Below are 122,151 nucleotides of genomic sequence, written 5' to 3' on the forward strand. Positions count from 1 at the left end.
AAGTCTGATAGTTAACTTCTGAAATAGTAAGTGAGAATCCTATTTCTTTTTCTTTATACAGTGCATTAAGTGCAATCATTAAAGTGGTATGCAAGAACTGCCAGGCCATTGCAAGAGAAAAGAATAATAGGAACACTGTTACATTCATTTGAATAATTATTGCATTCTATAAATGCACTGCCTAACCATTATTTATCAAACTAATTAATTTAGCAAATGTCCACCAAGTGCTGGAAACCCAGAAATGTATAGCAGTGATATTTTACTGTAACAGAGCTAGAGATCACAGGATATTCTGCAGACATCCTACTGAAATACATTTTGGTGAGCCATGTTACCATTACACTAAAAGGAGGAGAAGGAGGGGGAGCTTTTTTCTGTAACATTTGCAAGAAGAACTTGGGAATAAAATTATAAGGACTATGCCCAAAATTCAGCCAAATGAAATTGGGCCAATTCGGATAGATCCAGGTTTGGCTGAATTGGCTTGAGATACCCCTAGATCACCTGAGGTCTGATCAGCCCACCTGAAGCTAACCGGGGCTGTCAAAAGTTGAGGTGGTTAGGCAACAGGGTGATGAGTAGCAGGAGCTGCTGCGATGCAATCAGTAATTGCCAGCTCATGATATCAAAACACACCTCCATCTGGCACCATTTTCTGGCTGGCTTCTGCCTTGCACTGCCATTTTGTGTCTGGTGGACCTCTGGCATGTTTAGCCCTCTCAAGTGGAATTTGGGAGTAGAAAGTTTGATCTGATCTTCACCAGAACCTGTGGGGAACCGGTGGCCCTCTGAACGTTATAGCTGCTGTCATCCCTCATCATTGGCCATGTTAGCTGGGGGCTGGTGGTGTTGCAATCCAACAACATTTGGAGGGCTCCAGTTTCCCCACTCCCAGTTTTATGTGAAGCTCTGAGTCCTCCATGCATCTTAAAAGTTCATTGTAAGGAGGAAGAACAAAAGCTGGAGAATTTTGTTTCTGTGAAATTGTGTTACTGTATGTGTGAGAAGGGCTGTCACTTTGTCTTGTTTACAACATGATCAAGGAAGCTGTGGTTCTGTAATGAAGTTGTTCATGTCATCCCTCAACTGGTGATAAGCCCCACTAACACATTTGGAAAGGTTTGGACTCCTGTCGCTTTGCTTCATTAAATGACAAAAGAACTGAGTGGTGTCACATCGTGGCAAAACAATCCAAAACGCAGATGGAACTCGAAGGAGCAATAAATCGAGGGGCTGAAACAGGAGACTGATAACATTACACATTATCATAGTGTAAATCAAATCTGCAGCATAAAAAAAAAATGTGTCTGAGACCCAGTTCTCCCCCCCCCCCATGTTATTGATTCCAGCTTGATAATAAAAGAAATGCAATCTGTAAAAACACACAAACATAACAACTATGCTAATAAAATAAATTAGATCTGACAGTGGATTGAAATGGAGGGATGCGGGTGGTGCTGTGTTCTATACCACTGAACCTCTTGGGCTTGCCGATCAGAAGGTTGGCAGTTTGAATCCCCAAGACGGAGTGAGCTCCCATTGCTCTGTCCCAGCTCCTGCCAACCAAGCAGTTTGAAAGCGCGCCAGTGCAAGTAGATAAATAGGTACTGCTGCAGCGGGAAGGTAAACGGCGTTTCCATGCACTCTGGTTTCTGTCATGGTGTTCTATTGTCCCAGAAGTGGTTTAGTCATGCTGCCCACATGACCCGGAAAACTGTCTGTGGACAAACACAGGCTCCCTCAGCCTGAAAGCCACACCCCATAGTCACCTTTGACTGGACTTAACCATCCAAGGGTCCTTTACCTTTTACCTTTAGCTATGAAATGGGGATTAAGAGCCCATCCTTTCCAACATGTCACAAATGAAAATAGGTACATGCTTGTATCTCCTTTCTTTCCATGCTGAGAATCACCTTGTGAGCCCCATGTTCTCCACTCTCACATCTCATCTTTCCTGCCTCTACATGATATTTTCAGGAGGATCTGATCCTGCATGGTATTGATGCACTCCATCCCTAACCTTTTAAGCCCTATTTTAACTGCAAGTTTGGAAAGGGTTGAAAAACCTTTAGCCCAACCCTGTGAATTATTTCAGGGACTGATCCAGGGGTGGCCCTGGGCAACACTGGCTAAATTAACCTGATCCTGGGACCATATATCAGGGCCATAGGGGTGGATCATGGGGGTCCATGCATAACCCTAATACAGTGGTACCTCAGGTTAAGTACTTAATTCATTCCGGAGGTCCCTACTTAACCTGAAACTGTTCTTAACCCGAAGCACCACTTTAGCTAATGGGGCCTCCTGCTGCTGCCGCGCTGCCGGAGCCCGATTTCTGTTCTTATCCTGAAGCAAAGTTCTTAACCTGAAGCACTATTTCTGGGTTAGCAGAGTCTATAACCTGAAGCGTATGTAACCCAAAGTACCACTGTAGTTTTGACTTCACCACGTAGAACTGAACAGACCTTTCTCCCAAATACCTTGAAAATCCTCATTAAAATTAGCTTTGTAGGCTGGCTGCAATCAAACAGACTTGCTAAAATCTGAAGTGTGTAGTAGTGTTTTTGTTTTGCTGGCTTTTTCGTATCTCATCTAGTCACAGCACACAAGTGTCAAGCAGTGCCAAAACAGGAAGGGCTCAAAGACTCATCATTTCCTCCGTCCTTCCCTGCAGGCAAAATAGATACAAGACGGTTGGTCTTTTCTGATAACTTCAGTGCCTGTTGCTCCCCTCTCCCATCAAATACTGCAAGCCACACAGGGTCTCCTTTCTCTGTCTCCAGACTTGCTATAATAGAGATAGCAAAGATGCCTGAGGGAGGGGACACATATATATCTCCCCAACATTGAGAAAGGGTCAGGCATTCTGAACATTCTGAATAAGGGGGCCAGGAGAATGCCTGCAGCATCCTCACTGTAGCAGGGGAAAAGATTTTTTTTCTTTCTTTTTAAGGGTGCTTCTTGTCTGTCACTATTTCAAAATGAGATTCAATCATAGACGGCGAAATTCAGGTTGTGCAATTATAGCTTATTTGGGAGGGTCTGGTGCAACAAACCCGTTTCTCTGGAAGATCAGACTTTCTCCTACAAGAAAAGTGATGGGGAAATGTACTGGGAGGTGTGGGATAACACTTGCTTTGACACAGCATCATCTAACCTCCCTGCAGAAAAATCAGAAGAATGCTTGTTAAAATATCCAGAAGCTAAAAACGCCCTTTCTAGCATTGGGACCAACTACAGATGTTTTCCAGGACTCCTTGCCCAGAATGCCTGAGAAGACCTTGACCCTTTCTCAGAGCCCAGAGAAGGCAGCAAGAAAAGAGGTGGCAAGGTGGCCACCGCAGATGGACCACTCCCAAGCTGAGTCTGCATCCAGCCAGGCCCAATGATAAGTAAGTGGGCCAGTGAGGGGCCCTTCTCAACCCTGGAGCAGTGCCTCACCTAGCCAACCACTGGCACCCGTCCTGTTTCTCCAGGATGTTACAAATGGGACGAGAGATGCACATTACTGTCCGTTACAGTTGGCAGGTACCATGAATCCTCTGCATTGGCCTGTAGTTTTGAAGATAACTGCCCGAAGCTCTTTCACATCTCTCCTCTTGAATGCTTGTTGAAATTCCCTTTCTTTCAAAAGCACACTTGTGTGTTTGGTTGTGTGTGCGCGCGCATGTGCCCATGTGCATGCGTGCCCACGTGCATGCATATGCATGCTCACAAGTGCATATGCATTCATACAGATGTGCCCTTTGAAATGCTGTGAAGAACTACAACCCATTCTCAGCGGAACTGTACATTTCCCTGCTTTCGAATTGGAAAGATCTGAGGGGCGTGCTCATGCAATATGCTTTCAGCAGACCTTTTCCTCTCAATGCTAGAGTCAGGAGCTGCTAGATCTGTGTGTAGCTCCCCTGCATGGTAAGTTGCTGAACTGTGGGAGGCACCTTCACAAAACACCTTCTGAGCCAATACTGACTCCACCCACCTAGCCTGACCATTGGAGCCTTCTGGCTGAGAAAGGAGTAGAAGAAGACTTCCTGGTCTAGATGCACTTTGCTCAAGCAACAATGTCTTTCTGAGCTATGGTGTGATTCTTGGTCTGAATTCTCTGCTCTTTGGTTCCAACTCCTGGATTTCTCCTTAAACGTGCAGCCTGCTATGCAGTCCTGTCTCCTAGCTTGCATCTTGGCCCTGACTCCTGGACCTAAAGCTTATTATTCCTGGCTCACACTACACAACTGCCTGTGGTCCAGCCTGGGCAGTAAGTGAGCAGAAAGGGCAGCTGCAGCTCCGCTTGCTTGCTTGCTTGCTTGCTCTGGACCATATAGATTGAGTGGGTGAGCTGGTTGCAAGTGGAAGAGGTAGCAGAAGCAGGACTCAAGAATCAGCAGAGGGCTTCTTGCTGAGGAACATGCATTGGCAGATGCCTGATTATTGTGACCTCTTGATCCCACGCGACATGGTGACTTTGAGATACATGTTCACATTACAACAATTCTCCAGTTTGTTGCGTGTTGAGTCCCACAGTTGCCACCCCCCAATAATTCACACTTCACACATCAATTTTTGTTTGGGTTTTTGGCATAATTTTGGCCACAACTTTATTTAAATACAAAATATGTGAGTGGTTGCTTAGGCACTGGTTATGACTATCTGTCCATGCCCTCAGGGACAGAGCTGGCATTCCGGACACCAGCGGAAGCCAGAGGAATTCCGGACACCAGCGGAAGCCTTAGTGGGAAACAAGTATTGGGTGAGCAAATGAAGCTGGGCATCAGTCCCTCACTACTCACCCTCATGTTCCTTTGGGGCTTGCACGGCCCAAGTCCGATGCCAGGGACAAGGACGAAAAGAATGGCAAGCCCCTGGATTCCTTTAACGGAATTCCCTTCGCATCATTTGGAGGGGTAGGCACTTACCCCTCCAAGAACCACCTTAACCAATGCCTAACCGCCATGGAGCCTCAAGCTCACCGCCAAACCACTCACAGCCCCAGCCAAGCCCTTAGCTTAGCCACCACTGCACCTAGCCAAGCCTCGTTCCCAGAGGCAGAAAGATGCACCCCATCAGCCCTAAAAAGGGGCGTAGCTTGAAACAGTATCGCCGGATGGGAAATCACATCACCATCCAACTCAAAAATCTTCTTAGCCACCGCAGAATTGATGCGTTTCCTGGCCCTTTCTGTGGCTGCCGGGCAACGACTGCCCAACCAAATGCGGCGTTGCAATAGCTTAGACCAAAATATCTTAGCTGACGGCACCAATGTTCGCAGCATCTCCAAGTCACTCAAAATTGCAGCACGAAGTGAAAGACAGTCCACGGATACCAGGTCGTTCTCACCCAGCTGCACCACGATAGCCGTGGGCGGCCCTTCCAAGAGCAACTGCCTCCGAATCCTTGGCAGGAACTCAGACCAGCGCATTCCCCGCCTGGACAGCCACGACAGCTGCACATGTGGAGGGAAGCCGAGACCTGGACCCAGCCTGGACTGCCGTGCTGCGACACCAGCCCAATGGATGATGCTGTGCCCCACCAACCAGATGCGAACAGCCGCCAGACCTGAGATAAACAAAAACAAACAGTATAAGAGTCCGAGAGTACTAACGAACATAGCCCCGAAAGGCATTCGACTTCCAGCGCCCCAAATCCTTTATCCTGGCGGCCGACAAACCCCAATGAGCAGCCGTTGTTGCAGCCCCAATCCTAAAGGAGTGAGGGGCGAAACCATCCGACGTGCCGTCACAAGCGAGAATCGCTTTACGCATCACCTGTGCAAACTGGCGTCTCGTTAGGGGCGACCCATTTTCATGTCTAAGCAGAGGCCCATCACCCGTGACGCGTACTGCTAAGTACTTACTGACATCCTTCACAGGGCAAGGGCCTGCCTCTCCCGTAGCAGGGAGACGAATGACGGCACCCCTACCCTTCTGATCAGTCTTAGAATTTCTGACTGTGACTCTCAATTCTGCGGGGGTTAGCTGCACATCCCTGAGCAAAAGGCCCCTGGAACGACCATCTCTGTTGTCTTCAAATACCAGTTCACCCACTCTCATAGCTCCAAAAAAGGCAATAGAAAAGGCAGCCGAGAAAAGGCGAGCCTCGTACCCCGACCAGCACACCACCCTCAGCCTCTTGCACATCCTGCTCAACAAATCAAAGGAAATGGGGCACCGAGAGGCTGGCTGGGATGGACGAAGTCTGCCCCAGCCTTCGAGGGCCCTGCGCACAATAAACCTCGCACATGGGTCCTTATCATAAAATGTCTTACAGAAAAAGGCAATGGCAGCCGCCTGTATCTTAATAGTTCTTGCTGCCCACCCCAATTGAAATAATGTGCTAAATAACACAACACCTGCGAGGAGGTGGGGGGAACACCTTCTAAATTAGAGGTTGTCTGGCGCGAAAATGTCAAAAAATCGGTCCAAGCCTTTTTGTAAGATCTAAGGGTAGAAGGGGAAACCGAAGCCGCTACTCCCTGCAAAACTAATTGCTGCCAAGGTTCCAGAGATGATCCGGGAAATATTCCGGACGTATCCGTGCCTCTGGAACCAGAAGTCTGAACCGCTCCATCTGAAAACGGGACAGAGCATCAGCAATTTCGTTAGACACCCCAGGAATAAAACGTACAATGCTGTGGCCCAAATGTGCACAGCTGCTCCTATGAGAAAAGGAAACAACAGACAAGCATCAGCACAGACATCATTGTGACACTTCCTGATATAACCCTTGTCAGCGTCAGACTTCCAATGGATTCCAGGATTTGTATTCACAATCCTGTCTACTGACAGGCACCCAGTGTGCAGCCTTTGCAGCAGCACCCAATCGTAAGGAATGAGGAGTGTTCAGCGGTAAGCAAGCCGCAGGCTGTAATAACTGGTGCACGACGTAAGCACATTGATGCCAGGCTAACGGGAACCCATTTTCATGCACTAGGAGTGGGCCAGCCCCCAGGGAATAAAAAGCCAAATATTCTGTTATACATAACGGGGCAAGGGCCCTCCTCACCTGTGGCGGGAAGCCTGATTATGGCACTCCTGCCCACTAAGTCTGTTTTAGAGTTACCAACTCTAATGACAAGCTCCAAAGGATAAGGAAAAGTCCTGAAGCAATAAGCCTCCAGACTCTCAGCCCCGTGCTGGCTCCAACAACCATTTTCCCAACCCTCAGTGCGAAAATGCAGTGGACTACTGAAAGGAGTCTCACCTTGATCTTTAACCCGCAGACAAGTTTTAACTTGTTGCAGATACTGCATAGGTAAAAATTGACCCACTGCCCACTGTCCTATGAGGTTGGAGCCTATTCCAACCTTCCAAGGCCCTGCGCACTGCAAACTTTATACAAGGGTCTCTGAAAAATAAAGCTTCAATGTAACAGACATTGCAGCGGACTAAATTCAGATAGTTATAACCGCATGCCCAATCTGCAGCAGGTGGACCAAATACTGCAGGATCTGCTCAGAGGATGGGGGCCAATTTTCCTGAATGGCCGAGAACTGCCAGCTTAAGGCTAAGAAATCCATCCAGGCCTTCCCATAAGAGGTAAAAGCAGAAGGGGAAATGGAAGCTGCCGCTCTCTGAAATTACTAATTGTTGTCAAAATGCCACAGGTCTGGAAAAGTCTGGCAATAGCTGAGTCTGGAGCCCAAGATCTGAAGCGCTTCATCTGAAAATCGGATAGTGTCAGCGTAATTTGGAGAGTAGAAAGCACAATATTAAACCTTAAGGGGTGCAGCTCGAAAGCATGAGCGGAGGGGCAGAGACTGTGCTACAGCATGAGGACTGTTTTGCCAAGACGCTCACCACTACCTGGTTATCAGACCAAAAGCAGATCCGATGGTCACTGAACTCCTCGGGCCACGTGAACTGCTACTACAATGGGGAAAACTCAAGAAAAGTTATGTCACATGATTGCCTCACCACACCAGGCTTGAGACCATAGCTTTGCACACCAGCAGCCCTTGAAATAAAAACCAAAGGGCAAAGATCCAGCAGCACCACCATGAACCTGAAAATCCCTGAGCGGGTTCAAGGTATCCTGCCATGGCGAACTACTATTGCATACATTCAGGAATTGCCACCATCGCCTGATATCTGCCCTCACCACACTTGGTAGGCATACACAAAGGTAAGGGGACCTCTGTCAGCATCGCCCTTGAGCCAGTGCCACCAACTGGACTCATCCACTTCAGCCCCAACTGGGCTAGGCGAGCTGGGTAGCACTTCCAGAGACCACCTTCTGCACAGGGACAGGTCAAAGTGCTGTGGACTCACAGCTTAGAGTTGTGAGCACCGGATTCACTCCAACAAATAGACAGTCGTCGCACAGCAGAACATATAAACAACTCGGAGAGCAGCTCTGTAGAATATCTTCTTCATTCTATCTGCAACTATACAAACTATATACAGAGCTTAATAGGTCTAAGTATAAATAAATGCTGCACTGCACTGAGTGTCTGCAGCTGCCCTTAGCAGCAACCTTATCTCTACACATGATCTCTAACACTCAGTCTCTCTCCCTCTCCGACACTGACTGACTGACTGACTTGGTGCTGGAGCAGAAAAAGTAGAGACCAGAACACGCCTCCTCCTCTCTGGAGAATCAGCAGACTCCTCAGGAGATTCTTGGATATGGGAGGGGTGAAATCTGGGCAGCCTGGCCTAGTGGGAAGATTAGTTAAGTGACCCAGCAAGATCGGATCTGGTGAAGCATCACTTGCTACAGAGGAAGTATTACAAATTAACTTCCTTCAAGGCAGACAGCTTCTCCATAGGCAAGTGGTATGTTTTAGCAACGATATCCAACTGGATCCCTAAATAAAATGGGAATAAGGGCAAAAGGTATTGAGCTATTGCTTGCCAGCTTCCAGCCCCCGCTTAGGCAGGGGGCATCTTGTGCTGCCATCATGATATGTAAATTTACAGGGCCGACGCTGGCCAGAACCCCTAAAGAAGTCCCAACCAAGCTGCCGCCAAGCCAGCTTCCTTTTCAGACACACACTCTGTGCAATGCAAAAAACACACTCCGTGCAGTGCACACACTCTCCATGCAATGCAACTACACACTCCGTGCAATGCAAAAGCACGCTCTGTGCAATGCAACTACACACTCCGTGCAACGCACACACAAACCCTCCGTGCAATGCAACTACACACTCCGTGCAATGCAAAAGCACGCTCTGTGCAATGCAACTACACACTCCGTGCAACGCACACACAAACCCTCCGTGCAATGCAAAACACACTCCCTGCAATGCACACACCCTTCATGCAATGCAACTACACACTCCGTGCACTGCACACCCTCTGTTCAATGCAACTACATACTCTGTGCAATGCACACACACTCCGTGCAATGCAAAAAAAAAAAACCAACAACACACTCTGTGCAATACAACTACACCCTCCATGCAATGCACACGCACTCCATGCAATGCAGCTACACACTCCCTGCAATGCACACACCCTTCATGCAATGCAACTACACTCCATGCAATGCAACTACACACTCCGTGCACTGCACACCCTCTGTTCAATGCAACAACAAACTCCGTGCAATGCAACTACACCCTCCGTGCAATGCACACACCCTCCGTGCAATGCAACTGCAAATCTCCTAGCAATGCAATGCAATTGCAGCCCGTGCAGCGCCGTGCTCTGCAACGCACAGAGCAAACTGCAATGCGGGCACGCAAGGGTGCTTTCTCCCAGTTGTATATTGCAAACATGGCGCCCGTTACATCCCTCACAGTGAGGTAACCACCAAAAGGACTTAAGTGTTCAGGTAGAGCAATGGGGGAGCATGCAGCTGTCCCATACAGGGACCAATCCTGCAACCTAGGCATTACCGGCACTATCCGCTGACCCAGTGAAACCAATGCTTCATGGACCACATGAGGACACTATTGAGGCCGGAAACGCTTCCAGGCCATCCAATTCTAGGGCAAGGCCCTAGGATCACCTGCTAGGCCAGGCATAAATGTTTCCAGTGAAATAGCAGAGTTGAGGTAGCTCACAGCTTGTCCAGGTACCCCTGCTTGCCCTTTTAGAGGGAAGCACCCCTTCAAGAATCCCAAAGTTCTTTTTTCACAAATGGGCCGAACTACCCAGCAACAGAATAGCTCAAAAGGAGCAGTTTGTTTTGTTTTGTTATAACAATGGCTAAGAGGGGTATATGAACCCTGTCTCCCAGGTCCTAGTCCTGCACTTTAGCCACTAAGCCACAATGGCTCATCTCTAAAATGGCAGTCGCCACTATCAGGGCAAAACAAACTTAAAGAAAATAAACTTGTTCAGAAACAGCATAGTTCAAGAGCATATACAGAGTGCTCATAGTCCTTGGAGGCACAGGGAGCCATAAAGCCAACCTTTGGAGATACTATAAACGAAAGTGATACCAGCTAAGCTGGGAACAGCCCTGACTAGCCCCACAATTTCAACAAGAGAAATGGGGGAAACCTTTTTGCGAAAGAAAGCCCCTAACGGGGGCTCTCTCCCTATTGGGAAAGGCAAGCCACAGATACAGGGAGAATCTTCCCACAGGGCAGGGTAAGGGGTGGGGTGGGAAATCGAACAGGAAAAGGGGGGAATTAAATTATTTAAGGGACTAGAGAGGATTAAAGGAAAGGGGAAATAAAGAAATAAAGAAATGTAACCAGACAATGAGAAGATTGTCCAAGTGCTCCATGTGATCCGAAAGCAAAACGGCCAAGAGGAAGTCCAACCCCTGGCTCCCTATATTTATAGACTCTACCCCTCCTCTGAATTTAGCAACATACAGAACTCCCCAGCAACCCAATATTAACCCTTTAACAGGCTTGGATTTTCTCAAATCTGCCTAGTCATGGCAAGGTGGCATGTTTCCCCAACCGCAACCCGTGCTCTCTGGTTATGGAGAACACGCTTTATCGTGTGTGCAACAAGCCCTTCAATGCCTTCACAATGGCAAACTAACTGGCATGCACATATCGGAGTAGCAGATTTGGACCTATAAAAGCAGGAGAGAAAATGGTTTCTGATTTTGCACTGGATGACCTCAGACTGGCTTTATCTAGGAGGATTCAAAGCAGCACGATTTGCTGGTTTTTACTTTGCTTGCTTTCCTCTCCTCTCCCTGCCTCATGGTCTCCATGGTTTCTGTACATGCATATTGTCATACAAATGAACAGAACTGGGTCCGTGCACGTAAGCTCAACATACCCCCTGCTTCCAACGACACACAGAGAGGGGGGGGAATATTTATGCTGCAATCAACTGTAAGGTTCTGAATATGGCCAGTTCCCCACCAGCTATTCTGATCTCTAAAACCTTGCAATTAGAGATCAACAACTCCACCCCCCGCCGCACACATTCCTCGCCAAATGGATCGGTTGGCATTGCAGGGAGATGTTTCCTCTGAAAACAACTCGCAAGAAGTTGCAGCCATGGTAACCTGAGCTAACCTCCCATTATGTCTATCTCAACTAAGCTGCCTATTACTGAGCAACTGAAAAATGGGGGAAGTGGAGGAATCAAAGTTGTTCAGCGCAAAAGACTTCTTTCCTTTTCAAGTGCAAGACTGGAAGGCAGTTTTCCTTCCTAATCTCCTCTATGTCGTCTACCCCGGGGTCTCCTTTCAAACTCTTGAAAGTGGAGTGAGGTTTTTTTAAATGATTATTTCTTTGTATGCTTTTCATGCTGTGAAATAAAACGGGAGCTTAGAGAAACACACCTCCTCAATATATTTGGCTTTCTAGCTTCCTGCCTTCAAGGGGACTTGATCTAACAAAATAAATGAGGAGACCTCAACCTTGCTGTGCATTAAGTAGGGATTGGCCAGTCTGCCACTTTAGGTTTCTCTCTATTTCTTGTTTGTCCAGTCTTCCAGTTCTCCATATTTCTGCATAATTTTGCAATACTATATTATAAGTTCTCATGAAAATTCATCAGCATCATTACTTAAAGTACACATTTTTGCAATGCAATTTTCCCTAATGCAATGCATTTCTGTATGTTAATTTTTATGACTATATGCATTTTTGTGTGCACAATTTACCTAAGCATATTCATTTTTGTGCACAAGACTTGCCTGGAAAACTGCATTGCAAAACTGGGAGAAGTGTAAATTCTGAAGGAAGTCCATAGTTCAGTTTGAATATTGTATTGGAAAGTGCCCATTCATTTCACAGAAGTCTGTTTTGTTATGTTTTTCATAAATGTTTCCTCAAGACTTAACACCTCTCCTCTCTGCAGCTCTCAAACTCCTCTCCTGTTTTACTTCGCAGCTTGTAAGCAATATCTACAGAACAAAGGTCTCAAAACAGAAGAAAGCACTGACCTTAGTGAAATGGAGGGAATTTCCTCACGATATATATTTTTATTTTGATACAGCTATGTCACTACTAGGATTGGGTGGATTTGTCCATTTTGGTTTCTCTCCGTTTTCCAATCTCCAATTTGGTTTGCCAAATTTTCACATCAGTTGCAATTTTTAATTTTATTTTTTTAAAAGAAGTCTTCCCTCACTGCTTTCCTCTGGAAAACTTGCTCTTTGGTGAGAAATCAGAGCAAGCGTCAATCCAGAGAAAACCCGAGTGACGTTTGCTCTGATTCAGCAGTAAAGATTGGGTTTCCTCAGGGGGGAGGACAAGCAGAACTCTGAGTGACCCCTCAGTTGCACCAATCAGCAGGGCTAATGGGAGTTGTTATCCAATGCCATCTGCAGCAAACAAATATTTGGGTGCCCAGTCTCAGACCCCTCATCCCCGGAAGTCAGGCCCAATAATTTAGACACAACACTGCGTAGTTATGGGATTAAAATTAGACCACAACTTTATTAAATTTCAGATGTAGGAAAACCTTGGCTTAGGCATTGGCCGTATATCCCTCTCAACCCCCGATTGGGGACTGAAGCTGAGCAGGGGCAAACAGGAATTATGGGGGGCAAGGCAGAATGTACGTTTACGCAGCTGGCCCCCCACTCCTCCAGTTCTGGGAATCTGACCATACACCAAGCACTCATGGTTGGTGACACCAAGCATAAGACCCCTCTAACAGGGTCGTGTTAACACCGTGTGAGGTGTGTGCTACCACACTACCCCTCCATTCAATTGATTGACTAAAGCAGGGCTGTCGGTCTATCACGTAATCTCCAGAGGTCAACCAAAAGGGGGGAAAAGCTCAACAACTCTGGTCAATCCAATGGGTAGATCACTGCCAGTTTATTTATAGTGGGAGTAGATCGCAGTCTCTTGGAAGTTGGACACCCCTGGACTAAAGGACTCCTCCCAAGGCCTAAAACCGCCAAAGTTGTGACAATTGCTACGGGGAAATCCTCTGGGAAACAGCAAGCATCGTGAGACCGTAGCAACGCTTGTGAACGTAAAAAGGAAAAGGTTAGCCTGCAAGCAACAATAAAAAGAGGGAGGGTTGGGTGGGTGACGTTCCGAACCAAGTGGCTGACCTGCGTCATTGGGAGCCTCCTATTCTGGCTCCACCCCCCCCCCAAAGGCTGCAGCCGATTGGCTGATTCAAACCAGGGCCAGGCAGGACACTGCAGCCTCGGCAGCTGGCTCAGGGAACGGAGCAATGGGCAGCCAGCGATGGGGTGACCCTGGGAGCCAGGGGAGGTCTCAAATGCCGCACATGTCAAGATTGGTGAGCGGTCAGTTTCTTCTTTGGTCTGCTGTGGTGTAGTGGTTAAGAGCAGTAGTCTCGTAATCTGGGAAACCGGGTTCGTGTCTCCACTCCTCCACATGCAGCTGCTGGGTGACTTTGGGCCAGTCACACTTCTCTGAAGTCTCTCAGCCCCACTCACCTCACAGAGTGTTTGTTGTGGGGGAGGAAGGGAAAGGAGAATGTTGGCCGCTTTGAGACTCCTGAAGGGGAGTGAAAGGCGGGGTATCAAATCCAAACTCTTCTTCTGCTGCTGCTGGACAAAATCCAAGTATGAACACTTTTACAGCTTCCTTAATGGCTACTAGCCTCAATGGCTATTTTCTACCTCCACTGTTGGAGGCAATATGGCTGAAAATCACAGGTGGCGGGAGTGCTGTTGTGCTTAGGTTCTGCTTGAAGATTTCCCATAGGCATCTGGTTGGCTACTGTGAGAACAAGCTTTATGGACTAGACCAGCGGTAGGCAACCTAAAGCCCGGGGGCCATATGCGGCCTAATCGCCTTCTCATTCCAACCCACAGACGGTCCTGGAATCAGCCTGTTTTTACATGAGTTGAATGTGTCCTTTTATTTAAAATGCATCTCTGGGTTATTTGTGAGGCATAGGAATTTGTTCATTTCCCCCCCCCCAAAAAAAAAAAAAAAGTTCGGCCCACCACAAGATCTGACAGTGGACTGGCCCACGGCTGACAAAGGTTGCTGACCCCTGGACTTGACTGACCTTTGGCCTGATCCAGCAGGGCTTTTCTTGCATCCTTACGTTGCTGTGCTTCTCTTCTCTCTCTCCCTCCACCCCCCATTTTGCCTCTAATGGCTCTGCCATATTTTGTCAAGCTGAAATACAATGCACAGCAAGCCGTGTTGATAAGAGAGACATCATATTTCACGGGCTAGCAAAAACACAGCTGACATTTGAACGCTCACCAGATCAAAACAACAACAGCAAAAAAGTTGTTTCGCGGCAGCCTGCGTTCTCTCATCCCCTTGTCAGTCTCAGCAAAGCTGATATTAAGGAACCAGGGTTAACCACATTAGAGAATGGATATTCTGTTGCAGAAAGCTTTATGAAAAAGCTAATAAAAGGCAATTACAGCCCCACTTTGATTCGGGACCTTTGTACGCCTTCATATATTTTTTGAAAAATTATATATATATATATTTTCCTGCTATATTTTCAGAACAAGGGTTAACCAAGCAGGGTTAACCACATTAGAGAATGGATATTCTGATGCAAAAATCTTTTTGGAAAAGCTAATAAAAGGTAATTACAGTTCCAGTTTGATTCAGGACCTTTGTGAGCATTCATATATATATATATATTTAATTCTATATATTTTTTCCAGCTACAATGCTGTCTTTCCAGACCAAGGGAATTTGGTTTACTGCTTTAATTCTCTAAAAGCAAATTCCACAGCCCCTTAGGTATGTTTGCCAGAACATTTCTTAGCACTTCCCATGAAAGAATCAACTATCAGTTGCTTTCTATTTTTTTCTTGATCATTTATGTTTTGGTGCAGAGCCAGTAATGTAACTCTGTACTATTATTCTGTGATGGGAGGATGACAACTCATTTGTTCATGCTAATTTGTATCTCATCCACACTTTGAAAGAAAATGGGTCATTTGTGCATGCTGTAATTTGTTCACATTTAAATTGATGTAAACAGCACATTGTCTAGAATTAGGAGGCTAGTGATACATTTCTGTTTTCCATTTACTCACTTATAGTGCAATCCTATACAGTGGTATGGGACGCAGGTGGCGCTGTGGGTTAAATCACAGAGCCTAGGACTTGCCGATCAGAAGGTTGGCGGTTCGAATCCCTGCGACGGGGTGAGCTCCTGTTGCTCAGTCCCAGCTCCTGCCAACCTAGCAATTCAAAAGCCCGTCAAAGTGCAAGTAGATAAATAGGTACCGCTCCGGCGGGAAGGTTAATGGCATTTTTGTGCGCTGCTCTGGTTCACCAGAAGTGGCTTAGTCATGCTGGCCACATGACCCGGAAGCTGTATACCAGCTCCCTCGGCCAGTAAAGCGAGAGGAGCGACGCAACCCCAGAGTCGGTCACGACTGGACCTAATGGTCAGGGGTCCCTTTACCTTTATACAGTGGTACCCGGGTTACATACGCTTCAGGTTACAGACTCCCTAACCCAGAAATAGTGCTTCTTCAGGATGAGAACAGAAATGGTGCTCCGGCGGTGTGGCGGCAGTGGGAGGCCCCATTGGCTAAAGTGCTGCTTCAGGTTAAGAACAGTTTCAGGTTAAGAACAGACCTCCGGAACGAATTAAGTACTTAACCTGGGGTACCAGGTTAACCTGAGGTACCAGGTACCATCCAGCCTTCAACACAGTTCTCCCTATTTCTGCATCAGTTTGCAGATTTTATGTAGGAAAATGTACTGGGGAGGTACATCTAGGGGTGGGGGAACTCAACCTATGAGCCAAATGTGGCCCTCCAGATCACTCTGTCTGGCCCCAGACTCCACCCCTAAGTGGCTCTGCTTTGCATCCTGAATATTTTTGCCCAGCTGGAATGTTGTCCTTGAATCCTAAAAATGTCTTCTGTTTGTTTGGATGGATGAGAAGAGTGTGAAGAATGTGTGCAGAGCTTGTGCAGAATCCAAACGACTATCCAGAGGACTATCCACTAATTGCCCCACTCACTTTTGTCTCTGACCTTGTCACCACTGACAAATACCTCGAGAAGGCTACTCAGAAAGGAATTTGGCCCTCAGGCTGATAAAGGTCCCATCCCTTGCTTATTTGGTACCAAATCTGGCACCGTACAAATTTGCCCCAGCTCTCCTGCAAGTCATCTAGCTGGTGTTATTAGTTTGTATTGCATTTATGTTGTTTTTGCTTTTCCTGTGTCATCTGTTATTGCTTTATTTGTACTTGATATTGGATGGTGTATGGGGGGTTGTTTTTAAGTTTTAATCTTGGTTGCCCTGGAAGGTTTCCTAAACTGAAGAGTGACATAAATATTTGGGTTGTATTCAATACTAGTCCATCTTAGAACAGACCCATTGAAATGAATGGACATGGCTCAGGCCTCTTCTGCAGTATACATTTAAAAGACCATTATAACGCTTCAACCCATCATGGCTTCCCCCAAAGACTCCCGTAGTTTCTTAAAGGTACTGAGAATTGGACACACCTCATGCCACTGGTCCCACCGCCACTGCCTCCCACCTGCCCTCACCCTCCTTACCTGCCCGTACTGTTTTCCCACCCACCCCGTGAAATTGGGGTGCCCCGAGATGAAGGCAGATCCCAGGGCACCTTCAATGCAGTGGGGCTAGCCTACTTAAAACAGGGCACTTGGCAAGTATGGTATAGTGAAATTAGATCACTGCAGTTTGCAGGAAGTTTGTCGTCCTGTTCACCAGTTAAGCTTGTTGAAATGTCAAAATGAGGGCTATTATTGCCTTGGACATCGTTCTGGAGATGGGAAGGGGGCAAACGTTTAGCTTTGCTGCTTGCAAAGGAGGCAGATGAAATAGCACAGAGTGGCAGCAGTCAAAGGCAGAGTCTGTGACATTGCACTGTTCAGATGATTCAAGGGCTGAGATCCATGCATGTCAACATTGACAGGAATCTGCAGTGGAGCCAAATTCAGCCCAACGAAAAGTCATAGCACCGTGCTCTGTGCAACTGTTTTGGGGTGGAAAGGAAGGGAACAGACAACAACCATCTTCATTGGCTCCCAGTACGTTTCTGAGCACAATTCAAAGTGTTGGTGCTGACCTTTAAAGCCCTAAACGGCCTCGGTCCAGTATACCTGAAGGAGCGTCTCCACCCCCATCATTCTGCCTGGACACTGATGTCCAGTGCCAAGGACCTTCTGGCAGTTCCCTCACTGCGAGAAGCGAAGTTACAGTGAACCAGGCAGAGGGCCTTCTCGGTAGTGGCACCCACCCTGTGGAAAACCCTCCCACCAGATGTCAAAGAGAAGAACAACTACAGACATTTAGAAGACATCTGAAGACAGCCCTGTTTAGGGAAGCTTTTAATGTTACTATTGTATTTTAATATTTTGTTGGAAGCCGCCCAGAGTGGCTGGGGAAACCCAGCCAGATGGACGGGGTATAAATAAATTATTATTATTATTATTATTATTATTATTATTATTATTATTATTATTCTCATGCACTGAGATTAAGCTGGCACAGGGACAGGGACATTTTCTTACCTCCAGTCTCCATCAGCTCAGCCCATGTAAGTTATGCTGTGTGGGGCTGATGGAAGTTGTAGTCCAACAACATATAGAAGGCACCACATTGGTTATGCCTTGTGATGACAATATGTGGCTGGATGGAACAGCCTGACATGGTAAAAAGGAACTTTCCCCCTTCCTAAAACTTGAGATATTCAAGCCCAGCTCTGATTAGCTTTAAATAAGTTTCCCAGAGCAATAACCTGCCAGTTTCTCCTTTAGCCTTCACGCAGGGGGAGACACCTGGCTTTGAGCTAAACTGAACAGAAAACGCATTCAGACCCCCAATGGGAAGCAGCTCCTGAGTGTTGATTAAGACAGCAGCTTCTAATTAGTGTCGTTTTTAATTTTCCAACATTACAGGTAATTACACTTATTAAGCGAGTAAAATAAAAATTAAAATGCATGAATTTGTACTCTGCTCCTAGCTATGAAGGGATTAAAAAGGGAAAAGAACACCACCATCAGTGCCAAATTCACTTTGACATGAATAGCAATCCTGTATTCCCATCAGGGTGAGTCCTAAAATATGCAGAAGGTTGTCAGCATTTTGCAGTATGGGTTAGGCTGTTACGAAACCAAGGCACAGCTCTCAAGAAATATCTTCTTCATATAGTATTTCAGTGCCAAATCTTTAAACAAAACAAGGGAGGGGGGCTGTGTGACCTGCTGAGATCCTATGATGAGAATTGGAGGGCGGGTGGAGAGAGAAAGGTCCATTCCTAAAAACTGAGCGATGGGTTGCAACGCAGGAATAACCATCCACTATTACATTTCTGGTAGTCACTAAATACATTGTTGGATGTAATCCATTGGAGCAGTCAAATGCAACATTCCTTCTTTCCCTAGAGTGGACACAGGCGGGGGACATCCAGTCAGTGTAACTTCTTGTTCCACTGGCCTGGAACATCCTCCCCCTGCATGTGACCTGGGAGATGGGCGTGGCTCTGGCTGACTCCATAAAAGAGCCAAGTCATGCAGCCATTTTCTCAGTCTTGCTTGCTTGCTTGCTTGCTTCGTCTTGCTCTCTTGCTAGCTGTTCTTTTGCTGCCATGCTGCTCTCCTGCAGCCATTTTGTATTCTTAATGTAATTTTGCTGTCTGCTGGCTCTCAGCCAGCAGCACACGAGTTTAGTCTCCATATGAGATGAACTCACACTGTTTGTTATGTAACTACAGTGGTAGTTCCGGAGATCCGTTCTTAACCTGAAACTGTTCTTAACCTGAAGCACCACTTTAGCTAATGGGACCTCCTGCTGCTGCTGTGCCGCCAGAGCACAATTTCTGTTCTCATCCTGAAGCAAAGTTCTTAACCCGAGGTACTATTTCTGCGTTAGCGGAGTCTGTAACCTGAAGCGTCTGTAACCTGAAGCGTATGTAACCTGAGGTACCACTGTACTAAGAAAAGCCTGCCTTTCAGGGATCAAATTGTGAACTGAAATGTGAGTAAACTTTTTGTTACTTTACTCAGAAAGACTCTTGTGTCTTTATTCTTTTAAGAGGCATTAAAGCGGGCACCAGGAAATAATCTTAACTAAGAGATTCAAACGAATCTGCAAACTAGCTTCCAGCTATATTGAGGGGAATCTGCTCTGCTACATCACTTACTAGTGTAAATGAAAGAAGGATAATATTTATCAAATATATCCTTTCCTAGTATCCTTAACATTCCCACATACATTACATTCTGCACCCCCAAACTCAGCCCTCCAGATGTTTTGGGACTACAACTCCCATCATCCCTAGCTAACAGGACCAGTGGTCAGAGATGATGGGAATTGTAGTCCCAAAACATCTGGAGGGCCAAGTTTGGGGATGCCTGAAAGAAGGCACATTCCTCATGACTTGTCCAAGGCAGCAATGCCAAATCTCTGAACCATTACAATACAGGCTCGCTTTTAGAAATGAAAGATGGAAATCCAAGAGGGTGTGTGTAATATTCCTTGCATCTTAGGTCACAGACAGGGAACCTGCAGCCCTCTAGATATTCTTCGACTCCAACTCCCATAATCCCGGGACTTTGGTCATGCTGGCTGGGAACATCTGATGGGAGGTGGAGTCTATCTGGAGAACCACAAATTCCCCATTTCTTGCTCTTCACAGTTGCTGATGGTTAACTCAGCCCCACACACCCGCCACACATGATTCCTTCGTGAGTGCTCCAAAATTGATCCACTTTATCAGCATTTAAAGGGATATATATATATATATATATATATATATATATATATATATATATATATATATTTCTTGCCTGGGAGAGAGAAACATAAGCCAAAAGAGAAAAGAGAAGAAAGGGCAGGATAAATATTTATCCGCCTCTAAGAAGTGCCATGGGGTGTGTTTAATTAATATTTGTTCAGCCATTCTTTCTGTTGAACTGTGCTACATAATTTCAAACTAATGTATTAAATGTGCAGACTTTCCCCTCTAGGTTTGATCTGTCTTCAAAAGAAAATCTGCTGCATTGTTTGCCTAATTTCTTCCTGCATGCCAGATGACAGTGTGCAGTTTAACTACATTGAAAATGCTGATCCAGAAGATATAGATCACATGTGGCTTTTTTTTAAAAAAAAAAAAAAGGAGGGGGAAACCTGCTCAGCCGATACTGGAATGATAAAATAGCAGATGATGTGATTCCTTATAATTTAGTTGGCATCCATCTGTCTCGGGAGACAATGGAAGTGTGCGCCTTTGGGGATGAAGTCAAACCGTTGGAAGGTTGCAGCGCCTGCTGTGGCTGTAGAGACCGATATGGGAGAGACATGTTTTGTTGCAGCTGCGGCAGAGGAAGGCATCCGGTTGTGCTGCTGCAGATGCACCATGGCGTTTCTTCTCTCTGCTCTCCTCCCAGTGGTCATTCCTCCTCTGGTCTCTGCTATGGCTGCATGACTTGACTGTCTGTCTCCAGGCACTGCGATTGTCTGCAAGGTATTCCCATATGGTGGGGTTAATGTTGCCAGCCTTCATGTCAGGTTTGCAGACATCTTTGTAATGCAGAGTTGGTCTGCCAACAGGCCTATTATTCACTCCAAGTTAATTTTCTACCGAAATGTATTTTCTATCCCCTTTCTACCTACAATTTCCTTTTGTATCCAGTAGTCACCCTGCCTTCTACAGTGGTACCTCAGGTTACAGATGCTTCAGGTTACAGACGCTTCAGGTTACAGACTCCACTAAACCAGAAATAATACCTCAGGTTAAGAACTTTGCTTCAGGATGAGAACAGAAATTGTGCAGCGGCAGCAGGAGGTCCCATTAGCTAAAGTGCTACCTCAGGTTAAGAACAGTTTCAGGTTAAGAAAGAACAGACCTCCAGAACGAATACAGGTACCACTGTATTGCATAATCATATAATATTAAAAATCTATCTATCTAACTACAGTAGTACCTCAGTTCTCAAACGCCTCCATAGTCGAATGTTTCAGAACTCTAATGCTGAAAACCCGGAAGTAAATTCCTTGGTTTTCAAACCAAGTCAAACAGGAAATGTGGCTTCCATTTTGAGTTTTCCGTATTGAGGCTTCCGCTTTCAGTTTTCAAATGTTTCAGAACTCAAACGGACTTCCGGAATGGATTATGTTCAAGAACTGAGGACCCACTGTATCTGTCTATGTATATAATATGTACAAAACAAATGGAACAAATCGTAGTAACACTGTTACTATGCAAACCTAACCAATGGCTACTGAGAAATAAATTCTACTGAATTCAGGATCATAAGAGGTTTTCTTCCACCGAGTCAGATGATTGGTCTATCCGGCTCATTATCATGTACAATGAGTGTCTCTCCAGGGTTACAGACTGGGAACATTCCCAGCCTTACATGGAGATGTTGGGTGTCAGGAGTGTGTGCAGGAGCCAGGCCCTGTGACTGGTAGGGCTTTGCAGGACTGGGGCTTTCCTAAATTTGTTCTGAAGAGGCAAGGTGCGGCAGCACAGGTGAGGCCAACTGGTAACTCACAGCACCTGGTTGCAAGAGCCAGGAGGGAAGGGATATAAGGTCAGCATTTCCCTTTGGCTCTTTGCCACAGCAACACGTTTCTTTCCTTGCTGCAGTTGGCTCCTTGGACCCTTGACTTTGTGACTCCTCAGTTCTTGATCTTCGGACCCTTGACTTTGTGACTCCTTGCTTCCTGACCCTTGGACCCTTGGTTTCTTGACTCCTGGCTCTCTGACCCTCGGACTCTTGGCTTCCTGACTCCTGGCTTCTGGACTCCCGTTCCTGCTCCCACCCCACCATCTTGCCCCTGGTCCCAACGTCCTCCGCCAGGACTTCGACCGCCCGTAAACCGGACGGTGACACTGGGCATTGAACCTGGGAACCTCTGCATGCAAAGCAGATGCTTTGCCACATGGCTGCAGCCCTTCCCCAAATGTGCAATATAGTGTTCAAGGGCACTTCCTTAATGTCAACAGGCAAAGACTTCCAAAGTGAAGGTGCAAAGTGAAGGTGCTGTCACTCCAAGAACCAACTCCTTGCAAATGTGATATGAGCATTATGTGGCACTTGTAAAAGGTCTGAGAGGTCAGATCAACACATATGGGGCAAGGCTTGGGCGGAGGGAGAATTTCAGTTCAGTGCGCATTTAAAAGCGAACCTATACAGTGCCGGATTTACGTATAAGCTAATCAAGCTATAGCTTACGGCCCCACTTCCTTGAGGGCCCCCAAAATAATTAAAGGGAAAAAACCTGGATGTACATTTCCAAAATGTAAGAAAAAACAAATAAAACAAAACCTATATACAGCAACAGTGTTTTGTGTTGTGTAGACTCCTATGATGTAAGTAATGGGCCCTGCCTGCTAGCCTGCTCCCTAAAATATCACTGGTTTGCTCATTTCTATATATAGGGTGTCTACATTCAACATGTGCAAATAGCTTTCGATACCTATTAGGTCCATAAATTACCATATAGCATATATTCAACACAAAGAAACAATGACAATTTGTTGTTGACAAAGGACAGCTGGACATATAAAGGGCCCCATTACCTTCAGTAGCTTAGGGCTGCATCAAACCTAAATTTGGCCCTGAACCTATGTAATCTATAATCCACACTTTTCAAAACTATATGCAACCCAGAACACAACCATTCTTTGGAATTTGCCCTGTTCTGAATTTAGCAATGCAGTTCTCAAGCCAAGTAATGTGTACAAAAGATGCATAAATAAGGGAAATGTGTGGCTAAAAATACATACATTTCTGAAGACACAAATGCATTATATTAGGGAAAATTGCTTTGTTAATATTGTATATTATGAGACATTCACACTAAAATGCTGATGAACTTAAAACATATATAATAAACACAAAGTGCTGTTGAAATGTGGAGAACTGAATTTAAATCTGGAAAAAATGCACAACTCAGAAACCTAAACTTAGCTTACCCCTAAGCAAGGCGATCCCTTAATGTGGCAAACTGAAACCTGGGGGGGGGGATGGAAAACTCAGAGAAACTTGAATCCTAATAATTCAGCTTTTGCTAGCAGGAAGGCAGGTGGAGTGAAATGCAGGGCCATCCAAACCCATGAAATAGTAATGAAGTGGAACAGAGGGTCTCCTCTCATCCCTAATCCTGTACCTGTCTCTGAGATTGACAGAGATTGCCTTCTTGATTATTCCACTGATAAGCCAAGCACCTATGACAGGAGCGCAGAGAAAGCTACTCACTCATAATGGCTGCTCCAGAGTTATGGAAATCTATTCCTCTGAAGGCTCTGAAGTATGAATACTGAAGTGTGTGAGAGAAGGAGGACACTTGGAGAAATTGGGAATGGCATACATCAAGACGGAAAGAGGCAGAAAATGAATGTGCAGACAACTGAGCTGCAACGGGTCTGCTCCTCACCCCCCCCCCAGTCCCTGTTGAGTTGTTTTCAGAATTTTTCAGGCCTAGACTCCCAAGCAAATTCAATAAACATATATATTTCCTGTGCAGGAAAAACAAAACAACACATTAAGCATGGACACTTGGAAGAATTTATACTTCCAGTCTGACACTCCCTGTATTTGGGCTCAGCTCCTATTAGCTTCCAGTAACTTTTCCAAAGTAATAACTTGACATTAGCCAGTTGCAAGACAGAAATAGGCCGAGAAGAAGCTTATATAGCAGTCATTTCAGCTGCTTTGGGGGGTGGGCGGTGGGTGGAATATAGAGCCAATTTTCTATTTTTAAAGAAAGGTCTTTTGAAAAAGAGATGACTATGAAAATTTTTGTAGCAGCGGACGTAGAGCTTCCTTGCTCCTCAAGCTATTCTGGACTCGCCGGTCCTTTATCAGCAGCTTAAGCTACTTTTGTACTTAACCATTTAAATCAATAAACCTAAATATAGCCATCAATATGGGACACAGCTTCTTCCCCTTGAAGAGAGCCATTTTAGTAGGAGGTGATGCCTAGAGTGCCCTCATTTTCACATTTGCCTCTGTTTAGGCAACATCCACCCCAAGGAAACATCATTTCCCATCATTTCTATAAGTGTTATGGACTTTGCAAATGAATGAAAAGAGAGTGGGTCTTTACTGGGTATCTACTAAAGATGATCTCACTGACTGAGCCGGGATATAAGGTTTCAGGTGGTCCTTGAGGTACCCTGGACCTAAGTTGTCCAGGGCTCTGCAAATTCGTAGTACAGTAGCAGTGTGACCCAACGAATTCTGTTGCTTCAATCACTGGACCTGACAGCCTTTCAGGAACCACCCAGCTGTGATGCTTTGAATTCCGACACCAACATTTAATTCTTAGAAGGATGTAGGCAGCAAAATCTCTTCCATAGCAGGATGCTATATTTAGGCTGCTGACATCTTAATCATAACTTTCCTGTTGACACTGAGTCTGACGAAGAGTGGAAATTTAAATCACATGCATGAGAAAAGCTTTTAATATGTGGAGAAAGAATGAACAGCAACCCTTCGATGTAAATGGCTGAACTGCTTTGCTCCTAATACGTTATAATTTGTGGTTCTGACCAAGCAGTGCCTTTTGCTCAGTAGACTGAGAATGGCTCGGTTATATTCTGAGCCTGTGTTCATTGTGAGGCCTCATTCTTCTCGCAAACAAGAAATGAGGACATGGTTGACTTCCGGGGTTGACGCGATCTGGGAATGGCGGATTCCCTCCGAGCTCCGGAGGGAATCGGCTCAGCAGGGGACGGGTCTTTGCCGTGCCGGCGACACGGGGACCCTTAAAACCGCAGGCGCGGAATGCCTGCGGACTGAAGACTCGGCGGGTGCCTTAAGTGCCCCCCCTGATTCGCGAAGAGCCTTTTTAAAGGCTGCGGAGGGGATACGGGGGTGGCGCGGCACTGAGAGTCCATCGCTACCTCTGCTGAGCGAAGCCGCGAGCCATGACCGGAGAGCGCTGACTTCCTTCCTTGAAATTCGGCTGAAAAAACAACCCGTGAGTAATTTGGACTTGGCTTTTAAGAAATTTATCCACTGAATTTGAGACGATCGGGGGATGTGCTAAAAGGAAGTCCGCACCCCCTACCTTGCAGACGATCTAGAGCAACGAAAAAAGAACTAAGCTGGAGTGCCTACCCTGTAAAGGGTGAGTTCTAAAAAAGACAGTAACTTCCAAGATTTGGAAATTTTGAGCAGGAGAGAGGAGTGTTGGATGTTTTATGTTCTGCTGTAAACAACCCCCCTCCCGGGCCCGGGAGCGTCCTGCTTTGGAGCTGGTTTAAGAAGCGCAGAGTTTGACAGCTGTCAAAGCTGTCAAACGGACTGTTAATAGTGGAAAATTGCTACCTAAGTTACCTCTGGATTAAAAAGAGTTACAATTGATCTAAAATTGTTGGAAATAAAGAAACAATAACAAGACAGAGGACTGTTGGGGAAAAGAATACTAAGTAACCAGATTCCCTCTAGAGGGAATTCTGTGGAATTACAATGGCTGTGGATGGAAAGATACTGGGAGAAATCGAAAGGATGTTTTATTTGGTTGGAATCTTACAAGAGCAGACTACGGCTATGAGTGAACAATTGATGACCTTGACTTCTGAAACAAGTAGTCCTGCTGAATTTAAAGAGGACCTCAATGAGAAAGAATCCACAGCTGAACCAGAAATGATAATAAAAGCAGAGGAGAAGACAAAACAAGAAAGAGAAGAAGTGATGTGGGAAAATACTGAGCAGAAGCTGACGCCTGTGGAATACAAACAAGGAGACTATTGGAGTAAATCTACTATAAATCCACGAAAGATGCAGAAGACGAAAGTGGAGGCCCTGGGAGTTTATGAAATTAAGGAACTTAAAATAAAGAAATATAATTGGGGCCTCCACATAGACTCTGACTTTGATTACCTTCAAGATTCATGCCTTGTGGAAACTCTTCAGCAGCTGTTTGCAAATATGGGAAGAGACTTTGGACTGATGGTGAAAGAACTCTTTCGAGATGTGACGACTGGCATAAAGGGTTACCAACAAGACCGGCGGAGAGGGACTGAAAGAGACTGGAGGGCCTCGGACGTGAGGAACCCGGGCTAAGAACTGTTATTTTGGACATGCTTTGGGAAGGGACGCAAACCGGGGATGGGAGGGAGGGAAAAATTAAGTTCTAACAACACTCATGATTATGGGATTTGGTTAAAAAGATCATTATTCAAGACAAAATGGGAAATCGTTGGAAGGGAATTGAGGTCCAACTTAGAAAAAATTAATTTTGTTTGTTTTTATAAAAGGACTAATATTAGGACAGGGAAATGCCAATTTGCTGACATAAATTTGGAAATGGGGATGCAAGGGAGGGGGTAGGGGGAAGTCAATGACCAGGGTTAGGAAATAATATTTTCGGGAAAGTATATATGTTTGTTGTTGTTTTCTTTTTTTTTCTCTTTCTTTGTTTATGTGTTTATTTGTTTCTTGTGTTTTTGTTTTTGTCTATATAAAATGTGAAAACCCAATAAAAATTTTATAAAAAAAAAAAGAAATGAGGACATGGTTGACCTTATTAGTCTGTGGCTGCAGATGATGCAGAACTCCAGCTCCCATCAGCCCCAGCCAGAATGGCCAATGGTCAGGAATGATGGAAGTTATAGTCCAACAACATATGGAGGGCCACAGGTTTCCCATTCCTGCCTCGAAGAGAATGAGGCACCCATTTCAAGATGCTGTGAGTGGGAAGCAGTGGGAAGATGCTGGCAGATGCAACCTGCCTCATGCCATGCCCAAGCTAGCCTGAAAAACGCCATTCCAGATGTGGAGAACCTGTGGTTCTCCAGGTGTTCCTGAACTACAACTCCTATTAGCCTCAGCAAGCATGGCCAATGATCAGGGGTGATGGGAACTGTCATTCCACAAGACAAAGAGGGTCAAAGATTCTCCACACCTGCACCACCCCATTGCCAGTGCTGAAATATTATCCCACTGCAAGTCTGGCCAGTTTCTGCACATGGAGCAGGGGGTCAGGTCACCATTTTTCCATTTCAGGCAGCAAAATGCATTGGGTTTACCCTGGATGAGGAAGTTAGCATCTCTCTCTCCATTGTTCACTAAAGACTACAGGAAAAGGTTCATATGAGATAATTCACCAATTTACCAATTGATTTTTTTAATTTAAAAAAATCCATGCACTTTTTTTTAAGCTAGTGTGTCAGGGTGAAGGGTAAGCTAGGAAAGCGTCATAACTCCATACTCTCCAACATTTCTCATATGAAAATAGGGACGTCCTGAGGAAAAAGTGGGGCATTCTGGGATCAAATCTGAAACCAGTATGGCTTCTGTAAATCCAGGGCTCTCCCTGGAAAGTAAGGACACTTGGAGGGTCTGTATTACCTTTTCAGCTTCTGACACCTTCTCTTCCCAGTCTTCTCCCTTTTCTCCCTCTGACCACTCATCAGTGTCCCACCACCACCATCTGGGCTCTGAGATTTCTTCCCTTGGTGGTTCCCCAGCTGGTTCCTTCCACCATTTCTCTGCATCCAACCAATAATGGCATCCCCTCTTCCTGCTCCTCGTCTGGGAGTTATGACGCAGTGTGGAAAGGAAACTGAAGTTTTGGCTCACTATGCAAGTATGTGAGGGCCCTAGCCACGGTTTTGGAGCTTCCTAAAATGGAGACCGTTTGTTTTACAATCACCCGCATGACGCATTTGGGACTCAGGCAGCGGGAATGTATGGATGGCAACTTAAGTTTTTATAAAGCAAGGGGGAATGGGGTTTGGGAATACTGCAACATGCTTTATTCATCCAACCAGGCTTCCAACTGGAGTGGTTGCAAACAGGTTTGATGCTCAGCATTCCTGACACGTCGTCCCTCAGAGGACAACTTGCACATGTCGCAACTGCTTATTGCAATCATGAGCTATCATTGTGAACACCACACTGGGATAATATAGAAAGCAACCTTGAGAGTAGATTCTTCTCTTACATATTAATGAAAAGTATTGAGAAAAGCCCCCACCACAGTGTAGCCTGATTTGTGAGGGGTGGAGGTGGAGGTATTATCACTATGTGAGGCTTAAGGCCTTGATTTATTCTGGATTCTCACCCCCAGTCTTAGATTAAAGCCATTTTGGGTGTTTGGAGCTTTTTAAGATTCTAACCCTGGTTTCAATCTCTTCATTTTCCTCCCTATCCACAGCTGATATTTTTGAACGTGGTCTGAAATATTTCCCTCCTCCTTTTGGCTCAGTGACTGTGTGGACGTATGAGACAGAAAGGCTGCTACACCTTGTAGAGATTTTCCTGAATATAAAAGAGATCCTCGCATGAATATATATAGGTCTTTATGCTCAGCCACCTGCATATGAAGCATAACTCCACAAGTAAGAATGATTCAAAATGAGGAGTCAGTGGACCAGCCTCCCACTGGTGTTGAGAAGCATTTGAGTACTAGAAGACCAGATATATTATTACTGCAGCATCAGAGCTGGAAAAGGTTCAGGGAAAAGACAACCAAAATGATCAAGGAGCTGCAGATACTCTCCCGTTAACGTAAGGTTGCAAAGCTTTTGGGGCCTCTTCGTTTGGAACAAGGATGAGGAAGGTGGGTAGAAAAGTTTGTCCAGGCAGACACATTATGAGAGCAGCAAAATAACAAGACTGGTGGGTTAAAATCAGGCCAAATCTTCATGGACATCAGCAGGCAGGGTGAGGATTGTGTAGGCTTGGAGCCTAGGATCAATTCACCATTCCACAAGCTACATGTTGATGGAATGGACCAGCCGGGTTTGGACCGCTCCATGGGAGTCGGCCAGTGTTGAACCTTGCCATGGTAGAAGTCAAGCAAGCAAGGTCTCACTGGGCGACCTGGGTGCAGATTCCTACCACGCAGGTACCCCAAGCTTAGGGGTGCTGTAGTCAATCCTCTCCTCAGGTCCTTTATGACACACACACCCCCTTATACTATGTGGATCCTGCCCAATGCCATTTTCGCCACAAGGAGTGGAGTAAGTATATCTAGAGCAGTGTTCCTCTGTCTCTCATAGCAATTGAACCCAAAGCCATCCAGTTAAAACTGAATGTTGGGAGATTCGGAACAGAAGAAATGAAGCACTTCTTTATCCAGCACGTAATTAAACTAAGAAATTTGCTCCCAAAAGATGTAGTGATTGGCCACCAACCTGGACAGCTTTAAAAGAGGATTCACAGAGGATCAGACTTATCAATGGCTTGCTTTCATGATGGTTAGATATACTGTCTGCAATACCAGAGACATTATGCCTTCAGATACCAGTTGCTGGAAATTGTAAGTGATGGGAAAAATGCAAATGCGCTCAAGTCATTCTTTGGGGCATCCCATAGACATCTGGTTGGCCACTTGGCCTGTTCTAGCAAGGTCCTTCTTATGTTCTCATGACCATTTTCTTTTTATGAGGTTTCAAAGCCTGGAATAGCATTGCTGCATTTGAAATTCTCACTGTGACGCTTGCATGATCCTGTAAGTCTCCTTAGAAACAAACAATCAACTTCATCACACATGGTGTTTCTATAGCAGCTTTTAAAGAATATAAAATATATTTTGATTGTCTGTTTCTTAGACCCTCCCTTTTGGGTGCTTTCTATTAGTGAATGTCCTCAATATCTATGAGTGTACCTCTGTTGAGTACAGCAAAAGTCTGGTTATATATATATCCCACAGGTTTGATTCTCAGCATTTCCGACATGTCCTCTCTCAGAGGACAAGTAACACAAATCGCTACAGCTTACTGCAGTCATTGGCTATCATTCTGAGCATCAAGCTGGGGTGTGATCCGTATTAGGCAGACCAAGCAGTAGTACGAGCTCACATAGAGAAAGGGTTGGAACAAAGCAGAGAGGTGGCTTTGTCTGAGGTGCCAGCAGCTGCCATATTCCCTGTGCTCCATAGAGTCTCAAAGTGATCCTGGTTTGCAATTTAATGCATGTACTTTGATATATGATGCTGGACAATATGATTAGACTTCCTTTCCTGATGTGCCATGGTGACAACTGAACTCATTTGCCGTGTTAAAAAATGGTTTACTTACCAAATGTGCAGTCTCTTTCTGTGCCAATGGAAGAGGGGAACTTTGGAAGCAACTGAGAGGGTGATATTTAGGGGTCTTACAGGCTTTACTTGGCTACATATACTATATTTACTATATTTCCTGGGTTTACTTTGCTGCATATTTTGTGATCTCTGAGGGGCGGTGCTATCTTTCTAGAAAAAGAGGTACCGGAACTCACCATGAATGCCTCCCTTGTTCTCTTAAAATGGTAATGGCACCCACCTGAGAGGTGCCAGAACTGAGTTCCAGCGAGTTGCTGAAGGTAATGGGGCCCTTTATATGTCCAGCTGTCCTTTGTCAACAACAAAATGTTGCTGCTTTTTGTGTTGAATATATGCTTTTTAAGATGCTGTTTAGGTTTGTCATTGCTTTTCTCCCAACGACAGACCTAGACAGCATCTTAAAAAGCAGAGACATCACCTTGCCGACAAAGGTCCGTATAGTTCAAGCTATGGTTTTCCCAGTAGTGATGTATGGAAGTAAGAGCTGGACCATAAAGAAGGCTGGTCGCCGAAGAATTGATGCTTTCGAATTATGGTGCTGGAGGAGACTCTTGAGAGTCCCATGGACTGCAGGAAGATCAAACCTATCCATTCTTAAGGAAATCAGCCCTGAGTGCTCACTGGAAGGACAGATCCTGAAGCTGAGGCTCCAATACTTTGGCCACCTCATGAGAAGAGAAGACTCCCTGGAAAAGACCCTGATGTTGGGAAAGATTGAGGGCACAAGGAGAAGGGGACGACAGAGGACGAGATGGTTGAACAGTGTTCTTGAAGCTACTAACATGAGTTTGACCAAACTGCGGGAAGCAGTGGAAGACAGGAGTGCCTGGCATGCTCTGGTCCATGGGGCCACAAAGAGTCGGACACGACTAAATGACTAAACAACAACAACATATGCTATATGGTAATTTATGGACCTAATAGGTATCTAAAGTCATTTGCAAATAACAAATAGGAGTCTACACAACACAGAACACTGTTGCTGTATGTAGGTTTTATTTTATTTGTTTTTTATCTTATATTCTGGAAATGTACATCCTGGTTTTTTTCCCCTTTAATTTTTTTTGGGGGGCCCCAAAGGAGTGGGGCTCTAAGCTATAGCTTGTTTAGCTTATATGTAAATCCGGCCTATTGCTAGAGCTCCCTCACCAAAGAGTACTTGCCCCAAACCTGGATCTTTTTTATGAGCTCTATGAAGAAGTAGTTCCATTCATCCCTCTTGAATCTACAGACAACCTTTCCATTTCACACACCCCACCAAAAATCCTAGTGAAGCTTTGCTGTGCCCAGCTACAAAAAGTTGCCCCCCCCCAACCTGTACTTTTCACTCTGTGAAAGGAAGAACAAAGAAGCTTTGTTAAACTGCCAGTTTTCTTTGTTTGGGCAATTTTTTTGATGAGAGAGGACAGGAAATCATACCAAGGCCATATCTTATTCATGGCATATTACAGGCATTTCAGGTGTACTCAGTCACTGTCAGAGTATCCTAATTAGAATTTTCTCCTTTAGAGAGAGAGAGAGAGAGATCCATCTCAGCAGAAACCATTTCACCATATCCTTTTTCGTAATTTATAGTAAATTAAATTTTATTTTATTTGCATCGTGGCTCCCGGTAATTCAGCCCTTGCAACAGCTTGAATAATACAGCAGAATCAAATGCAAAAATCATTGCCATGAAGGAACACACTTCACTTTCTCTGCTTGACTCCTGACATTACCAATGCTCTTAAGACAATTGATGCTTTTGATAACTATGCATTTATTAATTTCCATTTATCAGGGCTGGCTCCAGAGGATGGAATGGTTGGGCATTTGCCAGAACCCAGAAGCCGGCAGAGGGACCCACTTTCTGACAGTACATTTCCACTTTCCACAGAACAAATACAGTCTAAGAGAACTGTAAGGTTTGCATGCTCTGCCTCTTCTGGGGACTCAGCTATACAGCTGCAAATAAAACATTTTAAGTGTGTTGCAATGCGCAATAACCAAATGTGACACTAGATGGCGAGAATGAGCTATGGCAAATTCAATATACTTTTCAAAACATTTTTTTAAAGCATTTCCACAGTGTTTTTTATATGTGTGTAGATTCCACCTGGGACGCGGGTGGCACTGTGGGTTAAACCACAGAGCCTAGGACTTGCTGATCAGAAGGTTGGCGGTTCGAATCCCCGCGACGGGGTGAGCTCCCGTTGCTCTTTCCCTGCTCCTGCCAACCTAGCAGTTCGAAAGCACGTCAAAGTGCAAGTAGATAAATAGGTACCGCTCCGGCGGGAAGGTAAATGGTGTTTCTGTGTGCTGCTCTGATTCGCCAGAAACGGCTTAGTCATGCTGGCCACATGACTCGGAAGCTGTCTGCGGACAAACACCGGCTCCCTTGGCCTATAGAGTGAGATGAGCATGCAACCCCAGAGTCGTCTGTGAAGGGGTCCCTTTACCTTTTTAGATTCCACCTGGGTTAAGTGGGGTGGGGGGTGAGAGTGTTAAGCCCAGACCCCCAAACCTTGAAAATACCAGATTTAAAATTTATTGCCAGTTATTACTAAACTTTTCTGGCTGCGATTCTCTACCCACTTGTATCCATGAGTAAGAGCTACGGAGCTCAGCAAGACTTGCTTTTGAGTCGACCTGTGTAGGATTGCCTTCTTGAAGTAAACAATGTGTGTTAGAGTAATAGAACAGAAAATTGCATAATGGATGCATTATGAATTACTTTGGTCCCAAAATAAACCCTTCCAAGAATCTGCATCTCCTTAATAATGTATGAATCATGATAAGGAAGGTCACAAGAGGCCAATTCCTTTACACACCATCCGGGGAGTCTAAAATGGTTCATGAACTGCAATTCCAGCCAATAATTTGACATAATAATCTATATTCTGTTTGGCATTGAACATGTTTCCAATCAAAATGCCGTCTCAGGAATGTCGCTTGGCACAAAGAAAAAAGAAGAAGACTGGAATTTATCTTGAACTGTTTCAGTACTCAGAAAATTAGTACTGCCCCAAACTGGGTAATTCACACATTTCTTTAACAAATATAACCCCTTATTTCTAAGAGAACAATTATCACCTGAGAGTTTGTCTTCAGCCTAATATATTTTTGCTCCAGGGTCTTTCAATTTCTGTTGGGAGATAAATAGATGACTATATATTTGAATGAGTCAGCCTGAACAGTTAAGTGGCATTCTAACATAAAGTTATAATGTGAAGGGTTGTGTCAAAAAACAACATCATTATCTTTATTTTGGGCATAATGAATTACTAAATAGGAACACGAGAAGAATCATCTGGATCAGGCCAATGACCCACCTAGTCCACTAGCCTGTTCTCACAGTGATCAACCAAGTGCCTATGGGAACTTAGGCATTCCCACTTGCAACTGAACTTAATTTCCTTCCCTAGTTACTGGCATATCCCCCCCCCCAATATAACCTGAGGGATGCTCCATTATCTCTTATATCTTCTTTTTTCTTCTTTGTTGATCACTCATAGCTGAGTAAGATTGTCTTCCTTGAACATGGTTTTAACAGTGAGTCCGTAAGTGACGGTGGAGGCCAATTCTGGATCCACACGTCTTTCCACAGTGGGGACATAGGTTTCCGGGCAGGAGTTGATCATGGTGAGGGTTTGCCAAGCGTGCCTTCCTCTTAGCATGCTTGTCCCTTTTGTCCTGAGTTTGAGTGTATTCATATACCCAGTAGGCCACTGTGCTTTGAGAAAGGACCTCAGGAGGTTCAACCTCCAAAGATATCAGAAGCCCACTCCATGTTAAATCAGTGCAGGGCTTTTGAGTGTGGTTACCCCACTTCTGTAGAATGGCACATTCTGGAAACAATGGAAGACATTTTTCTTCTGACCAGCCTTCCCAAGTGGAGGAATACGACTGTTCCTGTGAATACTTTCTTTATCCTGAGCAAACTGTTTTGTATGACTGGCTTTTCGGACTGATGAAACGTGTAGCAAAACCTATAATATATCTGGAGAACAGGTCTCCTTTTTGCCCACTTGCGTTATTCTCATCAGGGTGGTGGCTTTGATTTGCCTTCCCGTGATTGATCCATTCATACGGCTTTGTGTTTCCAACTCAAGACCTGTAATGACTATAGGGGTTGCTCGTGCGTAAGTTGCCGCCACTCCTGGCTATGTTGCCTTGTTAAACCTTTTCTGTCTGGACAGCCCTTCACTTTGTGGCTGCCTCAGTCACTAGCAGAATCCGTTAGTGGGCGTTTCTTAAACCTTTTCCAGCATAAAAGCTGTTTGACGCCAAGTCTCCTCCTACTCTCCCTGCACGGAAGTCTTCTGCGCAGGGAGGGTGTGGGTAGCGGAGGACCCGTGCTCTCCCCACTCGTCTCCGGCGAAGAGTCCTGGAGCCCTCTCGCCGATTCCCCCATCTGCCCCCCTTTATCCTTGGTGTTATGCTGATTTCCTTCCCCAGGTGATGAGCTGCCTCTCTCCCTGCTGGGCCCCTCTCCAGCATCACGGCGGAGCCTTGCCTCCACCTCTGACTCCGATGTCAGTTCCCTGACAAGACCCATTGAAGAACATCTCATCCAGTCCAATCTTTGAAAAACAGCTTTGAAAAACTTTTCCATATTCTCCAGTGTGCTACCCTTGCCATTCTGTGATTGGACATACGCTACTTGTTGAAGGTTCATTCATCCAGTCTATATAACGTTTCCTGCACATGTAACTTGTTAAGATACAGTTGTGCATTTATCCACTCCATGTTTACAGTATCTCCAGGCTTCGTCTTGCACATGGCACCTTAGTATGTTTGTTGTTTGAATGGTTACAAGTCTATCTCTATTCTAGCTATTATTCTAGTAAATTTGGTTTTACACTTATAAGCCAGTTTGTGGTGGTGGTGTTTTGTTGGAATACGTTTCTGCCATGGGTGTCTACATTGTATTATTTCCAGATTTATCTACAGTTGATTTCTGTGTTGTTTTTAACTGTTTTTAAGTTGTAATTTACAATATTGCCTCGAGATATGTGTAGAAGGCAATGGAATACTTGTTACTGCTTCTTTTTTTAGGGTCCTGATTTCATAGAATCATAGAATTATAGAGTTGGAAGAGACCACAAGGGCCATCGAGTCCAACCCCCTGCCAAGCAGGAAACACCATCAGAGCACTCCTGACATATGGTTGTCAAGCCTCTGCTTAAAGACCTCCAAAGTAGGAGACTCCACCACACTCCTTGGCAGCAAATTCCACTGTCGAACAGCTCTTACTGTCAGGAAGTTCTTCCTAATGTTTAGGTGGAATCTTCTTTCTTGTAGCTTGGATCCATTGCTCCGTGTCCGCTTCTCTGGAGCAGCAGAAAACAACCTTTCTCCCTCCTCTATGCGACATCCTTTTATATATTTGAACATGGCTATCATATCACCCCTTAACCTCCTCTTCTCCAGGCTAAACACGCCCAGCTCCCTTAGCTGTTCCTCATAAGGCATCGTTTCCAGGCCTTTGACCATTTTGGTTGCCCTCCTCTGGACACGTTCCAGTTTGTCAGTGTCCTTCTTGAATTGTGGTGCCCAGAACTGGACACAGTACTCCAGGTGAGGTCTGACCAGAGCAGAATACAGTGGCACTATTACTTCCCTTGATCTAGATGCTATACTCCTATTGATGCAGCCCAGAATTGCATTGGCTTTTTTAGCTGCCGCGTCACACTGTTGGCTCATGTCAAGTTTGTGGTCAACCAAGACTCCTAGATCCTTTTCACATGATTTGCTTCCTTTGGTTTGGGGCCTCTAAAACGAAACACCATGTTTTATTTTATTTCTGCTTTTCAAGATGATGATTGGGTGCCGTGTTGCTTTCTTTGGTTTGGGCATCTAAAGCGAAACACCGTGTTTTGTTCTGTTTATACTTTTTAGGCTAACCCGATAGCCTCTCCCCCTAACAGCTGCCGTTACCTTTACTTGCCATCATTCAGCCAAGCGTTTCTCAAGGATTCCAAAATTGCCAAGTTAATATTTCCCATTTTTTTCGCCTCCAAAGCAGTTGCTGCTCCCCTCGCCAACTTTCTTTTTCTTGGCTCCTAGCAATAGCACAAACATTTGTTCCTTGCTGACTTGGCAGGCAGGCGAGAGGATGCCCGTCACCCTTTATTACCTCGCGTCCTGGTTTTCCCTCAGAAAAAAGTGTGCCTAAAGCCCTGACTCCGCACAAGAGTGAGGAAATGTCAGGCATTTAGAAAATTGTTTATTTATTTATTTGAACCACCTCTTCCGAGTGAGGAACCCGTCACAGCGAGTGGACAAGACCACGGCCTGTGAAGGAAAAGTGTCTGGTGTGGAAAATCCAGCCTTGCTGAGTGATCCCAGTCTCTTGGTGACAAATATAAAATGTGATTACAGCACACGGAGGCGTTAGGAATCAATTTGCCTGAAGCAGGGCAGGGGGGGGGACACGCGTGACTACCTCTCCTAAAAAACCTTCATTGATCCTGTTGTACCTTCCCCTCTCAAGAAGCTTCTGAGTTGCAGCTTTCTATAAATGTTTTCCTTGCGTTGCTTTCATATTTATTGATAAATTAACATGCCAGCTTCCATGGAGGATCCCCGGGCAATTTACAAGATCAAGAACAAGATGCAAACAAAATCCCTGCTACAACGTACAGCATCCAGAAAACATTAAGCAAAAGTGAGCAGGGAAAATCAAACTGTGACTCTTTAAAAAAGAAGACTCAGAACGACAAACAGTTCCTCCATATGACATCAAAAGGAAGAAAGGAGGTCACCTTATACTGAGGCCCTATCTGCATTATACATTTAAAGCAGATTCATGCCACTTTAAACAGGCTTCCCCCAAAGAATCTTGGGAAGTGTAGTTTGTTAAAGGTGCTGAGAGATGTTAGGAGACCCCCCCCCTATTCCCCCTCACAGAGCTACAGCCCTCAGGATGGTTTAATAAACAATCCCTCCTGCCAACCTAGCAGTTCGAAAGCACGTCATAATGCAAGTAGATAAATAGGTACCACTCCGGCGGGATGGTAAACGGTGTTTCCATGTGCTGCTCTGGTTTCGCCAGAAGCGGCTTAGTCATGCTGGCCACATAACCTGGAAAAACTGTCTGCGGACAAATATTGGCTCCCTCGGTCAGTAAAGCGAGATGAGCGCCGCAAGCCCAGAGTCGTTCGCGACTGGACTTAACTGTCAGGGGTCCTTTACCTTTACCTTTTTTAACAACCCTGAGCACCCTTAACATTTCTCGGGATTCTATGGCAGGGGGGAGAGACATACAGTGGTACCTCAGGTTAAGTACTTAATTCATTACGGAGGTCCGTTCTTAACCTGAAACTGTTCTTAACCTGAAGCACCACTTTAGCTAATGGGGCCTCCCGCTGCTGCCGTGCTGCCAGAGCATGATTTCTGTTCTCATTCTGAAGCTAAGTTCTTAACCTGAAGCACTATTTCTGGGTTTGCGGAGTCTGTAACCTGAAGCGTATGTAACCTGAAGCGTGTGTAACCTGAGGTACCACTGTAATGGTTTAAAGTGGTATGGCGCTGCTTTAAATGTAGTGCAGGTGGAGTCTGAGTCAGGCGCCTGGGTCAATGTAGTATGCACTTGACTGGCAGCTTTCACCAAATGTGTGCATTATATATCGTAATTCAGGCATCCTAACCGCTCACAAGATGAGTCAGAGTGAGAATAGCATACTAGCCAGCCCCCATGTCACTATCCCTAGGGCTCTATACTACGTACATTCAGCCAGTGTACAAGATTTCAGAGGGCTTTGGATGAGTCAGGTGCCCAGAGACACAGCTCATTGCAAGTTAGGTTGAATCGGCCCGGAGCAATCTGTGGCTATCAGGTAGGGAATCAGGTATGAAGGCATGGCGGCTGTGCTCTTGCTGGGAGGAAAAAGGATGTCCCTTTTTCTGGGACACTTGTAGGGTATGAAATACAGGAAAACACTTTCCACCCCTTTTTTTGAAAGATTGCTTTGTCTCATATGCAAATGCAGGCCCATTTAATTGATTAATTAATCCATTAGTGGACTAACGTTTGTACTATTAGTCAATGAAGGCTTTTGTTTGTTCGTTTGTTTTCTAACAGGGTGGCAGAATTTGTTGGATTCTGAACCCCGTGTGCTTTCCTTGGCACCGATAACATGCAGATCTCACAAGTGACAAATCTACACTACAAGATGCAGTCGCTGTTGTCACTGTTACACAAGCATGCACCATTATAATAGCACACATATTTGCTCTGTTTACAATAACAGTTGGCTAGATTTTCCCCCCCTCCCTGGTGTCATCTCATCAGATTCTGGGAGCTGACCAGTAAAACTCTAGATGGGAATCTGACCAGTGGTGGCTGGTGTTCAATGAGATGAGTAGGGAGGAAGCTGAGAGGTGGAGCCAATGAGAGACAAAAGCAGCTAATTCTAGTTTTGTCTCCATCTTCCTCCTTGCTTTGTTCTACATGGGGCAACACCAAGACCAAGGAGGAGAAAGTTGACAGGCAATGCCATCCCCATAGACTGGTTGAAAGGTAGCTGGGGGCTGGCTGAGTACAGATTAGGGTTAGTGGCGCAATACCCTATTTGTTCTAATGGACCAGCCTCCCCTGAATCTGACGGCATCAACAGCTACTGTGGTGTAGTGGTTAGAGCACTGGACCAGGACTTGAGAGACCAGCGCTGGATCTACACCAACCTATTTAAAGTTATTTTCCCCTACATGTCAACAGCAGCACGGATGCTAGTAGCCCAGAGATGGAAAGAAGATAAAGTCCCTACCAGAGAAGAATGGCAAATTAAATTGTTGGACTATGCTGAAATGGCAAAACTGACCGGAGAGCTCCGGAACCAAGAAGACCAAAACTTTAATAAGGAATGGGGGAAAATTATAATTTATCTTGGAGACCACTGTAAACTGATGAAAACATTAGCAGGACTGCAATAACACTCGTAATGTAACTGGTATTATGGAGATAACGAAGTTATAAAAAGAAATGGAGTACTGAAAAACATGCAGCAGAAAAGATTTAATAACAGGACCCATGGAGGGGAAGGTGGGAAGTCCAGAGTTTTGGAGGAATCTCTTAATTGTGTGTGGGTGTTATGTTATTTTTGTAATTTTATACTTGTAAAATAAAATATTTTCCCCAAAAAATAAATAAATAAAGTTATTTCTCCCTATTAGAACAATATTAGATATGTCATTCTAAAACGTCACAGGGCATACTTCTTAATTAACCCCCCCTTTTTTTTCCTTCAAATGTAAATAATACCCGGCCACCCATTTTCCGAAATGCTTTTTCGTTTCCTGCTGCTGGTTGCTCTGCTCCATTTTCTGGTGTCACATTTTAAGTCTTCTATCTCCCTTCCTCCCATTGGAAGGGGGAGGGGGGTGTCAGAGTTTGAAGGCAGTAAAAAAAGGTAAAACACTACATAGGGACAAATGAGTGGTGTTTCACTAATATAGCAGCATGGAAAGATTAAAAATTAAGTGATAAAAAGCCAGGGTAATAACACATTATGAACATAAAAAGTAGGGTGGCATGTGTCCATATACGTTATCAAAAGCTTTCCTTAACCCTCCCTTAATGTTAAAGACCATGAGTGTAGATCTGCCCCAGGTTTCAAATCCTACTCATCCATCAAGTTTACTGAATGACATTCAGTCATAAAGTACCTAAGAAGAGCCCTGCTGGAATTGACCAAATGATGTTCCAAACCAGCCCCCTGATCTCACCATGGCCAACCAGATGCCAGTGACTAGTCGCCACCTCTCAGACTACCCCGTCTTGCAGAGTTATGACTTAAAATGGAGTAAATAAGACTTCCGTCACAAGCAGAGAGGAAAGAGGCCAAGAGCTTGTTAAGAACAATGGTTTAATTGGCACTGAAATGAGAATGCCTAAATGTGTGTGGGTGAAAAGGTTCAACACAGATTTTTCATGAGACTATACTGTATTGAAAGCAAGAAGAGCTCTCTCTAAAGCTGTAACTGGTTAATGATTACCTGCTGATTGGTTCTCTACTCTGTGCTGAGAGTGAACCTTTGATCATGTGGTGAAGGTATTGAGTTGCAAATTCGCAGTCTTGAACAGTTGGTGGCTCTTAGTGTCTCTGAAACCTACAAGGAGAACTACGCCTGTAAATGTCTCTCAAAGAGCCACAGAGCCTAATGCCAATGGAGGCTGGAATGGAGGAGACACAATTTGGATTTTTTGAGACTTTTACTTCTAAGAAAATGCCAAGCCTGTGCTGGACAGCATAATACATTGTATGGATATTTTGGTTGCATCTTTGATGCTTATGTTATGTTTTTGAAGAGTTCTGCCAGTAAAACTTTCAACAATGTTTTTATATGCCTGGACACTGATTTCTTCCAAAAAGCAGTCAGTTCTTATGCTTCCAATCCCTTCAAATTGCATGATATTAATATCTGCAGCAGTGCTCAAGGGCCAATAGGTGGACAGCAAATGGAACCCTTTTTTTTGTTTTTTCCCCTCTCCCTCAAAAGTTCTAGTTAAGGTTGGGAAGTTCTTACTACATTTTTAAAATTTTTGTTTTAGTCCTCTCCTTTACTCCATTGACAATATGAAAGCTAAAGGAAATGGTGCAATTGAAAAATTGAGGCATCCAAGGGTGAGATGTAAGTGGATTCGGTGTTCAATATATTCTTCTATATATTTTTCTTTTGAAAAGGAAGACAAATATGGCTTACCCACATAAATGATGTTTACAAATTAGGCCACCGAAACAAGGCTGCAATTTGCCCACAGCACAAAAGACCCGTGCTTTATTCTTAATTCAGAAAGCATTTGGAAACCATTAATGACTCTAATCATCTTAATGAACCTCTTCAAAATGAACAAGGAAGGCAGCTTTCATTACATGAATAAATGTTTTTACAGCCAAATGGTTCTTTGCCAGGCAGAGCCCTAATTAATGCTCTGCACATTCATAGATTGCTAAGCATCCTAGGGACAGGCCAAATATTGGATTTATCCCAAGGGTGACAGGCTGTCTTGATAGGACTGGCAGTATGGGTCAATGCCACCATTTTTCAATGCATTCAAGGTGGTCAAGGTAAGCATTTGTAAATATTGCTGGCTCTAGGTTTGGGGCGGGGGAAGCTGAGGATTGAGCAAAATGACCTCAGTTTGCCTCTGTCCTCCTTGCCATTTTCATGTGAGGATGGGAGAGAGTTTCTCCAAATTTTGCAGTGCAGTTTTCTAGCCAATGTATGCAAAAATGCATTTTTTTTCCAGAACAAAATCTGCATTGAATTACATATATGAAAATCCATTCCACTAGGGGAAATGTCTTGCAAAAATGTGTATATTAGGCAAAATTGCATTAAAATGTGTATATTAGAAGGAACTCATACTGAAATGCTGATGAATCTTTGTGAAAATTAAAGAATAAAAACGCAAAATGATGCAGAAATGTTGAGAATTGAACACAAGACTGGGGGAAAGAGAAACTGAGAGAAACCAAAACTGACAGCCATCGCAGTCTTCCAGCATTGCTCACTTGCATACTCTGTCCTGCTGAGCCCAATCCACACAACCTACCAGAGGCCAAGTGGAATGCAAAAAAAGTAAGAGAAGCATTCAATTCTGCTTTCTGTGTATGTGCAGTATTGTGGGATTCTCTTAAAATGAAAGCTAAGTTTGTAAGCAAAGGTTATGTGCCTCTGCTCTTTTGTTAGAAAAGGACACTTTTTGAAAGGTCACTCTTGGTGCTCCCACTTCTGCAGTGATTTTAATTGCTAAAAAGGCCGAAATAAACATATAAAAATACAAACTGGTTACATTGGCTTCTGGTGCCAAAGATAACTGAGGATCAGCTTCGAGCTATTAAAGCTGCTGCTGTAAATAGCTTTTATTGAAGTTTGCTTTTCATTTGCCTTGGAAATCCAAAGTGTGGTTTAACACATAGATCGGCAACATGCATCTCAGAGAGGATTTAGACTTGGCATTGAGGCGCGTTCTCAAATGGAGTTTTCAGAGTGCTGGCTCTGACTTTGCTGCTTGCAAAGCAGCATAACCATTTGCTGCTGGGCTGAGGGAAGCTCTCTTCTCCCCTTCTTCCAAACACTGTTGCATCTAACTCAGCTTCCTTTGAGGAGACATCCTTTTATCTTATCCACAAGAACGCATGCCTTTTTGGGAGCTTTGCGGTAGTGACACATGTGGGAGGGCAGAGCTCTTCCCTGTTAATTCTCCAAGAAAGCAAGATGGGGAAAGCAAGAGGCAGTAGCTGACTCATGACCAAGAATAGCCTTGATCAGATGGTTGATGATAACACCAAGCAACTGTTGAATGGAATGAGTCCAGCCACCCTCCAGATAAGTGACATATCACATCACATCTGCATTCCCACAGTAGTCCATGGCCGTGTTACAGGGATGGGGACTCTGTGCCCCTACAGACACTGTTGGACTCCCATCAGCCCTGCCAGCCTGGTCACTGGTCAGGGATGATGGGAATTGTAGGCCAGTAATATTTGGAGGGTCACAGGCCCTGCTATATAGAGTGAAGGACCATATACACAGCTTCCATTTGTAGATGTGGTTCTTCATTCAGCTAGGCCAAGGGTGGCCAACCTGGTGAACTCAATTTGTTTGTTGTCCTATAACTCCCATCATCTCTGACCATGGGCCATGCTTGTTTGGTGTCAAGGAGTTGTCAAGTGAGCCCAGGTCATCCACAGGGCTGGAAAGAATGGGAGGCACGGAATACAGTTAGCTTTTTATTAACAGGAAAGAACAGCACAGCAGAGTCCTCTGGTTTATCTTAATCCAGCTGAAACGGAGTACCCGACCCAGTCCTTCCCCCTCTAGCCCTCCCATGCAGACAGACTGTTACTCAGCAATATGCAGAGGACAACCTTTGACTCCTTTCTGTCTGAATCTGCACCCACACTGTGACTCTCAGCCTCTAACCCTGTCCTGGAAGGGCCTCCTTCACCTGTTGTCATCCCCTGATCGCTCAAACCCCCTGCTTCTAGCGCATCTCAGCTCGCCCCTTCCCCAGACTTTTCCTCTGTGTCCCACCACCATAATCCCGGATCTGAGTTGTCATCTTCTGTGTCCTCCCTGGGGGGTTCTAAGGAGGCCAGCTCCCACAAAGAGTCAGCCAGTCCCTCACATTTGGGATGGCAGGAGCTGGCAACAAAAAAAAACATCTCAGGTTATCCCTGAGCTAGTCATAGCCTCTGAATAACAGTAGCTAAGGGGAGGGGAATCCTTTAAGTTTGTAACCAGCTTTATTTGTTATCATTGTTTCCACCGCCAAAGAGAAAAGTCAGCTGTCGGATTTCAAAACCACTTTGTCTCTCAGCAGTGCGGAACTGTACACAAAAACTGAAAAATAAAAATCCCCATGTTTGTTCGGATTGACGTAAACGTAATGGAGAACTGGGTCAGAACTAATTTCAACAGAGATGAGTGTAAAGTTCTGCATTCAGGCAGGCAGAGTTAGATGTGAAAATACAGGGTGGGTGACAGCCAGCTTCCCAGCAGTACATGTCTAGGGGTGTCTAGGGGTTTTAGTACACCACAAGCTAAATACTGTACAAGCCAGCAGTGTGATGAGCTGCCTAAAATGGTTAATGCAATTCTAAGCTGTACCAGCATGTGTGTAGTGTCCAGATCAAAAGAAGAAATGGTAACCACTCTATTCCGCTTTTGTTCCTGGAGTATCGTGCCCCATCCCATGCAACAAAGCTTACAAAAGATACTAACGAACTGGAATGTGTCCAGAGGAAGACATCAAAAATGGTGTGGTTCCTAGAGACCAAGCCTTACAAGGATAAGTTGAAGGAACTGGGTATGTTTAGTCCATAGGAGAGATGATCAGGAGGTGGCATGCTAGTTGTCTTCAAACATTTGATGGGCTGTCACATAGAGGACAGAGCAAACTTCTGCTACTTCAAAAGGGTGAGACTCAAACCAACCAATTCAAATTACAAGACAGGGGATCTCCGCCAAACATGAGGACAAGACGTGTGACAGCAGAACAGGCTGACTCAGAAGACTGATGGACTCTTCTTCATTAGAAGGTTTAAAGTTGAGGATGGAATTCCTACATCAATTTTTGTGGTCCCTGCTGACTCTGCAATTCTAATGTTCACCCACCAAACTTACACAATACCTGCATTGTGGAATGCATTATGTGTACTTTCCAGAAACAAATAAAGACTTTTTTTTTGTTAAATCAAACTTTCTGGGTGGGTCAAAAGGTGTTCATTTTGTGTTCCTTAGCTGTTATTTTGTACTGTTTTAGCTGTTTTTATGTTGTTTGTAAATCTCCTTCAGCTGCATGCAGAAAGCAATGGAAAAATTGAATGAATGAATGGATAATACTGATGAGTCTTGAGCTTATTTGAAATGCAATAATGCAGTAAGTCTTTTCAGTATTTATGAGGGACTCAGAATGGATATAAACAGAAGTCTCACTTGCAATTAAGCCTATTACTTTTTAACAACAGGCTTCCCACCCACCCACTCTATGCCTCTTATTCTATGAGCTCACACATCTTGTATTTCATTTTATTTTTATGTTGGGGCACAAAGGGAAAGCTAGAGAGAAGCTATTTATTTTTTAATTTTGTCCTCAGTAGCAGAACCTGAGAAAAACTTCAGAAATGTGCTTCTCCTGGGTATTTTTGGTTTTATTTTTATACCCTTTGCTTTCTACAACTGCCTGCAGCAAAGAAGCCTTAACAAAGAGAGAGAGAGAGAGAGAGAGAGAGAGAGAGAGAGAGAGAGAGAGAGAGAGAATGCAGCATTTCATTTTCCCTTTGCCTTTTCTTTCACGGGTGAGATTGAAGTTGTGAGGGAGGGAAATTGCTAAGCTCGGGAAAAGTCCTAGCAGTCGTAGAGATGATTTTAGCGGAAACTTTTTGTTTGTTTCCTTGTTTATTTATCCTCCCCCCCCTTTTCTTCCTCCTCTGATCTGAAAATGAGACAGTACAAAAGCAGCTGAAGCAGCCAGGAGCCTCTTATCACACAACCCAGAGCTAGGTTAGCCATCTAATATACTCAGGGCTGGCCCTACCATTAGGCACAATGGGGAAGCTGCCTGCATCTTTTCATTATGGACCTTTATACTTCAATGTTTTAAAGAAATGTGTTTTAATTATGGCAGGGTGGGTTTCTTTTTTTAAAAAAAGGATTGTGTGTTATAACAAGGTTGTGTGATTGGCTTTGGGGGGGGGGTTATGGGTAGTCCCCAGTACACTCATTTCACCTGGCACCTTGCATCCTCCCTAAATCTGTTGTGGAGTGTTAGAAACCCAGATGAGCAAGTTGAGCTGGGATAGCTCAGTTGGTAGAGCACAAGACTTCCAATCTCAGGGTCAAGGGTTCAAGCCCCACGTTGGGCAAAAGATTCCTGGAGTTAGACGAAACAATTCTTGTGATCCCTTACAATTCTATGCTTCTGAGTTAAAGCTATTGTTTTCCCAATAGTGGTGCATGGAAATGAGAGCTGGACCATAAAGAACGCTGATCGCCAAAGAATTGATGCTTTTGAATTATGGTGCAGGGGGAGACTCTTGAGAGTCCCATGGACTGCAAGAAGATCAAACCTCTCCATTCTGAAGGAAATCAGCCCTGAGCGCTCACTGGAAGGACAGATCGTGAAGCTGAGGCTCCAATACTTTGGCCACCTCATGGGAAGAGAAGACTCCCTGGAAAAGACCCTGATGTTGGGAAAGATGGAGGGCACAAGGATTAGGGGACGACAGAGGACAAGATGGTTGGACAGTGTTCTCGAAGCTACCAGCATGAGTTTGACCAAACTGCGGGAGGCAGTGGAAGACAGGAGTGCCTGGCGTGCTCTGGTCCATGGGGTCACAAAGAGTCGGACACTACTAAATGACTAAAGAGCAACAAAGTTATTTAACACTAAGGTGGCTGCAAGCCTATGCTTTGTAAAACTACTTAGAACCACTGTTTCAAACAGCGTGTTTTTTTCTTGATGATTACATGATATACAAATGCAAAACTGAGCAAATAAATAATGCCTGGAGCCAGAAAGTGGTTGAGGGAGTGATAGAGGATGGTGCTGCACTTGCCACACAACTTGCCTTGTTCCTTCTAATCTAGCCAGTTGCACTAGCAGCTGCTGCTGTCTCACTTGCAATGTTTGTTTCACTCAATTTATATACCACTTATTTTTTAAAAAAAACTTCTCCAGAGTGATTTACATAAAATAATACAGTGGTATCTTGGTTCTCGAACAACTTAGTTCCCAAACAACTCGGAACCCGAATGCTGCAAACCCAGAAGTAGGTGTTCCAGTTTTCAAACTTTGCCTTGGAAGCCGAACTTGCTCCTGAGCTTCTGTTTTTACTGTTGCGCAGCAAATTTGAGTCCCCTGCATAATTATTAAGGCTTTCCCCCCTCTTGTTTTACCCTTGTGCAGCAAATTTAAGGCCCCCCCTTGTCGTAATTAAGGCTTTTTTCATCCCGTTTGTATCTTTGAGCAGCTAATTTAAGTGCCCCCCCGCCATCGTAATTAAAGCCTTCCATTTCTGATTGCAATGTTCTGAGGTGATATTTGGTGCTTTTGTTTTTGCTAATTTTTGCATTTTTGTTTGTGTGACTTTTTCATTTTTGTGACTGTGGCTTGTTTTTCATTTTATGATTGATTGATTGATTGATTGATTGTGCAACTGTGGAAATGGATAAAAGCCCCCCATCCAAACAATGACTATCATCAGTGCAGGTGAGAAAAAAATATATTTTTTATCATCTACAACACTGTCTTATTTATTTTATAGTACAGAACATTGATTAGTGCTTTCATTTTATGGCTCAATGGTCTCGTTCAATAGTAAAATTCATTGTGGTTCGAGGACCCGATCCCCGCGTAGTGGAATGAAAACACGAGGACACGTGATATAAGGTTAATGGGCAAGAAAAGGCCACAACTTTATTGATTACAGCAAGTGAAAAGGTATTGGCTTAGGCATTGGATTACGTCAGCTGACTCCACCCCCTCAGAGAGGGGTGAGTCTAAAACAGGGGGGTTGATTCACCAGTAGGTGGAGCCTGTTGATGCTAATCCAACTATAAGCTCTCCCCTGATGTCACCGAGGGTCGTGCCATGGCCTCCCGCCAAGCAGGCATCGGACAGAATACACGACCGCCAGATTCCTTTAACAGAATACCCAAAAACTGAAGGCATAGGTGATGGCCACACCTAGCCCTTCGACACACCACAACACATTATTCCAATGCCTAACCTACCCACCAATACCACGAAAGTTGTGACGATTGCTACGAGGTATGCGGAAAAACCAAAAAGCCTAATGTCAAATCAAAAATTCCTACCAGACCCCCCGGACAACCAGGGCGACCAACCTAAGGTCCATAGCAAGGCCAAAAGAAAACTGAGACCCTGAGCTCTAAGGGAGTGGAGGGTGGGTGACTCGCGGCGGGACAACGAAAAGTGAGGCCGGAAGGCTGGTGCCGCAGCAATTTGGGCTGCTAAACACGCCCCCTTGCAGGCACCTGGTTGGGTGCCTGCCCGTGGGCGTAGGCCAGCCAGGTGCGTGGGAGGCAGGGGGCTTACGCCCCCTGCTTGAGGCGGAGTCCGGCTCCCGACCACAACCACTCCCCTCTCTTGCAGGAGGAGAGTCTTTGCTGTTTTAGGGGTTGTTTTTGAAAGTCTGGAATGGATTGATCCGTTTTGGATTACTTTCTATGGGAAAGTGTGCCTTGGTTTTGGAATGCTTGGTTTTGGAACAGACTTCCAGAACGGATTAACTTTGAGAACCAAGGTATCACTGTATAACATACTCATAAGAAAATGCTGACAAAATCAACAGCAGACATAACAAAATTATCAAAATACAGATTACTATCAATATAGAGAACTAGGGGCTTTGCTCACTAATTGCTCCTGCCCCCACCTAATCCCAACCGCTTTGTCAATCCCCTCCCCCCGCTTACACCTCACCAACCCCCCCCCTTTACCTCCCTTTACACCTCGCAAATAAAATACCCCCGGACCTTACCATATCTCCACACCTCACCTGGACTGTTCACCTGGGTTGCCCATCTACTCTCCTGCCTCTGTCTCTGTTCTCCGGTTCCCTTCTTCTCCTCATTTCAGCTGCCGACCCACTTGTATCTCTGTCTTCTGGAGCAGACCTCCTCACCTTGCTTGGACCGCTAGCCTGGAACACCCACACGTCCATCTGCCCTTGTCTCCATCCTCCAGTTTGACTCTAAGCAGAACTTAGTTGGCTACAATTCAAGATGCCTTGGTTAGCGCTAACTCTGAAACCACAAATAAAGTTCACATTTAAAGGCAAATATCAAATCAGTTTCTGAAACTATGCAGGGGTCAGCAAACTTTTACAGCAGGGGGCCAGTCCACTGTCCCTCAGACCTTGTGGGGGGCTGGACTATATTTTTTGGGGGAGGAATGAACGGATTCCTATGCCCCACAAATAACCCAGAGATGCATTTTAAATAAAAGGACACATTCTACTCTTGTAAAAACACGCTGATTCCCGGACCGTCCATGGGCTGGATTTAGAAGGCGATTGGGCCAGATCCGGCCCCCGGGCCTTAGTTTGCCTACCCATGCTATATGGGAACCAAAACAGCCAAACTTCAAATTTGGCAGTACAGTTCTCCAACTAAGAAGCATTTACAAGAAAAAAGTGTGTATAAATATTACTACATTGCTTAAAATAACATACAAAAATGCATTATGTTAGGTTAGATTGCTTGCAAGCATTGCTTGTGTTCATTATGAGAAATTAACTCTAAAATGCTGGCAAACTTTCATAGGGATTTTTAAAAAATGCAAATTGTTGCAGAAATGGGGGGTAATGTGGGGATTGAATTTAAGATCAGAAAATGAGAAATGGAGAGAACCGAAATCGACAGATCCTTCTATCCCTATGAGTAACGCATGTGCTCTGTTGCTGAGCTCTATTCCCTCCCCAAGGAATTCTCCTTCCGTTCCCCCATTTCTTGCAATAACAATCCAACTTTGGTCAAAGCCAGCTTTCTTGGAGCTGAGTGAATGTGTGCCTTCTCAAATATATGCAGATGCACTTTGTTCTACTTTCTGCTGGCAGAATAGGTGGTTTTTTTAATGTGGGTATGTGACTGCTCTGTGTATGTGTGTGTAGGTGTACAAAATACCCACAACCACTTCCACAGCTAGGGGAGGGCGTGCAATGCTGCATTCAGAATAATCACAGGATCTTAATGCAAAGCAAACAAGGTGTCCTTTTTAAAAGATTCATACAGAAGAACTGCTGAAGGAGCCTTTTCACAGTTTCCCCCTCATGTTTTATGCTCGCCTTAATGCATCACAGTTGTGCTCGAAAGCAATGCAAAACAACCTCACGTTGTTGTGTTGTATTTCATGCTAGCTCTCCATGCAAGCTAAGGGAAAGCTCAGTGTGGTATTTTCACACTTCCAATTAAATCTTGCATTGGAGAAGTTTTAATTGTTTTCCTTAACTGCTCAAAATAAAACCTTGCTGAGCAAGCAATCATTGTACTTGTATTTATAAGATCTCTTGGTCTTTCTCTGTATTTATATACATTGCAAATGTACATTGGTTTTCTCCTTGTTTAAGTAGCATGGCTTCCCACAAGGAATCCTGGGAGTTGTGGCTTGTTGAGAGTGCCAATAATTCTTTGTTAAGAGAATGTGAAATTGGTGGCATAGTGGGAGGGGGGCAGGGGGACCGTGGCCCTGGGTGCAAATTTCTGAGGGGGCACAACCAGACACCCCACAAAGGCTCTCTCATCAAGGCCAGAGTCAAGGGGAGGTAAGCAGCACCCGGGCCAGGACTTTATGATACGATACGATACGATATTGTCATTGTCCCGTAAAGAACAATGAAATCGGAGGGGAAATCTACATAAGACATTCAATACCAACAAGCCTGCTATCCCAGCTATCCCAACCTGATTAGCCCTCTAAAAACTCTGATACCCCATTTTTAAAATACAATATACTCCCACAGAGACTCCTTACACTGCGTTTAAAACCAAAATCGCATTTGGATAGAAACTGTTTCTCAGGCGGCTAGTCCTAGTCTTTATAACCCTGTACCTTCTTCCAGAAGGCAAAAGCTGAAAGAGATCATTTCCGGGGTGTGCACTATCCTGTGCTATCTCTGCAGCTTTCTTATGGCACCTGGAAGCATAGATTTGATCCAAGGTGGGAAGAGTGCACCCAGTTATTCTCTCCGCAGTCTTTACAACCCTTTACAGCATTGTTTTTCCCCTGACCTTGCAGCTCCCAAACCACACACAAACAGACCATAAGTTAATACACTCTCAGCAGTACAATGGTAAAGTGCCATCAACAGGTCATTTGAGAGATTGTTTTTCCGGAGGATTCTCAGAAAAATTGGGGCTGGGGTGCCAGTGGTTCCTCCTCCTCATGGCTGGCAAAGGGATGCCCATGGGGCCCCACCCTTGGGCTGGCCAAGAGGGAGGGAAGGAGGGGAAGGGCACTGCCACCGCCCACCGAGGAGAGAGGGAGGAAGAAGAGCTACATGTGTTTCCCAGAGTGCCTTGCTGCAAGGACAGGAGGGTGTGGCGACACAGTGGTGCTCCAAGAAATAGAAGAAGAAGAAGAAGAAGAAGAAGAAGAAGAAGAAGAAGAAGAAGAAGAAGAAGAGGAGGAAGAGTAGTAATAGTAGTAGTAGTAGTTTGGATTTGATGTCCCACTTTATCACTACCCTAAGGAGTCTTAAAGCGGCTAACATTCTCCTTTCCCTTCCTCCCCCACAACAAACACTCTGCAAGGTGAGTGGGGCTGAGAGACTTCAGAGAAGTGTGACTAGCCCAAGGTCACCCAGCAGCTGCATGTGGAGGAGCAGGGACGCGAACCCCATTCCCCAGATTACGAGTCTACTGCTCTTAACCACTACACCACACTGGCTCTCTAGAAGGATTTGCTTTAATTCTTACATTTGAAGTTGACTTATACCGAGTCAAATCATTGGTCTGTTTAGCTCAGTGTTACCTACTAGGGGTGTGTGCCACTCAGAGGATTCAACTTGCATCTGTATCTGCAGCTTTAGGAAGCGGTCCAGCGGTCCAGCCTGCTTTGTTGCTGCTGCATCTTCCCAATTCAACCTCCATCCAGGTAAGCAAGAATCACTCTTGAACAGGTAAGAAGTTTCCTTACAGTCAAGAAGTCCGTCCGTTTTGTTAAACCAGTAAATATCAGCATTCACAGAGCCATTCCCGGTGAGCAGAAGCATTCAAGAAGGGAGCAAATCAGAGCTGGTGAGGGGTGTGTCCTGGATAGGGTTCCGAGGGTCAGGGAGAGAGGCTGGAAGAACAGCTGTTGCCACAGGCTCAGAAAGCAGCAGGGCGAGGCCTTCCAGACGCAGTGCTTAGAGGAACAGACTTGCCCCGTAACATACCTTTGAAGCGCCATGATGCTACTTTAAACATTTCTGGCTTTCCCTAAAGAATTCTGGCAACAGCTTGTTGGTAAAAGGCCCCTATTCGCCTCACAGAGCTGCCTTAAGAAAAAGAGATGGGTAAACCACTCTGGGAATTGCAATTAGCCAGGGCAGCTATGCTCTCTACCTTCACAGCTGAAGGCAGCAGCACTTCTGAATACCAGTCGCTGGAAGCCACAGAAGGGAGAGTGCTCTTGTGCGTGGATCCTGCTTCTGGGTTTCCCATCAAGGGCATCTGGTCAGCCACTCTGAGAACAGAAGGCTGGGCTAGATGGACCTAGCAGGCTCTTACATTCTTATGAACCACGACTAGCCCTTTACCTATGAATTAGTGCATACAATTTATATACATATCTGTATCTTACTTTGCCCTTTTTCCCTTTTGGCAATGTGCAAGTGGCTGCCCTGCCAATACAGTATATTTTGAGGGGGTGGTGGTGGTGCAGAATAGGCACTGGAAGAGTCATTCTGAGGAGAGGGTGGTGCTAAGCCAGGCCTAGCTTTCAAAAGTGTGTATGGTTCGGATGCATCTACTTCTGGCGGTTCCCTCCCTGTCAGAAGTGAGGTTACAGGGAACCAGGCAAAGGGCCTTCTCGGTAGTGGCGCCCGCCCTGTGGAACGCCCTCCTGTCAGATGTCAAGGAAATAAACAATTATCTGACTTTTAGAAGACATATGAAGGGAGCCCTGTATAGGGAAGCTTTTTAATGTTTGAGATCTTACTGTGTTTTAATTTGTTGGAAGCCGCTCAGAGTGTCTGGAGTAACTCAGTCAGATGGGTGGCATATAAATTATGATTTATATATTATAAATTTTATTATTATTATTATTATTACTTGAAACTGTCCCTGCAGGCCACCATCTCTGGGGAGCAGGAGAGTGGTGTGGACAGTCAGCAGTGCTGACAAACCCAATCCTGGGGCCCGTTAAAGACATTTGGGCACCTGAAGCCAACTCCAAAATGGCTTCCCCCCTCCAGGAAGAAGGGGAGAGGGAAGGTCAACATCAGGAACAAGGAGAGAAGAAAGATTGACCTAAGGATTGACTGTCCTGAGGATTGGACTCCATGTGAGAGACCCACATGGTGAAAGGCTATGAGAAGAGAGGGAGGAGCCCAGGTGAGAGCTGGGAGTGTGCACACCTTCCTCTGCCAGGGATGAAAGTTAAGATACAGTGATGAGGAAGGAACTTGTAGTTTTTGTTTCATCTTTTGTTAGTTTCTTTCTTTTCTTTATTTCCTGTAGGTTGGTTCGTTTCTTTTATTGTATTGTGAAAACTACAGAAGCGTTGGGTGTCCTGGTGGACCCTGCCACCTGAGGTGGTCGCCTCACCTGGCCTCATGTGTGGGCCGGCCCTGAATAAAGCTCTACATCAGCATCTGCTGTCCCTGGGGATCCTGTTGCCTGGCCTCAGGGTGAATGGGGCTGACCCTGCCCAATCCTATTGTCCCTTTTAAGAAACCAAGGCTGAAACTGAGTGGGAAAATGCCAGGCCCACACACACACACACACAGAGAGAGAGAGAGAGAGAGAGAGAGAGAGAGAGAGAGAGAGAAATTGCACAGTTCTCAATTTTACACATATTAGTTAGATTTAGGTTGCTGTGTGTGCCTCTGTGTGCGCGCCTTTGTGTACTGAATTCTCTCAGTGGGTCTGCTTTCTCGGTAACCCAATTCAGTGCAGTTTCTTTGCTTTCTCCTTGAAATAACTTCTGATGCTTGGAGAACATAGCTAGGGTTAATTACGAAATGTTAGCTCTGTATTCCCAACTTTAAAAATCTGTGGAGAGCTAACAAGACTGCGACAGCTTGGGCAGGAATGCCTTGAATTCATAATTAGCCTTCCTCTCCTTCCCGCTTTTCGACAAGAAAAGAAAAGCACAAGAAGAACCGAGAGCATCAATGTTTCACGTCACGGTGGCCACCGAGTTTTAGATCCAGAATTCAGGATTCATTGCAGGGCGCTGCCAAAAATGTATTTCTTTATTTCTATGATTCTGTTTATCAATCACTTGCCCATAGAAATATATCAAAGCGATTTCACAGTAAATACAGCAACATTTTTTTTTAAATAAAAAAACCCAGAATTACACACCAAAGTTAACAAAAAGAAAGAAAACAACAGATCTTCCAGCTTCTCGCTATGTTAGGATATGAAATTGTGAATTGATTATGATGTTGTGCTTTATACAATATTTCAGTTAAACAGAATTTATACCAGATTATGCCTTAGAGATGCCTTGTATTTAGATTATGCCTTATATTTATTTATCAGTGTGTTGTCCACCTCCCTTTACTGTCCTGGGATCTTTAACTGTAGTTCTTCATATCAATTACCATTGTCTGTATACCAGCATTTTAAAGTACCAGAATGATTTTCTTTCTATGTGAGCTTTTGTGAATGTCTTGATGATTTAGCTGTTCTGCTTATGTGCTGTGAATTTTGGGACCTTTGCTGGAGTTTCTCCTCATTTTTATTTGAGGGAGGGTGTTCTCTCCATTCCTCACTGTTTCTTTGTTTCTTGTAATTAAAAAACAAACAAACCATTATTTTGAGAGCAAAAAACAATTACACAATTTCATATATGAAAGCAAGCATGACAATTACAAAAGAACAACTAAGAATGCTTTTATATGTAAAAACAATTTCAAATCCAGTGCAGATGCAGACTGGGAATTTAAAAAAAAATCTGTTTGAAAAGACCTTTATCACATACTCTACTACGACCTGTCCATCTTGGGTGGCCCTGCACGGCATAGCTCATAGCTTCTCTGAGTTATTCAAGCCCCTTCTCCACAGCAAGGCAGTGATCCATGAAGGCGCCTGCTTCTTGGGAGAAAAGCGATGGCAAACCTAGACAGCATCTTAAAAAGCAGAGACATCACCTTGCCAACAAAGGTCCGTATAGTTAAAGCCATGGTTTTCCCAGTAGTGATGTATGGACCATAAAGAAGGCTCATCACCAAAGAATTGATGCTTTTGAATTATGATGCTGGAGGAGACTCTTGAGAGTCCCATGGACTGCAAGAAGATCAAACCTATCCATTCTGAAGGAAATAACCCCTGAGTGCTCACTAGAAGGACAGATCCTGAAGCTGAGGCTCCAATACTTTGGCCACCTCATGAGAAGAGAAGACTCCCTGGAAAAGACCCTGATGTTGGGAAAGATGGAGGGCACAAGGAGATGGGGACGACAGAGGACGAGATGGTTGGACAGTGTTCTCGAAACTACCAGCATGAGTTTGACCAAATTGCGGGAGGCAGTGGAAGACAGGAGTGCCTGCCGTGCTCTGGTCCATGGGGTCACGAAGAGTCGTACACGACTAAATGACTAAACAACAACAATTATCACATACTCAGCCCAACAAGACAACAACAAGAACCCGCCAACAGCATTCGAATCAATCTGGCTAACCTGATCCAAAAACATACACACACCCCACTCACACAGAAAAAAAAGTTCATCACAGCCAATCACAACCAACCAACCACGCCCTAGGCCAACCCCAACCTCGGTCACCACCAAAGGAATACAAGCGAATACTAAAGAGAACCCACACAAGTGACCCTGACACAAAACCCCACACATACATTAAGTAAAATAGAAGCATTGCCGCCCGACCCCACTCACCATGCCCCCCTCCACCTCTTCCCCCTTTTCTTCCTAATGTAACACTAATGTCTCAACAAATGAAACTGATCACATTGCACATACTTTTGTAAACCAAGAAATCTTTAATTAAAATATATTTAATAATAATAATAATAATAATAATAATAATAATAATAATAATAGAAAAGGCTTGTTAGAAAAGGATGGTCTTAAATGGGTCCTGTCTGATAAGAGCTGCAACTATGTTGAACATCCACTTCCTTTGTGTGTCTAGGACCTGCCACCCTGCATGGAGATAAGAAAGACACAAATATTTTGAGTTAATGGACTAAATAAGGCCACAACTTTATTGGTTACAGAATGTGAGAGGTATTGTCTTAGGCACTGGATCAAACAAACTATACTTGACTCCACCCTGCTCAGCGGAGGGGTCAATCGAGGGTGAACAGCCAATGAGAGGAGCTTGTTGATGCAAATACAACTGAAAGCTTCCCCAGACGTCACCGGGGGCCGTGCCATGGCCCTAGCCACCAGCAGGGCATCAGATGGGATCCACGAGGTAGGAGAAAAACCAAGAGGCTGGTGCCAATTTGCCAAATGGATAAAAATTCCTACCAGGCCCCCTGGGCAACCAGGGCAACCAACCAAGGTCCATAGCAAGGTCAAAACCATAAATATGACCTAAAGGGAGGGTGGGCGGGTGATTCGGAGGAAGCAGAAAGCCGAATGGGTCCCCCGCACTGCCCGCAGCTAAGCTCCGCCAACCAGGCAGCCCTATTTGTTGTCTGCTGGGTCTGGTGCAGCAGCTGAAGGGAGGCTGGCGCAGGGGGCTGAACACCCCCCCCCTGCTGATGGAGCCGGTTTCCGCACACAACTCCTCCCCTCTGGGAGGAAGAGAGGTCTTATCATACCCAGCACAGTGATCAGTTCGGTATATGAGGGGTAAAACAATTGGTATCCACATTTTGTAGGATTTTTATAGACTCCCAAGCATGGAAGGATAGGAAATGGCACCAGTGATGAGGGAACAATGAACTAATGAGAGAAGCTGGGCTGAGAGTGTCAAGAACTACTAAGATCTGTGGACAGCTGCCTTGGGTGGTGATACACTGAACTGCAGGAGGAAAGTTTTGAGTAGGCCCTGGATTAACTCTACCCAACCAGGTTGGCTGCTGGATCTTCTTGGATGGAACGGAGTATGAACAGGCTTCCTGCCCCAGTTGAACCTGGTCCAAACATAAAGGTGTTCCTGAGATCCTGCCATATTCCTGTGTCCTTTGGTTGACCTCCAGTCTTCACTTCTGACATGCTCCTCAAGCCAGCTTCCTTGTTTCTCCTTCAGTCTTGACTTGTTCTTCAGTCCTAACTACTGGCTTTGCCTCTCTGCTTCTGATTTCTCACTCCCTGCAGACTGCTGCCCAGTAGCAGCCAGCAGGGCAGCATGGGCAGAGCTGTGTTACTTGGCTTCCAAAACCTGGGTACCAAGAGGGTTTGGGATCAAGCTGGGAGCCCAGCCCTGGATTGGTACAATGGCATCTCTGCCCACCTGTCAAACCTGGCCTGCAGAATATAGAAAAGGTAACAATCGAGAGGGTGGCAACAAGAGAACAGGCCTTTTCTGTGGTGGCTCCCCGATTTTGGAATGCTTTCCTCAGAGACACTTGCTTGGCACCATCATTACATGTCTTTAGGCACCAGGCAAAAACATTCCTCTTTACGCAGGCCTATGGCTATTAAATGGGGGACGCAGGTGGCGCTATGGGTTAAACCACAGAGCCTAGGACTTGCCGATCAGAAGGTTGGCGGTTTGAATCCCCACAACAGGGTGAGCTCCCATTGTTCGGTCCCTGCGTCTGCCAACCTAGCAGTTTGAAAGCACGTCAAAGTGCAAGTAGATAAATAGGTACCACTCCAGCAGGAAGGTAAACGGCGTTTCTGTGTGCTGCTCTGATTCTCCAGAAGCGGCTTACTCATGCTGGCCACATGACCCGGAAGCTGTATGCTGGATCCCTCGGCCAATAAAGCGAGATGAGCGCCACAACCCCAGAGTCGGCCACGACTGGACCTAATGGTCAGGGGTCCCCTTTACCTTTACCTTTTATGGCTATTAAATAATCTAGGGCCTGTGAAATGACTTTTATTATTAGACTGTCTGCCTGTATGCTTTTATTATGTTTTTTATCACTGATGTTCTGTAATGTGTTTTTAATGTTGTACACCAACCTGGGATCTTTTGATATAGAGCGGAATATAAATTGAATAAATAATAATAATAATAATCTGGGTTGCCACCAAGATCTGTTTCCCCACTCCTTTGACAAAACGTATTTTATTTTCCTTGTCTGTCAGTAATTACAAGAAATGCTAGCCACTGGCAAGTGCACCAACATTCTCCTGCATTCCCTTCTTCTTCACCCTGTGTTGACCTTCTGAGATAGAGAGAGTGCTGCGCTCCTTTTCCTGGACCGGAATGTCAGTATTTGAGATGCACAGCAGCAGGCCTCCCGTTTTCCTTCTGAGCCACAGAGCTGACCTACAAGAAGCAGGAGATGCAATCGGTAAGTGTGACTGACCTGGCCTTGAGGCTGGGTCAGGCGGGCTTGACCCAGAAGTGTGACTGGATCAAACAGATATGCCGATCCCATCTTAACCTCCTCACAGCTTAATGGGAAAGTGGCAGAGCTGAAAGTGTGTGCTAAAAATGTCCTACATTGGAATGGTGGAGGGGGGGGCAGATTACCACTGCAGCCTTGTTGTTTGTGAGGTCAATAGCTACAATGTTACATAAATATATATTTAAGAAAGTCCTTGGTACAGGCTTGGTACAGGCATTTTTGTATTCATAAACTCCCACGTCATTCAGCCTTGGTCAGACCACACCTGGAAGACTGCGTCCAATTCTATGCACCACAATTTAGGAAGGATGTTGACAAGCTGGAACGTGTGCAGAGGAGGACAACCAAGATGGTCAAGGGTCTGGAAAGCAAGCCTTATGAGGAGTGCTTGAAGGAGCTGGTTATGTTTAGCCTGGAAAAGAGAAGATAGAAATGGGAAATGATAGAAATTTTCAAATATCTCAAGGGCTGTCACATGGAAGATGGAGTAAGATTGTTTTCTCCTGCTCCGGAGGATAGGACCCAAACCAATAGCTTCAAGTTACAAGAAAGGAGATTCCAACTAAACATCAGAAAGAACTTTCTGACAGTAAGAGCTGTTTGACAGCAGAACAGACTTCCTCAGAAGGCGGTGGACTCTCCTTCATTAGAGGTTTTTAAGCTGAGGTTGGATGGCCATCTGCCATGGATCATTTAGCTGAGATTCCTGCATTGCAGGGGGTTGGACAAGACGGACCTCAGGGTCTCTTCCAACTCTTCAATTCTATTATTCCTCCACAGATATGACTTGTCTCCTTTTAAAGCCATCCAAGCTGGTGGCCCTCACTACGTATGCAGCTACGTATGTGCTGTGTGAAGGAATTGGGTGCCTTCTGTCATGGATGCTTTAGTTGAGATTCCTGCATTGCAAGGGGTTCAGCTAGATGGACTTCAGGGTCCCTTCCATCTCTACAATTTGATGATTCTATTATTCCAATTTGGCTGGAGCAACACTGAAGCCAGGGACAGCTCGTGCATCAGCCTCCAACATCGCCAGGGCAGCTTCACCCCACAAGCTGCAAGGATCTGCTCTGCCTTCAATTGCACCGGGTGATGGTGGTAGTGATGCTGTTATCGTTCCATTAACAACTTTCAGTAAACTACAGGAGAACACTGCTCACTGAAAGATACTACAGTTTGAACAGTGATAGGCCAGCCTTCTCCAACATGATAGCTGGACTACATCTCCCATGAGCAGTGACTACATTATTACATGAGCACTGTTCCACAGAATTTGATATTTTCATTTATATACATTCATTCGAAATAAGATGGGTTTATGAAGCAATTCTATATCCTCCCACCACGCTGACGAAGAATTCTACGAAACAGTAGTCAATATCCGGAATCACTGTTCAGTGTTGGACATCATATTTGCTGAATACACAAAGCTTCACAGCTTGTCTTTCATCGTACAAAGTCTGGTACCTCGCTTCATTTAAAGATTTTCAGAGACTTTTAGACTAAGGATTTCATTTTGTACTTATTATGGTTTGAAGGAACTCTATAAAGATTGTCTACATGGCCATCATGTTGCCTAGATATTTCTGACATTCTCCAACATGATAGCTGGACTACATCTCCCATCAGACCTAGCCAGGCTGCGCCAACATGGTAGCCTCCAGATGTTTTGGACCACAACTCCCATCAACCCCAGTCAGCCTTAGCTAAGTTTCCAGATTTTATTTTGGACTAGAGCTCCCATCAGCCCCAGCCAGCACAGGACAGAGGGCAAGTGAGTTACTCATTCCTGTGGACATCTCTCCCTCTTTTCCTCGCGAACTGTTTTGCCACATTAACTGAAGTGTTTGCCTTGGAGAACATGAGCACAGAGGAGGTTGCTAAGTGCACATAGCAAGCTGCTAATCACGAGGAAATTATAATGGCTTTTTCATGGTCCATTGTCATTTCGTTATCTTCATGGAATTACTGCCCTCCATTTGCAAAACAAAAAACGTCCCCATTAGCACAGGTGCATAAAAGGCCTGTGTAGATATTTCCCAGCATGCAATCGCAGCCAAGGCTTACCCACTGCACGCTAATGCGGTTCATCGTGTTCCTCCAGTGCTGTTTTGTAAACATCAAAGCATCTTCAAGAGCAGGTTATTTAGAACTGAGATGCAGCATGGGTGTTTAACCCGTTCCTGACCATTTCACACCTGCTCCAAATCATTCCGCTAGCAGCTTTTCTCTCTGCAGGGCTCAAAACATGTTTCCCTTTACAAACCAGAATTTTGAACCCAGTGGGGTAAGTGGCTGTGGGGAGGAGAGGTTTGGAGTGATAAGGCAATGAGTGGAGATCTGAACACCTCCAGATGCTGCTTTTTTGCTCTAAATTCCTCCTCTGCTTTGAAAAAGAACACAGCACTATAGTAAACCATAAGCAGTTACACAATCATTTTGGTTTCCTACCTGCGTTTCACCATAAGGTCCCAGGGAGCATTGCATCAATTAAAAAACACAATGTTAAAAACAAATTACAGTCACAAGAAGAGGGTGGGTCCTAATATCTGTCAGTCTCCCTATCTATCTATCTTGGGTCATGACCCTCAGATTTCTACTCCTGGGATATTTACTCCATTTACTTGGGAAGTAAGAGCAGCTTTATTAAATATGAACCCCCAAAACTGGGGTCCCCTCCAAACTGATGCCAGCATTTTGTACTTCTTTGTAGGAGGTGGTGGTAAAAAATGTGGTACAAAGTGGCAGAAAACAATTACAAATCGTTGGCTTCAGTTCGGAGAGGGAATCCCAAATTTCAGGGCTCATGTTTAATAAAGCTCTTCTCCATGCTAGTAGGTGGGCAAAGTTTGATTCAGTTTACACTTAGCGGCGAACCTGTCTGATTGACTGTTTCCAAAGCACAAATTGAAATAAGGGCCCATCTTTCGAAATTGGCACTTCTCCAATTTATGCAATACAGTTTTCCAACCAAGTGATGTGTACAAAAATGCAGTGGCTGCATACAGTAAAGTTTGCATAAAAATGCATATAACAGTGAAAATACTAAACAAAATATGTTTCATATTAGGAGAGAATTGTTTGCAAAGTGGTACATTTTAGGTAAGACTGCATACCAAGCGGTGTATAACTGGAGAAAAATACACTGGAATGCAGGTGAGGTTTCACGAGGAAATCTTTTAAAAGGGTTTGCAGAAATGTGGAAAGCTGAACTTCAGAGAAATAGAGAGAAACCAAAAGTGACAGACTCATCCCTTCCTGCTCTGAAAAGCATGGCATAAACAACTATGTGCAGTTCTGCTCAGCCCAGTTAAATAAGGATGTTAAATTGGAAGTAACTGAAGAAAGATCAATATTTCCCCTCCCCGCTCTCCTAATACTATATCTCGGAGGTCACTCAGCGAAGTTAATTGGCAGCAGGGTCAAAAGGACAGGCAAAAGAAAGAACTTTTGCCACCTGATATGGAATAAAACTGTGGAACTCTCTATGGCATGAAGTGAGTATTGTTGCAATAATCAGGGGTGGTGGTGCATGAGAATGTCTTCTCTGTGTGCTCCATCCCCACCCCGGTTATGGAGTGACCCCACTCTGAGATGTGCAGGCTTTACGATGACTGATCAAAGCATGCACCTCTTGACCCAGGTGTCAGTCTGAGTGGGTGCCTTCCCTCCGCCTGCACTGCTGTTTGTTTATTTTATGGCTTTGCTTTATGGTTTCCACGTTCATCCGCATCTCTTTTTTATTGCGATATTTTTGTAACCCATCCTAGGGCCATGCACTGAAGGGCAGGCTGTAACTACAAATCATAAATGAATTGAGAGGACTCGGTGGGCTAGCCATGTAGGAAGCTACTCATCTAGCCCCAGACTGGATTATCTCATGGAGGAGGCGGCGGCGAAGAGGGTTAATGTGCTTCCCACACAATGCCTGGCAGACTTTTTGAAGACTGGGGATGGAATTGCCCACCTGTTGCTTTGGCAACTCTCAGAACCCAAGAGCCACACTGGATTAGACCAACATCTGACTGGTAGGTATCTATCTAGTGGGGCATAGCTATTCTTCAGACACTGGCGTCACTGCAGCTTTTTTGGGTGGGGGGAAGGAGAAGGAACAGGTTGTGGCAGCTGCAAGGTTGGAACTTTGCAGGCACAAATGTGGGAGTGGCAGGTTTGCTCAAACCAGTGCAGCCCTGACCTTACTGCTCCCTCCCCACATTTCATCTGAGTAACTTGCAGCGATGTCAATGTCAGGAGGGTGGCTCCACCACACCATACAGGCTGCTACTGGTAATGGTCTATCTAGCCCAGCATCTTCTCCCAGAAGACCAGAAGTAGGAGGTGGAGACCATAGCCCCACTACTGCAGCCCAGAAGGTATTCAGTTCTCTACAGCCTCTAAACCTGAAGATGCCACAGTGATCATGATTTGTAGCCACTTGTAGACCTCTATCTTCCTTGAATTCACCGGATGCCCTTCTGGAGCCATCTAAGCTTGTGGCCAGCACTGCATCTTGTGCAGCAGCAAGGTCCATCAATCCATCATGTGCTACGTGAAGCACATCAGCTGGTTTCTTATGGGCAAATTGTTGCATCAATCCATCAGTTTAGAAGGGTTGGGTCTAGCATCACTTTCACTGTTCATGTGTGCCAGTAGCCATACTCAGCAGAGTTACATCTAAGCACAGCTCCTTCCTTGGAAGCATCTTTGGGGTTGAAGGTACACACAGTAGTCAATAAACACTCATGGATGCCATAAAGATTCAGTCAAGTGTAGAAGTTTTACTTGACAGGCATAAAAGCATATTGGTAGCAAATATATACAGACATTCACCATTGCAGTGATCAAGGCATGCTTAGAGTCCAACAAGAGACAAAGACTCTCTCTCTGCTTCTCTCACCACAAGGCGCAAGCAAGAGAGAGAGTCTCCTACTCTTGTCGCACTCTAAGCATGACTTGATCACAGCAGTGGTGAATGTCTGTATATATTTGCTACCACAACACCAAGGAAACACCATACTAGACACTGACTCCCAGTCAGGCAAGTTGGACCAGTCACTATATACAAGCAGTGCTTGCAAGAAAGGTTGTGCGTATTCGCCTCTACATTTATCTACATATGTAGGTAAAAAAGTAAAGGACCCCTGGACGGTTACGTCCAGTCAAAGGCGACTATGGGGTTGCTCATCTCGCTTCCAGGCCCTTTTGGACAACTCTTGGAGAGAGATGCCATAAAGGATGGAGATATTAGCCTCCCACTCCACTGAGTGCAATATATGAAAGGCGTAATACGAATCTATTCAAGCAAAGACCTTCATATGCTTCACAGTTCTGAAAATTTGTGATTTTAATGCTTTTTTCAAAAATAAATGGCTATAAAACACACCCACACAAGCAATATAAGATTATCAGGGCCAAAATTCTGATTACAGCTTTGGGAGGCTGAAAAGGCAAATTACTTTCCCCTCTAAAAATAAAGTGCATTTGGCAGCTCACTCTGGCTGTTTTTCAAACTTCCTGTCCTTAAAGCTCAATAAATATTGATTTCAGAGGCTTCTCAGTAGACTGGGTTTTTAATTTGTTCCCTTAAGGTTTACTGTAGATAAATGTAGACATTTGCTTTCCAGCAGTTCTGTAGTCTTGACTCTGCTTTTGTCTTGTTATTGCTCTATTGAGACTGGTCATTTCAACACATGCATTCCACACAAACACAAATGCAGTAATATTTATACAAGGCTTGTGGTAAACGGATCAGATACATCACACCTGTAAATGTGATGCTACGCTAATGGTAACTCACTCATGCTACCACCCAGGCGATTAATACCTTGAAAGCTAACTGAAATTTCATTTCTACCTACCTAATGCTTTTGCCATCGATTTTGTTTTATTACACAAACTATATAAAATTACTGTTTAGAAACCGAATAACAACACATATCCATCATAATGAATAGATAGGTACACCCACCCCAATTAAATTAACTTGTCTATTTTTGTGTGCTGAGGAAAACCTGCCATAGCTTGGAAACTTGAAAGAATAAAAATCCCTGACCTGATACGCTGAGGTGTCAGTCATCTTGGAAAGCTAACCAATTATCTTCCAGCAAAGGCACCCCACACTCTAATAACTAACCAGTAAATATTTAAGAACTTAAGAAGAGCCCTGCTCTTTCAAGCTGACTGCTCAGTTATAGCCCAACCTCCTGTTCCCACAGTAGCCAGCCAAGATGCCCACAGGAAGCTAATAAGAACGACCTTGGCTCAACAGCTCTCTCATGGTTTGTGATAGCCAGCAACTTGCATTCAGAAGCAAAATGCCTCCAACACCAGAGTTCATACATCATCATGATGCCACTGGTAGCCTGGTCCTCTTTGAATTTGCCTGATCCTCTTCAAAGCCATCCAAGTTGGCAGCTTTCACTGCATCTTCTGGGAGCTAATTCCTTAGTTTAACTCTGTTCTGGAGGTAGATCATAGCTATTGTGGCTAGTAGCTAGCAGTGGGGTGTGGTCAGTGGACTAGCGGGACTAGGCTAGTCCCCTAAATGTTCCATTGGCTCCTACTTCCCAAAGCCTGGGAAGCTTCTGCCCAGGGAAGGAGGCACAATGCACATTTGTGAAATATCAGGACCTTGTGATGTCACATGAGCAACATTCCCCACCCCACCCCGCCCATCGCCCTCGCCTCTGGCCCTATCTGTTCCCCTATGAACAATTTCATTACACAATACTGGGTATTAATACCAATAATTTACAAAGCCTGTGTTGATATTTTTCAGCGGCTACATTGCAGCTCATTCTTAAGCTCTAGTTATCTCCCGCTTGGACTACTGCAATGTGCTCTATGTGGGGCTACCTTTGAAGGTGACCTGGAAACTACAACTAATCCAGAATGCGGCAGCTAGACTGGTGACTGGGAGTGGCTGCCAAGACCATATAACACCAGTCCTGAAAGATCTTCATTGGCTTTTAAAGCCATCCAAGCTGGTGGCCATCACTTCATATTGTGGGAGCAAATTCCATAGTTTAGCTACGTGTGTGCTGTGTGAAGGAATCGGGTGCCTTCTGCTTTGATTATGGTTGCTTTATTAAACACGCAGCTGGGAGGAGTCGCGATGACATTAACTCAGGACATGAAAGCAGTACCAGATATATACGAAGAGCGAGGCGGGCTTGAGGGTCACTCCGAGCTTGGAGACCAATGGAACATGGCGGTATCCTAGAAACAAAGCAAGAAGGAAGATTTTTTCCCCCAAAAAAATGTGCTAAATATAAAATGCACATCCAATAATATATGATGAAGGAAGAAGGAGCTTAAAAAATATATCATGCCATTTTTTAAAAAGTAAATCCGCGCATGTGATGCATACAGACCATGATAGATAGATAGATAGTTTATTACGGCCATAGGCCCACATTCAATACATCATACAGCAGAACAGGTGTAACAAGATAAAATTAATAAATTAAATTACGTTTAAGTCAAGTACATCTCAATCCGTAAGTTTCTAAATTCCATTAAAATAAGAACAATATAGCGCTTAAAGTATCAAGTTATCAATATAATCAATATTATTTAGGCAAAATCAATAATCATAGAGTAATCCATTTTTCTTTTTATAGGCTAATACTGTTATCAGAAATCTGGCAACAGAAAGGGACCTACTCGGATCAGAATCTTGCAATAAATGTATTAGCTGTGTTTCCAAGGAGTCACTGAGATTTCCAATAATAATGCTTTTAAAGCACATTACTTTCTTTGCCCCCAAATCCCCAGTTCTGTAGTTTGCTAAGGATGGAAGGAATCATAATCCTGGGAGGGGTAAACGACAGTTTCCAGGATTCTTGGGGAAGAGGCAGTTATGCGCTTTCAATGTGTTTCAAATGCATGTTGTGGTTGCAGCCATGTTCATACAATCCTTGAGTGTCAGGAAAAAGCACCAAGGCAAAAGCCAGCTCCAGATGGCTGGAATGCAAAACAGGATGTTGTTGTTTTGCACTGTACTGTTGGAGAAAAGGTGGAGCCTATTCTCTGTACTGAGCACCGGATGTTAGCTCAGAGTGTCTTGTGACCTGTGCTGGAAGTACAGGGGTGGAGTTGAGTCTCTTCTGATGGAGTCTGAAGGGAACAGTCACATTTCTATGTACTGATGAGTGACAGGAATAAACATGTAATAAGGACTCCTGTCTGTCTCATTTCTCCTCCCTGGGAGAATGCAGGGAGGGAGAGAGAAGCAGAGAAGCAGAGGGTGTGTTCTTTCTCACGTCTAATGAGAAGAATCGCCGGGTTTGTTTACCTAGCCTGCCGGGGTCGCAGACGGAAGGTAAACACAGTATCTCGCTCAATTGCCTCGGGGGAGGCCAGGTACCTCTGCCTGTGAGCCAAGATACTAACAACTACCTATATGGAAAAGCAAGAGACCAGGTTCTTCCAGAGAGTTAATGCAGCCTTGTCAAAGAAATTGGGTATTGCCCAGTAGAGAATTTGCTTTTTCTCTCTCTGCCACCCCATGGCATGCCCCATTTTCTGGCCCTGTGGATCACTGCCAGATGAGAAATGTCAGTGGAGAGCTCTGAGAGGCCTCCACCCATGGACCTCCTGCTCTGCCCATGGCAGGGGTGTGGACCCTCAGCATCCTACAGCCCCTTGGCCTATGCTCTACGTGGGGCTACCATTGAAGGTGACTTGGAAACTGCAATTAATCCAGAATGCAGCAGCTAGACTGGTGAGTAGGAGTGGCTGCCGAGACCACATAACACCGGTCCTGAAAGATCTTCATTGGCTCCCAGTACGTTTCCGAGCACAATTCAAAGTGTTGGTGCTGACCTTTAAAGCCCTAAATGGCCTCGGCCCAGTATATCTGAAGGAGTATCTCCACCCCCATCATTCTGCCCGGACACTGAAATTCAGCACCAAGGGCCTTCTCGGTAGTGGCACCTGCCCCGTGGAACGCTCTCCCATCAGATGTCAAGGCAATAAACAACTATGTTACTTTTAAAAGACACCTGAAAGTGGCCCTGTTTAGGAAAGTTTATAATGTCTGGCGCCATATTGTTTTTGATATTTGGTTGGAAGCCACCCAGAGTGGCTGAGAAGGCCCGGCCAGATGGGCGGGGTATAAGTAATAAATTATTATTATTATTATTGGCCACCCTCCCAGCAACTATGATTGCTTCTTAAGAGACCTATGTGTCCCCTGCAGAACACACAGAGTATTGCATAATATTGAGATCTGGCCCTCCAGTTCTCCCCAGGCCACACACACTCTGCAGACACAGCTCCTACTGGCCCTGTTTTGTAACCCCATTGAATGGTTGAAATGTATCTTCTGAAGGTGCCTTCTGCTTGCCTGAGTGAAGGAGAGAGAGAGAGGTGAGTGTATGGTTCCGGAGTGGGAGACATCACAAGGGCCAAAGCTGACCCTCCAGGTCTCTCTGTCTGGTCCTCAGAACTCTCCCCAGTCCACACCTCTCAATGGCCCTGTTCGCCTCCCAGGTGCTTTTGCCTGGCTGCAATGTGTTCTTAAACACTCACAATGCCTCTTGCTTGTCTGAATGGACAAGGTCCATTGTAGAAATTAGCCTTCCATATAAGGTAAAAATTGCATCCATGTGGCCCCTGGAAGGTTGCCCAGGAAGGAATATGGTCCTCAAGCTGAAAAATGTTCACTACTTCTGTCATAGAAGGAAAAGTTGTTTTGATCTTGCAAAATAAAAAAGAAAGTTGTCTAACTATTTTGCTTCTCCGTTTCTTTTGGCACTCTTGACAGTAGAGATTTACTTTAGCTTTCCCAGAAAATCATCCTTGTATGCCATTTAAAGTAATAATCTCTCTTTATTTTGTACTGCTAACTTCATACTGGTAGATTTGAATGCATTTTTATTTGTGGTTTTCCTGTGCCTTGATACTGATAAATAGACATCTTCCTCTTCCATAATAGCATTGCTAGATTTAGTCTGACAGCACATAGACTTTGTTGTCTTGTTAGAAACTAAATATTTCAAGACGGTCCATGTAGCCTGAAATACAGCTTAATAATTCTATGGATATTTCATTGGGTTGTGGATATAATATTAAACTCAAATAAATATTTTATAAACTTATTTTATGTGGGAGTTTTTTAAAAAAATAAATAAATATTGTAGCTACAAAACAAGTATGGACCCGTTTGATGGATTTCTATCGCACGAACTTTTAAATTCTCCTAAAATGACTATATTGATTTAAAGGCTGCCTTTGTCTATGGCTGATTTGGCTAATTTAATTCCTCTCTACAAAACTGTAATCAAGTTATTTCACCCCAGTCTAGAGCTCTGTAGCCACTCCAGCAATAGGGCAGCTGTATCAGAACAGAGGGACCACATGTGCAAAATTGTCTCAAACTCCACAATGAACAGGGAGACCCATGCATGCACAAATATTGTGTGTGTGAATGCTGACTTCTCCCATCCCTGCTTAATCTTACCTTTATTCAGGCTCATAACTGGCAAAGTAAATTGACCAAGGAAGTCATTTGCAGTTAGTGCCATCTGATCTTCTAAAACAAAGCGTATTAAGGCAAGATCGGGAACATTGATGTTAAACGTGAATGTTTCATTCCATCTAGGATTCAAAGCTGCAAGAAACAGGAGGGGAAATCTAGTTGTTGGACATGCATTTTTGAACAGAGCTCCGCTGAACATCTTACCCAAGTTCATGGTGTATTAGACTTACCATTGTTCTTTATGACAGAAGTCTGCTGTTTATTCATATCTCCAGGAACTCCATGAATCTCTATCTTGACTACAGGATCAGCCTTATTACTCTTGGATAGGTTGCTTGGTGGCAGTTGGCAACCACTGATAATCTACATAAAGGAAATCAGCCACCAGCATGAATGAATTGCTCAAATTACAGAGATACGTTCCCACAAGAATCCACTTTGAGACTTCTCCTTTCACTGTTGGAAGATCTGAAGTGGCGCTGGTGCCTCTGGAGATGCTGAACTCAAGGTGCCTGCTTGTCTGCCCACTCCCCTTTTTCTGTCTACACATGTTCACCCCACACACTTAAAGAGAACTAGTGTGGAATGGCAGCACACTCTGTGTCGCTGAATAAAAGAATCCCCGCGACGGGGTGAGCTCCCGTTGCTCGGTCCCAGCTCCTGCCCACCTAGCAGTTCAAAAGCACACCAGTGCACGTAGATAAATAGGTACTGCTCCAGCGGGAAGGTAAACGGCATTTCCGTGCACTGCTCTGGTTCGCCAGAAGTGGCTTAGTCATGCTGGCCACATGACCCGGAAGCTGTCTGCAGACAAACGCTGGCTCCCTCAGCCTATAGAGTGAGATGAGCACGCAACCTCAGAGTCATCCGCGACTGGACCTAACAGTCAGGGGTACCTTTATGGTTACCTTTTACTGCACTGACATTGATTCACTCTACCTTTTTCTGCTTTTGCTCTTGTTGCAACAACAACATGGGATTGTATCTAGGTAAGAATTACTCAGAATAACTCTAAGTAGGTCTACTCTAAGTAGGACGAGCATGGGAGACAACTCATCATCATTATTTTTTAACAACAATATTGCTGGTGTGGTTATAGTATGGGGGTAGACAGCCCCAGCATCAAATGATGGAGGGCACTCTCTGAATTTCTGAATTTACAAATTTCGCATGATACAACCCCAGCCAACATGGCCAATGGTCAGAAGTGATGGGAGTTGTAGTCCAGCAACCTCTGGACTACAAGCGGCGAAAGTTCACAGTCCAATTCAACCCTGGGATGAGAGCTTTGAAAATGCCACATAAATAAATACTACAGCACTCCACGGTGTCATCCTTTTTAAGTCTCTTGAGATTTTCAGAATTACAACCATTAGCCCTACTAAGAAGATTGCTATAGCATGGATCCCTATACAGCGTTCAATCTTTCTCCTACTGTCAACAACAGGAGTCATCCATTAACTGCTGCGGAAGGAGGAAAAACATCCATAAGTATATATGATTTAAATGCTTTAGAAAAGATTCACTTTACCATAAATATAAAAATAAGATGTTATAAAATCTGCAGAACACAGAATCGTCCAGGACCAATATTGTATATCACAAAATGTATAGGCATAGACCCCCATAGTGCTTCGGTGATACCTATATCTCAAACACTTTCTTGCTTCATATGATTCACTAACTTTCAAATTATACTTTGGAGAACTTTGGGAGTTTCTCAGAAGCTTGTGAGGGGTTTCTTAATCAGATGAATCATAATGGCAGATTACCAAAACCTCAAAGTTTTTTTGTTTTTTTTAAAAAACAAACAAACTATGATGCAATAATTCATTAATCCAATGAAGCTGAATGTTGAAAAATTCAGGATAGATAAAAGGAAGTGCTTTTTCACACAGTGTATAGTTAAACTGTGAATCTCAATAGCACAAGAGGCACTGAAGGACACCAAGTTGGCTGGCTTTAAAAGTGGGTTAGACAAATTCATGGAGGACAAGGCTATTGATGTCTATCTTCCACTTCTACTTGTCAGCTGTATTATGACTCTTAATGCATTAGGGTTGTCCTGCCTTTGAATATGGAGGTTCTTTTTCACCAATACTCTTTGATAGACCAATTCTCCACAAATTAGTCCAACCTCTTCTTACAAATCTCCAAGGAAGGAAAGTCCACCGCCTCTCATGGAAGACTGTTCCACTGCTGAATCCTTCTTACTGTCAGAAAGTTCTTCCTGCTATTTAGTCAGAATCTCCTTTCTTGTAACTTGAATTCATTGGTTGGGGCCCTAGCCTCTGGAGCAGGAGAAAACAAGCTTGCTTCATCCTCCATGTGACAGCCCTTGAGATGTTTGAAGATGGCTATCACATCTTCTCTTTACCCAGGCTAAACATACCAATTCCCTCAACCATTTCTTATGGAGGAGGGAGAAAAATATCTGGCCTTGTTTAACATGCATTTCTTTTTTTAAAAAATGGTGAACAAAATCTTTGTTTAAGGTTGGCAAGATGGGAAGAGAATGCTTATTCTGTAGCCAGACCAACCCCTCCCCCCCAAAAAAACCCCACACACTGCACACCGCTGGTATTTAATAACCTGTCAAATGTCTTTGATAACTATTTGCAGCTTGCTGGCCACAGAATTTATAGTATTTGAGGTATTTTCAACAACAAGCATAGGAGAGTACCAGGAAATATTATAGATAATAAATCAAACCTGTTTGATTTATTTTTGTTCAAACAGGCAATTTTCCAGAACCATCTCTGTACATGAATATCACAGCTTGCCCTGAAAGGTTTAATTCAATTTGCCTCTCTCTATTTTCAACATGCTACAGTAATGTTCTAAATTGCAGCTGAAGAATGACCTAGGTGTACTGAGAACGAGATCCTTGTAAATAACAGTATTTAATGAGGCTCCCTTGTAAGCAAAATGCCAGAATTTTTGGAAAGTTCAGTTTCGTTCTTGGATGCTGCAAATTAGATTTAATCCCAATCCGGGGATATATTGTAGCTAGGGGGCTAGAGAGGGTAAACTGCAACTATAACCCCTGCATTCCTAGCCCTATTGAATTCAGTGGGACTTACTTCAGAGTTGGGATCTAATAAGGTATCATTTTCCATGCTGCTCTGCGTGCTTTGCATGCAGAATTGTTTCTGTTCTGCTGCAGTCGGTCTTCTGCCAAAAACTACATTATTTGTCTCGCTATCCATGGTGGCAAAATTTACATAAGTTACCTAATTAATTAGATAAATCGCATCAGTTATGTTGTGATGATGTTATTCCACCCCCTTCATTTCCATGCAAAGGAAACACAAAACCAATGGGGGGAACATAAACAATTATGTATTATTTACAGACTGGCAGCAAAAACAGCAGCTAATACCAATTGTACTTGCTGAATTGGTTTCTCTTCCAGACATGGGATAAGTAAGTGAACAATGGCTGTTTCTGCTCCTGTTTCTGAATTCTCTGACATCCCTAGTTTTGAGTAGGCATGATTAGGGTTGCAACCTTAATGCCCACAGAAAACTCTGCCTCGAGGAAGGGTTTCCCAGTTCAGAACTGCCCTGCTGGATCAGATCCATAGCTGTCAACTTTTCCCTTTTCTTGCAAGGAATCCTATTCGGAATAAGGGAATTTCCCTTTAAAAAAGGGAAAAGTTGACAGCTATGATCAGACCAAAGATCCATCTAGCATTCTGCTTCCAAGCACAGCCAACTGCATGTTTCTGTGAAGATCACAAGTTGGCCGTGAAGCAAGTGCTAGGTCATGGGCAACAGTCTGGAGAAATTCAGGAGCTGGGAAATGAGAGGCTGGAGTAAAAATTAAGAAAGATCCAGCAGCAACAGAGAAGTGGGCCAAAGAACAAGCTAGGAGACCAAAGAATTATCAGGATGCAAGAGAAAGAATTCTGAAGGCAGGGACCCGGATGAAGAGGGAAAATACAAGATACAGGTGGTGCTCAGGCAGATCTTGCTGCTCAAGCAAGGTTTAGCTTGAGAAAAGAGGCTCTCTAAACTCTCTTCTGTCCAGAAAGATCTAGAGATCAGCCTGAGTGGGCAGAGTCAATCCAGAAGGTCAGTCTGAGATGGTTGCCAATTGCAGTTCAACAGTGGGGCAGCCACATGGGTTCCAGTAGTTCCTGGCACTGTACCTCCAGCACCTTTTTTTGGTTTCAGTCACTGGTATGCAAATGTACATACCCTGAACATAAAGCCTGTACTTCTGAATATGGAGCCCCCATTTAGCTCTCATGATTAAGGCCGCTCCTAAAATTATTGCATTCTTCTTAGTTCAAAGTCTGCTGTTTAAATCCATGGGTTGTATTACTTCTATTACTATTACTCCTACTCACAAGTATACCCATTGAAATTAATGGATACAACTAATTTAGGTCTATTAATTTCAGTGGATCTGTTCTGAACATGGATAGAAGGATCTGTCAATTCTGGTTTTCCCCATTTGTCACTGTACCAGTCTTACATTCAGTTCTCCACGTTTCTACAGAAATCTGGGAAAATTCATCTGCTTTTTTCTCCCCATAAACACAGTTTTGTATGCAGTTTTGCAAGCAATTTCCCCTAATATGGTTCGTTTTGTATGTTATTCTCCCTAATGTGTTTATTTTCATGCACATTCTCCCCAAATATATGCATTCTGTACACATTGTCTGATTGCACAACTACACTGCAAAATGAGATAAGTGAAAATTTTGAGGAATAGGTTTGCATCTTTAGGTAAAGCTGGGAAAGTCTCCTGTCTGGATGCTATCAGTGCAGACCTTGCATGGGAACCTGCGGCCTTCCAAATGTTGCTGGCCTACAACTGCCATCAACCTTGATGAACTGGGTCCATAGGCACCAAATTCAGGGAGCCCTGGGGGCCAGGGCACCCACAAAAAACCCCTGTGGGTGCTTGGCCCCATCCCTACCACCACTGAACAGCCCACTGCCTGCCACTGGCCCACCACCACTATGCACCTTCCACTGAAATGAAGGTGATAGTCCTAGCAGCTAGTGGGGTTAAAACAGAACAGGACTGAGCCAATGGGGAAGTCCACTGTGAGCTGTCCAGGGTGCTGATCACTGCTTAGAAAGAGATGCACTGCACTGCCTTTGCTGGTTGGATTTGAAAAGAACTTAACCATGCTTGACTAGACTTACCCAGCTTCCCTCAGCAGCACAGGGTAGGGATTTTACCTGTGGGCACATGGGCCAAGAGTCACCAGTCATGTACAAGTGAGATGTTTAACCAATAATGAATTTCTGATTACCGTATTTTTCGCCCTATAAGACGCACTTTTCCCCCTCCAAAAATGGAGGGGAAATGTGTGTGCGTCTTATGGGGCGAATGCAGGCTTTCGCTGAAGCCTGGAGAGTGAGGGGGGTCGGTACACACCGACCCCTCTCGCTCTCCAGGCTTCAGGAAGCTATCCGCTAGTTGTGGGAGATGCAGCTCTCCCAGGGCTAGCGGAGAGCTTGCCTGCACCCAGAAGCTTGGGGCGCGCTGAGCTCCGCACGCCCCAAGCTTCGGGATTAGCGCAGCGGTCCGCTAGCCCTGGGAGAGCCGCGCGGCTCTCCCAGGGCTAGCGGACTGCTTGCCGGCACCCAGAAGCTTGGGGCACGCTGAGCTCCACACGCCCCAAACTTCAGGATTAGCGCAGCACTCCGCTAGCCCTGGGAGAGCCGCGCGGCTCTCCCAGGGCTAGCGGAGACCTTGCCGGCACCCAGAAGCTTGGGGTGTGCTGAGCTCCGCTTCGGGATTAGCGCATCGCACCTGGGGGGGAAATATTTTTTTTTCCTTTATTTCCCCCCAAAAAAACTAGGTGCGTCCTATGGGCCGGTGCATCTTATGGGGCGAAAAATACGAGATATTTATATATATATATATATATATATATTTGCTTTCGTAGATTTTCACGGGTACAGGAATGCAGGTTTTGGTGTCTTCGGGTGTCTTCCCGTGTAAGAGTCGGGGTGTCTGTGCGATGTTTCGACGAGGTCTCACTCGTCATCTTCAGGCTGGTGCTTTCGGCTTCTTGTTACTGGAACAGAGCAGAATCTAGTGTTTGAGTTCCTATAAATACTGTTGAGGGGTGTGGTGTATAGCCTCCAACGTTCTGGGCAGAGAGGAAGTTCCTAATATTCAGAATATCACTCATGAAATCACTCAAGATATCCCTCAAGTAATTAAGGAACAAAAGAAGAAGAGGCACACTAATCTAGGAACTTCCTCTCTGCCCAGAACGTTGGAGGCTATACACCACACCCCTCAACAGTATTTATAGGAACTCAAACACCAGATTCTGCTCTGTTCCAGTAACAAGAAGCCGAAAGCACCAGCCTGAAGATGACGAGTGAGACCTCGTCGAAACGTCGCACAGACACCCCGACTCTTACACGGGAAGACACCCGAAGACACCAAAACCTGCATATATATATATATATATATATATTGTTGTTGTTGTTGTTGTTTAGTCGTGTCCGGCTCTTCGTGACCCCATGGACCAGAGCACGCCAGGCACTCCTGTCTTCCACTGCCTCCCGCAGTTTGGTCACTCATGTTTGTAGCTTCGAGAACACTGTCCATCCATCTCGTCCTCTGTTGTCCCCTTCTCCTTGTGCCCCCCATCTTTCCCATCTTTCCCAACAACTGTCTTTTCCAGGGAGTCTTCTCTTCTCATGAGGTGGCCAAAGTATTGGAGCCTCAGCTTCAGGATCTGTCCTTCCAGTGAGCACTCAGGGTTAATTTCCTTCAGAATGGATACGTTTGATCTTCTTGCAGTCCATGGGTCTCTCAAGAGTCTCTTCCAGCACCATAATTCAAAATTCATATATATATATATATCCTTGCTTAGGAGAAGAAAGGTAAAGGTTAAAGGTAAAGGACCCCTGTACGGTTAAGTCCAGTCAAAGGCGACTATGAGGTTGCAGTGCTCATCTTGCTTTTAGGCCAACACCAAGGAAACACCATAGTAGACACTGACTCCCAGTCAGTCAAGATGGACCAGTCACTATATACAAACAGTGCTTGCAAGAAAGGTTGTGTGTATTCGCCTCTACATTTATATGCATATGTAGGTAAAAAGGTAAAAGACCCCTGTATGGTTAAGTCCAGTCAAAGGCGACTATGAGGTTGCAGTGCTCATCTCGCTTTTAGGCCAAGGGAGCAGAGCCGGCGTTTGTCCACAGACAGCTTTCCAGGTCATGTGGCCAGCATGACTAAACCACTTCTGGCACAACAGGACACTGCGATGGAAACTAGAAATGCCATTTACCTTCCTGCTGCAGCGGTACCCATTTGTCTGCTTGCTCTGGTATGCTTTCTTTTATTATTATTTATTATTAATAATAATATTTTTATTAAAGTTTTATAATTACAAATATCATGTACCATAATCCAATCCTACCTTTACATTCCCACCCTCCCCCCGGCTTCCCTCATTTCCCCCTTCTGGTTTGTTACATTGTTTGTTGTATTCTGCATGTATATCTACTATTAAATGTTGTTGCATTGTCATCCTCCATTTTGAAATTCAATAAAGTTGTGAAAGTTTATTCAAATCTTGACAATGAGTCCATTTCTTTTTGTTGTTTCTGCAAATATCTTGTAAAAAATTCCCATTCCTTTTTAAAGTCACTGTTGTTTTTTTCGCTCTGGTATGCTTTCGAACTGCTAGGTTGGCAGAAGCTGGGACAGAGCAACGGGAGCTCATCCCATCACACACATTCAAACTGCTGACCTTCTGATCAGCAAGCCCAAGAGGCTCAGTGGTTTATAAAACATAAGTATCATATATGAATGATAAGTAAAAGGTGGAATGAAACCTTCTTACCCTTACTGTAAGTGTAAGTGCTCTGAATTTCATGTTTACGTCATGTGGGTTGAAGTCTGTGTCTCTCTTTCTCAGGAATTCTGGTTTTAAGACATAACCAGAGCCACCATTGTCCAAATACTTTCCGTTTAGTAGATCCATCTGTACTCCGGGTGTCTGGAAGTTTAAGGCCACTGTAAGCGGGGAAAGAGATATTTTCAGTTGCATACAAGGTATTGTGTGAGCAGTTGTTATTTTTAAATGCAACTGAAGTAATGACTGATTTTCAGAAATATTTTCCCCTTACACACACACACACACACACACACACACACACCAGGATCTGATGAAACACACACATACAGAGACATTGAAAAAACAAATGGTGGTGATGAAACTGCAAGGGCTGGGCCTCTGAATTTTTGGTGCATGCAATGATCACATACCCCAACACTTGCACATTTTGCTCTATGCACCTATATCAGCACATGCTTGTAGCCTCTTTGCCTGGCAGCTTAGATGTGGGACTCTGGCTCCTGTGCACATCTCATGGGGATCGTGGGATAACATACCTCCCCAGTCTTTAAAATGCAGTTCAGAAAACCTCTTGATGGTTTTAAAATCTATCCTATGCAACTGCTCCATGGGGCACAGAGCTAGGGAAAACTTCCTAGAGGCTAGAAGGGTGTTTGCATGTGTATCCAGAGCACTGTGGGAGCTGCTGTAAGTGCATGTTTTTGCCAGTAAAGAATTAACTATCAGATGTGTACCTTTCTTGGCTGGGGGTGTCTAGGGCAGAACGGGGTGGAGCAACAATTCTAAATTTCAACTTTGTACAGCAGCCTAGTTTCTACACATGTGGATGGCTCAGTTGGTTACAGCGTGATGCTGATAATGCCAAAGTTGCAGGTTTGATCCCTGTCTGGGACAGCTGCATATTCCTGCATTGCAGGGGGTTGGACTAGATTAGCCTGAGATGAACCCTACAATTCTATGAGCCTATGATTCCTCTCTAACCTCCATCCAGAGAACCAAGAGTCATTATCAGTGTTCAAGGGTATGTTCCTGCAAGGCACTTGGAGTGTGAAGCAGGGCTGGGCTGGGGTGGGGTCTGGGGAGGGTTTTGAGGACCAGATAATGGAGAACCATATTTGGCCGCTGGGCATGAGGTTACCCATCCCTGTCCATTAGTTTGGCAGCCACTGCAGAAAGAGCATTCCTAGTAGTGCCACCTGGACTAGGTAACACCTTAAGTCAGAAGATTGTCCCTTTCAAATGGGATTTAAAGACCTGTTGTGCTTAAAAGGTGCACAGAAGCAGCCTTGTGCCAAGTTAAACCATTTGTCCATCTAGCCTAGTACTGTCCATTTTTTCTCCCCTTGGCAGTCCAATATCTTAAGCAGAGAAAGCTATTTTCCATTACCTGCTATAAGAACCTTTTAGCTGGAGATGCCAAAGTTGGATTTTCTGTCTGTTTAGACAATCTTTCGATCTTTAATTTGCCTAATTGATTTCATCTAGATTTACTGGCTGCTGTTTAGCTTCTCTCTGCTTGGCATTCTTTTTGGTAGTTTTATTGTTCTGTTTAGGTTGTGTTTTGTTTCATTGGGTGTTCTGTTGCTGGAGAATACTTCAAAGCGAGGTCATAAATTAAATAAAACTAGATAGGTAAGGTAGATATTTCCACCACAACCTCCTCATCTATCCTGTAAATCAGCCTTCATTAACCTGGCACTCTCCAGCTGTTTTGGATTGCAACTCATGTCAACCTCAGCCAGCATGACCACGCAGGCTGAAGCTGATGGGAGTTCAAGTTGAAAACATCTGGTGGGCACCACATGGGTAAAACTTTAATCTGTTAGGCATTTAAATGGAACAGAGATTATAATAAATATAGGTGACAGTTTGACCTTAAGACTGCAGTCTTGTTGCAGTTTTGCTTGGGAGGAAGATCACATCTATGCTATGCATTTAAAGGACATTTAACACACATGGCTTCCTCCAATAATCCCAGGAACTGTTGTTTATCCCCTCACAGAGCTACTATTGCCAAACATCTCAAAAGCCTACAGTTTCCATGGGGTTGTTTTTTCAGCCATGTGCTTCAATTGTGTTTTAGACAGCAGGTGTAGATGCGGTCAAAGTCTCATTGAGCTTGAGGGAACATACTTCCAACTCAACATACATGCATAGCTTCAACATTCACAAGGGACTGACTCTCTCTCCCTCTCTGAGACTGTAGTGCTATTCCCATTATACAAGGCTGATGATTGGCAGCATGCGGACAAGCTCAAAATAGTTATATCTCAAAGGGCAAAACTCTTTGGTTCAGAACCTTTTTAATTTCATAGAAATAGAGTCACTCCTTCCGCATGTCACCCATTCAGTTCTGGGTGCTGCAGTGACATTTACAAATCATCCAATTTCCTGCAATGCCGGCTGCCTGAGTCCTGAGTGGCACTCAATAAATGATCCTTTCATGCCAGGAAACTGTCCACTGCCAACAATGCAGCCAGTCAAAGCTTTTAGAGGCAAGGAGTTAATATCACCAAACAGATCACTTTATCTTTTGTTATGCATTACACACATGCCATTAAAGAGGAGCGAAAAATGAAAGCAATGAGCAGGAAGAGATGTAATTAGTATTTTTGTTCTTCCCCCCAACTGCCGCAGGATGAAACAAAGTACATGGCTTCATATAATGAATTTGTTGTTACATTTCCCATTGCAATGACAAACAAGTTAAGACATAAACATTAGGCAGTGTGCTACAGGAAGAGGACTTAGACATCTGTTTGGGAGGCCAGCACGGCATATTTTTGAGCATGAGGGATTGCAATTTTGACTCAGCCATATGTCCGCTATCATCAAGGCTGCATTCAGGTCAGGCTGGGGAACCTTCCACTCTCCATAAATTACTGGACTACAACTCCCATCAGGCCCAGCCAGCATGATGATGGCAGTTGCAGTCCACCACATCTCCGCCTCTTTCCAGCCTCTTCTTTCAAGCAGATTGGATGCTTTCATTTCTGATTTTAAACCATGTACAGCCTTCCATGGCATCCAAATTGAGGCAACTCCCCTTTATGAGTAATGCTCATATCATGGCTTCAGAACCCGGCTTGTGCTGGGACCATAGTTTACACAAACCATGGTTTCCTGAGTTCAAATGTCACAGGGAACTGTGGTTAGTCTGTTACAAAAAGATACTTTGCACATCCCCCTGTGCACAAAGAGAGGAGAAGGACCACATGATCCACCCTGCCCCGACTCTCCACTATGGTTCTCCATTACATCTCAGACTGGCCAATGTGTTTGATGCTTCTTTGCTTTACTGTCTCCAGGTGTGTAGAATCTTTGGCTCTCCCAATGCTGCTGAAATATCACTCTCATCAACTCTCGCCATTGGCTATACTTTCTGGAGCTGATCAGAGTTCTAGTTTAGCAATATCTGAAGCGACAGAAGTTCCACACTCCTACCTTAACCTCATTGCCCTCCTCAGCCCTCTGGCCTGTGACTGCAACCCAAAAGCACTCAAGATTCCAATATATGTCAGTCCCCAACCCACTTTCATCCATGTGAGACGTTATCAAATCTAAGCCATATATCTAAACCTATTTTGGTGTTTCATGCATGCAAACACATCACATAAAATTAGATGGAAAAGCCTACCCATTTGGCACCCAACGTTCCAGAATTCTTGTGGATCATAATTTGAAGAGTCTGTCCTGGTTCCTTTGGGGTAGATTCTTGTAATGAAGTTTGTTGTGTGCGCAATGAAGTCAGGAGCTGCAAAGAGGGATGGTGCACATATTTTATTAAAAAGTACAAAATTTTAATATTTCAAAGGTAAGATAATTTGATGTGTGTTTGTGGCAAAGTCACCATGCAATATTCATGCCCACAATGCTACACAATATTTCCTTACATCTCTTCTATGAACTCATATTCAAAAATAACACTTTTTTAAAAAACAAAAAACATAACCATAAATCTAGCCCTGGAAATCAACATAACCATGAACCAGATCAAGGATAGAGTCCACTGGAAGAAATCTCAACTCTGATTTAAAAATAAGGCTGTAGTCCATATGGTCACAGGGAGAACATGTAAAAACGTGCCTGTTGTTCAAAACAAACAAGGAGAAAGCGTATGTTCAAGCGAAGGTTCAGTTCTATTGTTTTCAAAAGGGAGGGTAAGTATGCACTAAACTCTCCCCCACTGGAAATGATGTGATTTATTATTGTTTATTTTATTCAATTATCACTGCATTTATATCCCACTTTTCCTCCAAGGAGCTCAAGGTTATCCCCCTCACCATTTTATCCTCACAACAATACTGTGAGAGGATGGTGAGGCATTCCTGCTCCTTCCAGCTCTCATCTCCTGCAGCCCAACTTATGATGTAGCTTCCTGGGATTCCAGCTGCTGCCATGATGGCAACCAAGTGATCCAGCAGGGTGCTCCCTTGTGCAGAAGTGGGCACTTCTGCATTCTAGTCCCCAGCATAGCTCTATTCTGAAAGAAGTCTCGAGAGCCATAGAAATGGACAAGAATGTAAACAGAATGTCTGTACCCCATAAATGGACATAAATCTCATATCAGGAATCACAAGACAGAGAAACCAGTAGGAGAACACTTCAATCTCCCAGGACATCCTATACAAGATCTCAAAGTAGCTGTCTTATTACAAAAGAATTTCAGAAATAGTCTGGAAAGAGAAGTTGCTGAATTGCAACTTATTACCAAACTAAAACCATGGAGAGACCTGGTCTGAATATAGACATTGGATTCTTATCTCATTATACATGATATAGCTATTTTTAGCCATCTCGCCCCTTGATTTTTCCTGTAAGACCAATTGCAGTCGTTAACAGTCGTCAACAGGTTTACCACATCTATCAGCCAATCACCCGTTCCCACCACCCTTCTGAGTAATACCCCTCTCCACCCTCTCACTATATATAAGGGTCTGGTGACTTCTGTTTCAGTGTATCTGAAGAAGTGTGCATGCACACGAAAGCTCATACCAATAACAAACTTAGTTGGTCTCTAAGGTGATACTGGAAGGAATTTTTTTATTTTGTTTTGACTATGGCAGACCAACACAGCTGCCTACCTGTAACTGTACCCCATAGAGAACTCTTTCACTACAGGCATAGCTATAGGAAAGTGAGGCCTACAATTGGCCAGAGATATATTCCTTACCGAAGAAGGTTCTTGACTTTCTCCTGCTGCTTTGCACTTTGCAGCACGCATGGAAGTGGATACAGTGAGTATCTCATCGGATCAGTGTGTGCAAGAGCCCAGACACCCCTGTAAGTGCCCTTTCCATTTGGTCAACCTTAGCTGGAATCCAACATGGCGGCAACAGCTTGGCCGCGAACCACCTGGGATGGCCTCACAACCCACCTGCGGATGCCAGCCCACTGGCTGAAGATCGATAATGTAAACCTTTCAACCACCAGACTATTAGAGAAATGAACTAAGGATAAATTCTGAATTCCATTATAGCTCCCACTCCACAAAACAAATGTTGTGATTATGCAAACTGCAGGAGGCCCAATTTGCATCATTTATTCCAGTTCGAGGGAGGGGTTGTTTAAGTGGGTGATTTGAGAAGCCCCGAGAATCATAATTTTTGCTACAATTTCTAGGCAATCCATCTCTCTCTGCTTCCGGTGCTGTGCTATGTCTCAGCCAGGAACTCTTGATATGAAATGGGAATCCCTATGAGATGCAGCAGCAACCAACATATGAGCCTGTGCTATTTTTTTTACTCATTTGAAATATTTATAGCCTGCGCTTCTGATTAAAAGCCTCCAAGGTGGCTTGCAACAACCACTAAATAAATCCTGCACAATATTAAAATGAAAAGGATACAATTATTTAAAATGGCAACAGCAGAAGTTATGAGTATAAATGAAGCAGGAAACAGGGGTGGGCAGATGAGTCCATTTCACATATATTCATTATTTGCAAGTCTTTTCCATCCAGTTTCAGCCTCAGTCAAAGAGTGTTTAGAAATGTGTGTTTTGTTAGGAAAGGCATTCCAGAATATATATGTTGTTGTTGTTGTTGTTGTCTAGTTGTATCCGACTCTTCGTGACCCCATGGACCAGAGCACACCAGGCACTCCTGTCTTCCACTGCCTCCTGCAGTTTGGTCAAACTCATGCTGGTAGCTTTGAGAACACTGTCCAATCATTTCATCCTCTTGTCCCCTTCTCCTTGTGCCCTCCATCTTCCCCAACATCAGGATCTTCTCTTCGCATGAGGTGGCCAAAGTATTGCAGCCTCAGCTTCAGGATCTGTCCTTCCAGTGAGCACTCAGGGCTGATTTCCTTCAGAATGGAGAGGTTTGATCTTCTTGCAGTCCATGGGACTCTCAAGAGTCTCCTCCAGCACCATAATTCAAAAGCATCAATTCTTCGGCAATCAGCTCTCTTCATGGTCCAGCTCTCACTTCCATACATCACTACTAGGAAAACCATAGCTTTATATACATTCCAGAATATATATATAAAGAACATATACTGTTCTTTTTTTCTTTAAAAAATGTTTAGGGGTACTCTCATTTTCCTACTCATATTGAAATACTGCCCCTCAATGAGGCCAAACTTAGATTCACAAAATGTTTAGAGGTATGCGTACCCCTGTGTCCTACCAGAAAAAAGCACTCCGTGTGTGGGGGGGGGAGAAAGAGGGGTAGAAATAGAGATAGAGATAGAGATAGAGATAGAGATAGAGATAGAGATAGAGATAGAGATAGAGATGATAGAAATAGAGATAGAGATAGAGAGATATTCTTGCCTGCACCCCTTACCATAAATGCCCCAGGGCAGGTTATAACAAAGTAGTACAGAATTATAACATTGATGGCGCCCCCGGGTTTCTCCGTCCTCCACCAGTATTGGACTGGGGGGGAGGGGTGGCATTATTAATCCGGGAAGATTGTCCTTTCAGGGCTCTACCATTGCCATTGATCCCTGGCATTGAATGTGTTGGCCTAGTGTGGGGCTCCGAGGAGAGCTTGGCTGTCTGGCTGGTGTACCGGCCACCTAGCGCACCAGCAGCCACCCTGTCAGGCCTGCTGGAGGCGGTGGCCGGCTGGGCCTTGGAGTTCCCTAACCTATTGGTATTGGGGGACTTCAACATCCATGCTGATGCCACTCCCTCCTCACAGGCTCTGGACCTGGTGTCTTCCATGGCAACACTAGGGCTCTCCCAGTTTGTTTCGGGCCCCACACATCAAGCAGCCCACACGCTGGATCTGATCTTTGGTGTAGGTATAGATGTGATCATGTCTCCTTCGATGAAGGTGCCATGGTCTGATCACTACGCTCTGAAAGCCAGGATTGACTTCCCACCCCCACCCTGCTTAGGTGGCGAGCCGATTTGGGCTCGCCCGCAGAGGCTGATGGACCCTGATAGATTCCGCCAAACCTTGCGGGACCTTGCTCCCCCTGGCGACTCATTGACTGAGCTTGTTGAGGGCTGGAATACCCAACTCCTGGCAGCCATCGATGAGATCGCACCTAAGCGCCCTCTGCGACCCCGCAGAAACCGGGCTCCCTGGTTTACCGAGGAGCTCCGGAAAATGAAGCAGGACCTCAGACGGCTAGAGCGAGTATGGCGGGGTGCCCGTGACGGAGCCTCAAGAACATCTTATAGGGCTTTTATGAAAACCTACGAGATGGCGGTGAAGGCTGCTAAGAAGTCATACTTCTCGGCCTCCATTGCATCCGCTAGCTCTCGCCCAGCGCAATTATTTAGTATAATCAGGTCTTTAACGTCCCTTGAGGGACAGCCAAATTTAAATAACAATTTGACACACAGTTGTGAGGCATTTGTGAGCTTTTTTGCGGTGAAGGTCTTGTTGCTCAGCCATGACCTCCTTGCCAATTTGGATACAATAAAGGAACTGGAGGCCCCTCAACTGTCCTCGGGTCCAGTATTGGACCACTTCGACCGGATATCCCCAGCCAATGTGGGCAGACTCCTCCGAGCTGGAAAGCCCACCACCTGTCCTCCCGACCCATGCCCGTCTTGGCTGATTAGAGCGTGTGCAGATAAGGTGTGGGCCCTCCTGGGGGATATCATCAATTTGTCCCTTGGCACGGGGACATTCCCAGGGGAACTGAAGGAGGCAGTGGTACGCCCACTCTTAAAGAAAACATCATTAGATCCTTTATATCTATCCAATTAGAATCTTCCGTTCCTGGGTAAGGTGATTGAGAGAGCGGTTGCTGAACAGCTTGGTGGGTTTCTGGATGAAACATCGGCTCTCGGTCCATTCCAGTCCAGCTTCCGCGCTGGTCATGGGACCGAGACGGCTCTAGTTGCCCTAACAGATGATCTTCGTAGAAAGCTGGATCGAGGCGGGTCGGGGCTGCTGATTCTTCTAGATCTGTCAGCAGCTTTCGACATGGTCGATCACGAACTCCTGGACCACCGCCTTGCCGACGTGGGGATCCAGGGCACAGTCCTTCAATGGCTGTGCTCGTTTCTCTCTGGTTGGGGACAGAGGGTGGCGCTTGGGGGGGAATTGTCATCACACCACTCCTTGGTGTGTGGAGTACCTCAGGGTGCGATACTCTCCCCGGTGCTTTTCAACATCTTTATGCGCCCCCTCGCCCAGCTTGTCCGGAGTTTTGGGCTGGGTTGCCATCAGTATGCCGATGACACCCAACTCTATCTGTTGATGGATGGCCATCCTGACTCGGCCCTAGACACACTGGCCAGATGTTTGGAAGCTGTGGCTGGATGGTTACGTGGGAGCCGGTTGAAGCTAAATCCTTTGAAGACAGAGGTCCTGTGGCTGGGGCGGGACGATATGGGATTGGGGGGGCAACTCCCATCTCTTGCGGGGGCGCAATTAGTGCCAGCACCGTCCGTTAAGAGTTTGGGTGTAATCTTCGACACCTCCCTTTCCATGGAGGCGCAGATTGCAGCTATAACAAAGGTGGCATTTTTCCATCTTACCTCTCTCGCCCTGACCTAGCCACTGTGATCCACGCGACGGTCACCTCCAGACTGGATTATTGTAACACGCTCTACATGGGGCTGCCCTTGAGACTGACCCAGAAACTCCAGCGGGTGCAGAATGCTGCAGCGAGACTCCTTATGGGATCTTCGCTGCAAGATCACATTCACCCGGTGCTATACCAGCTGCACTGGCTCCCGGTGGAGTACAGAATCAGGTTTAAGGTGCTGGTTTTAACCTTTAAAGCCCTATACGGCCTAGGACCCTTGTACCTATGGGACCGTCTCTCCTGGTATGCCCCACAGAGAAACTTACGGTCTTCAAATAAAAACATCTTGAAGGTCCCAGGCTACAGAGAAGTTAGGCTGGCCTTAACTAGAGCCAGGGCTTTTTCGGCTGTGGCTCCGATCTGGTGGAACACTCTGTCACAGGACACTAGGGCCCTGCGGGACTTGACATCTTTCCGCAGGGCCTGCAAGACAGAGCTGTTCCACCAGGCCTTTGGCCAGGGCACAGCCTGACTCCCTCCCTCGGCAATCTTCGCGGCGCTCTGGCCCAATGGTTGCCAGTGGTTTGATTTGAATTAATTTTATAATGAATGATTTTAGAGTGTTGTTTGTGCTGTACTTTTTGTACTGTTTTATTGTTAAAATAAAAAAAAATTCCTTCCAGTAGCACCTTAAAGACCAACTAAGTTAGTTCTTGGTATGAGCTTTCGTGTGCATGCACACTTCTTCAGATGTTTTATTGTTGTTAGCCGCCCTGAGCCCGGCTTCTGCTGGGGAGGGCGGGATATAAATAAAAAAAATTATTATTATTATTATAGATTAAAAAACTTTACAGTTATAAAACAGGGGTGGGGACATTCTAAATGTAAAAGAACAGTATACATTCAATAAAAAGGGGGTTTGAGCAGAAAACAAAAATGCTTCAATTGCCAGAGGCCAAGGTAAAAAGGTGCATCTTAACTCAAAAGCTGTATAATGGAGACAGATACTCAACACACTTTGGCAGAGGGGAAGTTCCACAATTTAGATGGAAATTTAGGTGCAAATCTTCATGCAGATTTTTAAAATCCCTACTTGAACGCTTGCACTTAAATGCATATTTCCCGAAAGCTTTCTCTCACAAAAATAAGCATTCCTAAAAAACTTTTTTTGAGCTGACAAGCTCACCCCAAGCTTCAGAGAAGTGTAAAATCAAGAGGGTAAGCTGTAAGGTTCTTATCTGCATTTTAGTTCAGGAAGTGCAGAACAAGTCAGGTCATATCAGAATTCACAAAGATCAAAATCCTCAAGCGTCGTCCCTGGCGGTAAAACAGATCGTCCTCCAAGTACATGAGCAAACAACATCAACCCAATGTCTGAAGGACAGGAAGGTTAGCAGCCTCTGAGGATGTTCCAGGATGTTAGCATTATGGGGAATGAATGACCTGTCGCCTTCTGCCTAATCTCAGAAGGTGGGGAGAGGCATCCTTAGAATGATCTCTGAAGCAGATCTTATAATATGGCCGAGCTTCTGTGGGAGAAGGCAATTCCTCCGATAGCTCCTGGCCCTAGGTTTCTGGAGACGGTTGTACCCAGATAATGGTTCACGTTATTTTGCTCTTTATGGAGAGATCCACACAAAGAGTTAATCACTCCATTATTTCTGTCTCAGCTGGGGTACCCAGCTAATTATTACAATGACTTTTCTCCTTGCAGATCAATATAAGCTGCTGACAGCAGGAAGAAGAAAAAACCTGCAAAATTCATAGCAACCTCCATTAAAATAAGGGCTGCCAAAGTGCCCAGAGTTTTAAATTGTATCATTTTAAAATTCTAATTGATTTTAGTAATTTTACCCACTCAGTAGTGTTTATACTTGTATATATTTCTATTGTGCTTAGATCTGGAAGCAAATGACTGGTGTCTCAGTTGAGTTCGGTAATTTTCCCTGCTTAGTTGTTCACATATGTGTGCATTTTATGTTTTGTGCAGATTGCAAAGGCCAGTGGCTGAAACAAATAAATACCTATTTATTTATTTAGAGTTTTATTCCATAGACAGCACTTCGACTTCTTTGCAGAAGCAAACAGTAAACCAGTAAAGACCTCTTGATTGGATTGGCTCTCGATGCAGTAGAGTACGGCAAAGATCAGTAATATCACAAAGATGCAATCTTATGCTCACCTATCTGGAGGTAAATCCCACTGAATGAAGTTCAAATGACATCTACAAGAGGGTCCTTAGGACTGATCCTCTTGCATGATGCAAGTTTAAGCCTACTTACTTGGAAAGAAGTTCCAGTAAAATCAGTATGACTTATTCCCAAGCACAGAGGCTTACAATCTGGTTGCAAAAGGCATTCTGGAAACTGCACACTGACTATGAAACACATTGGGGTATTATTATTATTATTATTATTATTATTATTATTATTATTATTATTGCTTTTCCCCACTGTGACTCAATGGGCATCCATCTAGTCCCATTGAAGTTAATGGACCGGACTAACTCAAGAGTCATTAATTTCAAGAAGTCTACTCTAAGTGGGACTTAGTCAAATACCATTCTGTGTAACAGCAGAAATGTGCCATGCATAAAGTTTAGTTCTTCCAATAGTTTAAAGAAGCAAATGGCAGCAAGTGTCGATTTTAGACTCTTGTAAATTACCTCTCTTGCTTATAAGTTTTTGTCCTTTCACCTCCCCGATGGAATTATTTTGATAAAACTTCTGCTTCTCCTTTGAATCTTCAAAGCTGACGAAAGACCGGGAAGCTGTGTATATCACAAGTTCTGACAGCAACATGGCGACTTTAACCTTATGAGTCTGTGAATAAAAAGTTAAAAAGCATTACAGCCTTGCAAAGTGAGAAATATGATGTGATTCTCTCCTGGGGCTTTTGTATAACTGAATAGCTAAGATGCCCTGTTCATTGAACACCAACCATCAGTTAATAGTCACTGAGACAGGCAACATGGCTGCTGCTTTTGCAAAAATCTGGTGTGCTGGAGGTTAAGGATCGAAGAATCTATCAATTTCAGTTCTCTTCTTTCTCATTTTCCCAGTCTTAAATTTTGTTCTCCACATTTTTACAAGCTATTTGCGATAAAAAAACACCTCTGATTAATACATTTTGTGTATATCTTTGACATGCACATTTTTACAAGCAATTTGCACTAATGTGATGCATTTTAATGTTGTTTTCACTGCTGCACACATCTTTCCCTCAATATATGCACATTTCCCTCAATATCTGCATTTTAGTACACAATGTTTGATTAGAAAACTGCACAGCAGAAATCAGAGAAGTGTGTATTTCAAAGGATAGCTGGGTTTCTGTTCATGTTTTGGTTCAAGAAGGGTGAATTAGCTACTTTCTCACTGAAATGCAAACAAAATCTAATTCCTCCCCTACCTCTAACTGAAGGTATATTTACCTTCTTGTCCTTCTTATCCTTTTTGGGTGCTGACGGCAATCGAGCAGCAGGCTTCTTGATCAACTGTGCTTTAGGGTCTTCATCAACAAGGTCATCCTCTGACTCCATGACCTCCTCGAGCTCTGCTATTTGGCCCAGGCACCTCTGGCCCTTGCGTTGCAGGGTTTCTTCCAGAGTTCCGATTTTCTTATTTTTTATCAAGATTTTGAATTTCAGTTGCTGCGGGAAGAAATTTGAGGGCCCTCAGCACAGTAAACCACACAACTGTACAGGAACAAAAACCATTTTTGTTCAGATGTCCACTCTGGGGAAACATTATGCAAACCAGACCAGCAGACACCATGGAAAGGAAACCATGGCTATCCACTCCACTCCTCTTTCAAACCCCAGAAGCCGTTCATTTGTTCACATCCAAGTCATTGACCAACATTATGTCATGGAGATTTGACTTGCATGTAGGGATTAGCTTTTGGGCTAATGAAAAGGAAACCGTGGTTATCCATTCCACCCCTTCCTGAAAATTAAAGAAAGAAGCTGCGCTATGACCACTGCTTGAGGTGAGCCCCACCATTGAGACTTGTTGGATAAATTCTCCTTCTCCTAGAGACAGTGGCGTAGCGTGGGTTCTCAGCACCCGGGGCAAGGCAAGTAATTTGCGCCCCCTAACCCGTGGATTTTAGCACTCGAGTCTCTTCCACGCCCCCCCCCCCGATGTTGCGCCAGGTGCGGCAGGCCCCCCCTGCACCCCCCACGCTACGCCACTGCTCCCACCACAAGTCTTCAGGACAGCCATCCGAAGGCTGGCGCGGGGAGAAGGTCTCTCTGCCCCACCGCCAGGCTTCGGAGCAGCCTTCCGCTTAATTGCCAGCAAGCAATTAGCAGGCTCGCTCCACCTCCTCCTCCTCCCGGCTTTGCTGCTGCTGCTGCGCGGCTCTTTTCCTCCACCGACGGCGCGCTGCGCCTTGGAGAGGTTCCCGCTTCCTCGAGGGGGGCCGGCCAAACGCGCCCCCCCAAATGTTGCGCCCGGTGCGGCCGGCACCCCTGGCACCCCCCACGCTACGCCACTGCCTAGAGAAGCCTGGTGGCATTTCTCCACCCACAATCTGAGTGCAATTTTGAGAAGCATATAGCTCTAGGAACAATTCAGCAAGCAAGGGAGCCATAGTTATGAGTGAATTTACACAAGTATGTTCCTTTCTTCAGGACTGCTGCACCATGCATGTGTGAAGAAACTCAGGCAGCACAACTCAAGTGTTGCACACCAACACTGCATGTAGCCTCATGTTGTCATCTCAAGGACAATGTGTTGTTCCTGAGATATCGGCATGGCTTGTCTATAGCTTGGAATGTCTCACATCTGACTATTTGTTTTATCTGGAAAACAATTATATTTCAATTTGTTTGAAGAAGGGGGTGGGCAATGTGTAGCCTATACAGGAAGCAGTCTATCAATCCATGCAACACTGCCTCCTCTGCCCTCTCATACTTGCAATATTTATATCCTTCCAAGAAGCTAAAGATGGCATAAGTGGTTCTTCCCCTTCCCCATTTTTATCCTCACAACTACCCTGCGAATTAGGCTAGGCTGGGAAATTGTGACCATCACAACCCCATCCCTCATCTTCATGGCTAGGCGAGGATCTGACCCTGGGTCTCCTCAGTCTAATCCATGGTAGCTAACCTGAAACACCCCAGATGTTGATAAACCCCAATCACTAGACATGCTGGCTGGGACTGATGGGAGCTGCAGTCTTCCAACATCTGGAGGGCCATGGCTTCCCAATCCCTTGTCTAACCACTGTACCACACTACTTCATTTCACTCACAGTTTTAAAGGCTCTGGGATGAGCTATGGTGAGAGGAGAGGTGGAAGTGGAAGAATGGGCTGGAACAAGAGTGATATTGATCACAAGCTCTATGAGCACCATATGATTTCCCCCTGCCCAATCTCATTTTTTATGATGAAGATATTCCAAACTCCAAATAATCCTTATGCTGCAAATGTGCACAACAGTTGCAGAGCTTGCGCACAAACACACACAAACTGACACACACCAAAACACCCCAACACACCATCTTTTACAATAATGATGATAATAATAATAATAATAATAATAATAATAATAATAATAATAATGTTGGGTTGGGAGGGGAGGGGATGTTACCTCTGGAGAGGGTAGTTCAGATGGCATGCTATCATCCAGAGTTGAAGTACAGAGAGTATCCCTGAGAATGTCTAGCAAATGGCCAGCCATCTTCTCCTGTTGTGGAGCGCTGCAGTGATTCTCCAAAGATAGTGTAAGGGGATAATCTGATGCCTGAAAATTTAACATAAAGACTGTTGGTATCCCTCCCCTTTTCGAAACTGAGGAAGTCCATTAACAGAAGAATCCAAACCTCAACCCACGTAGAGCTCGAGGGTAGTTGAACGTGTCATGGGCATCCCACCACCCAGAACTGCCTGGCTATTTTGGCCTCTACCGGTGGGGAGAATGCACAACTGGCATAGGAAAAGTGTGGGTGGAAGGAAGCTACTACTGGCAACGGTCAGTGTAAACCCTAAACGGGGTGTTTCAGGGTAAGTTAGGAGCAGATCTGACCTAGCCAAGGATCCTCTAGATCAGCCTTTCTCAACTTGTGGGTCCCCAGATGTTGTTGAACTACAACTCCCATCACCCCTAGCTAGCAAGGTCAGAGCTCAGGGATGATGGGAGTTGTAGTCCAACAACATCTGGGGACCCACAGGTTGAGAATCACTGCTCTAGATACTAAGCCATCGGCATCTTGTTGCTACTTCAGCCTTTCTTCAACACTGCCGTTGCCACTGGTGGTGCAAGCAGCAGGAATACAGCTGCACTGTCCCACTGCTGCTCACCAGGGGTAAGGATTGCTCCCTGAATCACTTTTGTGAGGGGAAAATACATGCTCAGTTGCAGATAATGATCAGGAGCAAAGTTGAACTATAGAATTTGCTCCCACAGGAGGCAGTGATGGCCACCAACCTTCAGAAGAAGGTTAGACCAATTCATGGAGGAAAGGTCTATCAATGGCTAGTAGTCATGATAGCAATGCTTCTGGAAACCAGTTACTGGAAACCACTGGAAGGGAGAGTGCTTATGTGCTTGAATCCTGCTCATGGGTTTCCCACAGGCACCTGGTTGGCCACTGTGAGAACAAGATGCTGGACTCGGTGGTTCAGCAGGTTCTTCTTATCTTCTTATGTTCTTAGGAGGATTCCAAGGGCTACTTTAGGCATGACCAAGAGCTCATCCATGCCCATCTGGGATTTGCGACTCTGTTTTAAAACCACAGAGCCTAGGACTTGCCAATCAGAAGGTTGGCGGTTCGAATCCCCGCGACAGGGTGAGCTCCCATTGCTTGGTCCCTGCTCCTGCCAACCTAGCAGTTCAAAAGCACATTAAAGTGCAAGTAGATAAATAGGTACCACTCCGGCGGGAAAGTAAACGGTGTTTCCGTGTGCTGCTCTGGTTCACCAGAAGCGGCTAAGTCAGGGGTCAGCAACCCGCGGCTCCGGAGCCGCATGTGGCTCTTTTACACCTTTGCCGCGGCTCCGGGGCAGATACTAGCGAGGGGAGGAGGCGCATTGTGCGCCCCGACACTCCCCACTGTGGCGGGCACTGTACTGGCTGTGACATCGCATGGGGGCGGTGCGTGTGTTAGTCACGCACCGTCCCGACGTCACCTTCCCGCCCACTGTCAGATGGGAGGGCAGCGGCGCGCATGTTTGCGGCTCCCAGTGTTTTTTTTCTTTGGAAACGGGTCCAAGTGGCTCTTTTTGTCTTAAAGGTTGCAGACCCCTGGGCTAAGTCATGCTGGCCACATGACCCGGAAGCTGTACACCAGCTCCCTTGGCCAATAAAGCAAGATGAGTGCCGCAACCCCAGAGTCGGTCATGACTGGACCTAATGGTCAGGGGTCCCTTTACCTTTACCTTTACCTTTACCTTTCTTTTCAAATGCCTGCAGCTGCCACATATTAGGAAATGGTTTTTACAAAAAATGGGGATTGTTGATAGCAGAAAGAACATAACAGTGGAATGCTGGGCTGCTTTGCTCCTGAATTTCAAGGATGGTTTCTTGGAGAGATGCTCCCCAGTTTTGGAATGTGAATTTGATCTCTGGTGACTTTGACACTATGAAAGTGGGAATTGGCTGTGTTTGAACTGGGTGCTTGATGTAATATTGCTTTAATAAATGTTGGTGAACAACTTAGTTTTCTTTCACAACTGAGAAATCTTCAGATAAGCAAATAAACAAACAGCAGTCACACAAATGTGGCCAAAATTGTTACGAGGAGCAGCCATTCTTGAAACATAGCAAGGTTTTCCTCACTGCACAGCAACTGTGCTGTTCTGCCCACAGTAATTTTCACAAAGGAATTACAGTGGTACCTTGGTTTAAGAACAGCTTAGTTTATGAACAACTTGGATTAAGAATGCTGCAAACCCAGAAGTAGGTGTTTTGGTTTGTGATATTTGCCTTGGAAGCAGAACATGTTCCGCTTCCTGTTGAGTGTGTTCCATTTGTAAACTGAGTCCCCCCTGCTATGGGAAAGCACGCCTTGGCTTAAGAATGCTTTGGTTTAAAAACGGACTGGATAGATTAAGTTCGTAAACAAGGTACCACGTATTTTTGTATCTGTTATCCAGCCCTGCCATGTGTCCCAGGCTCACATCTAAGATCTGTTTTATGCTTTCTGTAGGTCAGCTGACAGCATCGTATAAGGCTCTCATAGGTCAGCAGATCACCCACCCTCAGAGTCATCTGATACTGCTGTGGGAGAAGTAGGTACCCTGTGAACATTTTTCAGAGCTTTTGACCAACTACATGCACCTACCTCAAAGGCATGCTTGTGGACCACATCGATGACATTCTTGAAGGTAATTTTGCTCGTCAAGGTATGTCCATGATAAACCACAGGCTCATTATTTGGACCATCCCAACAATCAATTTCTACACAGCGGCATCCCTTCTTCAGGGAACTTTAAATTGAAAAAGAAAGAAAGAAAGAAAGAAAGAAAGAAAGAAAGAAAGAAAGAAAGAAAGAAAGAAAGAAAGAAAGAAGAAAATAAAAAGAACTGCGTCCCATTCATCAGCACTCATATTGCTTTCTGCTTTCCAAATAGTGCTTGTTTAGCTATGGAGTTGTACTCTGCTAGAAGCTCAGATAGGGTATCACACATTTTGATGATCTGCAGTTTTTAAGAAAACAGATCTTCTCCGAAGCAGTTTGCACTGCCATAGAGATATCAAAATATTTGAAAGCCACAATCTTATTTACAGTTCTAAATTGGACCTACCCTTGGCCATCACTCTGTGTATTCAGATAGAGGTATAACTCTGTCCTTTTATCTCTGTGCTGGAAGTCCCTATTTACCTAACATTGACAATTTCAACCAATTCAATTTAACACCAAAAATAACATCGAAGGTCATGTTGTGACTGTACCTACATCTGAGTTATAGGCTAAGATGTAACTCTTTATTTAGTCATCATATTGCTCTACCCATATCCTGCCTTTCATCCAAGGAGCTCGAAGGCAGTTTAGGGGAATCCCATTCGATCTTCACAACAGTCCTGTGAGGTAGGATTGTGACTTATCCAAAGACACAAAATAAGCAAGGATTTGGATGCAAAAACTCATTGGGCAGCATGATAGTCCAAAGTCCCCAAAGTCTTGAGAGGACCATAATTTGTCATTGCAAGACCCAGATGATATTTTGGGACATTTAGGATCCTGGGAGGCAATTTCTGAAGAATTATTCCTGCTTATGAAATCCACAAGCTTCAGATGACTCTGAATTCCAAACTCTGGCTGTGTAAAAACCTTTCAGGAGCAGGAACTGGGTGCACCATCTACCTCTTGACTGGAGGTTTCCTTGCAACTGTGAAGGGCTAACTGAATAATGGACTTGGATTGCCATTCTTAAATCTGTGGACTCAATTCTGAGTTACCAATCCTGCTAAAGCAATGTGAGCTAAGGGAACCTTCTCCTGCAAGCTGTGGTGTCCCAACCACCCTTTCTTCCAAGGCAACCTTGCTGCAACATAGGTGGATGGGGAGAGAGACAAGGACCGGGCACAATTATTGCCTGGGACAAATCACATGGTTTTGCCAATGGTGCCAAAGTGATCTGCCATGATGCCACGGGTACTCATGATAAAAAGCCATGGGATTTGTGATTGCCACTCACAATACAAAATGCTAGCACCAAAAGGATTGGCAAATGGAGGAACAGAAAGGCCACCAGCCAGCATTGAAACAACATTGCGCACAATGTTTCCACACGTTTGGCCATAGGGCACACTGCATGCACTGGATGGGATGCCAAAGGGGGTTCAGAAGAGTCCCAAAGTTCAGAAAGCACTAAATCAGAACAAAAGAATAATTCTGCCATTGTCCTATACAGCTGCAAATAAAACATTTTAAGTGTGTTTTAAAAGCAATATACAATGTGACATTAGATGGTGATGGCCAGCCTTATGGAAAATGCAATGTATTTTTAAATTCCTTTTTTTATTTAAAATAAAGCATTTTCGAAGCAGTTTTTATATGTATCTATATTCCACCCCTATTTCCGTTCTAGCTCAGCCACAGGCTTGCTTCCAATGAAGTCATTATTGCACTAGCAGGATGATGTCCATACATGCAATGGAACTTTCCTCCTTTGCACCCCCTCAATCCCACCAACTCTCCAGGGCAGATTTGTTGGGGGGAGTAACAGATGTTCCATTGCCTGAGCAGAAATCATTCAATGAGCGCAATAATACAACCCATAGGTATTTTTCCAAGTTATTTTTTCTTCAACGGCTGCAAACATTTGTGTTTATTTTAAATATGGAGAAAGAACACCATTAGGAAACACAACACACTTCTGCACAGTTTTGTTACTCCACGCCCTATTGGCCTCACCTCTCCCCTGCCCTACCCCACAAATAAATGTACATACTTGGCGTAGCCCCACAGGTGACTTGGCCCTACAAGCTGGTCTTGTATCAGGTAGGTATTGTGTGACGATGATATAAAGTAGTCACACAATGGGAAGTTCATATCTTGGTAAACCGTCCTGTGCTTTTGTTTAAAGATGCTGCACTCTTCTGAAAGCATGTACCGTATAAAGCCTTCGAAGGTCATCTCCCTTTGGCTTCTTGCTAAAGTGGGAACATTAAAGGGGGGTGTTAAAATTAAAATTGCTCAGATACCTCCACCGTGTTGTTGTTTTTTAATGCTGGAATTAAACAGAGGTCGGAAATACTCACACTACGAATGTGTGCCCCTGAATTTCACCTGGTGCTTGGCTATGATCTGAAGCTGAACATGCATAATAAGAAGCTGAATGCTTATGCATGCCTTTATTTAATGACACAACAATCACCAGAAGCTAACGTAATGTGCACAAGCCAGGAACCAGACCTTAGCCATGTTAGTTCTTGGGCTTAGTCATAATACGCTCTGCTATCATGGCATTCATTCTAGGGGAACCCGGTGGTTCGTCCAGAAGCACATCAGAAGATGAGGAGATCAGTCATAGCAGATCAGCGGCTCTGCCCCACTTGAAAAATGTTTTGATCACCTTGACTAATCTTGCACTGCTAAGCCACAAGGAAGCACTTGGTACATTTGAGCGTAGTGGTTCCCAGTTGCTTATCAATACCAGTAGCAAAAAGAATATTTGATTTGACTCAGGTTTAAGATTTGTATCGGTACATGCAGGTCAATGGAGAGCCTAATTTCAACACACTGCCTTTAGATGGGCAGCAGATAGCTTTTCCTACATTAAAGAAACTAATACTAAGCATGGGGAAGTCTCTGATCAGGAACACAGCATGCAGGAAAGAGAAGTTTAGCCCTTCTCACCCGATGAAAATCTTTGGCCTGCCGATTAGTCCAGTTGTCCCAATGGGAGCTTTTTCTAACCTCTGGGGCAAGATGAGGGTCCATTTCTGTGAGGATCACAGCTGGGAAGGCAAGGGTTAAGCCTACCCTCTCTCTCCACTCTGCAGTCTTAATTAAAATCTCTCCCTCCCCTCCTAGCACAGAGTGTTAAAATAATACTAAATGCAGATGAATTTGCACACCGTGCACTTAACGTTATGAGAAGTTAAGCCCCACCCACCCACCCAGTGTAATGGCACATGGGATTCAAGCTCCACCCCTTGAGCTGCCATTTTGCATGTGGCTCAGGTAGGTTCAAGTCAAAACCAGAGCAGATTCCCCGACAGAAGTCTGTTCATTCCTGTTCCAGGGTGCTTCCACACAGATTGACCGTGTGCTTAGAGATAGACCCATATGTCAAGTTCAGTTTCTTTCACTTTCTCATTCTATCAGTCTTAAGCTCAAAACTCCACATTTCCACATCAGTTTGCAATTTTATCTTAGTTTTTTTAAAAAAGGAAAATTCACCAGCCTTTTAATGCATATTTTTCCTAACATACACATTTGCAATTTTGCCTAACGTACGCATTTTTGCAAAGCCATTTCCCCGAACGTAACACATATTTGTATGTTATATTTTGCTAATATGCGCATTTTCATGCGCGTGTTATCCAAGTGTATGTATTATTATTATTTTTTACACATTACATGGCTGGAGAAGTGCATCGCAAAAATCAGAAAGTGTGAATTTTGAAGGATGTTCTGGTTTGTGTGTTGTTTTAGAAAGTTTGTTATTAGGTATATTTAAATGCAAACTGAATCAAATTTATCCCACATCTCTAGATGTGACTCTACTGGTCTGACCTCAGCACCAAGAATGAACTGATAAACATGCTGCAATATGCCCCAGAATCCTCCACAAACAAGGATTAGCCAATTCTGTTTCTAATACATGAAGTGGTTCCTTGGCAAACCACTGAACATATAAAGGATTGTTGTAAAAAAAAGAACATATGAAAGTCACTGCTGTATTAATGCAATCCTTGACGTCTACACCAGGTTAATACTGCTACCGTGTATTTGCCATATCGCTGCTTAGAAACCGATGACACAATTTTTGTCCTATTTCCAGTACAAAAATAAAAGCCTTTTCAATTGGGTTTCTTATAACTAAATTGTAATTAATGCTGTGTTTTCTGGTCTTTCCCCTCATCTTAAAACTTTCGCAGAAACCCTTCTTTGTTAATGCGCAAAAGCAATATTGTTTATTCATTTGTTATGCATACACTCTTAATAAGCTATTATTATCTATCCACTCTTAATAAACTGTTATTTTCTATCTATCCATTACAAATCTTCAGAATACTCACAGCTGAAACTTCTCCTCCCCATGACTCTTTCCCTAAACTCCCATTTCAGCTCAGTTTCTTTATATGTGCTACCAGTTTTCATACTTACCATTAAGTCTCTCAATACTTTTGGATATTACCTTTTCTTGGTGATTTCTTGTCTCATTCCAGTCTGGGCATTTTATTTATCTTCCTGTCTTCTCTTTGGTATGCATAAGAACTCTTCTTTGGTCAAACGTCTCCAGCTTTTTACTCTATACTTCAGGGATGGGGAACCTGTGGCCTTCCAGATGTAACCAGACTACAACTCCCATCATCCCTGATCACTGGCCATCCTGGCAGGGGCTGATGGGAGTTGGCATCCAACAGGTCCCCCACCCCCACTTTACTCCCCTGACCCGATTTGGCACCTCCATCACTTTCTTTTATAAAGAAACTAGTAGTCTCGTGCCCGGCGTTGCTCGGGAATTCTAAGAAACCAGAAAAATCATTGCAGTTTTGAAACCAGTGGTTAAAATCTGTGCAGTTTTGAAAGGTTCAGGGCACAATCTTGATTCAAAACTGTGTCCAGCTGTAGTCAAAACCCTGCACCTTCATCTCAAGAACCACCATGCAAATTTTGGTTAAAATCAGTGCAGTTTTGAAAGGTTCAGTCTGCCTTCAGGATCCAAAATGGCACCCAGCTGTATCCAGGCACAGATGAAAACCTCCTCCTTGACCTCGGGAACAGTAATTTGGTACTGATATCTTAAGAGGTGTGCAAATGCCTAGCAAACATACAAACAGCTTTCTGAAATATATCGTAGATGCTTCAGCTTGTATCCTTTTGCCACATAACTCGCATGTGAAGGTGGTTATGACAGTATTGCATCACACTCTACTAAAAATCAGGAATACAGTGGTACCTCAGGTTACATACACTTCAAGTTACAGACTCCGCTAACCCAGAAATAGTACCTCAGGTTAAGAACTTTGCTTCAGGATGAGAACAGAAATCGTTATCCGGTAGCGTGGCGGCAGCAGGAGGCCCCATTAGCTAAAGTGGTGCTTCAGGTTAGGAACAGTTTCAGGTTAAGAACAGACCTCCAGAACAAATTAAGTTCTTAACCCGAGGTACCACTGTACTTGGTTCCAAGAAAACAACCTAAGACATCAATATTAAACATACTTGCTTGGAGAGAAACCCCATTGAAATCAGTGGGCCATTCTTCCATGTAACTATGATTAGGATCAGGCAGTTCATTGATGTGTGTGTGTCCTTTCCTCTTTGTTAACTCCCTATATTGCAAAGCTTAACGATAAAACTACATTTTTGTAACCCAAACTGTGCTTTTCACTGTATTAAATGTGCTATTATTTTTATGATCCCTGCTCCCTCCTTTCCAACACTGTGCCCCACACAAATTCTTTTTATGATTCACGTCTGTTGAAGCTGCTTTAGGCAGGGACCTGTTTATCCGACCCTTTTGTAAAGAGCTTAGTATATTTTTGGTGCTATAAAAGTAAGCAATAATAATAGCACATGTCATATGGAGCTATGAGTGTTCAAGGCTATTATCCAGGGTTCCACCCACTACACCAATTGCAATGATTTATTTAAACGATAAATATCACTCAAACACAGAGGAAAGGGAATTGCTTCTAACACTATTAGACAAATAGAAAGCAGTTAACTAGAGTCTGGGAGTCACAATCAGTTCAGGATCCAAACAGTTAGTATACAGGTATACTAGAATTTGGGGGGCATTCTGTGGGATTTTTTTTTCTTTGAAGGACAAACCTACTTACTCTTACTATATATCAAGCAACAAAGAGACATGAGGGGGGTGTTCTATTCAAGACGCCAGTTTTCTTTGTCCATGGATGCCGAAGAACTGATGCTTTTGAATTATGGTGCTGGAGGAGACTCTTGAGAGTCCCATGGACTGCAAGAAGATCAAACCTATCCATTCTGAAGGAAATCACCCCTGAGTGCTCACTGGAAGGACAGGTCCTGAAGCTGAGGCTCCAGTACTTTGGCCACCTCATGAGAAGAGAAGACTCCCTGGAAAAGACCCTGATGTTGGGAAAGATGGAGGGCACAAGGAGAAGGGGACGACAGAGGACGAGATGGTTGGACAGTGTTCTCGACGCTACCAGCATGAGTTTGACCAAACTGTGGGAGGCAGTGGAAGAGAGGAGTGCCTGGTGTGCTCTGGTCCATGGGGTCACGAAGGGTCGGACACAACTAAATGACTAAACAACAACAACATTCAAGAAACAGCCATTGTGATCATATAAAGGTGTTTCTGAGGGGGCACTGGGCTGTAGACCTCCTCAAAATCACTGTTCACCGTAAGCACAGGAGAAAACCTAATGCTCAAATAATTATATGTAACAAACACAATGTCCGTACAAATCCAATAATGAGAGAGGGGGGAGCAGACACATATCAATGCTGGATACACTCTAGAAACTTAGGTGTCTGGTTATTGCATATATGTCAGTCAGCAGTGGGTGGACCTTGGTGTGGTCGAAGTGTTCCCTCAGAAACTGCCGTGGGCTGGCCAAATCAGGCCAATGGAGGACCCACGGGAGGGCTCCCATGGGATGTAGGAGTCTCTCCCAGGTGTGGGGCAGCCTGATAGTGAGGATCTGGTGTGGGGTCCCATCAGCCTATGATCTCATCTCATCCATCTCTGCAACAAGAGCTGCAAGCCCCATCTCCCTCTGTGTCCCCCACCTGCCTCTCCACAGCTGTTGGAGCCTCTGACTGACACTTTCATAGTGCTGGGCGCACCACCCACCCCAGCACCATCAAACACTGGGAGTAGCTCTGCCTTTCCAGGTGGGAATGTTTTGCCGGTCCCTGCCACCTTTCAGACAGCAGAGACACCTCCCCTGTCACCCAGATCTAGGAGGTGCCAAATAAGAAGGGAACAGAGAGTTCCACCAACTAGGACTAGTGAGAGACTGCGGGAACACTTACTGAACTAAGTTGTGCCCCATTCCTACATATAGGATAACAAGGATCAGTGTCGGGTCAACATTTATAGCTTTGGGAGTTAGAGCACTTGCCTTTTTGTAGCTCTGTTTTGGATTGACTTTGTGTATTACCTGAGGTGCCTTAAACTAGCAATGTGCACATGTACCGCAGTAATCTCAACATCAAAGCCTTTAGAAACATAGCTGTCAACTTACAGATTTGAAAATAGGGGACTAGCAGCCTCGAAAATAAGGGATCAGCAGCCAAAATAAAGGATTTTCCAGGCACAGGTATGTTCAACTTCTGAGCCCCTCCGAGCCAAAGGCAGAAAGCCCAGCCAGCAGCCAAATGAAGCCTCATCAATAAGGGACAGCAGCGGGACATGGCGCTGGGATAAGGGACTGTCCCGCCAAATAAGGGATGCTTGACAGCTATGTTTAGAAAGAACCCTCCTTCAAATCTTTGTTCTTCAGCAACTAGGGGCCGGGACAGAAACACCTTTCAGCTGAGGACAATGGTCCTTTCTTCGACAGCACTCCAAGGTGGAGTCAGAGATTCACTGGAGTGGTGTTTTCCTTCCTTCAAGCAACAGAAGGACTACAGCCTACTTGATGTTGTCCTAGTGCCTGCTCAAGAAACTTCTCTTCTGTATCAGGAGATGGGGAATCTTTTTTCAGCCTGAATGCCATGTTACTTCATTTGCAACCTTTGGGGGGGGGCACATGACATTGTCAGGTGTGACCAGTCGGCAGAGCAAATAGATGTGACTCTTACCTTGTACAATAGGCTATATTCCACCCATGCAAATACTAGAGGTTACTATGCATACACACACAAACATACACTTAATCCAAGCAAGCAAGAGGCATTATCACAGCTCATAGAAACAGTCAACTAGGTAAAAATACTTGAGGAAGGTGGAGAGCAGGACCAGTCAGAGGTGTGGCCTGGGGTAGAGGCAGAGTCTGAAGAGAGTCGCAAGGGCCAGAGAGCACTTTGAGGGGGCCACATGATCATTAGGCTTGAATGATCATTTCCTGGGGGATGATAATAGATTTCAATTGTATCTAGCAACTACACTGGCTCCCAGTACATTTCTGAGCACAATTCAAAGTGTTGGTGCTGACCTTTAAAACCCTAAACAGCCTCAGGCCAATAGACCTGAAGGAGTGTCTCCACCTTCATCGTTCTGCCTGGACACTGAGGTCCAGCGCCGAGGGCCTTCTGGTGGTTCCCTCACTGCGAGAAGCCAAGTTACAGGGAACCAGGCAAAGGGCCTTCTCGGTAGTGGTACCCACCCTGTGGGACGCCCTCCCACCAGATGTCAAATAGAAAAATAACTACCAAACTTTTAGAAGACATCTGAAGGCAGCTCTGTTTAGGGAAGCTTTTAACGTGTAATGGGTTATGGTATTTTAGTGTTTTGTTGGAAGCCACCCAGTGTAGCTGAGAAAACCCAGCCAGATGGGTGGGGTATAAATAAATTATTATTATTATTATTATTATTATTATTATTATTATTATTATTATTACTACTACTACTACTACTAAGCCTATAACCAAGGCTGAGCACATGCAATTGAAACAATTGTATATTTCTTTTCCTTCTGCATCCTTGCCTCTTCCACCCCTTCTTCCTCTTTGCTGAATTTTAGACTGGAAGCTCATCAGGATGAGGACCTGTCCTCTTAAAGCAGTGTGCCTCCCAGATGTTTTGGACTGGGATGCCTACCAGTCGCAGCCGGCATGGGGCCTGAAGCTGATGGGATCTGAAATCCAAAACACCTAGAGAGCACCAGCCAGGTTAGGTAAGGCTGTCTCATTGTCAGCACACTGATCAAACTAGATGGGGGGAAATGAATAAAAATACATTTTAGAGCACTTTGATATTTTATCACCTTTCACACTGACAAAGCTTGAAAGCACAACTGCAGCGTATTAAAGGGTACCGAACAATAACAATTTAGATCCCTCAAGTCATCCTGTTATAGGGTGGGGAAAAGACAGTTCAAGTTAAACTCATTAGAGTTTTTGAACATCGGAGGTCAGCAACCTATGTATTCCACAGGGCTCTTTCTCACGGTAGAGACCATTCTAGCCTTTGGTGTGCTGCTGTTATCAAAACTGCTTTTGAGACAGAAGGAAAAATATGTGTCTTCTCAGCACAAGGCGGAAAGCAGCTACTTCCTAATCCCCAAGGTAATCATGATTCTAATCTCTGAACCTGGAGCAGCATTCATGCAAAAAACAAAACAAAACAAAAACTACTCCAGAAAACCAAAAAAGATGGTTTTCAAGTTCTGCACAGTGTACTAATATCATATGAAAAGGGAATTTGGCACCTGGGATACTATGTAGTTCTGAAATGATCTTTTCTACTTAAAATGTTTCAAGCAAACATCAAAACAAGGTTTTAAGGCCTGGGGCTGCAATCCCACGCAAATTAGCTGCCCTACAGTCCAATCCTAGGTATGTGTAGTCTGAATTAAGTCACAGTGTGTTCAGTGGGTCTTCCTCCTAAATCAATGTGCATAGGAGTGCTGCAAGCCAATTAGATATTATTATAGAGTAGGGGAAAGAAACCTCTGGCCCTTCAGATGTTGTTGGAATTCAGCTTCCATCAACCCCCCAACCAGCACAGCCAAGAATGATAGGAGCTACAGTCCAGCAAGATTTGGAGGGACACAAGTTCCCCACGCCTGCTACAGAGAACGAATCTCTTAGGCAGCAAACCTATGTACACTCATCCAGGAGAAAGTTCCATTAAATAAGACCAACACTAATGTGTCCAGTTCTGGGTACCACAGTTTATGAAGGATATTGACTAGTTGGAACGTGTGCAGAGGCTTCAAATATCCCTCCATGGTCATGTTGCTAGTAGTACTGAATAGTTTCAAGTGGGGACATCCACTGGATGACTGTGGAGTTGTGCGTTTGTTACACCACAAAGGATTTATAGAATGTTGCTGGTGTTGATATAAAAAAGAGAAACCTAGAAAAACGCATTTCCTGTCTTTAAAATGAGTTGAAGAACAGAAGAAATCTCCTCTAATATAACTGTTACCAGTTTAGCAACTCAGGTAAGCAATATTCGGTGCAATATCTGTTTGTGCTGTTTTGCAAAAACAAACTCGCCCACTATTCCTCAAAGTGCTGTAAATGCACAAATGCCATCCCAATTAATGAGGTCTTCAACAATGAAGAGGTAAGAAATTCGGAGCGTTAAAAATGTGTTTATTTGTGGGCAGTGTTGCTTTTTAAAAATCACACAATAAAGTTATGCTGTAACTAGAACACTATAAACTAATATTTTAAAAGCTGAGAATTGTAACAGAGAAATTGTTTAATGCACTCATTATACAAGGCAAGACATCAAATGTATTTCACACAAGATTAGTAGACTATTTAGCTAAATCCCATCAACCAACATTTAGCTGTTTTGTGCTTTTGTTCCCAGTGTTTTACCAAGTTGCATTTGTTACAATCTAAACAGTTTCTAAAAGGTAAAAATATCAGTCAGCAGGCTAATGTAGAAAGAACAGTCCAAATAAGGATACCTTCATCATTTATCATTAATTGAAACAACACATGCATGTCTCGCTTAGTATCTGAACGGAACATTTACTCACATGATGCATACAAATTAGTCCTGGTTTATTCAAATTATAAACAATGTTTCTATTTTAAGAATATCCAAAGAATATAAGAATAATGCAAAAAGAACTACAAACAATAATAAAGCAAAAGCAATACAAACAATTATTCACATAGTCTAAGAAAATAGGAGAATGCTTAGACTGTTGTACAAGTTGATCTCATGTTATACAAACGGCAGTAATCTTTTGCTTATGTTTCAATAAAGAAATATAAATGTACATTTCCCCCTTGTTTTTTAGGTTGCGCTTTTCTTTCTTCCAGAAAGCAACAATGAAGAATGTGATAAATTGCCACTACAATCTGATGAGTTAACACAGTCTGCGTTCATACAGACATGCATAAGAAAACACAGTAGGTGCAGTTTTGAAGCTTATACACTTAATTGCCACACTCAGAGAAACAACACCACAGCAGAAGACTCCATGCCTATTAGCCAGGGGGGGGAGCTGGATTTCCCTAAAATTCCTCAGCCCTCCTTATTTTTATTTTTATTTTTATTTTATTATACAGGAATTTTAGAAAACCAACAAGAACGCTTCTGCTTTTCTTCTTAAAGGTACAGACGCTATTATTTTTTGGGGGGCTGCTGCAGTGAAATCCCACTTACCACAAAAAATCATGTTACGAGATCCTGGAGGGAGACTTTTTAAAAGGAGGAAAAGAAGCTTGACAGGTCAGTTTGTTCTGAGGTGTCTAAATTCACCAACCGCAAACTCAGAAGGTAGGCGGAATTTTCCGATCTCACAAATGAGATCGTGCTGGGGTTAAAGGTGCCACCACATTGCCTCTAAACAGGAGTTGCTGTTCTCTCCCCGCTCTCTGGCTAGGATATCCAATCAAGAGCAAAGGCTAAAGCAGGGAGGTGGGATTCAGGTGTCTCTGCTTGCTAGGCCAAGAAGGAGTCAATTACGGTAATGGAAGCAGCAGGATTAAAGGGGTTGCATGCTAAGCAAATGGTCTCTTTCTTGGTTGGTTGGTTGGTTGGTTGGTTGGTTGGTTGGTTGGTTGGTTGGTTGGTTTACAAGTTGGCTGGTGTATGTGCTCTGCTGAGAGGTGTAGTGAAATTAAGTTATGCTTTCCCTTGACTGGGGGAAATGCAAATCCCCTGGTCTAAACCACTGAGCCTCTTGGGCTTGCTGATCAGAAGGTCAACAGTTCGAATCTGCGTGATGGGGTGAGCTCCTGTTGCTCTGTCCCAGCTCCTGCTAACCTAGCAGTTCGAAAGCACACCAGTGCAAGTAGATAAATAGGTACCACTGCGGCAGGAAGGTACAACAGTGTTTCTGTGCACTCTGGTTTCTGTAATGGTGTTCCATTGCGCCAGAAGCATGCTGGCCACATGACCTGGAAAACTGTCTGTGGACAAATGCTGGCTCCCTCGGCCTGAAAGCGAGATGAACGCCACAACCCCATAGTCGCCTTTGACTGGACTTAACCGTCCAGGGGTCCTTTTCCTTTTACCTTTACCTATTCTCATCGTGATCTCAAAGCAAGCATTTGTAAGTTGCTTTGCTGGAAATAAATCTGAAACAGTAACTCCTATTACAGGCAACATGGTGGCACTTTTGCCATAGCACTCGTGAATTAGAAAGGATATTCAAGGAGAGAGGCTAGCTAGCTATTACATTTACATCCCAGATTTTCTCCTAGGAGCTCAAGGTGGTAAGCATTGTTCTCACCTGCCTCATTTCATCCCCACAACCACCCTGTGAGGTGGGTTATGCTGAGAGGCAAGAACTGGCCAAAGGCCACACACAGTGAGCTTCATGGCCACGTAAGGATTTGAAGCATGGTCTCTTGGGTCTTAGCCCAACACTCTTAACAGCTGCAGTACACTGGTTAATTATAGCTATAGCTCACAAGAGTTTGTCCCAGCCTGGAAATGAGGACAATTAGAACCCACTATCTAAAATATTAAAACATCACTTGGACAACTGTAAAAAGCTAGAAAACTTAAAATTGGAACCTGAGTCGGCAAAATTCCTTATTAAAGAATGACCATCATTAGCACAGTTTGCAGAGGGGCTCAAAAATTATGGGCCTGCATTTCCCAGAGCTGGCCTTTTGGGTGAAGCAGCACCAATAATTTCAAGCAGAACTGCAATGCATCTCATTAACATCAGTTTTAGGTCCGCAGCAATTGTGAACATAAAGCCGATTGTGTTCTTTTGGGTTATAACATGGACATGACTAAAGAATTGGTTTTGGATGAACCTGTTCCACCTTTGCAGCTTCGAAGACAAGAAAGCTTTTGTTATAAACTATAAGAACACTCCCATTGTAGCTTATTCCTAATAGTAATGGGTTGTTGTTCTTGGATTATTATTTTTTTTACCTTTTTTGTGAACTGGTGGCAAGAAAAGCAACAATTGTTGTTTGCTTAGGAATTTTTAAAAATGTATGTAAGTTGCAGCACAGCTGCAAAAATCAGGGTTAAATAAAAAGAGTTTTTAGTTTGATTGTAAAAAGGCCTGCAGACCAGATAAACTGGCCACCGTCTACTTTTCTGATGTCCCCACCAAAACTTTTAGGCTGGCTAAGGGCCTGAGAAGCTCTGTTCTTGTGGAATCCTGAATGATGCAATCAGCATGGGTAGCATTTATCACTGGATGCGGAGAGCAAGCCTTATCCACCACTGCTCCCCCTTTCTCCATCAAAAGATAGTGGCTGCAGAAATAGATGTCAGCAGTGGTCTTCATTAGATGTGCTCCTAATGGTGCATGACTCACAATCTCAGGCCAGCTATCATTGGAGCTGGCTGAACGTCCAAGGCAGACAATAAATTTAGAAAACTGACGAGCTTTCTGCATAAAAACAACATTTTCTCTTGGGAAAATAAAGGCTACATTGCGACTGTCTACATACTCATTATTACTCATATGTTCAATATCATTATCAACACACTAAAAGCTATGATTCCAAACTAATTAAACTGTAACATTAAAACTTTAGTGTACCTTCGTCAATGGGTTCAAACTTATTAATGAGTGACACAGCTCTTGCTTCATTAACATCAAGTTCAAACTGTTCCTTTCTAAGAAAGTCACACAGATTTGATACTGTTAGAACTTTTTTGTTTGGCGAGTAGCTGCTGAAGAGTTCGTGAAGTTCCGGTCGGTGCAGAAGCGTTCGATAAATTGCCCTAAAATCTTCCATGGTAATAAGTCCAGACTTCTGTTTGTCATTTTTCTATGTTAAAAAAAAGAAGAGTTGGCACTAAATATAAATAAAGCACTATGTGGCAGTATTCACACCAAAACGATGAGCACTTTGACATAGTTCGAAGCTTTTCTAAGAAACACTCACTAATAATAATAATAATAATAATAATAATAATAATAATAAATTTTATTTATATCCCGCCCTCCCCAGCCGAAGCCAGGCTCAGGGCGGCTAACAATAATAGTACAACATTCTAAAATCATTTCATTATAAAATTAATTCACTAGAGTCAGTCTGTGAGCCTTCGTGATTGTGAGGGCAAGCCAGTAGGGGAGTGAAATGAAAAGGGAACGGGCATTGTTAGGTAATAATAATAATAATAATAATAATAATAATAATAATAATAATAATAATAATTTATTTATACCCTGCCCTCCCTGGCCAGAGCCGGGCTCAGGGCAGCTAACACCAGTAAAATTACAATAAAAACATAATGGGGGGGGGGGAGAAAAGAAAGAAAAAAACCCAATTTAAATTATGGGTTAAAATACAATTTAAAATGCAGCCTCATTTTAATAGTAGCCCATAGATCAAAACCATAAGGGGAGGGAAACATAAGGGTCAGACTGAGTCCAAACCAAAGGCCAGGTGGAACAGTTCTGTCTTGCAGCTCTGTCCTGCGGAAAGATGTCAAGTCCTGCAGGGCCCTAGTCTCTTGTGACGGAGCGTTCCACCAAGTTGGGGCCAGTACTGAAAAGGCCCTGGGCCCTAGTTGAGACCAATCTAACCACCTTGCGACTTGGGACCTCTAAAGTGTTGTCATTTGTGGACCTTAAGGTCCCTTGAGGGGCATACCAGGAGAGGTGGTCCCGTAGGTACCCGTAGGTTACATGCTGCACCTTAAATTAAAATCTGGGACCTAATTTAGTTACGTTCACATAGCTGAAAAGCAGATCTAGAAGCATAAGTCTTCAGTTTGACATCTTCATCTCCCATCCTATATGCCAATTACTGGCTTAATCAGAATAATTAAAGGGGAGAGAGAGGAGCCCAGCCAATTCATTCACTTCGAACTCATGTTATAGGGCTCATCATCCGATCAAGCCTCTCTCCTCTCAGCTCTCCACCCTCCTGTCACAGCCATTGGAATATAAGACTCCACTGGAATATAAGAACAGCCATAATCAGAAGGGAAACAGTATTGAGTGTGTTTTTTAAGCTTCCCAACATCTCTGTTTCTAAGACCATTAAGGCAAGTGTACAGAAGAATCAAACCTCTCATGTAACTATACGAGGTTCAACAGGTGAGACAGATGTTACCAACCCATCCCAAATGATCAATAATTGGTTTCTGAAAAGGAAACACTACCCAAGAAAGAAAGAAAAACCAAGGGCGCTTGCTCATGGGTGAAAAGATAGGTCCTTAATTACACAGTAATAACGCAACTTGCCTAGAAGCAATACATTTTCTGCTCTTAAAGAACTTTAGTCTGGAAGTCCTGTTGGCATGTAGTAAGTTTACTTAGACAGCTATGGTCCACTGACTACTATATATTCTTAATACAAACATGATTTTCTCACCTTAAACACCTTTTTCACATGAACGTAGTCGTAACTGACGTCAAACTTATTTAGCAGTTTCAAGGTCTTATCTAGATTGATCTTGCCATCTCTAAATTCATCAAAGATGAGGTCCATGAACCATGTAGAGAAAAGCAAATTAAGGAATTTTCCAGCTAATTTTGGCACTCTCTATTTTTTTCCAGTTTTAAAAAAAGTGACTGATGTTGGCAAGGAGCCACTATACACTATTTCCCCCTTCTCTTTTTTTGCAAATGGCCCAGCAGTCCATTTCCCATTTGTGAAGCAGGAGCTGGGGGCAGAATTAATTAGATCCAAGTATTTCATTTAAACATTGTTGTGGATCAGGTTCTAAAGATGTCTGTGGAATAGCAGCATTCCAGGCAAAGGATCCCTGCAAGAGGAAAGTGTTCCTTTCATGGGAGAGGTGACAAATTCTCCCCTTCTATAAACATAGTGTTCCACGTGCGTTGAAACAGGGAACCATTCCGTAGACTAGAAACAACACATTTCTGTACAAGTAGATGAGACTTCAGTGTATGAAAGAAAAGAACTGTACAATAGAAAGCTGGTAATAAGGGACAGCTGGCGAAGGAGGGGAGGTCATTTTGGAGAGTCACTTCGCTTTGCGGCTGGCATTGTCCCCCGAAAGGGAACTGGGCTCAAGTGCTTACTGTGTGCTTGCATCTGGGCATCTTAGTAATGTAACTGTGGAGAAGGAACTCTCAGCTTTGGTTCTCCCTTTGTTGAAAGAAAACGTGGGAGGAGGATGTTTGTGAGTCACTTACCTGCAGGTGATTGGAAGTTTATAAAGAGATTGGGTTATTTACCTGCCCTTCACCCTAAAGTCGTAGGTGGCTTCTTCTTCTTCTTCTTATTATTATTATTATTATTATTATTATTATTATTATTACTACTACTACTACTACTACTCCAACTTATTCCCAGTCTAGGAATCAAGGTGGCTTAATTCAAAAGCCAAGTTAAAAAATGGTATAAAACAATTTACCATATTTTTCGCTCTATAAGATGCACCAGACCACAAGACGCACCCAGTTTTTGGAGGAGGAAAACAAGGGGGGGGGGGATTCTGAATCTCAGAAGCCAGAACTGCAAGAGGGATCGCTGCGCAGTGAAAGCAGCAATCCCTCTTGCTGTTCTGGCTTCTGGGATAGCTACACAGCCTGCATTCGCTCCATAAGACACACACACATTTCCCCTTACTTTTTAGGAGGGAAAAAGTGAGTCTTATAGAGCAAAAAATACGGCACACTTTACAATCACAGAAAAAACGTGGATCCTAAAAATTTACCAGGTTAAAGGGAACTGCTACTAGGATTCCACTGCATGCTTGTGGAATCTCTCACACTGGAGACGTCCTCCTTTGGGTACCCGTCATAGTCTTCAACATTAATATACTATATTATCATTCTGCTGACCAGGCAACTTATTAAATGCCATGTGTGGGAGGAGGTAGCTTGTGACAGGTTAAGTTCTGGGGAAGGGGCACATTATCTGTTTGAAGGAAGCAGGGAGTGGGCTGATGGGAGTTGTAGTCCCAAAACATCTGGAGGGCCGAATTTGGGGGTGCTTGCCTCAAGGTCTCATGGCAGGGGTGTATGGACAGCTAATCCTACTTGTGTTCTCCCATAAATTGTTCATTTATGCTTGTTCTTTTTTAAAGGAAAAAAAATGCACAGAGTGATTGACATGTTTCCCAGGTGCTCCAAGAGAGGTTAGCTGGGAAGCAGGGTGCAAAGCTCATGATGATCTACAGTAAGCCTGCACGTTACCCCCAGGGATCGCGCCAAAAGCCAAAATCTTTGTCTCGTCAAAGACATGCTGGGTGCAATGGCGGATGGCATCACCAAAGTCTTAAAAAAATAATAATAATTCTACTCCGTGCCTAAAGCTGAACGCACCCAAGTTGAATGTGCCATGTTCAAATATATAAAAGGATGTCACATAGAGGAGGGAGAAAGGTTGTTTTCTGCTGCTCCGGAGAAGCGGACACGGAGCAATGGATCCAAACTACAAGAAAGAAGATTCCACCTAAACATTAGGAAGAACTTCCTGACAGTAAGAGCTGTTCGACAGTGGAATTTGCTGCCAAGGAGTGTGGTGGAGTCTCCATTTTTGGAGGCCTTTAAGCAGAGGCTTGACAACCATATGTCAGGAGTGCTCTGATGGTGTTTCCTGCTTGGCAGGGGGTTGGACTCGATGGCCCTTGTGGTCTCTTCCAACTCTATGATTCTATGATTCTATGATTCTATGATTCTAAGTTGCTGGCTTACTGAATTTATTCTCTGTTTATGTCTGGGGGGCAGGGTGCCAACTTGAGTAAAATATTGGGGGGGGGGGGGAGGTAAACCCTGGCCTGCATAGTTGACCACATGAAGTGGCAGATGCACACTATTTGAATAATGCTCCGTCAAAGATTTGAGGGGGGGGTGTCAAGGGAACCTCAGACCCTAGGAGTTGGTTCCTATGCTGGGGGGCGTCTGCTGAGGACCCCCAAGCAGAACCTCTTCCCTCATCTCTCCATGGGGGCTTCTCGCCCCCTGATTCCACAGCGGAGTGGGCGAAGTGGCTCCCTTCCCGCGCCCCTGAAGGAAGGATATTTATTCTCCATGGTGCTGCTGCTGGTGGTCCTGCCCCCTCCGCCTACTCTTCGCGCCTGTTCCTTACTGCGATGGTCTCAGCAGCTCCCAGCGCGGCATAGCCCGCCTACCCGCCCGCCCGAAGGTCTTCCAGGCTCCTGCCCGGAGGCGCGACCGCCCTCGCCGGTGTCCGCGAGGCGATGGAGGCGCGGGGGCGGGCGCGGTGCCTCCCCACGGGCGCGCAGCTGGGGAGCTCCCTGACGTCACACAATGGGCCGCGTCACACTCGGCTCCCGACGTCACCGACGTCATAACAGCGCAGGCCGTTGCCAACGAAACGCCGCGGCTTGCATTTTCTTTCTCTCCCCCGTTTGGCCCTTTCCGGACCCCCCCCCCCGTAGCGCACATACAAACAAAAAAAGTGTCAGTCTCCTCCTCAGGGAGCAGCTGAAAAGCAAGCCAGAAAAACAGACAACCACGTTGTATACAGTTTTCCCGTATACCATTCGCGCTTTGCCAAGCTGGAGCTTACAATACATTGCATGGAGGGGGTTGTCTGAGCACGTGCAGAGTGCCTTTCCTTCAGATGCTTTGATTTTTGCATCTTTGTTGCATCTTGATATTTTGTCTCCAATACCCGTTTCCCTTCTCTCTCCTTTCAGTAGCCCTTTATTGCCATATATTGTGTGTTGTTGTTGTTGTTGTTTTGAGGGGAGAGGCAGCAGATATTGAAATAAATATTAATAATAACCAGTTCCTGCATACAACCTGGAGATGCCCGCAGGTTTGGGCACAGGAGACCAGCTTGCAGTCCCAAAGCAGAGGATGTGATGTGGGCTAACCTAGATATGATCTACATATTTTTAGCACGTTTTGAAAAAATTCCACTTCTCTTCTTCTGTTCACCCCATTTTATCGTGACAAGAAACCTTCAATGCACGTTAGGCTGAGAAGTGGCCTCTTGTCCAGGGTCACCTAGTGAACGTTGCAGCTGAGTGGAGGATTTGAAACCAGGTTTCCCTCCAACAAGTGCCAAGATAGGCCACTTACATAAATATATACTGGCTCTCAAATCAGTGGTGTAGCGTGGGTTGTCAGCACCCGGGGCAAGGCAAGTAATTTGCGCTCCTTAACCCGTGGATTTGCGCCCCCTAACCCTAACCCCCAGATGTTGTGCCCGGTGCAGCCGCCCCCCCCCCTGCACCCCCCATGCTATGCCACTGTCTCAAATACTTATGCCTACAAGTCTTCTCTCAGTCCCTTCTCCAAGTAGGGCATAATTTCATAAATCTGTACTATGTCTCATCACTAGTCTCCCCCCCCCCCTCAAACTGAAAAGACCCATGTTTGTAAGATTTTCCTCTATGACAAATTCTGTGACAATATCTTTTTTTGGTACGCTGTCTGCTGATAATGTTTTTCTGGCTTTTTTTTTAATGCGGCTATTTATTTGCCTTGTTGTTTAATTTGTTGTGACATTTATAAACTAGCATGATTATGTTTTCCCATGGAAATACAGGGTATTCATTTTGAAAGAAAGATAGATGCCCCAGTTCCTTTATGATTTTGGCCACCCTTCTAACATAGTTTGCAAAAGCAGGATTTCCGTAAGCACTTCGATACCTGTGAAATAAGCAGCAAGTCACATGAATTGCTAATCCTGCCAGATGAACTGTAAGAACACTGTATTCAACAGACGCAAATTAAATGGTTTTAGCCAGGATTAAAAGCTCTTGATAATAATCATCATCATTATTATTTGAATACACCAATTGCTTTGCTACCCTTATTGCATTTGTCCTCACAACAGCCCAAGCATTTTACAGATCAGACTATAAAGAAGTGGTTTGCTCAAGACACTAAGGTGTCCATGGAGGAACAGGATTTAAACTCGGCGCTAAGAAAAATACTCCATCTACTTTGCTGTGCAAACTTTGTTGCCCTCCTGCCTCCTAGACACAGAATTCCAGGGACCCTCAACAAACTACAGTTCCCAAGGATTCTCCATGGCTGTTAAAGTCAGGCATAGGCAAACTTGGCCCTCCAGATGTTTTGGGACTACAACTCCCATCATCCCTAGCTAACAGGACCAGTGGTCAGCGATGATGGGAGTTGTAGTCCTAAAACATCTGGAGGGCCAAGTTTGCCTATGCCTGGTTAAAGTGGTATAAAACGCAGTGCTGTAGAGACTATGTAAACCATCTGCTTCCCCCTGTGACCTCTTATGTTGCTGACATCACAATAGAGGTGGCCAGATTTTGACTTTAGAGGCAGGATCAGGTGATAGTTGCATGGAAGACCCAGACCAGGACAAAAACGTAATACTTGTGAACTCCACCTTCTCCCAGAATTTAGTCTGTTACCTGACCACAGTTGTCAGTATGGTACTAATACTACTCCCAATCTTTGGGCTATGGGGGCAGGCAGAAAATAAGACTATGGTCCAAAAGTCAACCACTGGTCAGTTTCCAGGGCTGGTTTTTCCATTTGCTGAACTGCTTGGATTCTTTTGACAAATGTTGGGTTAAGCAGAAGCAAGTGAGACATGCAATGTAAAGTTGCGAAGTGCGGTGCTCCTGTTCAGTATTCCAGCCAGCCATGACTTTTTGGGGGGTATTCCATTTCCTTCCCTCCCTGATGCAGTCTCCATTTCTCTTTTTCAACCAAGAGTCAGCCTTCTGTGGCAACTGAATATAGTCGATCCTTGTTATTTGTTTCGTTGTTGATGTTTTAGGGAGTGGCCTCCTTGGGATATTTACCCGCTAAATATATATTTTCCCTGCATCTGAAATCCCCAAAAGATGCTGATACCTCCCTGTTGTTTTTCAATAACCTCATTTTAGTTACATACCTGTCATAAGTTAGCACCCAAGTTTGCTGTTAATTATTTATTATTATTATTTAATACATTTATATGCCACCTTTTCCTCCAAGGGGCTCAAGGTGGTGTACATGGTTTAGATGTACTTCACAACAAAAGTACATACTCTGGGCATCTTAACAATTAAGGTATAATCTCTGTTAAATGATCCTGAGCATATAGGTAAATTTAAAACACATCGGGGAACGCTTGTTTAATAGTTGTTCGCTGAGCAAACTTCTTTTGAACTGGAGTGCTGCAGAGCACCATTATAGGAACAGCCTGGGGCAGATGCCTCTGAACGGTTTGTTAATCCAATTTCTATATAAGTGGGAGTACTTTTGTAAGAGGTAACAAACATTGACCAATTTCTGGCCCAATCCTATGATCCAGGGGTGTGAAATCTGTGATCCTTCAGGTGCTACTGGACTGCAACTCCCATCATCCCTGACGATTGTCTGTGCTGGCTTGGACTGATGGAGTTGGAGTCCAAAAACATCTGAAAGCCACAGGTTCCAGCTATACATGTTTACTCAGGAAAATAAGTTCCACTGAGTTCAATGTTAAGTGTACATAGCATTGTGATCTATAGTGTCCATTCTGAATTCAGATGGTCAGTAGATCTGGATAACCTACATTCAGCCATTGTAGTTACAATTTCACGGTCAAGTTGAATGATCTGTCAAATTATACTTCACGGCACTGTACAACATGTTACAGTAAGGTAAAGACAGGTCCATTGGGTCCAGTCATGACCGACTCTGGGGTTGCGGCACTCATCTCGCTTTATTGGCCGAGGGAGCCGGTGTACAGCTTCTGGGTCATGTGGCCAGCATGACTAAGCCGCTTCTGGCAAACCAGAGCAGCGCACGGAAACACCGTTTACCTTCCTGCCACAGTGGTACCTAATTACCTACTTGCACTTTGATGTGTTTTCGAACTGCTAGGTTGGCAGGAGCAGGGACCGAGCAACGGGAGCTCACCCCGTCACGGGGATTCAAACCGCCGACCTTTTGATTGGCAAGTCCTAGGCTCTGTGGTTTAACCCACAGCGCCACCCACGTCCCTTAACATGTTACAGTAGAACAGCCTAAAATGTTTTAAGGATCTAGTGCAATAGCCCATAATATCAATGGCATAGCAGCAACACTACTGCTATCAAATAGGATGGTGTCACTACACTGTGGTTGCATGCATCTCTTTCCTGAACCCTAACACATCACAGAACTGGGGAAATCCAGGGCGTGTCCACAGGAGAGCTTTATTTAGCTGTTGATCCACTTCCCTTCCATTTGAATTAGACAGGAGTAGTCCAAAAACACATGCATTTGAATTTGCATATGAGGAGCAACCAGTGCCGGATTTACGTATAAGCTAAACGAGCTATAGCTTAGGGCCCCACTCTCTTGGGGGTCCCTGAAAAAATTAAAGGGGAAAAATGGATATACATTTCCAAAATATATGTTAAAAACAAATAACGCCTACATACAGCAACAGTGTTTTGTGTTGTGTAGGCTCCTATGAAGTAAGAAATGGGTCCTGCCTGATACCCGGCTCCCTAAAATATCACTGGTTTGCTCCTTTCTAACAATTTGTTGTTGACAAAGGACAGCTGGACATATAATGGGCCCCATTACCTTCAGTAGCTTAGGGCCTCATCAAACCTAAATTCGGCCCTGGGAGCAACTTTGGTCTTTCCTGTTCATACCAGTAGGCGTTTCCTTTTGTGTTGGTCCCTGATGGGGCATGCACACAAATAACTGCACACACACCTTGGGAGAGGGAACAACCCTCTCAGGAAGTGTACAAAAGCACACAGTCATACAACTGTAAATTTTCACCACTCACTTTTGCAGTTTTCTGGTTTTGTGCAAATATGAGATAGTTTTAAAAATCTATCCAAGCTTTACTAGGGAGTGCACTGAGCCCAACTGTATAAGAATTGAAAGCCATTGTCAATTCTCAGCATGCACTTTTTAGATAGCTGTGCAATATCTGGTGCAGAAATTTGTTATGTGGTTTGCTTGTGTAGTTTTCTAGTTTTGTGCAAATGTGAGGGATCAAAACAAATATATATGTATAAAGCTGTGCTCCATTCAGGAACACACTGGAAACAGTGATGAGCACAGGCTGAAAAGAAAAGAGAGCACTGAGGAAGTAACAGACATGGAAAAGGGATTAGCAGAAAGTGATCATTGATCCAGGCACCCCAAAATGCCTAAAACAAATAATCTGCAACCATGAGTGGAGCATCTTGGAACCTAATTCCCCCCAAATTATTGGATTATACCTGTATGCAGTAAACCCAATTTTACAAAGGAAAAGTATAAAATCTCCGGTGTGGGCAAGTCCCCAGAGTGTAATCGCTGATAAGCCCATATATATATGGCAGGCCAAAGATGAGATGGAGTGGAATGAAATGGCTCACTTAAGACAGAACATTAATGCCACTGAAGCACCAAAGAGACAGCAGCATTTCTGCCCAGTAACTTGTAGTTAGTAGACTGTTGGGATGTGATTGCAATTGGCATCAGACATAGTAGACTGGAACTGCCTCACCTTACTTGAGTAAGATATCCTTAGGAACAGGGTGGCGAGTTCAAAAATCCTATTCAGTCTTGCAGCCAAATATTCTCCAATGTGAGCAGAAAGCAATGACTGTTTAATATATTTCATGGTTTGTATGTTTTGTATGAATTTGTATGAATTGTTTGTATGAATCTACTGCTAAAGTATTAAAAAGTAATGAAATAACTAATAGATATATAGAGGTACCTCAGGTTAAGAACAGTTTCAGGTTAAGAACAGACCTCCAGAAGCAATTAAGTTCTTAACCCGAGGTACCACTGTATATCTATTAGTTAGTTCATTACTTTTTAATACTTTAGCAGTAGATTCCAGTCTTCTAGATCAGGCATAGGCAAAGTCGGCCCTCCAGATGTTTTGGGACTACAACTCCCATCATCCCTAGCTAACAAGACCAGTGGTCAGGGATGATGGAAACTGTAGTCCCAAAACATCTGGAGGGCAGAGTTTGCCTATGCCTGTTCTAGATCTTTTCATTATCATATTTGTTGTGTTCAGAATAAATTGCTCTGATTTTCACAGCAACTATTTTAGGCTAAAAATTCTGTATTGAACCAAAGCCCTCAGCTGGTTCTAGTTTGTGTTTAGATAAAGCTTTGAAGATGAAGATTAGAAAAAGCTCAGGAGCACAAATGTTTGGTACTATTTTGCCAATGATATTAAGCCAACATTTTAGTGCTGATTTCTTTTTTCCCCCCCCGAAGAGCAAACAATATTTTTCTTTAGACATTTTAAAGAGCTGGTGTTTATTCTCCCCTCCCTCTCCTCTCATTTCAATTGCATAGGTAGCTTTATCACTCCAAAGGCAAACCGTGATGTCTAGTGAATGTGAATTATCTGAGGAGGAGAAAACAAATGTCATCTGCAGCTTGCTTCAACAGGCTCCCCCAGGCGAGTACAGGAATGTTTTTGAAGACCTCCGCATTCTGGCTCACGACGATCATCTCATGAGGTATGAGGCCGCTCAGGTGTGTGCCAATCACACCAGGAAAAACTTCACAGCTGTGCGTGTAAAAGGGGAGAATGCTCTCGTGACTCGCTACAACGATCTTGGAGGAAACCGCTTCTTTGATCCACAGATCAAACTTTCCTTCAGGTTTGATCACCTGACCAAAAGAGTTGATAAAGTTTTGCTTTATCACAGCATCAGGAAAGATCGTGCAGAGTTATGGAGGGAAACACTCAACATCATTTTGGAGTCCTACATGAGGAGACACTTCTTTTCAGGAGACTGCCGTGTCTACAAAAAAATGATCGGAAGCAACCCCTTCTTCGTGGTCTGCGTTGAAGGCCATCGGCACGACGACATCTGCAATGCCGTTTGGAAATCTGAGTGGACTATCGCTTTTGCACCGCCAACAGCACAGGTCACAGGGAAAATTGATCTGCAGGCGCACTATTTCAAAAAAGCTAACCTCCACTGGACAGCAAGCAAAGATGTTAGAGAGTCCATATACATAACTGGCCGTGTCCAGTTTGCTATAGAGTTTGTGAAATTAGTTGAAGCCGAAGAGAGCAAATTCCAGACTGATTTGGTGGAGAGGCTCCAGAAGTTGTCGGATAAAATATGGAGAGCACTGCGCAGACCGCTCCCAGTCACTCGTACTGTCATCAACTGGGATAAACTGCTGACTAGTTAGAGGAGAGAGGTGAAGGCATCCTGAAGTGATGTCCCATTATGCTTGCCGAAGTGTCTTGTGTGAATGAAATATTGGCCAAATAAAACAACAATCGCTGAGTACATTCACATTGATTCCCTTGATTTATTGCCTGATAGTTCATGGGAATGCAGAGTCCTTTGGCAGAATGAATAGTACGCAGGTCAGTAGTGTCTCGCCAGGAGTTATTTCATTTCATTCCTCATGTGCTGGGCAAAATACCAGCATCCGTTGCAAAATAAGGTTTTGTCCTTTAATATGAAAAGGAAGATGAAGAGTAGAACGACGAAACAGAGAGAAGCCCTATACTGCATATGTACGTCTCAAAATATTATTTCTCTTTAAACAACCAACCGTTTGCGAGCCTCAGCTGGTTCTTTTGAGAAAACTAGGGAGCTAGATTTGATTCTTGCTCCCATATTTCTGAATACACTTGGATAGCTGGTCATCCTAAGAACTTCCCCCTTTCTCTTTTTCCATATGATGCAGAGTGGCTTGCTTGAACTGACTGCATTATTTGGGTTTTGCATTATTTCCGCTCTATGTACCAAATAATTTACATTTATTAAATGGATTAACAAATAAGGACAGCTCTGGAGAGGACTTTGACCCACTGCAGGGATGCTAGAGATAAATCTTGGGCCAGTATACCTGAAGGAGAGTCTCCACACCCAGCTTTCTGCCCAGACACTGACCTCCAGCTCTGAGGGCCTTCTGGTGGTTCTCTCCCTGTGAGAAGCAAAGTTACAGGGAACCAGGCAGAGGGCCTCCTCAGTAGTGGCGCCCACCCTGTGGAACACCCTCCCACCAGATGTCAAGGAAATAAACAACTATCTGACTTTTAGAAGACATCTGAAGGCAGCCCTGTTTAGGGAAGTTTTTAATGTTTGATGTTTTATCGTGTTTTTAATTTCTGTTGGGAGCAACCCAGAGTGGCTGCGGAAACCCAGCCAGATAAGCGGGGTATAAATAAATGATGATGATGATGCAATCATAAAAGCCTGCTGGATCAAGCCAATGGGCCATCTGGTCCAGGATCCTGACCACACAGTGGCCAATCAGATGCCTGTAGGAAACCTACAAGCAGTATTTGAGAACAAGACCACTCTCCTGTGGTTTTCAGCAACTGGTATTCAGAATCATTACTGCCTCCAAGTGTGTTCGGGGTTCTAGTGTTGTGAGAGGAAGAAATACCTTTCTCTGTGTCATGCATAATTTTATAAACTTCTATCATAACAAAAAAGCTGATATCCCTGATATGCTAGCCTTCTAAGCACAGAGACTGATTGATTGATTGATTGATTGATTGACTGAAATATTCACACTTCCACTTTCAGTCTTCTATGGTGTAATTCAGGCACCACAGTGAGAGCTAGGCTGTTATCAAGTTGCTTTAAGAACATGCTTTGCAGCCCATCATGAAAAGCTCAGGAACATTTCTGAGGGCCATTAGCATTCAGCTGAACGCTGCCCAGTTAGACAAAGAAAAGTGATACCTGAAGGGGGAACAGTGTAATATGAACATTGTCTTAGACAATTGAATTATTTATTCATTAAGATTTCTTTCCCCCCTTTCCCCACTGGCACTTCTGCTACATTTGCTGAAGTGTTTGCCTTGGAGAATATGTGCATAAGGGAAGTCACTGAGTGCACAGAGTAGGCCACTAATCACGAGGATATTATAATGAGTTTTTCATGGTCCATTGTCATTTAGTTATCTTCATGGAATTACTACCCTCTCTTTGCAAACGGTTCCCATTAGCACGAACATTTAAGAGACATACATATTTATTTCCTGGCATGCAATTTCAAAGGTGGCAATCCTTTCTGGTGCAATGGGCAATCTTCTGGACAGGATTATTATGCATCTAGGCAGATTTAGACACGGGTCAAATTCCATTCCCAGGTATTTCGCAGCGGATCAGGCTAAAGTAGAAAGCGTTGCATCCATGCTGCACCAGCAGAATTTTGCTCACACAATTCTCCCCCTTCCCTGCACATCTTCACATTTGCTTTGAAAGGTCTCACAAGCCTCCAAACCCTATAAAGAGATACAACATACATATGAGGTCCCCAATCCCCATGCCCCCAGTATAGAGCTTTTGTGTTCCGTAGCCAAATCCTAGATGAATAAAAATATTAGTTTCGCAATCGATGACAGACAGTAATTCTGAGTGGCCAAAACTGTAGACTAATCGTTATGATTATACCCCGCCTCTCACCCTGAGGTGATCCCAGGGCGGATTACAACACAAGCAATACAAATAAATAACCACACATATGCAACAAAAGTCAAACATTAACAATGATAAGGTACGAGGTCTCAGAAATACTTTTCAACAGTTGAAAGCTGAGTACAGATGGATCTAGAGTAGTGATGGTGGAGAAATACTATTCCGTTACCATTAAAGGCAGACATATCAAATTTGCACTTTCTGAAAGTGTGAACCAATTTGTGAACCAAAGAAAACACAGCCATCTGTCGGAATGTGCACTTCTCCATATTTTGCAGTGCAGTTCTCCAGCCGAAGGAGGTGTAAAAAGATGCACATACTGAGGTAATATGTGCATTAAAAATGCATGTACAGGCAACTCCCCATTTGTGTGCATTTGGCACACGCACAACTGCTGGTGCCGGTGTGTTTTCAGCACCAGAATGGGCCGAGGTGAGCTAAGGTGCAGCCTGACGATGCGCACCGTGCTTCAGAACACAACCCCCGCATAAATGCCGTCTTGCCTGTATTTTTGAAAACGCCATGAAAAAATGCATCAGAGGAAATTGCTTTGTGAGAATTTGTATACAGTGGTACCTCAGGTTACATACGCTTCAGATTATGTACTCCGCTAACCCAGAAATAGTGCTTCAAGTTAAGAACTTTGCTTCAGGACGAGAACAGAAATCGTGCTCCGACGGCACGGTGGCAGCAGGAGGCCCCATTAGCTAAAGTGGTGCTTCAGGTTAAGAACAGTTTCAGGTTAAGTACGGACCTCCGGAACGAATTAAGTACTTAACCTGAGGTACTGCTGTATTAAGGAAAAAATGCACTCAAATGCTGGTGACTGTTCACAAAGTTCTTTTTTGTAATTGCAAATTGATATGGAAATGTGCAGAACTGAAGTCAAGATTGGAAAAATG

General features: G+C 44.3%; 2 protein-coding genes across 5 annotated transcripts; one reads left to right on the forward strand and one right to left on the reverse strand.

Annotated features, from left to right (window-relative positions):
• Positions 1 to 65,065: 65,065 nt before the first annotated feature.
• On the reverse strand, positions 65,066 to 112,118 carry LOC309541276 (1-phosphatidylinositol 4,5-bisphosphate phosphodiesterase zeta-1-like). The gene is made up of 13 exons (XM_082238937.1): positions 111,931 to 112,118; positions 109,312 to 109,433; positions 107,526 to 107,757; positions 95,672 to 95,873; positions 93,559 to 93,703; positions 90,867 to 91,019; positions 88,702 to 88,920; positions 87,934 to 88,090; positions 79,967 to 80,083; positions 76,315 to 76,487; positions 68,711 to 68,843; positions 68,463 to 68,612; positions 65,066 to 65,215 (listed from the first exon to the last, which is right to left on the reverse strand). Exons 1-13 carry the CDS (start codon positions 111,941 to 111,943, stop codon positions 65,118 to 65,120), a joined length of 1,914 nt encoding a protein of 637 aa, XP_082095063.1. The 5' UTR covers positions 111,944 to 112,118; the 3' UTR covers positions 65,066 to 65,117.
• A 239-nt stretch (positions 112,119 to 112,357) lies between these two features.
• Positions 112,358 to 119,104, forward strand: CAPZA3 (capping actin protein of muscle Z-line subunit alpha 3). Of its 4 annotated transcripts, none has more exons than XM_082241438.1 (2): positions 112,358 to 112,482; positions 118,143 to 119,104. In XM_082241438.1, exon 2 carries the CDS (start codon positions 118,173 to 118,175, stop codon positions 118,995 to 118,997), a length of 825 nt encoding a protein of 274 aa, XP_082097564.1. In that variant the 5' UTR covers positions 112,358 to 112,482; positions 118,143 to 118,172; the 3' UTR covers positions 118,998 to 119,104. The 4 variants fall into 4 exon arrangements, with proteins under 4 accessions (XP_082097564.1, XP_082097562.1, XP_082097561.1 ...); XM_082241436.1 differs by lacking the exon at positions 112,358 to 112,482 and adding an exon at positions 114,144 to 114,229; XM_082241435.1 differs by lacking the exon at positions 112,358 to 112,482 and adding an exon at positions 114,188 to 114,295.
• Positions 119,105 to 122,151: the final 3,047 nt, after the last annotated feature.

Source organism: Podarcis vaucheri (assembly GCF_965113315.1).
Source record: "Podarcis vaucheri genome assembly, chromosome: 10".
NCBI lineage: Eukaryota > Metazoa > Chordata > Lepidosauria > Squamata > Lacertidae > Podarcis > Podarcis vaucheri.

What these genes read in the sequence shown, in the direction of transcription:
- LOC309541276 (XM_082238937.1), bottom strand. An exon ending in CTGAACTACCCTCTCCAGAG is followed by an intron (nt 88,921 to 90,866) that starts GTAACATCCCCT and finishes TTCTTCCCGCAG; the next exon opens with CAACTGAAATTCAAAATCTT. An exon ending in CACTTACACTTACAGTAAGG is followed by an intron (nt 68,844 to 76,314) that starts GTAAGAAGGTTT and finishes TCCTTTATGTAG; the next exon opens with ATTATCAGTGGTTGCCAACT.
- CAPZA3 (XM_082241435.1), top strand. Translation starts at nt 114,203, where the DNA reads ATGGAAGACCCAGACCAGGACAAAAACGTAATACTTGTGAACTCCACC. An exon ending in TGACCACAGTTGTCAGTATG is followed by an intron (nt 114,296 to 118,142) that starts GTACTAATACTA and finishes TCAATTGCATAG; the next exon opens with GTAGCTTTATCACTCCAAAG.